This window comes from Dermacentor albipictus, chromosome 1, assembly GCF_038994185.2.
Source record: "Dermacentor albipictus isolate Rhodes 1998 colony chromosome 1, USDA_Dalb.pri_finalv2, whole genome shotgun sequence".
Lineage (NCBI taxonomy): Eukaryota > Metazoa > Arthropoda > Arachnida > Ixodida > Ixodidae > Dermacentor > Dermacentor albipictus.
Window position 1 is genome coordinate 82,992,856 of NC_091821.1, and position 144,179 is coordinate 83,137,034.

The 144,179-nt window shown below is 44.6% G+C and overlaps 1 protein-coding gene across 4 annotated transcripts; it reads right to left on the bottom strand.

Annotated features, from left to right (window-relative positions):
* Positions 1-3,776: 3,776 nt before the first annotated feature.
* LOC135907459 (probable phosphorylase b kinase regulatory subunit alpha) lies at positions 3,777-119,442 on the bottom strand. Of its 4 annotated transcripts, none has more exons than XM_065439157.1 (30): positions 119,138-119,442; positions 118,642-118,800; positions 116,998-117,214; positions 108,610-108,692; positions 108,458-108,538; positions 106,496-106,594; positions 106,253-106,399; positions 105,656-105,709; positions 105,437-105,559; positions 105,099-105,194; positions 104,837-104,944; positions 104,680-104,758; positions 104,456-104,590; positions 104,265-104,374; positions 103,959-104,103; positions 103,195-103,267; positions 102,972-103,063; positions 102,475-102,675; positions 92,896-93,163; positions 71,907-71,988; positions 71,765-71,842; positions 59,323-59,399; positions 59,065-59,143; positions 41,630-41,759; positions 41,452-41,550; positions 35,441-35,484; positions 21,101-21,262; positions 20,951-21,004; positions 7,123-7,326; positions 3,777-6,973 (listed from the first exon to the last, which is right to left on the bottom strand). In XM_065439157.1, the coding sequence occupies exons 1-30, from the start codon at positions 119,213-119,215 to the stop codon at positions 6,770-6,772; spliced, it is 3,561 nt and encodes a 1,186-aa protein (XP_065295229.1). In that variant the 5' UTR covers positions 119,216-119,442; the 3' UTR covers positions 3,777-6,769. The 4 variants fall into 4 exon arrangements, with proteins under 4 accessions (XP_065295229.1, XP_065295228.1, XP_065295230.1 ...); XM_065439156.1 differs by having other exon boundaries at positions 21,101-21,265; XM_065439158.1 differs by lacking the exon at positions 20,951-21,004 and having other exon boundaries at positions 21,101-21,265.
* Positions 119,443-144,179: the final 24,737 nt, after the last annotated feature.

The window sequence follows — 144,179 nt, forward strand, 5'->3', positions numbered from 1 at the left end:
ACGTGCGTCCGGCCCTGCGGCACCGAGCAGTAGCCGACCATGTTGCGCGCCTTCAAAGGCAGCCACTACCTATTGTAGTGCTTTCAAGCGTTGTAAAGGAGGCACTCGAAGCGGTAAAATTTCGCCACTAAATGAGGACCGCAGCGTACGAGGGAATTTAAACTCGTTTTTAGCTCGCTTCGGCGCTCCCGAAGCAGCCGACGCGGCCGCTATGTCCACGTGATCCCTCCTAGCACGTCACGCCGACGGTGGCGCCAGCTTTTCCAGTCACGTTTTCCAGTGGTGGAGCTCGAGGCCATATTGCGAGTTAGAGCCCCGTTTCTCCTCTGTCGTGACGTCACGGTGTCACGTGGTCAGCCTTGAAGGCGACGCCGCGAGTTGGAGCCCCGTTTCTATTCTGTCGTGACGTCACGGTGTCACGTAGTATTGAAGGCGACATCGCTGCGCCTGAGGAGCTGGGTTGAGCTCTAGTAATATGCTTCGCATAATAATTATTCTAGTACACTATATTATACTGTGTTTCCTTTTGCCCAGCAGTCTGCCCCGTCGAGGCATGCAGGTGACATGGAATCGCAGCCAGTGGGAATTTGGGTGCCATTTCGCTGCTACAGACGCTGGCTTTCTTGCTCAATGGGCCATTTAATGCTTTCACATCAAACCTATTATAAACGTACAATATATTGTAGAAAATGCAAGAGCGGTGGCCTTGTGCTAAGCACAAATATTTGAACGGAGAATTGCCGCTGCAGCGGTGCACAAAGTTGGTGAGCCACCCCACCTATCCTTAGATGCATGCTGCGCTACCACTCCCACAAACGGCCGCGTTCTGCATCCCGCTAACAAAAACCACGGCTGAGCACACCCAGAGCATATGGTGCAAGAAAAGACCCAGAGAGATGGATCACGGCCTCCGAGATTGCACGCACTGGCTGGTTTTGCTCCGGTCGTCCCATTCGGCGCGCTCCCCAGCCAAAAATTTCATGCGGCGCACACGCACAGCACTACCATAGTGCATAGCTCAGGAGCTCACTTGACAAACGTGCTGCCTTTCGAGGAGCGAAGTGCAACCGACGGTGGTCTGTACGAGACCCCCCTGTCTCACACACACTGAGTTAGAGAGACAGACGAAGCGGGAAATATAAAAAATAATTTAAATAGAAGACAAGATGAGGTCGCGGTACCCTGCGGCCCGCCCTACCAGCGCACGACTGCTCTGTTGAAATAAGCTAGCTATTATAGGTCACAGCATGGCTCTATTAGTGTCGCCGTGTCTGTCGGCTTCCTTTCACTGAACGACCCCCCCCCCTCCCCCCATCCACCCAAATTTCTAACTTGGCATGTGGAGTACTGCTGTAAGTTAACCCCCACCCCTCATTTTTTATATTATTGTTATCACCAAAGATCAGTCGTAAAGCTAATGCCCAGGAGGGCCCCCAGTGCCACACCGTGGAATGCTGCATTGCTGCAGGAGGTGTTAGTGTCGCTGTGAAAGTGGGGCTATAGAATGTCCTTTCTGAGAAGGTTTGTAGGAGCGCAAGAGAAACGAAAGATAACAAGCTCTCTATGTGGAAGGTTTTTTGTTTCTGAGAACAGAAAATTTACCCAAGCTTTCATTTATGCCATGAATTAATCTGCCAAATTTATGAATCAAGTACGACTCCCTTCGTTTTTGTTTATGGCGTGAATGGAAACGAAACTGGAGCAGTGTGACTTCGTATTTGGTCGAATGAGTGTTGTGGAAGTTGAAGATGCTTTGAAAATGGGAGATTTGGCAAAGCGTGAACATGTGCTTTATGGTTATTGTGAACATATGCTTTATGGCTTATTTGCTATGGTTACTGAAGCACAGCCTGAATGAAGTTTCCGTCTGACCAATGTACCATATGTCACAGACATCACAATGCCACATGTAAACCACATTGCTACTGTCACAGTTGAGATCTCCGATTGTAAAGGTGAAGTCAGTAAACGTTGCCTTAGCACGTGTGTGCACACGTGTGTGGACGTGTGTTTGCACACTTTGCAACATGGTTGGCAGGCCAAATGCTTTGCTTCCGTCACAGATATTTTGGAGCTGGTGAGCACATCTCTCAAGTTCCTCCCGACAGTACACCAGTCGCGCCAGGTTTCTGAAGATGAAGGACGAATGACTGCCCTGCTATATATTATTAAAACATTTAGACAAGATGCTGCTAACATGAGGTAGAACTAGTGAGTGGGTCAGAATAAGGTCTGTTTGATTTTCATCAGAACGAGTGGTCCAGCCAGCCAAAATTAATTTTCTGTCCAGCGCTCGCGCTTTCTGAATGGCATCGTCCAACAATGGTTTCCAGGTAGTCTTCACAGATCAAACTTGCTTCCTTAAACTTTTTGCTGTGGCTGTCGAATTCAGTAACATCGGAGCAAATATGACGATATCTATAAGCTTGTGAGTAGGGAATGCTTGTCAGTGTAGGTACTATTGGCAGTAGGTCGGCTTTTTATACAATGTTTTGCAGAGGGAATCTCCCCTAATTTGTATAGTAACATCCAAAAAATGTATAGTTGATTTCGAACAACTGTGCGTGAATGAGATAGACGAATGCACATAAATGAAATCCAATATGAATTTTATAAGACTCGTTTCATCATGCAGCCAAATAAAAAATATGTCATCCAGGAATCTTTCATAAATTATAGGCTTCAATGGCTGGGATTGAAGAAAAGGCTCTTCAAGTGATGCCATGAAGAGGTTGGCACAGTCAGGTGCCATCTTTGTTCCCGTTGCAGCGGAACCTATTGGTAGCCAACACTATAAACGGGACATAATGTGAAATTCAAATGCACTCCAGGGGCGCGATTGGAGATATTTTGTTCGATATGCGTTTTGTTCGGTTGCTGCAACGTCACAAAGTGGCAGTATGCAAAATTTGTGACAACGGGGCGGAGAGAGCAGCCAATCAGGAAGCAGTGACCTCCCCGGAAGTTTACTTCCGTCGTTTGTCGTCTGCTTGCAGACAGTATACTACAAAGTGAAATGTTTCTCGTCTTCCAAATGAATGAAATCTTTATCTAAAAAAATGTATTTTTTCTTCTCAAGCCCAAACATGTTTTGTATGTGTGGCTACTGCAATTTATAACTATTAGTTTCTTTGCGTCGTCCCTAGGTGGTGTCGCGCACAGCAAGAAGAAAAAAGAAAAAGAAACGACGGGAAGTGTGGCAAACTTTTCAAGAGGCAGCGACAACATTCCAGTGGCTCGCTGGCACTGATGATGGGGTCGATTTCGCTGTACAACCAACGAATTATTGGTTTCGAGAAACAAAAACGACGCCGCAATTCATTTTCTGCCATTTCTTCAAATGCGTTTCGCACCACCATCTGCTCTCCTCCTTCCTCTAGAAACGCCAGCGCAACAACCTAAGTTCCCAACGGAAGCGCCATTTTCTCAAATTAAACTATGGATTGGATCCAAATGTGCCATGCCGCAGCCGCCGGTTGGATCTAATCCAATCCACCAGACGCGCCATGCGAAACTGTATGATCGCTCCAAACTTCCCAGCTCCCGTCAGGTTCGGCGCCTAGCAGACAAAATGCTCGGTGGGAGGATGATTGACAGAAGCGTGTCGTCATTTTGACGTCACCAAAAACGTGGCCTCGCCCCGCGGCTGGTGACGTCGGCGCGGAGTAGGCCAATCGCGCGTGCCGGTAACCGAACAAACGAGCTGAACAACTATCTCCGATCGCACCAACTATTCTTCCAACTATTCTTGCTGTATATGACCAACACATCACATATTAAGAATTTCGAATCTGGCCTTTATTCACATCATTTTGTCTTGTCTACAAGTCAGTCTCAAAATAACTAGTGCATTCATTGCAATCCTGGAATGACCAAGTAAAAATATAAAAACAAAGCTGCATGTTGCAGTGCTGTTGACAATGGCAAAAACATTCTGATGTGAGAAAGTTACCATGCGTATAACAGAAAAACCTGTTTCTTTGTTTTATCAAAGTGCCTTTCAAATGCTGTCTCTACAGTTATGCAGCAACAGTGTAGTTTCTTGCAGTATTCATAATACTGCACTTTTTGCTTTGGCCGATCACAATTTCTGAACTACGCAATCTCAAAACAACAGCCAAACAAAAAGCACATGCTTGTTCGATCCTTTCACAGACTTGAGACTTCCAATGCACCTACTAGCGCTGCTGTAACAATAAATCTATGGAACACCAGTGACATTTATTCTCCTTGCCACAAGTAAGACATACCAGTACCGACAGCTAAAATTGTCAAGTATGTGTACAGGATGCCCCACATAAATTCACCAAACCTATTAAAAAAAAAACAACAGTTAAAACCAACATGATCAATTTCCGAGTCACTTTGTGCGAATAATAATTTTTTATATTCTACCTACTAGAACTCATGGCTTGGCCCAGTGACCCCACTAATGCAAGAGGGCATCAGTTATGTTGAAAGGCGCTGTATTCTTGTTGACCACGACTCTTTTGTTTGATTCTGTGAGTTAAGGTCACTGGAAACAGTTCATGATATTGTTATATCCATGCATGAAACAGATTCACATTGATGAAAAGAGAAGAGCAGGGGAACGGCGACTGTGTGGTGGCCCTTTTGGTGTTTGTGCTTGCATTTAAGGTCAGAGTAAATATTTTCTGCTTTCATAACAATTTGGAGGAGGTACAGGGTAACCCTCGTAGTGATGGAGCCTATGTGGCTGCAATCTTGCCACAGCTGCCAATCTGCTGGGCTTTTGCCATCCCCATCTAACATACCTGAGGAGGGACCCTCGGGCACCTAACTGTACCCCTCCTACTCCTGCCTCAATTTGAACATGTGCAGGACTCCTGCAGCAAAGCAGATGCAGCAAGCACTTCCTTAGCCATGTCTTTCACTTTATGTCAGTGCAAGGCATCTGGCCATCTAAAAGTTGACAAAACAATCGGGAGATGCACTTAGTTGTGAAAGCAAGCTTCTTCTGAGGACAATGCACTTCTCACGCAGTTGCCTTCATCACACTGCTTAAGTCGAAAGGCAGATGCCATTCTAGAGTTATTTTTTGCATCGTTTGCTCTTGGGACAGCTTCCAATCAGGCTGGTCCTAAGGCTTCCTAGAGTTACTGGAGAGCGTTGCCCAGTTAATCAATTGTGTTGTCTGCTATCTCAGCCTGCTGTTCGCTTGCCAGTCGCTGCGACTATGTATATGCACCGATTTCACCTGCATGGTGTGTGCCTTCTTTCATTTTTTTTTTAGTGTGTGTGTTTGTGTGTGCATGTGTGGGTTGGTTCAACTTATGTGGGACATCCTGTGCACAAAATACATGCACACAAATGCAGCTTATGGACTTGAAAATATGAGGCAGACTAGAAAAGTTCCCTCGCTATACTTGAAGTTCACAATGCACACCAAACAGCCCTAGAGGTCTTATTACACAAACATATGCGTCTTGTGCACACTGAGAACAGGGATACTATTGGTGCCAAAACCTAGCAGGGTACAAGACTTGCGAACAAGTTATATTTTCATAAATCTTAGGCATGCAGTCTGCAATAGAGACTTCATATTTGCAGTACTGTGTGCTGTCAGAACTGTGTTCACTTTTTTGGAAGCTGCACATCCAATTCTTCACAAGAATATCACTTTCTCACTAAAGCTGCACCACATGAACTTTTGGTGCCAACAGTGCATGCAGCACCCTCCCTGGTGTCTTCAAAGAATTGAACCTTGCTTTTAAAAAATGAATTCATGCAGCCTATCTATACTATTCTTTACAATTGCCATTTTTTCACATTTGCTAGAACATGTAAAGATAGGGGTAAAACATAATATGCCTTCTTTATAATGGAAGCAAAACCTAGTCACACTGTCAAACACTAATGAATCTAGGCTGTCCAGTACTACTTTTGATGTATCTACTGACCAAACCATCATGCTGAATATGTTGACTGATGCATAAAACAACTACTATTAGGAAAAATCCATGTGAGGGCACTTCATTAGAATGTTCTGAAATACTGTACAATGCTCTAGCACATCATTAGGCGCCCGTGCTTGTGCTGCGAGGCGTGTAAGTGGGGGTGGGGTGGGGATTCACTGCAATACACCTAGAACTATATTCAATTTCAGAATAAATCATAAAGGAGACATTACTGTTTCTGAAACAGCTGAACAATGCTAATCAATGCCTTGAACACACCTGACAAATTTAGGACAGAATATGTACACTAGGAACACCACACATAACAAGGAGTAGTAAATTTCATGCAGAATACTGACTGAAATACATGCATATAGTACTGACAATTTCTTACGTAAATGACATTATTTAAGTTAATCTGTACACTGCAAGGCAACTTGCCAAGATGTTTGCTCAAATGAAAAACATACTGCATAAGTACAGTGGCTTCACTACTGAAACTTTTCTCAAATTAAATCTTTACTATGCTTTCAATTATGCATTTCAGAGTGACCTCCTTAGTTCTAGCAAGACAACAAAAATTGCGTGTGTGTTTTGCTTAGCGAAGAGCTAAAATTCCAATAAACATGCTGAAATCATTTGGAACAGGCTTTTCAATTAAACAATGCAACATAAAAGAATACATTTCTGCCAAAAATTTTCATTCCTTTAGTTTCTTTGATAGAACCCCTTATATGCACATTTAATTTTTTTTATATATATTTACACGCAACGTAAAATTACTCAAACAACAGGCAATGATCTTAAGGATCCACACAGACTGGCTCACATATTATCTCACTGCAGCAAGTTTAACTAATTGTGCAGTCAAGATTTGTGTTTGGTAGGTCATCGACTGTCATTGCCACAGCCTTTATGAGGTAGGTCATGGTACCATAACAACCACTAGGTGCAGAGTCATAGAAGTGCTGGCAAAGATTGGCCACTTTGTTGCAGTGGCTTTTAGGGACACCGTCCGTGGCACAACATAAGGTGGCATCACCATTGCAAAGTTTCTGCAAAAGAATGAATTGAAAGTTCTCATGAAGAAGAGGAGTGCACACTTTTCTGTATCACTGTCTAACATCAGCTCAATAAAGCAAGATGGTCTTGCAGTAGAAAAAAAAACACAATGCAGAGCCCGTGTTTGAAATAAACTGCTTACCTGATCCTCCAAGAACATCTTATAGGCATGCTGCACCAGGGCATCCACACTTATCACTTTGTTGATAAATGTGACAACATTATGCTCAGCCAGAAGGGTAAGCACCATGATAGCTTCGACCATCAGCTGACGATACTCTGGCTGTGGGATGCAGTTCAGCACATGCTCAAACTCCAGGGCAAACTTAAGCTCACCTTGTGTCATCTGAAACAAAAGGTCCTTTTACTGGGTATGAGCAAAAATATAAATCTCAATTCCAAATGCATTTGAATACAATAACACTGAAGAGTGGTAGAAAAAGTAAAGTGCTGAATTCAAATACTCAATTCCTCCCACATGAGAATATTTATATCATTATCTTAACCACAGGATTGTAGTGTGGCTGAAATGGTACTCTATTGGCAAGAAAGTAAAAGCCAGCCAGCCATTGCTGGCCACAGTATGCTGGCCTCTACTTTTTAAATGAAAGAGAGTGAACAAAATCATACAAAAACAATTCAACAAAGCAATTAACATTAATATTGCAATGCCGATATCACTTGAGAGAGAACAATAATACACTGCACAGAAAAAAGGTGAAACCTTAGACAGGATAGTTCAAGTGGAATGTTTCTCGCTCATTGGCATGGTACAGGCATGATAGCTATGACCAAGCATGGCTGTTTGTTTACTTATAGTATGAAGTTGCAACCTTCAATATTTATTGCATTAGCACCACCAAAGCTTATCCTGCATGGGTGCCATGAACCATACAGCATGTGGTACATGTGTGCATGAGCCACTGAACCCAGGCAACATGCTTGCCTGGGTTCAGAACCTAGGCAACATGTTCATGCAATCTTTGCTTTTAGGATAGTGTATCTGCCTGTTGTAGAAATATGCATTCATTATCTGTGCAAATGACCACTTGTGGCATTTAAATTAAATTCTGTGGTGCCAACTGATCTTTATTCTTTGTGCGCCGGCCCTCTCTCGGCGGCCGGCTGGCTACGGTTGACTGCGGTCGGCTCTGTTCCGCACTGGCAGCACCGCGGCATTTTTGTGTTCACTACAGTCCCACGTAGAAGATGGGGATGAGTTGCCCCACTCTATGTTTGGTTTCAGGCCACACCTGTCCTCCCAAGATGTGCTCCTTCAGGTAAAAAGGCAGGTGATGCAACCCGAAAGTCCAACGGACGCTCGCCGATTCCGGTGCCTCCTGGGCCTCGACCTGAAGAAGGCCTTCGACAATGTCGCCCACGCAGCGGTGCTCGAGGGCCTGACCCAACTGGGTGTCGGAAACCGAGCGTACCAATACGTCCGAAACTTTCTCACCGGCCGGAAGTGCCGGATCAAAGTCGGCGAACATGAAACTGAATTTATAGAACTGGGGAGCCGAGGCACGCCGCAGGGATCAGTCATCTCCCCTTTTCTCTTTAACGCGGCGATGCGCGGGCTCCCGGAACTGCTGTGCTCTATCCCTGGGCTTCACCACAGCCTCTACGCTGACAACGTGACGTTATGGGCAGCGGCGGATGATCCACAAGCTCTTCAAGAGATCATGCAATGCGGCATCGACGTCGTACAAGCTTATGCGGAGTCAAGGGGCCTGACGTGCTCACCGGAAAAATCCGAATACCTCCTGATCAAGCCCCGGCAGAAGTAGCTGTCCCAGGGGATTACCACGGAGAAGGCGCTTCCTTGAGCTTAAAGTCGGAGAACTTACCATCCCGGAGCGCCCCAGTAGCAAAATATTGGGGCTAGACTTTCAGAACACGCTGCGCTGCGGGCTCATGTTAAAGAAACTCCAGAGGGCGACCAACTACACGCTACAGCTCATTCGCCGGGTGGCTAATCGGCACCACGGCATGGGCGAGGGCGATCTGCTTCGACTTGTGCAGGCATACATAACCAGCAGAATCATGTACTCGACACCATATGTCAAACTCGCAGCCACGGACTTAGCCAAATTAAACACCATGATCCGACGAAGCACAAAGGCAGCCTTGGGCCTTCCGGACCACGCGGCCACCGCAAGGCTAGAGGCCTTAGGCATGCATAACACGATCGAGGAGCTCTTAGACGCTCACCACACAGCCCAAGTCCGTCGTCTCTCGCTAACCCCGGCTGGCCGCACCGTCCTCCGGAAGCTCAGTCTTGAGGCTATCCCCGAGGTTACAGAGTACATTACGATTCCACGAAAGGTCAGGGGGCATATTTATGCCCCACCTCTACCCCGCAACATGGACCCCGAGTTTCATCAGGGCCGTCGGCAGGCCCGTAGTGAAGCCATTTGGCGACGCTACGGCTCGCAAGATGGAGTGGTCTACACAGACGCAGCCAGACACCCTCGCGGCAACCTCATGACTGCGGTGGTAGCTGATCACAACGGAGGACTGATAGAACATACAACAATCACGGCTGGCCGAGTGGTGGAAGCGGAGGAAACTGCGATTGCCATGGCCATGCATGCGGAAGCGAATACCGTCATCAGCAACAGCAAGCAGGCCATCGGCAATTTCGTCCGTGGTAGAATTTGCAAACAGGCGTACCATGTCCTCACACGACGCCCCCTGAGCGGCTTGACAACCCTCGTGTGGACCCCCGCTCACGCAGCTGTGCCCGGCAACGCGTCGGCTTAGTTTGGCTCGAGATCTCGCGCGCCGAGCCTCGTCCGCGGATGCGGACGGCGTGAATGAGGAGGAGAGACACGAGGAACCCTGCGAGACTTATTATGAAATAGCCCATCGGTATCGCTTGAGGCGGCGCACGCTCCCACCACCGGCCAAGCAACTCGACAAAACGCAAGCGGTTGCGTTTCGGCGACTTCAGACAAATACATCATCATCATCATCATCAGCCTGGTTACGCCCACTGCAGGGCAAAGGCCTCTCCCACACTTCTCCAACAACCCCGGTCATGTACTAATTGTGGCCATGCCATGCCTGCAAACTTCTTAATCTCATCCGCCCACCTAACTTTCTGCCGACCCCTGCTACACTTCCCTTCCCTTGGGATCCAGTCCGTAACCCTTAATGACCATCGGTTATCTTCCCTCCTCATTACATGTCCTGCCCATGCCCATTTCTTTTTCTTGATTTCAACTAAGATGTCATTAACTCGCGTTTGTTCCCTCACCCAATCTGCTCTTTTCTTATCCCTTAACGTTACACCTATCATTCTTCTTTCCATAGCTCGTTGCGTCGTCCTCAATTTAAGTAGAACCCTTTTCGTAAGCCTCCAGGTTTCTGCCCCGTAGGTGAGTACTGGTAAGACACAGCTATTATATACTTTTCTCTTGAGGGATAATGGCAACCTGCTGTTCATTATCTCAGAATGCCGGCCAAATGCACCCCAGCCCATTCTTATTCTTCTGATTATTTCCGTCTCATGATCTGGATCCGCCGTCACTACCTGCCCTAAGTAGATGTATTCCCTTACGACTTCCAGTGCCTCGCTGCCTATTGTAAATTGCTGTTCTCTTCCGAGACTGTTAAGCATTACTTTAGTTTTCTGCAGATTAATTTTTAGACCCACTCTTCTGCTTTGCCTCTCCAGGTCAGTGAGCATGCATTGGAATTGGTCCCCCGAGTTACTAAGAAAGGCAATATCATCAGCGAATCGCAAGTTACTAAGGTATTCTCCATTAACTCTTAGCCCCAATTCTTCCCAATCCAGGTCTCTGAATACCTCCTGTAAACACGCTGTGAATAGCATTGGAGACATCGTATCTCCCTGCCTGACACCTTTCTTTATTGGGATTTTGTTGCTTGCTTTATGGAGGACTACGGTGGCTGTGGAGCCGCTATAGATATCTTTCAGTATTTTTACATACGGCTCGTCTACACCCTTATTCCGTAATGCCTCCATGACTGCTGAGGTTTCAACAGAATAAAACGCTTTCTCGTAATCAATGAAAGCTATATATAAGGGTTGGTTATATTCCGCACATTTCTCTATCACCTGGTTGATAGTGTGAATATGATCTATTGTTGAGTAGCCTTTACGGAATCCTGCCTGGTCCTTTGCTTGACAGAAGTCTAAGGTGCTCCTGATTCTATTTGCGATTACCTTAGTAAATAGTTTGTAGGCAATGGACAGTAAGCTGATCGGTCTATAATTTTTCAAGTCTTTGGCGTCCCCTTTCTTATGGATTAGGATTATGTTAGCGTTCTTCCAAGATTCTGGTACGCTCTAGGTCATAAGGCATTGCGTATACAGGGTGGCCAATTTCTCTAGAACAATTTGTCCACCATCCTTCAACAAATCTGCTGTTACCTGATCCTCCCCAGCTGCCTTCCCCCTTTGTATATCTCCCAAGGCTTGTTTTACTTCTTCCGGCATTACCTTTGGGATTTCGAATTCGTCTAGACTATTTTCTCTTCCATTATCATCGTGGGTGTCACTGGTACTGTATAAATCTCTATAGAACTCCTCAGCCACTTGAACTATCTCATCCATATTAGTAATGATATTGCCGGCTTTGTCTCTTAACGCATACATCTGATTCTTGCCAATTCCTAGTTTCTTCTTCCCTGTTTTTAGGCTTCCTCCATTCCTGAGAGCATGTTCAATTCTATCCATATTATACTTCCTTATGTCAGCTGTCTTACGCTTGTTGACTAACTTCGAAAGTTCTGCCAGTTCTATTCTAGCTGTAGGGTTAGAGGCTTTCATACATTGGCGTTTCTTGATCAGATCTTTCGTCTCCTGCGATAGCTTACTGGTATCCCGTCTAACGGAATTACCACCGACTCCCATTGCACACTCCTTAATGATGCCCACAAGATTGTCATTCATTGCTTCAACACTAAGGTCCTCTTCCTGAGTTAAAGCCGAATACCTGTTCTGTATCTTGATCTGGAATTCCTCTACTTTCCCTCTTACCGCTAACTCATTTATCGGCTTCTTATGTACCAGTTTCTTCCGTTCCCTCCTCAGGTCTAGGCTAATTCGAGTTCCTACCATCCTGTGGTCACTGCAGCGCACCTTGCCGAGCACGTCCACATCTTGTATGATGCCAGGGTTAGCACAGAGTATGAAGTCTATTTCATTTCTAGTCTCGCCGTTCGGGCTCCTCCACGTCCACTTTCGGCTATCCCGCTTGCGGAAGAAGGTATTCATTATCCTCATATTATTCTGTTCCGCAAACTCTACTAATAACTCTCCCCTGCTATTCCTAGTGCCTATGCCATATTCCCCCACTGCCTTGTCTTCAGCCTGCTTCTTGCCTACCTTGCCATTAAAGTCGCCCATTAGTATAGTGTATTTAGTTTTCACTCTACCCATCGCCGATTCCACGTCTTCATAGAAGCTTTCGACTTCCTGGTCATCATGACTGGATGTAGGGGCGTAGACCTGTACAATCTTCATTTTGTACCTCTTATTAAGTTTCACAACAAGACCTGCCACCCTCTCGTTAATGCTATAGAATTCCTGTATGTTACCAGCTATATTCTTATTAATCAGGAATCCCACGCCTAGTTCTCTTCTCTCCGCTAAGCCCCGGTAGCACAGGACGTGCCCGCTTTTGAGCACTGTATATGCTTCTTTTGGCCTCCTAACTTCACTGAGCCCTATTATATCCCATTTACTGCCCTCTAATTCCTCCAATAGCACTGCAAGACTCGCCTCACTAGATAACGTTCTAGCGTTAAACGTTGCCAGGTTCATATTCCAATGGCGGCCTGTCCGGACCAGAGTCAAATACATACCCACACCCAAAATATATTAACAAAATCACAGGGGGCAGAGAAAGCGACAAATGTAGGCTCTGTTCAGAAACAGGAACACTCACACACATAACGTGGGAATGCACCTCGCTCCCGTTCTCTCATCCCCCCCATCAGCAGCGAGACTGACTGGACAGCCTGGCTCAGTTCCGGGGACGTCGACCGACAATTTGAACTGGTGGACTGGGCGGAAAAGGCCAAGCAGGCCCAGGGCCTTACTTGAGACCTAACCCTCAGCCACGTCCCTCTTTACCCTTCCCCCTTTATTTTTCAATAAAGTTTATCACCACCACCACTACCACCACCACCTACAGTACCCTCATGCAATTCTTGTAAGCATCTCTATAGTGCTGCTTCTTCGGAGCTTTGTTACAAGGCCATGTACTTATCCTGAATGCCACATTGGCAAAATGATAAATGCGTGAGTTAGATCAAACTATTTAGCCATTCAAAAACTTGTATGTATGCACATCCCAACCCTAATTAATTAACTTTCAGAAACATGTTTTGTGACTGCAGTTAGTAGTGGCAAAATGGTCATGGCAATGACGTGCATCTCAACCAAGCTGAGCAGCATTTATGTTAAGTGTTGCCACTAATGAGGAACTCCACTGACAAAGTTAAAATAGATCTTTCACTATTTTGGATGACGATGATGCAAAGTATGTGTTGCAAGTATTAGCAATTCACTAATTACACACCATCCCACAGGAGAATGGGTCTCTATGAAATATAACAAAAACAACAGATTTACCCACAACTTTAGATATGCATGATTTCCAGGTTACTGGTTTTAAGGCAATTAGTAGCCAAAATGAAGAGCAGTTGCAGCATTCTTCATGGATGCACAAGCAGAAGCCCCATTATGCTACAACTGCACTTGGAACATTACCAATAAATCAGAACTTAAAATGAAGGGGAGACTTTGCTAAAAGCCAACATGCTTGAGTGTCCTGCTTGCTTATGAATGGCCTCTAAACCACCTCCAACAATTTAAAAACATTTTAAAGTAAACAAGTAGATTGTGTGCAGAATGTCATGCTGATCATCTTATGTGGATACCACAAGCTATGCACAGCACAGAAGCTACATAGGGGTGGTTCCCTCTCTCATGCACATGCACAAAACATCTTCGCTGTCACGCCAAGAACAAATAGGCAAAAGGTGCAGCTTACTACACTTCTGCATCATCTCGCATCTTATTGTGAAAAAAGCAACTACATTCGTGCTTGTTGGAAGAATTAAGTAATTTTGCTGGTCGCACTGGCGATGGCTGACACCTGAACAGTGGCCAGAAAGGGGGGCGGTGTAATGAAGAGGGAGCATAAATGGAGAAAGCACAAAGTGGGGAGCAAAAAAGGACAGAACATCTATTTACAATAATTACAGTATTTACAATAGTAAATATTAGGGAAATTTACTTATGACATTTTGCCTCCCATACAGGGGATAAACCGGCTAGTGAGCAATTAATACCTCTGTCACACGAGCATGCAAGAACTCTTTTACACAAGCGGTCGGTTACCAAGTTGAAAGACTTTTTAATGAAGAAGTGTTAAGCAGCAGACACACTGCATCAACGATCTCTTTTTAGTGTTTCCTTCTGGACATGCTACCGAAAGCGTAGTGCTAGCATTCGAAACAAAATCAGCCAAAATAAACTCGTGAATCTCGAAATATAAAGTGAGAACTTATTGTATTACATGTTTTTCAATTAAATTTAACAATGCGAGATTAAGAAACTTTAATGTCTCCTCCGTGCCGAACACGTCTGTAAATGTCATCACATGTCATCCCTGACCCATTCGACCTTCTTACGAGATTACAAATGAAAATGAGCTTTACTTGGTTTATTATATCTTCTGTGAGACATCAAGTTATTTTTTATGATGAGCCTAGGTGACAGAAAAATACACATTTGCTCATTTTTCTTTAATATATGATAATTGCTGGCACCATTGGTTTCGACACTACTCCTTTTTGGCCGTAAAAAAGATAGACAAACTCCGCTTCCAAAAAAGACCACTTCTCAAAAGACATCGCTCCCTGTCATGTGCCTGCAGGCGAAACTCTTTTCTGGGAGAAGTCTTTTTGCTCGAAAGACTTCGAGTGCCCGTGTGACAGGGGTGTAAGAGAGCCGATTTCAAGAGGTGCAAGCCAATGAGCTATTGTATCTAGTAAGATTCCAGAAATTTTCCGGAGCCTTAGCTATGCTCACGGCCAGTGTCGAGGCATCCTTGAAGTGAACACACAAGCTCATCCGCGTCGCTGCTCCCCCCAGGCATGTATGCTTATGACAGGCACATAGAAATTACGAGTGGAGAGAGAGAAATGCTTTATTGAAGGGAAAATCGACACGCATGCAAAATGCTGTCTGAAATGGCTGCACATTTTTCTTTGTTTAAAGAATGACGACTTTGTCATTCTCTGGAGAATGACCAGCCCTTGCTTTCTGCCTGTCACCAGTTGCACACACCAAGAGCACCACGAGATCCTTTTTGGATAAAATATGTACAGCCTGACCTTGCTGCTGGCAAGCATATTTGAGGCGTGGACACAGAGCCGACGAAAAAAAAGAAAGGTTCCAGCTGTAGAACTCCTCCCTCCCCCCTCTCAATCCAACGTTTAGGACCTCTATGTTAAGGATCACACTCCTTATGCCAAAGGGGCGTGCAGGGAATGCACCACTTTTGGAGAGAAACGTAGGAGAAAGGTGTTGCCCAGTGCCTGTAGCAAGCAGAACATTGTGGCCCTACCCATGACGTGCCTCTACCGTATTCCAGATCGTGTTAACCATAAATGTTGAGGGGGGATCAGCGCTAAAAATTTTGCATACGGAGAAAGATGGGTTGAGTCTGTGCTTAATACTAAGGGGCATTGTTGCTCCCCACTAGGCCTTTGTTCCGTCCAAGAGCTTTTCATTTGTGGTACTTGACCAAATCGTTGACCACTCTGCATAGAAAATATGATAGTATCGAAGTTCTAACGCAAAGGTTCGTTCTTGCATTTCTAAATGTAAGCATTTCTAAATATAGCATGCCCACAATGCAGGAAGTGCAATTGAGTGGTAGGCAACTTGCAAAATAGTGCCTGCCTTCTTCTGTACGTAACTGTGGTTGAACCACTCACTAGAAGATCTTGTTGGAAAACAACACTTAGCTCCGCGGTTACCTTGGCTGCAACAAGTTTGGGCTGCATACAAAAAGACACAAGACAGTGCGCGGTGTTAGATATGGACCATTTCTCAGCATCGGTTAAGTTATCCGAGTGCAACCCCTCACCGACGTTTTCCAATTGTGGTGTGCAGGTGAACGTCGATCGTGTTACCAGACCCGCCAGACAGGCTGGTTAGCCTGCCCTCGTGTGTCATGCGAGGAGCTTCCGTCCCCTCCCCCTCCGGGGTGACACTTCCCAAAAGTGTACATGGAGGGCACATTCCGAGGTGGTTGACCTTAGTCCTGAGAAAAGTAGCTTTGCAGCATTGAAAGGCCATTCACTGACGACCAGATGAGGAGACAACACAGGACGGATGCAGCCGTTTGAGGGTAGAGCGCAGGGAGTGTCCCCATTGGCCAAACATGACGCCACTTGCATGGGCCCTACGATTGCAGGAAAATTACGACACCTATACGAGCTCGACGATTGCCTGAAAGTGACGTGACTCTGAAGGACTGAAGGGGTTAAAAGTGAGAGAACCATCGGAAAGGGAGATGTTCAGAGACATTCTTCTTGCCACGGGCCACAGCGTACGATTTGCTGCTGGCTGTCGATGACTTTTTACTGTTATTTCAATTGTTCCTAAGTCCTGTACATAATGTAAATAAACCTTCTGTTCTCAAAGTCCACCTCAACATTGGCCAACTCCCATACTAAACGGCAAGATCTAACAGTGGCCTTTTTGTTTGGCCCTGTTTTTAGCGCTGTTCATTTTACCAAGTCACGTATAAACTAGGTCAACATACATTATATAAATGCATTCGATTTGAGCTAAATGTTATAGTTTTTTTAATATCATCCTTTTTAAAAATAGCATAAGGATGTTAATGTAATGTGATGTGAAGTGGCTGCACGCCTTAACAAAGAAACCTTTTACCAGAGGTTAAGCAAATTGTTGTTTCGGCAACGTAAAAACGTGAATACTCCTTGTTAAAGATTTCTTTTCTGTGGAGTGCTAGGAGTTTGTCTTTGCAAGGTGTACACTACACCCCCCCCCCCCCCATACACCCACAGAGACAGAGAGAGACAGACAGACAGACCGATACAGAGCTAAAGGAGGGGGAGGAGGGGTAGCATACAGCAAAGAACCCCCCAAATAAATTTTTGGCTACGCCACTGATGTCACCATATGGGCCCACTACCCTGGTGAGCGTTTCAAGATGGGTGCACAACACAGGGGCTAACGCTGCACAGGACTAACACTGCAGGAGCGCATAGACAGCAGTGGACAAAGACTACCATGAACAGTGTTGCCATTTTAGCAGTTTTGCTGCTGGATATAAATTTTTTTTTTGTTTAGCAACAAATGTTTTTTGTTGTTGTTGTTTAGCTGCCAGCATAATTTTTTTAGTGACAGACTTGACAATTGTGCGACATTTTGGCGACATTGAAGTTACGAAAGTTGCTTCGAAAACTGCTGTCTAGATCGCACTTTGTCATTCAGGAGCTACAAGCAGGCAGCTGAAACTGGCTGTACGGTGCAGGAGCATTATGATCACGTAGAAGCAACCACACTTAGCACTCGCGGAAGCCACACACTGTGGTTAAGGCAAATCAGTTCTATGAAGGGAAAAAAATTTTATCCACCTGGACTGTAGCATGAAGCTACAAAAGAAACCTATACAGGTTCCTTCAGAAAGAAAGCTTCGCAGTTGAAGAAAAATTCGTCCTGATCTGAGGGGGACCAACACCTTTCAGGGTGCAGTCGCTCTATCATATGAGCTAACCAGGAGACCAGCTGATTACAGGACAAGGCCGAGTTGACTGACAACTCAAGACATAGGGACACTGAATATGGCAAATCAGTTCTTTGAAAGTACACAAGGTGGAGTAAGTTTCATGAAAGGAAAAAATATTTTATCCACCTGGACTGTAGCATAAAGCTACAAAAGAAACCTATACAGGTTTCTTCAGAAAGAAAGCTTCGCAGTTGAAGAAAAATTCATCCTGATTTGAGGGGGACCAATGCCTTTCAGGGGGCAGTCGCTCTATCATATGAGCTAACCAGGAGACCAGCTGATTACATGACAAGGCCGAATTGATTAACAACTCAAAGCATAGGGACATTGAATATGGCAAATCAGTCCTTGAAAGTCTGCAAGGTGGAGGAAGTTTCATGAAAAGGAAAAATTGGCATCCACCTGGACTGTAGCATGAAACTACATGTAGCTTCATGCTACTTGTAGCTTTTTTTATCATAACAATTGTTCTCTTTCATGCTGTGGTAAATTCATGTTTTTTTTAAATATTATTTATGAAACAGGTTAGAATGGGTCTAAATGCTGCTGTTGCTGCAGTTTCCCTATATTGGGTGGACGTGAGCAGGTGCAGCAGTAATATAAATAACCATTTGTAATAAATATTGTGGTGAGATATAGAACTGAATAATGCAACATAGCTGTAGAAAGGAGTATGGCATGTTGTAGCAATGGTCCTCATTCACACGAAGCTCCAGTGAATCTGTATGCACTGCTTTCGGATAAATAAATACTGCATGGAGCTTTCAAGCGGAATGAAAGATGGTAGTGTAGTATTTAACCTGCATAAAGGCCACATAATCATCATTCACCATGATAACAGCATGAACAAGAGCGTGTCACCCAATTTAGTTCTCTAGCACTACTAGAAAATTTGCAAACATAATCTGGACCTAGTGTGCTTTCATGCTAAGAAAACCAAGTGTCAGAAATCAAGAAAATGTCACCTGTTGTGAATTGTCATTTTGCAAACATATTATTAAAGTTAAAGCCCTCTGCACCCTGCTGTTAAAATACTGTTTATTCTACACCTGCAAGGACATTGGAGGATCGAAGACATTTCGGTAGATGCATTACATCATGCTAGCTTACTCGATGGGGTTTCAAACCCCCTACAATATTTAAATGTCACTTGACAGCTTTAGCCATAGTTTTAGTGAGCACTTTAGCAACAGAATATATAGTGAAAGTTTAACTACTTATTTGTTTCTGTTTAGCGACACGCTCGAAGAAAGGTTGGCAACAATGAGCATGGAATTCTAGTAACAAGAAGTAGACTGTAAAGTTTCTAAACAAATACCCTAGAGGGAAATGTGGTGCTAGTGTCTACGGGAGTTCCCCTGAGCGTCGCCTCAACCTACATGGGAATGATGGGAAGTACAGGCTTCGGATTGACTTTGATCTTTAGACTAGTGGCATTTGCTTGTGGCGGAGTAAATGCGTAAATCGCATAAAATCTAATTTTATTTCTGCAGTATCTTTTACAATAACGCACTACATAAGCTTTGTATGACTTTGACATTGAAGCACGGTTTGCCACCAGGGCACACCAGGATATGCATTCTTTTGCAATTCTGTTCCCGATTTAGCACCAGAGAATAATTATTTATTTAGTTTTACAACAGCAATAACAAGCGTGCATGTACTTATATAAAAATACTCATAAAGTATTTATGGAAATAAAAATTTTGTATTGCGAGAAAGTGTTGCACCTTTGAGAGGAATGCTACAAGTGTTGTCTGCTACAACACCTGCTCACTGTGTACACGAGACTTTCTTGCAGACGACAGGCACTTGTGAACTCTCTCGCTCTTTTGAAAGGCTGCGTCGGCTGTCACGATTGCTGAATGTCTTCAAGTACTTTTAAGCACATCAGCTGCAGTGCTAGCTAGGGCGCTTGTGGCCTCTTACGAGTATGCTTCATTATATTTTATATTGACGTACCGCTTCTGAAGCGTCCGCCAGCAGCTGTTATGGCGTGGCTTTGCGCATACACATTTTGCGACAGCAGACTAATCCAGGAAGCAGCAACATTTCCTACCACAAGTAAGTTTGCGTTCTCAAAGTCCTAAAACACACATTTCAATGAGCACATAAATGAGCAATGCGTAATGAAGCCCTGAATAAAGTTTGATTGTCAAGCCAATGTAAGCAACTGTCTGTCTCGTATCAGTAGTGTCTTCCTTTTGCTCTTCTGAAGTTTCGTAAAGCACGTAATATAAACCAAGGTTGAAACGGTTAAAACGTGTTCTTTCAACGTTTACGATGCCGTCGCTTTCTCATCAGGGCTTCGACCTCATACCACGACACAAACATCGGCCCAACCGCTGCAGCCCAGCGCACTATCGCCTCTTCGAGCAACAGAACAAAAGCATAGAGCTTTGCGTCGCACCGTCCCACTGCGGGTTATAGCAATTTCACTTGGAGCGAAACCAAAATTGCCAAAAAAATATCTGTAGACTAGTTCGCCAGTCAACAGAATACCAATCCGTAGCCTGTATTCCCCATAATTCCCATGATAGATGAACGATCGCAGCGCCAGATTTCCCTCTAGTTATAGTAATATGAAACTCTAAGAAGTAGACAGTGTTTTCATCTCACATAAAAAATTAAGTATACTGATGTGGCATACAATGATGACACAGTCTCCGCGTATCTCAGACAGCTGAATGCAGTGTAAAAGAGAAAACACTGCTGAAAAAGGAGCAGCAAGGGGGAATGAGAAACCATGATGGCATTTGGCATTTACAAAGGTCACCAAATGCCTATAACTTTACAGCATCGTATTAAAAGTTTTTCGATAGCATGTTCATTGCACATATTAGCATAAAACTGCCACTACAAAGAAATTTCCAAGCTCAGAGTGGCATAGGGAGTTTTAAAATGCCTACTTTTCAACATAGAAATATGTAAAAGTTTCATGGCAGTAGTTCTTAAGCATAATCTGCAGCATCAATGCTGCACAACGCTTGCTTGATCAAGATACAAACCATGGCCTGTGTATGACAGCCAATTAACTGCACATCATCGTGCATCTGGGGCAGGCTTTAACAAATCTGTGGATTCAGCAATGAATCCACTTATGCTGAAGTAGTAAGAACTGGAAGAAGCATGAGAAATAGCAAGGAATTAAATTTTACAAACCTCCTTTGTCAGGTGCTGAGAGAGTACTTTACCTTCTATAGAGAGGCCTACACACTGCAAGAAGAATGTGAAAATTCAGTACTTGCAAGATTAATGTTTCAACTGAAAAACCTAACAAAGATGCACCACAAGTGCCTGCAATGTACTCACCCTCTCAAGCAACTTCCAGGCTCTTGGGTAAAAGCCCATTGGCACTCTATTAAGTGCACCATCCAGTCTTCGTCTGCGGATCCACTGACCTTGGCGGTCAAAAGTTTCATCCTGCTTCTTTGTACTTGTGACAATACTGTCTCTCATCGTATGCTGCAGGGCCTGCTGAAAAAATGAAATTAAGAAATAAAGAAAATGAAAAAATAGAAAGGAAACCTGTAAGCCAGCTATGCAATTATTAAAGAATGGCAATTAAGAGCACTGACTTTCAACTGGTTAGAATGACATAATGAAAGCATGAAAGCTGATATTTACAAACAAGCATTATGTATGCCTGTCCACTGTGTCTGCACTCTCGTGGACCAAGTTCTCAAAGTACAATGAAGTACTCTTTAAGGATGCTTCATAAACCCGTGGCATTCAAATATTAATAATGGTCAGACATCAATATTACAAACTAGGATATAACCAAGTAAATCTAAAATGTTCCTCAGCAATATCAGTATGTAATGAATATATACTGTTACGATGGGGTGCATTTATTTAAAGATAAATTGATGAAAAGGGGCCGTGCCGACACCGAGCTGCTGCAACGACAAACGCACTTCGTTCTGCTCTTCTTTCGTCCTTGCTGTAGCTTTAGCGTAACACTCCTCCCTTCGCAGATGAAGCCCGCTGGGCGATTAACTGTTACGTCCACTCGGAGTCACGGGGATGACAGCGTTTCAGGCAGGTGACGTAAACAAGCTGCATCTTCTTAGACAAGTGGCCATTAGAAACGAGATGAGCAATCGAATAGGTAACATCACTTAGGTGATTGGTGATGACGAAAGGCCCGGTGTAACAGGCCAGAAACTTCTGGCACAGGCCACGCTTGCGAAGTCGTGTCCAAAGCCATACTATGTCCCCTTTGTCGAATGACACATTCTTATGTCGTGAATCGTAGCTGATCTTGGAGCGGTCCTGGGATGTCAACGTACACAGCTGAGCTACGCGGCATGCTTCCTCAGTGTGACAGAGAGTCCGGGCAATAAAAGAGTCCGCACAAGGAGTAAAAGGTCGAATGGTGTCAAGGAAGCTGCGGGGTGGTCTGACATAAAGTAGATAGAAAGGACTGTAGCCGGTAGTTTCATGCTTTGCAGTGTTGTAGGCGTATGTAATAAAAGGCAAGATGTCATTGCAATTTTTGTGCCTGGAATCGACGTACATCGCAAGCATGTTGATCAATGTTCTGTAAGTGCGCTCGACAAAACCATTTGTCTGTGGGTGATACCGGGTCGCATGGCGAAACTGGCAAGCACAGAGACACAACAGCTTTTCGACTACGTCGGCCATGAACTGGCGACCCGAATCACTCACAATAACACGAGGGGGTCCATGACACAGTATAACGGAGGACAGGAGGAAGCTCGAAATATCAAGAGCCATGGCCGTTGGCATCGCTGCGGTTTCAGCATAACACGTCAGATGGTCGACACAGACTATAATCCAATGGTTGTCATTTGTTGAGCGCAGGAATGGGCCGAGGAGATCCACTCCAACCATTTCGAAAGGAGATGATGGTGGCGCCACAAAGGAGTCCGACCGGAGCAGTATTAGGGTGCTTGAATTGCTGGCACTTGTTACAACTGGCCACATACTATATCCCGTCGCATACTAGTCCAGTAGAATCGGCCCTGAATGCGGTGGTATGTTCTGGTGAAACCCAGGTGCCCAGCGGTTGAGTCATCGTGCATAGCACGGAGCATGTGGGTTCTCAAATTCTTAGGGACCACTAAGAGGAGGTGGGCACCATTAGCTGCATAATTCTTCTTGTGGAACAGGTCATCTTGGATGACAAAGCCATTTTTACCTGTTGGTTGAGCAGTTGAAGCGAAGAGGGCATCCAGGCTGCGGCCTCTATGCTGCTCTTCCCGGAAAGTGGCCAGGTCGTGAAAAAGAATGTCGTCCATGGGGGCCAGAAACTCATCGAAATTGTTGGCGTCACATGCACTTATTGGTAGAGGGAGCCTCGAAAGACAGTCGGCATCCGGATGATGTCGGCCACTCTTGCAATGGACTACAAAGTCAAATTCCTGCAAACCTAGTGCCCATCGAGCAAGGCAGCCAGACGGGACGCGGGAGACCAATCAACCAAAATAGTGAATGGTGATCAGTAATGATCGTGAAGCAGTGCCCGTAGAGATATGGGCGGAACTTCAGGACTGGAAAGACGACTGCGAGACACTCTTGCTCAGTGATGGTGTAATTCTGTTCGGCCTTGCTCAATGAATGGCTGGCATAGGCAATGGCATGCTTGGTGTCAACAAAACGCTGGACGAGGATGGCGCTGAGGTCGATTCCACTTGCATCGGTGTGCAATTCTGTTGTGGCAGAGGGGTCAAAATGGCGAAGTATGGGTCCGGAAGAGAGCAGGAACTTCAGTTGACGAAACGAGGAATCACAATCTGCTGTCCAGGTGAAAGGCTTATCCTTGCACAGCAGTAAGTCAAAAGTAGGCAGTATCGGAAAAGTTGGGCGCAAAACGTCGGCAGTAAGAGCAAAGACCCAGGTCGACCACAGCCACCCGAAGTGAGCGGACGTGCCGTCGGCGCTCTCCGGACCCCGAAATCTGCCCGAAGAGAACGTACGTGCCGTCGGCGCGCACTCCGAACCGATCCGACGTGAGCTTTGCCCGTCGCCCCCTGCCCGGGCCTCCCGAGGCGCGAGCTTTGCCCGTCACCCCCCGCCCGGGCCTCCCGAGGTGCCGTGCGCTGTGTGTGCCAGTCACCACGGAATACGCACGAATCCCCTCCGTTTGCGCCGCTGCCGACCGCTAAACCTACATCCGAACTTTTTTGGACCACATCGATGTCGGAAAGTGCTCCTGGCCAGCCGCCGCACTTGGTCTTGCCTCGCTAATCACTGGTAGCGCACCCACCCCCAACAGCCATGGAGGTGCAGGGCGAAGACCTCGACCCGACAACGTTCAGACCCAGTGAGTGGACCACGATACTCCGCGCGTACAAGGGAGGCAAACCAAGCCCGGAAACGCTGGTTGTGCCTCCTCATGCAGCCCCTGTTCGAGATAAGCCTGCCGCGCCCGCCGTCGGTGCTCTGGCCGACACTGCCCCTGCGACCTTCAAGCCGACATACCATGCTCAACAACAACAGCTGCGCGTGACGCACGCAATCGCATTGCGAAGTAAGCAACTTGCTTCACTCCCTCCCGGCACTATAAGGGTAGTCTTCCGACCAAGAGGAGGCCTCGCTTTGAACGGAGCCATGGCGCAGCCACTCATGAAAGCTCTGCGAGTCACCGCCGCTGACCGGGACCTAGGAGAGTTTCACCTCCGGATTCACCCGACGAATAACACCTTCACGGTCGCTACACCTCACGAGTCAACGGCCCTTCACCTCGTCCAACTCAAGGAAGTGGTCCTTCAAGAAACCAGTTACCCCGTCGCCGCCTACATCGCACCGCCGCCCGCTGCTGCGCGCGGAGTCATCTCGCAAGCCTACTGGGCGGAAACACCCGAAGAGATGCTACAAGACCTCCAGACTCGCAACCCGGAAGCTGATATCATCGCAGCCCGCAGAATGGGTAGGACTCTCTCCATATTGATCACATTTGCGCATGGCCCAGTCCCTCACACCATACGCTACATGAGTGTAGTGCATAGATGCACGACGTACAAGGGAAGTCCAGACGCGTGCACAAACTGTCGTCGACCGGGCCACAGACACGACGTGTGCCCCCACCCCAAGAGTGGTCTCTGCCCGCGGTGCGGGGACAAGCATGAGCCGCAAGATGTTCCCTCCTGCATCCCGATCTGCATTCTCTGTGGGGGGCAGCACCTCACGGGCACCGGCTCGTGCAAGGCAAGAAATGCCGCCACCAAACGACTTAGCCCACCACCCCAGAAGTCAAAGTTCCCTACCAAGAAGGACTTTCCCCCGCTTAACACGACCCTCCCGTCTACCTCTACATGGGCTTCCAAGGTTGCCAAGACGAACATCATGACCTCCCAGGACTCGGACGTGAAGGCTCTGCGGGATGAGGTAAGGCAGCTCAAGGCAGCCCTCTCTACCTCCACCCCTGTTCTACCCCCCACTCCACCATCCCCATCTTCCTCATCCAACCCGTCCGACCAACCTCCTCAGAAAAAGAGGAGGCCTGATGAGAGCCCAGTCCAACCTATAGACCTGGAAGCCAAATTTCAGGACCTCGCCCAAAACCTAGAATCCAAGTTCAGAGAGCGCATTACTGCGCAGGTCACTGCACAGTGCCAGACTATGATTGAAGCTACCATTACCGGTATAATAGATAGGGTCATATCTAGCATCATGGCCAAGGTTGAGGAGCGTTTAGCTAACCTTATATCTGGACTCTCAGCGGCCTCTCCTCCCGCAGTCCCACCTTCTGCACTCCTCCTTCGCCCCGCCACCCTTCAACATGGCTCCTCCGAGGCACCATAATTCCTTACAAATTATTCAATGGAATTGCAGGGGCTTTCGGCGAAAGCGCGACCCTCTGCAGCAGATTATCGCCAACTCTTTGTCCCCACCAGACATTATCGCTATCCAGGATGCCAATGTTTGCAGGCAACTGCCAGGATACGCTGTTATCCCCTCTGACTCCACTGATCTTCCTCGGGTGGTTACATACGTCTGTAACACCTTGCATTACGCGGAGCACGACGTTACCTCCCCTATTGCTCACACCTTCATCGAAATTTTACCCCCCACCCCTGCACAATCTCCCCTGTTCATGCTTAACTGCTATCTTCTCCCACGACAGCCGATTCACCTACTTGTTCCACTCCTCAAATCCGTAACCCAAATGGCCGGATCAAACCCCCTACTGATTGCCGGTGACTTTAACTGCGCTCACGTGGACTGGGGCTATCGACGCACCCACCACAGAGGCACAGTTTTATACAATAATACGCTATTACTTCACCTGACCATCTTTAATGATTTTAGCCTACCTACGTGGGTTGGTAACAGTGTTACTGCCGATACTAGCCCAGACCTCACGCTTGGTAGAAACTTGGCTCACCTACAGTGGGAAAGAACGCAAGCCACACTAGGCAGCGACCACCACCTGATTCGCATAGCGGTGAACTATCGCCGACCTCAGCGCAAATTTACCGCTAGGCACACTAATTGGGATCAGCTCCGTAAATTTAGGCAAGCGCAGCCAGCACAGGGCCCCTTCGACCTAGACACCTGGACTACTCAGTTACAGAAAGACATTCGCCAACATACCCAAACGCTCGATACTACCCCAGACACCCCCGTTATCGACAGTAAGCTCGCCCACCTTCTTGAAGCTCAAGAGAACATAACGCGAAGGTGGAGAACTCAAAAGCACAACAGGAAACTAAAACTCAAACTCACCCAGCTTCAATCCCAAATAGAACACCATAGTGCCACTCTTTGCAAAGCTAACAGGGCTCAGGTTTGTGACGGCCTCCGAGGCAATCTCTCCACAACCCGCGCTTGGCACCTGTTACGCCATATGCTCGATCCCACGCAATCTAAAACTCAGACGCGTCTTAGCATTCGCCGCCTCACTCATAATCATCGGCAGGACACCGACGCCTTCCTCGCGCAGGTGAAACGCACCTATACCACCCCAGGTCCTCCTTGCAAACATCCCGAGTACACGGGCTCACCCCAACCACAGCTTGACGCTCCTATTACAGAATCTGAATTTCGTGCAGCCCTATTGAAATTGCGCAATACAACACCCGGGGAAGATCAAATTACGAATGCTGCCATCCGAAATCTTGATGATGCCTCCATATCTCACCTCGTTACCTACTTTAACGAGTGCTGGGAGGCAGGTACCCTCCCTGCCTCCTGGAAGCATGGAAAAATTATATTTATCCCAAAACCCCACAAGCCCATCACCCTCGAGAACATCCGCCCCATTTCTCTTACATCTTGTCTCGGCAAGACCTTTGAGCACATAATCCTCGCCCGACTGACAACGTACATGGAAGAAAATCACCTTTTCCCCCACAGTATGGTCGGCTTTCGTGCGCATCTATCTGCGCAGGATGCCCTACTTCAAATTACGCACGATGTGCTTGATGATACCATCCCCCATCTTACTAAAGCCATCCTGGCGGTTGACCTCATTAAGGCATTTGACAGAATTCGACACGCTGCCATCTTACGGGAACTGCAGGAACTACAGGTAGGCCCTAAGACCTACAACTACGTTCGCGCCTTCCTCTCTGGCCGCACTGCCTCCTTGCACATTGATCAGCTCAGCACACCCTCCTATACGCTCGGTGAATTTGGAACCCCGCAAGGCGCGGTCCTCTCCCCCCTTTTATTTAACATTGCTCTCATCCCCTTAGCCCAGAAGCTCAATCTCATCCCACACCTAAAACATACTCTGTACGCTGATGATATTACCGCATGGACCACTCATGGCTCAGACGGGGAAATTGAGGAAACTCTACAATTAGCAGTCGACACGATCTCCGCTCACGTATCATCTATCGGACTTGAATGTTCCCCCTCTAAGTCCGCGCTCCTCCTAATTAGACCAAAATCTGCCGCCAACTCACCCATCCAAATCACTTTACAAGGATCCCCTATCCCCATCACTCCCACCCTGCGCATCCTTGGTCTCTACCTGCAGGATTCCGGACGCAATGACCATACCCTTAAAACACTCAAGGCCTCCACGCAATCAGTGTTGCAGCTTCTACGCCGCGTATCTTCCCTGCACAAGGGTTTAGACGAAGCAGACAACATGAAAGTTGTACATGCTTTTACGCTTAGCCGCATTCTGTACGCCACTCCATATCTCAAGCTGAACTGCACGGAAACCGAGCGCGTGAACGCCATGATCCGCCTTGCAACTAAGGCAGCCCTCAACCTGCCTCGCAGTACTAGCACAGCCAAACTCCTCGCACTAGGCATGCATAACACGCTTCCTGAACTAGTTGAGGCACACCTTCAGACGCAGTATTTAAGACTTGCCGCGAGCGCCACTGGCCGCCATATCCTCGCCTCCCTTCGCATCAACATACCCGCTAATCAGTCAACCCTTATGGCCATTCCTCGACACATTCATACACCCCTTGTAGTGAAACCCCTTCCTCGAAACGTCCATCCCCAATATCACATCTCTCGCCGCGTAGCTCGCGCAAATGCCCTCCATAAGTATTACGGACAGGTCGAGAAAGCCATCTGGGTGGACGCCGCATGTACAACGCATGAAGCTGTAGCAGTTGCTTACAACCCAACCTTACCCCGACCCCTAACTCACCATCTTCCCTCGGGCTCTACACCTGAGGAAGCAGAGGAGACCGCCATCGCCTTAGCCCTTGCCCTTTCGGATGCTGAATACATCTTTAGCGATTCAAAGACTGCTTTGTCCAACTTTGCCAGAGGCAGAATTCACAACTGCCTGGAACTTGTTGAACATCCCCACCCAAAATTTACCACGTAGGGTTGAGCTCCGGTGGGTGCCGGCTCACTCTGGGAACCCCGGAAACGAGGCTGCCGATAAATTAGCCCGAGGTTTAATTTGCCGGGCTCAGGACAGCCTCGATCCGGGTTTCTCGAGGGAGCGGGTACACAGCTTTGCGGAGCTCACGCAAATACCCCGTTTGGACCGTCGGTCTTACCCTCCTCCCCACTCCTCCCTGACGCACTCCCAACAGATCCTCTGGAGACGCCTCCAGACCCGCTCTCTCCCATCCCCTCAGCTGCTATCCCACTACTGTGGCACCTCCCCTACATGCTCCCTATGCGGAGACCCTCACGCCACACTCTCCCACATCCTTTTTGGCTGCCCTGCCGATCCTCCCCCGCAGGGACAGCCTGCCATCTCAAGCTGGGAGGACTGGGAGGTCCTGCTCTCGTCTACGGACCCGACATCGCAGGTTACTGCGGTGGCTCGGGCTGCCGACGTCATGAGCAAAAGAAGCATGAACGTTTCGACGTAGTGCGGGACCGTGCGGTGGTCCAGGGACCCAGAAGAGTCCAAACTCACATGCTATGAATAAAGTTTTTCTGTCTGTCTGTCAAAGACCCAAGAAGCTTCTCAGCTCATGTTGTGACTGCGGTTGTTTAAAGCCGCCAACTGCAGCGACCTTCTGTGGGTCTGGTCACACCCCATTTGTCCACTAGATGTCCAAGTACTAGTGCCTCTCATTGGCCAAAGTGACATTTCTTGGAGTTGAGGGTAAGGGCAGCTTGTTCAAGGCACGCCAGAACAACGTCCAGTCGATGGTTGTGTTCTGCAAAAGTGCGGCCAAAAGTGATGACGTCGTCTAGATAACATAAACAAACCTCCCCTTTCAGGCTGCGCAGTACCGTGTTCATAAACCTTTCAAATGTTGCAGGCGCGTCACACAAACCAAATGGCATGACGTTGAATTCAAACAAGCTGTCTGGGGTCACAATGCAGTTTTCTCTTTGTCAGCTGAATGCATGGGTATCTGCCAGTAGCCCGATCGGAGGTCCACAGATGAAAAGTAGCATGTGGAATGAGGCAGTCGATAACGTCATCGATCCAGTAAAGTGAATACACATCCTTTTTTTGTCACAAAATGGAGACGCCGGTAGTGGACACAAAACCTCCAGGACCCATCTTTCTTGTTCACGAGGATGACCAGCGCAGCCTAAGGACTAGAGGAATCTTGTGTGATCTTGGCTAGCATGTCATAGACCTGTTGAGCAATGCTCTTGCGCTCTGACGCGGACACGCAGTAAGGCTTCTGCCTGATGGCATGCGCGAACCCCGTGTCGATCCTGTGGCGAGCCCGCGTAGTTGGAATGCGAACTTTGTTAGCGTTCTGCGCGAAATCAGATAATGACGCATGCTTCCTAAGGATGCTGACCAAGACTTGACACTTCTCTGAAGACAGTGACTTGTTGATCATTTTTAAAAAACGCAACGAGTCTTCAGGGACACTGGGGCCAGCCCTGTGCTCTTGGGATTCGTGTGACGTGTCATCAGTTAAAGCACCTATGCCGAGACTGATATCCACTTCAAAAGAAGCAAGTCGAATACCGCTGGGTAGCACAACAGACTGGGAGGCTAAATTTGACACCCACAGTGTAATTGTTCCGCAGGCCACAGAGAGGACACATCGAGGTACGAGCACACTTTTCTTCACAACTATCGAAGGCACACGCTCAATTATTGCATCAAATGTATTGGCATCGACACCGCAAGCAGTAACTCGAACTCTGGATAAGGAACGTGCTGGTAAGACAGCATCTTCAACGATGGTGAGCGTGCCTGAACAGGTAGCAGGTTGGTTGGCAAGAGGAGACAGGAAAAGCTCGCCAGTACTGCAGTCAACAGTGGCACTGCACTGTTGTAGGAAATTGAGGCCAAGAATTACGTTGTGAGTGGATTGAGCAAGCACTGGAAATTCAGCTTGATACATGTTATCGGAGAAATAAACATTCGCAATGCACACTCCATTAGGTCGGAGCAACTCTCCACTCACAGCACAAAATACATTAGCGTTATCCCAGCGAAACATCACTTTACGGCCTAGTCAGGTTTTGAAATCCAGGCTGATAATGGAGACACTCACTCCTGTGTCCACTAAGGCCAATGTAGCAACATTGCCCACTAAAACACGAATCTTGTTATGACACATGGTGATTGGCGGAGGCATAGGGGCGTGCAGTTGATGATGACTGGCGACCTCATCTCTATTAGTCACGCCGCCTAGTTTCCCGGCGGCGATGACATGAGACGTCACTGCGGAGATGGAGACCTATGCTGGCGTGAAGGCGGAGGCATCAAGCTCCCCACATAAGCTGGTGAGTCACTATGGTAATTCGCCTAGTGGTTTGTCCTGCTATTGGAGTCAGAAGACCAGCGTGTCCTGCCGCTGTACCAATTGCTACGCCGATAAAAAGTGCGCGATCGCTCATAGGACGGTGGTGACGTGCAACGGCGATGAGGACAAAATCTGGTGACGTGACTGCGAATACCGCATTGGAAGCAGATGGGGCACTCACGAGACACACTGAAATTGTCAGTTGACGGCTCTCCCACTCTTGAGAAAGTGCAGGTGGTCTGGGTGAGTAACCATTGTGGAACTGATAACTGGGATGCGCATTTATAGTAAGGTTTGGTGCTCTTGAACGAGGAGCAAAGTTGTAGGCGTCTATGGAGGTGGCAGTGATGGATGTCTCACTGAAGTCTCAATGAGAAAAGGGCTCTCGAGCCCGTGGAGTCGAGAGGGAAGCCGCCTCACGTCGATCAAGCTCTTCGCGCACCACTTGCTGAATAATTGACGCAAGGTCGGATGGAGCTGGGACCACGTCAACACTGGCGACATTAGTGACATTGCCCAGGTGGCCGAACTTCGGTGTGATACGCCGAGCTTTCAAGGCTTCAAATGCACGGCAGTGCCGAATGACGTTGCTTACGGAGTCCAGACTGTATTTTCCGATGAGGAACTGGTACACATCCGTGGCGATCCCTTTTAAAAGATGAGGAACTTTGTCCTCTTTCAGTCATCTGAGGGCCCAGGGCCTTGCACAACTTCAGCACTTCCTCAATGTACATTGTGCAGGTTTCGCCAGGAACTTGGGCTCGTTGCATAAGGGTTTGCTATGCACATTTTTCTTCAGCTACCGGATCTCCACAGCACTTCCCAATTTTGTCTACGAACTTTTCCTACATTGTCATGCTTTCTTTGTGTTTTTCAAGCCACACAGACGCGGTTCCCTTGAGGAAGAAGGCAACGTTGTTAAGCTGGGCGGTGGCATTCCTGCCATTGAACTGACTTGTGCGTTGGTAAAAGCTGAGCCATCTGTCCATGTCTTTTTCCAGCCAAGGTTCACGGTTCGATGTAGGGCTGCCATTGGTAGCTGTAAGAAGGTGGTGAATTGTCGCCGTCGGAAGCCATCTGTGGTGCCAGACCAACAATTTGGCGACGTCGGCAAAGCTACACGGATTGCGCTTCTACGGGCGGTTTGTCGTCATTCTTCGAGGGCGCCATTGTTTTACCCTGCACCGCCCACCAAAACTGTTACGATGAGGTGCGTTTATTTAAAGATGAATTGATGAAAAGGGGCCGTGCCGACACCGAGCTGCTGCAAAGACAAGTGCACTTTGTTCTCCTCTTCTTTCGTCCTTGCTGTAGCTTTAGCATAACAATATGCTTTTAAGGAATTATCGGATATAAAGAAAGTATTTTTGTGTCAGGTGCGACTTCGTTATAACGAGGCTAGATTGTACAAGCATTCTATAATAGAAGTAAAAGACACTTTTCAGAAAGATTATTTTGGCCTTGGAGATGTCTTATTTTCTTACCTGAGGCAACCCTGCTTCATTTACCATTTTAGATATTGGGGGCAAGGAATATACCGTGGCACTGCCAGCTGTCAACGCCGGGATGATGTGTGAAGTTGGATCATATGTCGGAGCGTCTGCTTAGGCGCCATCGCATGCATTGTTTTTTCTTTGTGCTGCTGTGGAATTTCGGTTGGTTGAAGTAGTTTTATGATAGTGTTTGTTCTTTGTTCTGATTTTAAAGGGACACTAAGGCAAATATTAGGTCAAGCTAAAGTGACAGATTAGTGCTTGAGAGTCTCTAAGGCATGAATATTATTGCGAACAGAGCCTTAATAATGGAGAAATTGAGGTAAATGCAGGACATGATTAGAGACTCCCCAGGACGTTCAAGTACTTGCCCGATGATGAAAGAACTTCTCAGTTAAATTATGTCGCTAGTACTCAATCACTCGTTGCAAAAAACATCCTTGTGTTGTATTATAGGAGGAAATAAAATGCTGCTTATTCAGTTCTATGCCATCTTTAGAAAAAATACCTCATTAATTACCCTTGACAACGATGTGGGCAGTCGAAAGGTTTTGTTTTTGTTTGACTCCGCGCCCTCCATGCTTTCGCATTTCAGTAGTTTCATTACTGAGTAGTGCTGCGCTAGTTTTGCAGGCTCGCGAAACTCACACAAACTGCAAGTAGCACAGAATTCAGCTTCCCTGTAATGTCGCAGGATGCCCAAATGGTCTATGCAGCTGCAAAGCTGCAAAGCTGAAAAGCAGCTGCAGCGGCGAATCCACTGCTGTCTTGGCTTGGTACCGGCATCTGTCGGGCACCGTTTTTCTCACCGACAGCAGCAAAGCATGGTGATGGCATATGCAACGTCACCACTCCCCCGTTTGGGTGGCGAGAGATTTGAATTTAGAAAAAGGTATTTGGACCCTTCAGATGCAATTTTATTGCAAAGTCTTTTCTTGGCACAAAACAAGCGTTTCGAGGTTTCTGCAATGGTATTTAAACAGTCCACATTGACTTAGTATTTGCCTTTAGTGTCCCTTTAAGGTTTTATGTGCTGTATGAGAGTATACAGTGTTTCTCATTGCTGATGTGGGTCAGATTTTGCTCCACATACTATCCTAGAAATAGAAAGCATGGCAGCTTTCACAGAAGCTCGATGGTCATTAAATCCAGGTGGCAAATTTTAAAGCGCGCATATACATGTACAAAATAACAAGTTACATTTACAAAAGTGAAGCTGTCAAATGTGTGAAGCGAGACATACACAACTAACGCAGTCAATCATGCGCGCGACAGAGCATCATATCTCGTAAATTGAAGGCCTTTAATTGGTTTGAACATATGAAGAAATCTTGTCACAGATACTCAGAATTTACTGGTACGTTTTATTTTATTTTTCACTTTCTCGTGAACAATGTGCTCACAAGCCTGTGTCGCATCGTTCCGATGAGTCATATAGTTATCGGTGACCGTCCACATTCACGAATTGCACCTTCATTACCTGTACAACTTGATACAGCAAGTCTCTTTTATTTAACTTACCAGCAACACTGCTGGTAGATAAGTCTCTGTAACAGCTTAAGTTTTATCGTCCGTGCAATGCAGAGCCTTTCGGATCAGTGCACACTTTTGCTAGCCTATATAAGGAGCTTATCTTGCCATGAAGTCAAGTTTTATTCACATGTGCCCCAGTACATGATAAGCGTAATTTTCTGTTTTTAGAGAAGAAAATGCCCAAAGAGAGCAGAAGAAAGTGAGAAACTACAAAGTGAGGAGGGGAGTGGTGACATATTTGTTTTTGTATGGTAAACTTTATGTAATTTTATCTTATGTTTGTGTCAGGTAGCAGTCAAGGCTGTTTATCTTTTCTACTAGTAAAAAAGCTATTTTATAAGTCAAATGCTTCTTCTTATCACCATGGCAAATGTTATCAGTAACTGTAACCCAGCCGCATTTGGAACACTGACAACTTTTGAAAACTTAACTTACTATCATAACGAAATTCCAAGGTGCGATCTCTAACTAGTTAAGGCTACAGAAAAATCCCTGACCAGTTTACTTTTGCACAGACCAGGTCTTCTCGCTGCATTCTAAATGAACAATCTGATCAAAAGAAAAACAAATGCCTGCCTTTCCTGTATATATCCCATGATGAGCGCATTAAAAAGCATTTGGAAAGCCTAATGCAACTTTTTTCCTGTTCTAATATGAAAGTCAGTATCACTGAATGACAAGGAGCACTGTTGATGAACTATCAAAATAAAATAAACCTCCTAAATACATAATGGAATAAAATCTTTGCGTGCATTCCTGTCAGGGCAAAGCACTGTTACGTGATCACACTTTCGATGCAAGAACGATTGCAGTGCCGGCACTTACAGTGATGGCCCACGTGTACAATATATAATAAAATTATATAGCTCACCAATCCCTCCGCTAACTAATAATATTCGAACTTGGCTTTGAACACATAAGAAAATTGCTTTTCACTTCATTCAAATTATGAATATTTCCACATCGGTGCTGTAAATGTGGGACAATGGTCTTATTTAATTACAGTTCACTTGAGCAGCAATGTTCCAACTCCACTTTTAAGGCCAAAGTTTGCAAACATGCTTACTCAATAGCATACACAATGTTGACACTGAATTCAATGAAAATTAAAAATGTGACAGCAACACATGTACATTACTGTATGCAGGTGCTGTGCTACATGATACCTCACATGAAAATGGGAGTGCTATTGTCAAAAGCCATTATCAAAATAGAGCCACAGTCATTTCTTGTTTCCAAGCAGCACACACATAATAAAAGACAAAAACTGTTGAAGGACTGTGAAGTAATAGCTGCACCGTGCAAATCAATACTCTCATGTCAAAGAAGGTGCACTGCGTGGATAGGGAAAAGAGTATAGAAATGGTTAGCCAGGCATGCTGAATGTTATTTCCTTCCCTGATAGGCCAGGAACTTCTTTTCATTCCTGCAAATTTCTTGATATGGTGGCTTGGTTAACGAAACAAGAATGCCAAATGGATTGATTTGTAAAAAGGGCCTACCTTATTTATTTTGCTGCTTTGGACTGAAAAAACACCTTCGCTGCCTGAAAATATACATGCATAATTAAAATAAACACATAGAATTGTTAAAATGTTTCTTGCAGCCAATCTACATGAACAAGCTTTGGATAACACAGCTCTGTAACTAACCCTGGAACTGCAGGCCTGCTTAGCCACCTGTGCAAAAAAAGATTACCTGAGATAACCTGTATAATACAGAACAGCAGCCATTCATCTTGAAGGAAAAAAAAAACTCAAAATATTCTAGCATCTCATGAATGACGTAAAATTGAGATACTATGATAGTCAGATTACTCTGGCTATTCCTGAATAAAACCTTTTTGGTTAGCATATTCATTGAGATACGCTATGATAAAAATTTGTTCTCAGATGAAAATGACACTGTAGACACATTTAGTTTTTATTGAAAACATGCCAGAGCCATGCTTCTTTGCAATTCCTTATCGCATACCGCAACCTTGCTTTCTCTTTCTGGCTACACAGCCCATGGTAAAAACTGCAGTCCAGCATTTGCAACACTAACCCTCGCTGTACTCAGTGGTTAGATTGAAGAAATTGTAGGCTGTACAATTACAGTTGAACCACCCAGAAGTCATCAACATGATTCTTAAAAGCAAGGCTTTTCCATGTTGTTATGTTTGGCGTATTCACTGAAGAGCGGAGGCAGAGGTTATTGTTGCACCAACATCAAACAACATTCCACTGAGTCACCATGGACACTGAGATGCTGACAGTGACAGCAAATTAGAGATCAGCATGAGAACGAGACAAGTGAGGTTTTCCCAGAACTTCAGTGAAAGACACCAGGACCTCGAGACGCTTTACCTTCGGGAGAGCTTAGGCCATTGACTTCTGCCCGGTCGTCAGTGAAACACTGGGTCTCACTTTCCCGTTTCCACAATTAGCTTGGGGGCAGCGCGTGCGCTTTGTGTCATCCTTTTCCCTATCAGAGGCGGTGTGCTGTGCCAATTCGAACTACCAGTCTGGTTGATTGAAACATTACTCATTGCCCTAACGAGTGATCCAGGGAAGATGGAGGGTGTTTAAGAGACTTTCTGAGCGCATGGAGTGTGTGCTCCCAGAACGATGTAGTCTGCTATGACATGTAGTTCATGCTATGAGAACAATGTACTGTGCTCCGTGCTCTGGCCAATACGAGTAAACCTTTTCCTCTACATAAGTTTGCCCTTTTCACCTCATATAAATAAACCCCAGCTCTAATCCTCCTACCTCCCAACCTTGTACTCATCACCAAGCATGACTGATCTTTACAGAGGCATTGTATGCTCCCTGCTGCATGGAATTGAGCAATATTTGGCTTATGTGTTCATGGAAGCATTCTCTCGCATTTAGTATTATGATTTATTGATCAGCAGGCATTGCAGCAGTAGAAGCATCAGCATGTTGCCTAAATGCTTCTTCTTGCTTGCACAGCTCCTGGATTTCTTCGCTGGTCATGCCGTTTGTCTCCGGGACATGGCGCCCTGCACTAGTCAAACACGTGGCGATTACCGGCAATTCGACATGGTTCAGCCCTATCGTCTAGGCGTTTTCCTGCCCACATACTTCCTTCTCTGGTGATTCTGCGCACTCCCGTGGATGCTCCTAACATGGCAACTCCGACAGGTGATGCCATCGGATCGTTGACGTCAAGCTTCGTCAGTATAAAAGCTCCGCCGTTCCAGCGCCCCGGCAGTGGGCAATGCAGTAGCAGCAGCAACTTCAGCATGTTGCCTAAACGCTTCTTCTTGCTTGCACAGATACGGTAACTGGACAACCCGTACTGTATCCGATCCGATAATAGATTCTTGCTGCTACTGCATTGCCCACACAGTTATTTGTGAAGTAGACCCATGTGCAATGTTTCTTATGTCCTCGATTACCTTAGTTGTCTTACCCTGAGCGGTGAAGTTGAGCTTAACCCCAGCCCCAGGAGACCGGCGTCAAAAACTAGCAAACCTGACGAATCCCCAATAAACTTTCTTAACGCCCTTGAGACGTTGGCCGAGCTGGCACTGTCTAGTTGCAACAACCCTTCTCTTGTGAAAATTCTTTCCAATTTTGTTGCTTATCAGAAAAATATGTCACAAGACCGATCTGAAATCAAAAATGCTGTGAATACACGTTTCGATGCCTTAGAATTGCGTGTGGCTGCTCTTGAAACCTCATGTTCGAATGCACTGTCTTATCAAGACTCTGGTCAGCTTCATTCTGAGGTGGCTTGCCTGACGTGCACTGTTGCCAAACTAACTGCCAAATATGACGATCTTGAAAGCCGTACACAAAGAAATAACATTATCCTTCATGGCAAACCAGAAGATACTAATGAGAATCGTGACACACTGCACTCCAAGGTTGCAAACGTTTTCAATAGGCTTTCCCTTGACTGTCCACGTATTGAAGGTTTCCATAGGTCAGGCAGAATGCACCCTAGGCATTCTCACCCTATCATTTTAAAATTGCTTGATTTCAGCTATAAGCTAGTGATGCTGAAAAACGCTTATAAGCTGAAAAATTCCGGCATGAAACTCTCTAATGATTTTTCGTCCAGAGTGCGTGCAGTACTTTGTAAAAAGCAATGGGACACTTCGGTTGAGCAGCGAAATAACGGCTCGATTATTAAAACGAGGGTTGATAATTTACTTATAGATAACGCTCATTAAAATTAAGACAGTGCCTCAAATAGTTTAGTAATAGCTCCTAGTTTTTATTCTAGAGCGCAAGATTTTGATTCTAGAGCGCAAGTGATGTTTCATTATCACTAGGTTGACAATCTCATCACTCTGCCACAGATCTTGCGATTTTGAATGTTAATGCCAGAAGCATAACAAACAAATTTCCACAGTTTCTTTTGCTAGTTTCTTCATGTTCTCCTCATGTTATGTGCATCACAGAAACTTGGCTTTATGAAAATATTCACAACTGAGAATTCACGCCTGCTCGTTAAATTGCTGTCTGGTATGACCGTCAGAATAAGAAAGCAATGGTGTTGCTTTGCTTTTATGTTCAGGTTTTAACTTTAAGGTTCTACCAGGTCCTCCCAAGGTAGAATCGGTTTGGTGCAAGTTGCAAGTACATAAGCAGAATTTAACATTTTGTGGTCTTTATCATGCCCCCGATAGCCCTAGTTAGTTCTATGATAGCATTTCGTATTTTATACATGACCGTAGCCTCGATAGTTCTAACTTAATCATTCTTGGTGACTTTAACATGACTTCTTCTATAATATTGCTTTCTTCCCGCAACAATATATTGCATTTTATACATGACCATAGCCTTGACAGTTCTAACTTAATCGTTCTTGGTGACTTTAACGTTCCCGGCATTTACTGGCCTTCCGTCACATGTTCCGCCACTAGTGCCGCTATTTGTAGAGACTAAATTATGTTTTCTTTGTCCCATAACCTGATACAATTAGTTGATAAGAATACATGGCAGAACTCCATACTCGCCTGTGATGTCACAACTCCGCCCTATGTGCATGTGTTGCGAGGAGGTTACGTAGCTCAGTGCTCTCGCAGCTGGTTGCTAGGCAACACGAGGCGGGGCATCGCTGGGCTGAGTGTTCTGGTAACGCTCCACGGCATAACTAAAAGCTTAAACAGCTCTGCTGTTAAAAAGTGGACCGGTTCAGATGGTATCCTGAATTCTTTCCTTGTAAGATACTCCCTATGGACATCTCAATACTTTACTGTAATTTTCCAGAAATCCTTAGACTCTGGTGAAGTACTAACTAAATGGAAAAGTTCTGCCCTTGCATAAATCAAGTGATAAATGACTCTCTAACTACAGGCCGATAGCTCTCACACCCCAGTCATGCAAGATGTCAGAGCATATTATCCACAAACATATAATCGAATTCCTTAACTCTAATGATGTTCTGACATCTGCCCAGCTAGGTTTCTGTCGTGGTTATAGCACTGTAATGCAATTAGTCGATTTTGTTCAAGGTATGACTTCTAACCTGGACATAGGTAATTAAGTGGATGCCATATTTATTGATTTCTCTAAAGCTTTTGATTTTGTGATTCATTCTAAACTACTGGTAAAATTAAACGCCATATTCAATTATCTTTGTCCTGTTTCTTCGATAGCCAGTTTTCTTTGTTGTCGCTCACAATTTGTTTTTTTAACTCAGTGGAATCAACTCCTGTCGACGTTACAGCAGACGTTCTTCAGGGATCCGTATTAGGCCCTTTATTATTTCTAATATACATCAATGATTTACCTCGTGGCACCTCAACTAAAATCAGACTTTATGCAGATGACTGCGTATTAATATAATCTATTAACTCCATTGATGACCACTACCGTCTTGCCCAATCCCTTATGTCTTTCTGCGCTTGGTGCAAAATGTGGCAAATGAACATCAACTGTAGTAAAACAGTTGTGATGTCATTTGATTATTCTCTGGATGCCATCCAACTTAATAGAGTGTCTCAATATAAATACTTAGGTGTAATTCTAACAGAACATCTTGTATGGTCTAAACATGCTGAATATGTAAACGGTAAAGCCCTGAACAAATTGGGTTATTTGCGCCGCACTTTAGCTAACACCCCCTGCGATACTAAACTGCTATTATATAAAACGCCAATTCGCCCTGTTCTAGAATATACATCTGTCGTTTGGTTCCTGTACAAACAATGTGAAATAAGCTCGCTCAATAACGTTCAATGAAAATCTATCCGTTTCATTTGCCAAAATTACAGCCACACTTTTGCACCAACACAGGCTCAAAAATCTTTTGAGCATTGAGCCATTAGTTTCACAATACTACATTGAAGCCTTAAAACTTTTATATGCAATTAATAACTCCACCTCTGGTCTTCCTGATTGTGACTATATCACATTTACTAACACAAGTTGTACCCGTAGCTCCCACACATTGAACATAACACCTATTTATGCCTGTACTAGCACATTCAAGTACAGTTTTCCATTTACAATAGAGCATTGGAATTCTCTACCCAGTAACATTCGTTCACTATTACTAAAGATTTTACAGCTACCATGGCAAGCATGTTGCTAACATGTAAAGCACTTCTTTTTGATCATTGATGTTTTTGTGTATATGTGTGTTTTTAATGTGCATTGTATAGTATAGTATAGTATAATGATTCTGCTCCTGCTATAGCCCTATATTGGGCTGCAGTATGTGTAAGTAAGTAAATAAATAAATAAATAAATAAATAAATAAATAAATAAATAAATCATGTTCAGGGTGTTGCAGGGCCCTTTTAAGAGTGCACCATCTTTACCTTTATATCAATTAGGCGTTTTATTTGGTGTATGGCACAATTTCCTAGCACCTATCTTCTGTACTATCATATCGTCATTAATTTTTGTTGCATTTTGATTACTTTCAAGTTTAATATGTTTTGTTATTAGTTTCTTCAGACACAGTTGCTTTGTACTATTCTGAATGCCTTTTCAATGTCTTTTTCACATCTTGCTTTGTTTTTTCCTTATTTATGTTGGCATTTCCTTTACATACAAAATTTAGTAACTGAATTTGACTGTAGAAAAAGAAATATTGTATCTGTGTTAATGAACTTCTACTGTACTTTATCCATAATCCACAACTGCTCTTGCATTATAGTATTCTGTAACTGGTTATAAGAGGTCCCACATATGTCTTGAGCTATGCAAGCTTTTTCTGTATGTATACAAAAAAAAGAAATGTGGGGTTTTATGTGCCAAAACCACGATCTGATTATGAGGCATGCCGTAGAGGGGGTTTCCGGAAATTTGGACCACCTGGGGTTCTTTAACGTGCACATAAATCTAAGTACACTGGTGTTTTAACATTCTGCCCCACTGAAATGCAGCCACTATGGCCAGAATTCGATCCCATGACCTTGCGCTTAGTAGCCTTCTGTATGTTTACATTCAGCGTAAACTTCAATGGTATTTTAATGGCACTAACTGAAACGGAAAGCTTCAACATCTAACCTTTTGCAGAGCATGCAATGAGGTCACCTACTCACTGTTTAATATGACAAACTCTTTGCCACTGAGAATTTGCCGCAAAAGCATTTTCATTTCAAATGGTCGCATGTTGAGGAGGTATTCGGATGCTTCATCAGCTGAAACGAAAGCACCCAGTGGTCAGGTGAAACTCTGCACCACACAACCTCCTAAACCATGCCTGTTCAAAGTACCTACCAGAACACTGGAGTGAACGTCCAAGCTCAGAAACCATGACCTGGATGATGAGTCCCACACGAAGCCTCAACATCTCCTGAAAGAGCTCTGGCTCTGTTCGAATGAACATAGACAAATACACAAGCAGTTCCTGTAAAACAGAACATCAAAACATGCAATCAGCCATTTGCAATGACAATCATTATCACAAATGAATTTAAACTGAGTGAGTCACTACCCCGACATACAATGGAAGCAGCATACGACATACATGCTGCTTCCATAAATGCCGAGTTTATTTAATGAGTGTCGATGCTGCCAGCACTTATTACCAAACTGATACATCATTTTAATCCACAGCAGCAGCAGTAATACTTTTTATGGCCAGCAATACAGTAATTCAAGCTACAGTTACAAAGAACAAAAACAAAGGTACAACTTTTTTACATTCACATACAAATGCAAAAATATGAATACTCGCTCACATTTTTTTTTTATGTAACATACTTTCAAACCTACAACACTTTCTGAATGTTTTAAATAGGCTTGGCCAGTTATTGACCAATTCATTGAGTTCTACATCTTAAAGCAATGCAGGAGCTATCAGCGATACCATAATGGAGGACTCCAGATTAATTACGGCACCTGGGGTCCTTACATGTGTACCCAAAGCTTCGTACATGGGCCTGATCACATTAGGCCCTGCCCCTGTTGAAATGTGGCTGCAGCTGCCAGGAATGAAATCCAGAACCCACTGCTCAGCAGCAAACGGCTGTAACCACAAAGTGGGTGTCTAGTCATTTAAATTGCAACATCCAAACTACAAATATATATTACACCTCCACACGCATCGTAGGATGCGGAACTCGTAAAACAATACTTGTCCTTTCCTGTCAATGAGTAAAATCCCTGCCATGCTACTGATGACATGCCAACATATAAATATCAAATGCCCCTGGGTGGCTTGCTTCAAATGGCACAATGAATGCCGTCTCGCAAACACCAGGAGTCACAGTGAGCAGAGCAGTGGAGAAAGCAAATTGGGGAGGAAAAAAATAACAGTGGAGAAAACAAACCAAGTGAGAATTGAGCTGTGCACCTAAACCAGCTGTGGTTATCAAGGTGCATGAAGAAATATAAGGAAATAAAGCACAGCGCAGCACACTGAGCATTCCCCTTGTCAGCGGAGAGTTGCAGCTTCCAGCATGCTAGGAACAACAAAAGGAGGGTAACAGCCTAAATGGTTGTGAAGGCAACTTTTGGCTCTTCATCACTCTGTCAAGCACTACGCAAAAATTCTTGGGGGAGAAAATTAATAGGCTAAAACATAATTGTGGCTTCATTAAAAAGTGTTGTGAGGCCTTTTTATTTACGATTCTTCCTTTTTTTCAGTCTACATAAAAGAGCAAATTTTACTTATCCATACAGAACAAGCTTCAGGTTTCTGTAACATACACTTGTTTTCCGTTTGCTGTATGCTAAGGTGTAAACATTTCATTAGCATTACACGGAACGTATGTCGTATAGTAAGCACACATTAAAAGAGTAGAAATATTTTAAATTCGACAAGTAGAGAATACCAAGAGAACAGGCTTATGAGATGTACACTTAGTCACAAAAGGTTACGAACCACAAGATCTCAGAAAACGTTCAATTCCCGAGCAGCCTGCAGCAGTAGCCAATAAAACTGTATACGACTATATTGTTAGCATATTCCAGTTGAGGCCCGAAATGCAAGTACTAGGCTGCATTGTGAGGATGCGCAGATATTCAGCTTTTTCTCAGATTTCATGGTCCGTAATATTTTGTGGCTGGGTATACAAGAGTGTTAAATGCAGCATATATTTAAAAAAACAGTTACGAAGGTTTTGCAACACACAAGACCAGACTTGGAGGCTTGCCAATCTTAGTTCAAGTCATTAATAAGCAAGCCAACAGTGCCACTGAGTCATACACTGAAGCAAACAGAATAACACAGGAAAGGGGCCAGAATAACACAGGCATATTTCTTGCTCTCAAATGATTCTTGAACAAGGCTATGAAGCAAAGTTTGTTGCAAGATGTAGGAATAAATCCATGCATTCAGTGCATGCATAATAGCATTCATACGTCCGATTAACCCTTTCTGTGCCAAGGACGAGTTCGCCCCTCACTTGCCCAGGAATTTCCTTTCATCTACCGAGTGTCACAGACAAGTGGTGGTCATTTCATCATTTTGGTATGAATGCTGCGCTATTAAGTGGTATTAAATTGCACCGACTTCCCAGTAATGAATATTGTGAGGGTGCAGTTGGCGGGAACGAAGCAGAAGTCTAGTTGCCTTCGTTCTAAAAATGGCACTCAATTGGCTCAACAAAAATGCTTGCACCTCTGCGATTTCCTTTCCTGGCCGTGCCAGCAATAATGTGTCGCATCAAAAACAAAAAAGCCATGCTTATGTTCTAGGAAATATCATGCTCCGCATAGACTGCTTCTGTGGCCTTGCCTACTTGAAACTTTCAAGCATTAAAAAATAATTTAACAATAGAAATTCAACAGAAAATAACAAATTAACTGCTGATATTGTAATAATGAAAGCTGCTGACAATGAATTCGTCATAAAAATTTTTAGAAATTTTGGTCGTTTTCTGAAAAAAGAAGTTTCCACGGAAAGGGTTAACGCAGTGGACAATGAGAGGCTACAATAGTTACCAGAAGAGGGTTTTAGCGCCGAAAAAAAAAACACAACACACAGCAAGCGAGATGGGACAGGCGCAACTTCCAACTACGCGGTGAATAAACAGTTGGAAGTTGCGCCTGTCCCGTCTCGCTTGCTGTGTGTTGTGTTTTTTTCGGCGCTATAACCCTCTTCTGGAAACATGCACCAACTAGCCCCCCAACAAGTATTACTCTACAATAGTTAAAATACATCCATGACATGCAGTCATGACAGTCAAATTTAATTGTAACTGAGAACACACAGTGCTTTGCACATCAGGGAACAGAAAACAGTGGGTACAGCTGAGGGCACAACATAACCAATGAAAAGAAACATTCAAGTATGAGAGTCAGCCAAAAAACTCGCTGCTCCTTCTAGTTTAAGTGCTAGAGCTTCGCGATGAAATACACTTTATAGAGGATTTTGTGTTTACTAGCGTTCAGCATCATCCGACACCATTCTATTAATGCAGACACAAACCTTCCCCAGTCCGGTTCAATTGCAGCACATTTTCCCCACGCAATACCCGAGTTCTCTTTGCAAATTATGTCAGGAAACTAGAGCGACGCTCTCACACATGTTGTGGGAGTGTCGTGTTACATCAGCTACAATGGCGCTCTTTGGCCATACCTGGCCCTTGCGGCATTAAACATCAAACATCAATCAATCATTCATCAGCTACAATGGCAGTAGCTCCGGAGGCTCGTGCGTCGAAGTGGGCCGCTGCTCTGCACAGCTCCAACCTCAAGATGCAAGAGTGGGCTGTCCAGCAGGCCCAAGAGGCGGTGACGAGGCAAGGCCTCGAAGTCCCCTCATGGGAGACCTGAGCCTGGGTCGTCAAACTTTGCCGGAATTAAAATAAAGTCGTTTCCATCCCTCCATGGATATATTTGTGAAATAGCAAGGCCACAGTCGAGTTCCTAACAGCAAAGGGGGCCTGTCCTCCGTGTTTTTACTAAGCAAAATATTTTATGTTTAAACTGATTTCTTCTTGACATTAACATATCATTCAGTTCATTCGAACCACAAGGCCTTTTGATCAAATAGCATCCCAGTACCCTCACTTTCTGGTCCTCATGAATGTGCAGCAATGACGCCCTGAAATTATTTTTCCACACTGAGCATATTCAAGACAAACTCAGATGTATAATTAACGAGTTTTGACCATAGTTTTGACACATTCTTCAATTCCTGCATGTATCCGAGTTTATTACAGACATCACACACAGTGGGTTTCAGCTGGTGTGTCTGAGTGTGCCTGAAAATAGAGCTTGCAATATTTGAGCAAGTCCTCTGGGATAACTTCAGCCATGTTGCTAAAGTTATAAAAAGCCATAAAATTCACAATTAGATAACAAAAATGTTGAATTAACTTTTGAACGGTTCTGCACTGCAATGGGAAACTTGTAGTGCTTTCAGAGTGTACTCCATACCCACTTATAAACTAACAAAAAGTAATACTACTAGCTGCTTTTGACATGATAAATTAAACTCTTTGTAGTGCCAAACCATAGCATAGAGCATCAGGAGCGCAACTTCCAGGCGCGAGGGAAGCAGCACGCCTCAGTTATGCAAAACATGTGCAAACCAGTTGCCCACAATTATTGCAGCCAGAGCTCGCAGTCAGGCAAAGGTGATTTACAAAATTTCATTGCAGAGCGACTATATTGGTTCACTACTGTTGGGCACATGCAGCCTCCAAGCCACAGTGGCAAATGGTTTACATTACTTGAGGCTGTTTCCTACTGGCATGGCAGTTGCATGTATTATGAGCTCAGCTTTGATTTGGTGCATTATATAAGCCAGAAGTTATGACAAAAGCAGCGAGTAGTTAAACTATTTCATGAATCTAACAATGGTACACACTACACTCAGAAACACGAATTTAAAAAGCAGCTGTAAAAACCATGAACACGCTCATGAACATGGTATTGCCCTTTTCATGTATCGTGCGTCCATGTTTCTTACACCTCTTTTTTTTAAGTCACAAATTCTTACCAACTCATTCAGTTTTTTGTCACTTTACATTCAGAAAGTGCTACAAGTTTTTTATTATGCAGTGCTTGTCTTAGAACTTGAGACTGACTCCAACCAAATAACTGAATTTTATTAGCCCGACGTTTCGGAGCCCATTCGGCTCCTTCTTCAGGGGGTTGTTCTTCGGGGGGTGGCGGTGTGCCGCTTTTAAAGCGTCTTTTTTGAAGAAAGGAGGGGGGGGGGGAACACGGGAGGTGGGGAGACACTCCACAGACGGAAAGGTGGGGGGGAACAAAAGGAAAGGGGGGTTGTGTTGTTGACCGCTTCCAAGGTGCTGCGATAACCGGTGCTGGGTGGAGTGCTCACGAGGGTGCCCTTGATGGGCCGCGGGGGGGGGGGGGGGGAGGTTACAGGGTCGCGCCGACGTTCTGTGTTGGTGAAACGAGCGGGAGTCTATCTGGCTGTGCGTCCTTTTCTTCTTTTCGTCATGTCGCCAAGGCCATGGACATAGACCGAGGGTAGGTTGCCCTTCACACGGTTTATGTTATTCTCCGTATTCTGAATGTGCCATGACTCCAGTAGTAGTCTCTTTCGCCAGTTCGTTTCTGTTTGAAGGATTTCAGTTTCCTTGAAAGCAATTTTGTGGTCGGCGACTTCAGAGTGTTCAGCGACGGCGCTGCGAATACGGTTGAATGTCCTGACGTCGTTCTCGTGTTGTCTGATCCTTTCTTTTAGATTTTTGGTACGACGCCGGACAGTCAGCACAACTGATTTTGTAGACGACGCCTTGAGCTTTTTCTTTTGGTGGACGATCTTTTGGTTTAGGGAGGAGGATATTGAAAGTGTTTATTGGTTTGTGCGCCACTTTGAGGCCTTCTTTTTTTAATATTCGGCTGAGCGCTTCGCTGGTACCTCTGATGTACGGGATGGACACTCGCTTCTGGGGTTGGGGAGAAGTAAACGGCTGAAGGTCCCGCATTTTGCTTCTTCTTTTTTGTTGTCTGGTTGTCTTTCGAATGAAGTCATCTGTGTAGCCATTCCTCTTAAGTTCGTTGAGAACCGTTCTCTTTTCTTTCTTTAGATCCGATTCCGATGAGGAATGAGTTTCGGCTCGTTTGAATAAAGAATTTACAACAGACGCCTTGTGGTTTGCCGGATGGTCGGATTGGAAATGAAGATAGCGGCCTGTGTGGGTTGGTTTTCGGTAGACTGAAAATTTTAGAATGCCGTCTTTTCGTGTAACTTGTACATCTAAGAATGGGAGTGATCCGTTCTGTTTGCGCTCATATGTGAACTGTATATCCGGGTCTATGGAGTTTAAGTGTTTCTGCAAGTTTTCGACTTGGCTCGTCTTCACGATGCAAAAACAATCATCCACGTACCTGAGGAAGACTTTTGGTTTCGGGAAAAAAGTATTTAAAGCTCTCTCCTCGATGCTCTCCATAGTCAAGTTAGCCATGGCAACGGAAATTGAGGCCCCCATAGGAGTTCCTTTAACCTGTTTGTAGTAGCTGCCTCGGAAGGTGAAATAGGTATTGGACAGGCACAGTTCGAGAAGGCGGCAGATCTCGTCTACACTCAAAGGGGGTTCTCTCACCGAGCGTATCGTCACGTTCCAGTGCATCTCTAGTTGCGGAAACAGCAAACTTAATGGGTACTCTTGTGAACAGAGAGATTACATCAAAAGAGACCAGACATTCATCATCTTCGATACGGATTTTTGATGTGAGTTTGATGAAATTCTCGGAGTCGCGCACGTGCGATGCTGTCCTTCCGGTGAGTGGTGATATCACCACTCACCGGAAGGACAGCATCGCACGTGCGCGACTCCGAGAATTTCATCAAACTCACATCAAAAATCCGTATCGAAGATGATGAATGTCTGGTCTCTTTTGATGTAATCTCTCTGTTCACAAGAGTACCCATTAAGTTGGCTGTTTCCGCAACTAGAGATGCACTGGAACGTGACGATACGCTCGGTGAGAGAACCCCCTTTGAGTGTAGACGAGATCTGCCGCCTTCTCGAACTGTGCCTGTCCAATACCTATTTCACCTTCCGAGGCAGCTACTACAAACAGGTTAAAGGAACTCCTATGGGGGCCTCAATTTCCGTTGCCATGGCTAACTTGACTATGGAGAGCATCGAGGAGAGAGCTTTAAATACTTTTTTCCCGAAACCAAAAGTCTTCCTCAGGTACGTGGATGATTGTTTTTGCATCGTGAAGACGAGCCAAGTCGAAAACTTGCAGAAACACTTAAACTCCATAGACCCGGATATACAGTTCACATATGAGCGCGAACAGAACGGATCACTCCCATTCTTAGATGTACAAGTTACACGAAAAGACGGCATTCTAAAATTTTCAGTCTACTGAAAACCAACCCACACAGGCCGCTATCTTCATTTCCAATCCGACCATCCGGCAAACCACAAGGCGTCTGTTGTAAATTCTTTATTCAAACGAGCCGAAACTCATTCCTCATCGGAATCGGATCTAAAGAAAGAAAAGAGAACGGTTCTCAACGAACTTAAGAGGAATGGCTACACAGATGACTTCATTCGAAAGACAACCAGACAACAAAAAAGAAGAAGCAAAATGCGGGACCTTCAGCCGTTTACTTCTCCCCAACCCCAGAAGCGAGTGTCCATCCCGTACATCAGAGGTACCAGCGAAGCGCTCAGCCGAATATTAAAAAAAGAAGGCCTCAAAGTGGCGTACAAACCAATAAACACTTTCAATATCCTCCTCCCTAAACCAAAAGATCGTCCACCAAAAGAAAAAGCTCAAGGTGTCGTCTACAAAATCAGTTGTGCTGACTGTCCGGCGTCGTACCAAAAATCTAAAAGAAAGGATCAGACAACACGAGAACGACGTCAGGACATTCAACCGTATTCGCAGCGCCGTCGCTGAACACTCTGAAGTCGCCGACCACAAAATTGCTTTCAAGGAAACTGAAATCCTTCAAACAGAAACGAACTGGCGAAAGAGACTATTACTGGAGTCATGGCACATTCAGAATACGGAGAATAACATAAACCGTGTGAAGGGCAACCTACCCTCGGTCTATGTCCATGGCCTTGGCGACATGACGAAAAGAAGAAAAGGACGCACAGCCAGATAGACTCCCGCTCGTTTCACCAACACAGAACGTCGGCGCGACCCTGTAACCTCCCCCCCCCCCCCGCGGCCCATCAAGGGCACCCTCGTGAGCACTCCACCCAGCACCGGTCATCGCAGCACCTTGGAAGCGGTCAACAACACAACCCCCCTTTCCTTTTGTTCCCCCCCACCTTTCCGTCTGTGGAGTGTCTCCCCACCTCCCGTGTTCCCCCCCCCCTCCTTTCTTCAAAAAAGACGCTTTAAAAGCGGCACACCGCCACCCCCCGAAGAACAACCCCCTGAAGAAGGAGCCGAATGGGCTCCGAAACGTCGGGCTAATAAAATTCAGTTATTTGGTTGGAGTCAGTCTCAAGTTCTAAGCAATTTCCCAACCAGACAGGCAATTCTGTCGAAATGTTTAGCTTCAAGTGCTTGTCTTGTCCAGTTAAGAAGTCATTAGCACCATATTACAAATTTTGTAGCTTTTTACGTCTCTGGCAATGCGGATGAACTTTTTCTTCTGGCAGTGTGGACGGGGTTATTCTAAAGAAAACTTGCAAATTTATCTCGCCTGCCCTCTAGTAAGGCATTCTTTAACACTGCAGCTGAAATGCATTATATACCACCTTTACTCGTCTCTATCCTTCCTTTCCTACTTTCGTGCGCTACGCAAACACCGCCGTTATATGCCACCCATTTTTTTTAAATATTACACATATTTTATAAAACTCGCCTGTGGCAGACATCATGCCTCTTCAAGTAGGTCAGTGGAGGCGGCTGACACGGCTTCCATGACAAACTCTAGTGATCAAGTAGCTAATCAGCAAAGTTTCAGTCATTAACTTTTTAATTATTCCCTTTAGGGTGCACAATATAATTGAATAAATGAAGCCAAATAATAGTAAAGTACTATCTATTTAGCAAAAACTCCAAAAGTAGCACCAATGTCCAAATTTGCTAAAAGAAATGCGTTGGTTTTAGCTTCAACAACACACTAAAGTTTTTTGTAACACTAAGTGGAATGCCAGTGTACTTCGTTCAAAATGACTATCTTAAAACCAATGCAACTCAGGATTTCTGCTAAGATGTTATTTCACTGCCACCAGACTTTATTTCTGTAAGAGCAACAGGTACCCAAAGTGCATAATTAAGAAGTTTATTGGAAGTTTGTTGGTTACCAATCTCAACATTGCTATTTGTCATGCAAGTAATATCCGCCTCTTCAAGTATAATTCACCCGAAGAGGACGAATGGCACAACATCTTTAAGGCAACTGAGAAAAAAAAAACCTGTCTGAAACAAATGCATGACCATGCATGTAGAAAGATAGAGAGAGAGGAATATGCAGCCACTTTTTAAACTGGAGCACCACATTCGCAAATTAATCAATGTCAAGCACACACACACACAGTGCTTCAGTCAAGATAGCTTAACCGACTGAAGCACTGGATGAAGTACTTCGTCCTTTCGCCACTCAATTCGTGTCCAAGTCGTGGTCTGACAAAATTGTTTTTCCTTGTGTCTTCTCTCTGTGTCTGAGGCAAATCACCACATATGGATAAGCAGCTAGTGGTGCAACTGCTCTCTTCAGGCACAGTTTTTCTTCTCTGCTGTGGCACTGATACCATAGGAAAGAGCGCGAGACTTATTGCGCATAATATTGTGCCAGCTTTCATGTCACTGCAGTGCATTATGGGCAAAACTGCTTTTTTTTTATAAGCTTCACGCAAAGCATTTTTGGGCTTCCTGTCATTCTGCAATGGACATCACTGGATACCAAACAATTAGGGAAGTAACCAAATTAAAAAAAGAACAATTAGGGAAGTGAGCCCATAAGAGCTATCACTGTAGAAACACAGGGGTGGTGCTGTATTCCTGAATTATAGAGGAAAGCGTACTCTCAATGAAAATTGATGAGTGTTATCCAGTGCTAAGTAGCCGGTGAGTGTCTATGCAACATTTCAACAAGTCATGGAGAAAGTTTAAAAATTTTTAGGAATGAAGAAACTGGTGTGAGAAGAGGGTGTCAAACTGAAATGTCTTTCATTCCAATGTTTATTCTGGTTCAGAGAAAATGGCTCAGTTCAGTATCAGCTCTGAAGTGCAAAGTTAACAAATAGTCTATAAAAATCTACACAGGTGTGTGTTCATGTGCTTAAACAGAACATAGCTTATGGCAGCAAAATCAAACATGTTTATGTTGATGAATGTCACTGAATAAAAAAGGGAAAGCTAATTTAAACAGCATAAACTGAAGCAGTAACACAGCATCCTTCTGGAATGTTAAGTGCAGTTCACAGTGAAACTTCACTGCACTGGTCACATGTCTTGAATTCATTGCAAGGTGAATAGAGGTAGCAAGAAATGTAGCGGGGCAAAGAACACAAGAAGTGGCACACCATCCGCCATATAAAATTGTTTCGGTAAAGAGAACACTCATCTTGCACCGATATGCATCCATTAGTGGTGCATGTCGTCGTGCCAGGCCACCCAACATCCATGTGGCTGAAGCAACAGCTCATCGCCCATTTCAGGTATGCAGGCCAACAATGAAAAGTCTGAATCACATTACTAAGGCGTGCCGAGATGCCACATAGAAAGGGCAACTGTGAGCCTTAGTAAAAAACATTGTGCGTAGCACTGATCTGACAGTGCTATGTGCATGCATCACCTATTGGTGTATGGAGATGATGCCAAGTCTCCAGTTATGTTAGTGGAAAAATTAAATTCTAGGGCTTTAGTGCCAAAACCATAATATGATTATGAGGCAAGCCATAGTGGGGGACTCTGGATTAATTTCGACTATCTGGGGTGCTGTAACGTGCACCCAATGCATGGTACATGGGCATTTTTGCATTTCGCCCCTATCGAAATGCGGCCGCCACTGCTGGGTGCCAATTATGCCCTCACCCTCGCGATCGCAGCAATTAAGCCACCACGGCGGGTGTTTGTTACTAAATTGTGTACCTCTCATTGAGCTACTAAACAACCCACAACAGAGCTGCTGCCTCACATGATAGCAAGACACAAACATGGATTCCTCCTAAGATGACTGTACAGCTAGAAACCTAAGAACGACAGAAAGCTGAGCTAGTTGGTAAGGATTCATTATGCAAGAAAAGGTGAGGCGTGCAGACAAGACACAAGAGAAGAGAAGTGGACAACACGAATGTCGACTATCAATTGAAGGGAGCACTGAGGCGAAAGAAAGAAAGAAAGACACAAAACTCATCTGCGCAAGCTCTGGAATGGTATCACCACGTGTCAGTCGAGTACATGTGCCGGTCTACGTGAGAGATAACTGTTAAGGCACTTAATCTCCTCCTTATGTTAGCCTTCGATTACTTTACATACCCAGCAGTCACAGAGGCATTACGTAATCAAGGAGTACAGGAGGCTGAAATAAATATCTTAGAAAACATCTATAACAGAGATTTCACAGCCACCTTAATCCTCCTCAAGAAAAGTAGAAAGATACCTGTAAAGAAAGGGGTCAGACAAGGTGACACAATCTCTTCAATGCTATTCACTGCGTGCTTGGAAGTATTCAAGCTATTAAACTAGAAAGGCTTAGGAGTGAGGATTAATGGAAAATATCTCGGCAACCTTTGGTTTGCAGATGACATTGTTCTGTTCAACAACACTGGAGACAAGTTACAACAAATTATTGAGGACCTTAACAGAGAGAGTATAAGAGTGGGGTTGAAGATTAATATGCAGAAGACAAAGATAATGATCCATAGCCGAACAAGGGAACAAGAGTTCAGGATCACCAGTCAGCCTCTAGAGTCTGTGAAGGAGTATGTTTAACTAAGTCAATTACTCACAGGGGACCCTGATCATGAGAAAGAAATTTAAAGAATAATAACTGGTTGGAGTGCATACGGCAGACATTGTCAGATCCTGACTGGTAGCTTACTATTATCATTAAAAAGACTGGTGTGCAATCAGTGCATTCTACCGGTGCTAACATACGGGGCAGAAACTTGGCGAGAAGTTAGGGACCGCGCAAAGAGCGATGGAACGAAGAATGTTAGGCATAATGTTATGAGACAGGAAGAGAGTGGTGTGGATCAGAAAGCTAACGGGGATAGCCGATATTCTAATTGACAATAAGAGAAAAAAAAACGGAGTTGGGCAGGTCATATAATGCGTAGGTTAGATAACCGGTGGACAATTAGGCTTACAGAATGGGTGCCAAGAGAAGGGAAGCGCATTTGAGGACGGCAGAAGGCGAGGTGGGGTGATGAAATTAAGAAATTCGCAGGCCTTAGTTGGGATTGATTGGCGCAGGACAGGGGTAATTGGAGATCACAGGGAGAGGCCTTCATCCTGCAGTGCACATAAAATAGGATGATGGTGATGATGTTAAGAAACAGTTGCTGCACAATGCATGTGATGAAGTTTTTAGTGGCTTGGTTAGTGCGCACTTCACTTCCATTCGTGCGACTCACTAAGATGCCATCAGAAGCACCGGTGCATACCTTCTAAGCACCCTGCCTTACACAGCAAAATTGTGACATGAACTTCCTCAATGCCATACATAATAGTACAAGTAACACTATCTCAAGTACAGTACATGACACATCAGCACAATGAGAATGACAAAACTCAGGTAGTGCACTGAACGAGGTGGACTACCTGAGCCGGGATGCTGTGAACTACTCCAATCTGTTTTTATTCCAAATACGCCATTAGCCCTCTGTGATAGGTCAAAATGTTTGGAATAGTTTTAAGTTATCCCGGCTCTGATGTGTATAAGAGATAATGAGGGGGATAACACTTGACATCACTCTCAAACAACAGCCTACACTGGTTTTGCCGGCGTGGGCTGGAGGTTGCAGTTGAGGGAACACCTCACGCTACCAGGAGTAGAAAGCATAATACATCAGTGTAGTGAGTATGAACAAATACTCCCACATGCTACACCTGCTGGATGTTGCATCTGGGCTGAACTGGGCTGATCCAAAAGGGACTGCAATGGCAAATCGCATCTCAAACTGCTAGCTGCCACTAGAGAAGGATGGGGAAAGCTGGTAAGCTCATCCTTTATAAGTAAATTGTCGTTATGTGAGGTGAAGCAAGCGTCAAGCATGTTAAAGCTTTAGCTAGCCCTGGTAGAGAACTGGGAGAACTGGTAAGGTTGCTGTTTTGTCGAGCTATGCATGCATTCATGTGTGGACTAATTGGTACAGCATAAGGCTTCTGCGTTAGGAGACACGGGTTTGAAACCTATTTTGGACGGACGGACGGATGGACAGAAGTCTATCTCTCTCTAACAGTGTTCCAGACAACTTGGGTGACCGGTTGTTTGTGGTCTGTGGGTAGACTTTCCAGGCTGCTGTGCTGAGGGAACCGAGTATGTGGCACTGGGTATGTGCAGCTCTTCAGTGACAAAAAAATATTGTTTCAGACTTCTCCAATGTAGGGCAGAATCGAATCCTATATAGGTATTCAAAAAATCTTATTTGAATATATATTCAGGCATGTGCCACACATGGACATCGCGGTGGCGGTGCTAGATGGCGTAGCACGTCCAGTGGGAAGTGCGAGAGAGGAGCCCGGCTGCATACATGCCTCATACATGACATGGTTGGCATGGTCGACATTGGTAGTATGGTGTGTTGCTACGCTGCTTTAATGCTGATCGCATTAACGTCAACATTCACTGGGAGATGGGTTCTGCCGGAATTTTTATTACTGACACTGCGATTAAGGCTACCTGGCCAAACATATAAAGAAACCCACAGACTGATCTTAATAATGCTTCACATTAAAAAGTTTGTTCCTGTGCAGCCTAGGGCAACAAGCAAAGCAATTGCCTGTAAAGGGGCAGCATGTTTGTGCTGTTGTACTCTTGCATTGTGAATGATGTTTTTTGTTTGTGACTGCTGTATTATGAGCCCTTGACCATGGTAACATTAATAGTTGCATGGTGGGCTGGAAAAGTGCCCATGGCAATGCACCAGGACCAGTTTGGCCACTGAAGGGACAAGCAACCCGAGAAATGGAGCAAGCATTTAGATGCAATTGATGGTTTTGTCAACTGTAAACTGTATCGGAGAACAGTGGAAGGAATGCACACGCCAAGTAAAAGACTAACATACAAGAAATACAAGAACAAGCAACTTTGCAAATCACAAACTTCAGCATCACACTGTGGCATATACAGCCAACAGTATTTACAACATCAGGAAAACACGACACACCTGGGGGAGTGGCAGCAAGAGTCAGGCTTTTTAAGATGTCTTATGCAAGCTAGTTGACAGGCTGGACACTTACATAAATCCCCCCCCCCCTTTTTTTTCTCATCATGAAACTGTGAAATGAAGTGCAATAGGCGACCTTCATAGGAGGACCCCACAACTGCAAGTGCTCATTACTGTTGCTGTAATACTGTCATTCATTTTTTCCCCTTTTTTAATGTTTTGTTGAAGATATCATTCCACTGTTTCACTTGTGTAATATTTTCCATGTATTAGCAGGGTCTGTCTTCATGCAAAGATGTTGCCATATACTAACACACGATGCTTGGCAGGATGCAAGTGGGGAAACAGGGGAAACTTTTAAAAAGATACGAATTTCCGCAGTGAAATGATCTACAAAGAAAGATTTCAATGCAAAGGCAGTGATAAAGCATGTTCTGTTGTTATCCATACCTATTTAATTATAAGAACAAACCTACAAATGCTAAATGACACATTCATGCACTGAGTGCAACCTGCATAGCTCCCAAGTGCTCCTTGAGCAGTAGCACACACCACAAAAGTTACAGCCTCATATGTTAATTCCCACACCAGAATCTGCCATGTAAAGCAGCACAAGTTGGCAAGCGACACCTTAGTGTTTCAGCCAAGCGGTAGTGGTAATGTTGCACCTGCATGCCCAGGCATCACATATACTGATCTTGTCAGTGGCATTTTCAATGTCGCACTTTCACCTCTACCTGACAGCAGCCCATTTTTAACCCATTTCATGGTTTCTATGAGTAACAGCTTGTCTGCCATGCTTACACGAGCTAGTTACCATCTCAGATGAATACGGCTTGTCTACATCACTTTCATGCAATGATCATAGATGGAAAAACAACATGGTGCCTGAAAAAACTGTCTACAAACGAAAAAAATGTTGCTGATTTCTATATGTAATGCGCTACAGTAAGGTATCACAACTGCAGTAAGGCCTGATGTTGTGGCACATGCCACTGGTAATATAGAAACTTCCATTGTAACACATGCTTTAATATGAGCTCATTAAGAGTTTGTGCCGATGGAGTATATGTGCATAAAAAAATGTCATCTGTGTGCACAGACCACAGATTATAGTCCACAAAAACAGGCACTTTCAACAACAGAAGCCTGATTGACGGAAACATACCCGACCTCAAAATCTTATTTACTGCTATTCTACTGTCCTATAAACCAGCTGTTATCAAACACAATTATCCACGCAAATCATTTTCCTTTAGCAAATTACTTGCTTCCTGCTATAGTCATGTACAAGCACTGTGCACAAGCAGCAGTAAAGGTCAGTAACACAGGCAAGAACATAGGAACCAAAATTTATCATAATATCCTGCTAGAATAAGTAGTTTTGGCTTGACCATACACTTATTTAAATCTTGTTATTCATCTAGCATCTGACAACTCATAACCCAAGCCTACAATCTTCTCATCAACCTGCAGCAAGCACACTGCAAGACAGAAAGGATGACTGCCAACTCACAGGCAGAAAGAAGATGCCAAAGGCAGTGCAGGACAAGGCACCAGCCAATAAAGTACAGCAATTATACAAATGGATTTCAAACTTTTAGCCAGAGCATGACTCTCGACCTTCTCACATGTTATGAAATTATGTTATGAAATTTCTTTATAAATGCAAAATCATGCACAGAAAGCCAGATGTAGTGCTGGAGTCATAACTAAAAACACATTATGTATTTAAATCTGCCAATATTATGTTTTAGGTGTATAACACATACATCACTTGTCCAAAATCAATCGGAAAGGCTATGTCATGAAAGGTTAGGTTAAGCAACATTTCTCACATAAGGTATACAAACATGATTGTTGTCCACAATCAGTCAGAAAGGCTATGTTATGGAAGGTTTGTTAAGCAACAGTTCTGACATCAGGTTCTATTAAAGGCAGTCAGATACCCAAGTCCAGTTCAATGCAAACGCTATTTCTTGTTTTTGATTTGATGTGATTTTAGTCAATATAGAGGATATGGCTTCATAGACAAAGGTTGTTGAAAATACATTGCCAGACATCTTGCTTGCTCGTTCAACAAATGATAGTGTGAATCTATAGCAGCCCTGCGAACCCCCCTTGGGCACCTTTGAGGAACCCTCGGGCTCCACAAACCACCATGAACCACAGTTTAAAAAAAAATGAAATAGACAAATATAGAGGATATCATTCTGTGTAACAAACTAAAACAGTGCATTGTTTCTGTTCTCTTGATGTGAAAAAATTCTATTATATTATGCACCACAGCACCAAACAGCCTTTTATTTTTGTAGCCAAGCAGGCACTGCATCAGGAAAGAAAGTAATATGCAGTGTTCTTAACAGAAAAACTATACTCCCATGCCTGGTCATTGTTACTTTGGTCTGCATGTAGACCCTTCCACGTAACCAGGAGTAAGGAAACCAAGTTGACAGAGCTCTTACCTACACCATTGGAAGTGTCTTTAAGCAGGTACTATTGCATTCAATATGGGCTACTAACAGGATCCTGTGGGCCAAGGAGCTTTGAGACCGCACGGCAGTGTCAGTGTGCGAAAAATTTGTAAACTAAATAGCAGTAATTGGAAGTGCATTTAGGTCTCCAATTTTCCATATATTGGCACTGCCGTGCAGTCTCCGAGCACCTTGAGCCACAAGAGCCCATGTTGTAGCACATATTGAATATGATAGTGCACTTTTTGTTACATTAACAATATGTAGACACAAGTACAGCAGCTTGCAGACCAGAACATGCACAGTATGCCTGCTTGCCATAGCACTCTTTATGTCACATGCAACCTTAAATAGAGTCAGAGCATCTTTCAGCCTACTCATTCTTTCCAAGAATGCAGGACCTTTATCCCTTTATACTTGTGTTTCTACCAAATCAATCTATCTTTGAGTCAATGCACCTCCTGCATTTCTAGTAACATGAATGCTGAAGTGTTCAATTAGAGAAAATTGACCAATAGCCCCACAACATAAAAAGCTGGCTATGACACTGTTCGCTGGTCAGATGCTATAGATGTGAATAAACTACAATAAAGCTAATGCAACTTTCTGTATGCAAATTTTCTCGGTCCGTAAGCGTCATTGAAGAGAATCTACCAACCAGAATCATGTTGTTCAACATACACCCCGCCCCCCTCCACCCAACGTGAATAAAACAAAATAAAATACCTTTATAGAGAAAGTAAACATAGGACATAGATAAAAATGAGACCATCAGACCAAAGGAAAACATAAGAGCAGGCAGACATGCTGCACATCTAGCATAAAGGATAGCACTGGCAATAAGCACCAGAACAAAGAGTGCGTGCCATTCAAGTGAATGATGGGGTGAGTACCATGCCATGCTTGAAAGAGTGCTTGCCACAGAAGAGGTGCCAGCAGGCAGGCAGGCAGGCAGTGGGAGTGCACCTCAAGCTCCCAAGTGAACCAGATGCCTTACTTGGGTCAACATAGCCGCACTTTTATCAGCGCCATGGGCTTTGTAAATGATAATACGAAGCTGTTTCGCTGGCTGTGGCCTACAAACATCACAAAAACGTGTTAGTCCCCAAATCTACCCACATACATACATTACAGTGCTATTTAAAGACTCTGCATATGCCAGACAAGAAAAAGCATAGAAGTAATTTGATTGAAATCAAAGAGAGAGAAAGATAAAGACAGGCAGGCAAACAGTGTGCATCAACATGCAGCTTGCCTTGTGATGGTGTATTCATTCATCGGTGGCATGCCTACGGTAACTTGCTTCTGCCGTACAAGCAGATCTGTCACGGCCTGTAAAGAATAAGAATGGGTATTGTACTTGTTAAAAAAAGTCCGGCAGCATGTTACACTCCTGTAACACGTGAAGGTGAAAGCCTGCTGCACACATGGCAATGCATTAAGTTATACGATCGGAGGTGTCAGACTTCTTGCAAGGCATAACGAGTCACAGTGAGAAGTAAACGTATGGGGCTGTAGGTCAATCTCCTCAACGATATATACAAGCACCTAATGCACTACTTAAAGGTTCTTTCGTTCTCTCTTTCTTTCCATCTTTCTTTCACTCTTTTGTTCTTTCTTTCTCTGTTCTCAATCTGCACATGGCCTTTGAAGACTCCTCAATCATATTTCTACATCAACACTGCATTTAACATAGACAAATAAAGCACCCACTCTGCCTTCTCAGTCCACCACGGAGGAAGGAAACTAAGGAGAGGCCCTACCCACTCCGCGCACTAGTAGAAAAGTGTGGCGGAAATGACGCAGTAGGTTGTCATTTTTTTGCTGCTTTTTTATTTATTTTTGCTGCATGGCCACGCTTTTTGGGCCACAATGGCGGCGTTGTTATGGTGTTGAGCGGCGCTCACACGTGTTGCTCTGGTAGGTTTCGTGCCGTGGCAAAGGCGCTGTGTGGGCGGGTTTGCGTTAGTCACCGTGTCTTGTTGCGCTGTGTTACCTGTACCGTGCGCTGCCAGATGTTGCACGAGCGCGCACACTCCGCGCGTGATACCACGCGCAGCGCGGCGTGGTTTCGCGAAAGATGTAAACAAGAGAGGAGGGTGGCCCAAAAGGCGGAGCATCGCCATGAGCAACGCCAACTTCTGGCTTCACTTTTGCTTCACAAAGAGTGACGTCAGGGCCTCTCCTTAGTTTCCTTTCTCCGTGCAGTCCACAGTAAATGGACCATCAAATCCAAGCTCACCTTCACTGCTGAGCCTCCTGTCACCATAACTGAACTCATCACTGCTCACAAAGTCACCAAAATGCCCTTTACACTAAGCTTAACGTTTTTACAGACAGTCAAGCAGCATTTTAACTCTGCTTACATGTTTCTTAAGCAGAAATTGCATTTGTTGCACTTTGGGAATACCTCTGGCATACAGCAAAGAGGAAATTCCCCAAAACGCCCACCAAACCAAGGCTTAAATGACTTTTTGACTTTGCAAATTGATCATATTGTTACAGTGAAGGGGAAAAAAAAAGTGACATGGACTAAAGGAAGACAAAGTCTGGCGGTTGCCTGAACGCCATATACACCAGTTGTAAATATACACTATTTTACACTCATGGGCCTGCTTTCTATCTGCAACATTTTGGTGGAAGGTGCTGGGTACAATCACGGAACTTTGCAGTGGACGTCATCTACCTACCGCGACAATGGCAAATCAACAGACACAAGTGACAACGCCTCAGCAGCCCGTGTCAATGGTAATCCTCACTCAACCGCGGGATCCGAGGACATTTCGTGGCACGAACAACGCCGACGTCGAGGACAGGCTTATGATGTATGAGCAAGTGTGGGACAACAACAGGTGGGATCCAACAATGATGCTAGCAAACCTGATATTTTATCTTAGAGAAACTGCGAAGCAATGGTACAATACACATGAAGATGACCTAACGAGCTGGGATGTCTGCAAAGAAAAAATGCGAGACCTGTTTGGCAGACCTGTCGGTTGTCAGTTGGCAGCAAAAAAATAACTTGGGTGCCACGCTCAGATATCCACAGAATCCTATGTCGTGCACATACAGGATGTGCTGGCCCTCTGTTGCAAGGCTGATAACAACGTGACCTAGGCAGACAAGATTGGTCACATACTAAAAGGTATTGCAGACGACGCTTTCAATTTCCTGATGTGTAAGGATTGTGCTACTGTGGATGCAATTATAAAGGAGTGCCGGCACTTCAAACAAGTGAAGGGTCGCCGCATTGCTCAAACTTTCGACAGATTGCCCAATACCGCCGCGACATCTCCTTGCGAAGACCTGCCATGGTTCGTTCAGCCGACAGGACCAAAAGATATAACGCGCATCGTTCGCCGTGGGCTTTAGGCCGTGGCTACGGCTCCAGTTCATTCAGAGTGTCAGGAAAGCGTGCCCGCTATCTCCCTTATACAAGCGGTCGTTCGGGAGGAAATAGCAAGTTTGGGCATTCCATCTCTCTGCTCGGTCGGCCATACAAACACCTACCAGATTAGTCCGGCCGCACGCTTCCAGATGGAAAGCTTTCTGCCACTGCATCGCAACCCAGCTGACTGGCGCACAGCAGATGATAAACCCATCTGTTTTAGTTGTTCTGGTATTGGACGCATCGCCCGTCATTGCCGCAACCACTGGTCGTCGCCTCCTCGGTGGTCATCTCTGAGTCATTACCGCTAAGCGTCAGACAATCGTACTTTCTCACCCTATACGCCGACTAGGAACACCCAATGCCGACAGTGCTCCACCAAGATCCAGCCGCTCCCCGTCTCCGCAAGGTCATAGGTCCCGTTCGCCTCTCGTTCACCGCTCTTCGTCCCCTTCTGCAACTGGTTGCTTCATTTCAGGAAACTAGGTGGCGCAGGTCCCAGAGTTGAAGCTGCAACTCCGACCCAGCCCACAAATCCTCTGTTGACCCTGCCTACACGTGGAAACCTACTGGACATTGAAGTTGATGGCGTTCCTGTTACATCTCTCGTTGACACAGGAGCGCAGCCTTCAGTTATGAGCGCTGCTCTCCGCCGAAGGCTCAAAAAGGTTCTGACGCCCGCCGTATTGTGCACTGTGCGAGTCGTCGATGGGAGTACTTCACCTGTTCTTGGAATGTGCACAGCATGTGTGACCATTGGGGGCTATTATACCACTGTTTTATTTATCGTCCTTGAGCACTGTCCGTACGACCTAATTCTCGGCCTCAACTTCCTTTCGAAACACTCTACCCAAATTGACTGCTCCGCAGGTGTTGTACAGTTAGATCTGCCGCTTCCTGCCGACGCAATAACTTGTGCTTCACAACGCTTATGTTCTGCTGTGTATGCAAGGCTGTCTCCACAGGTAGCTACAAACGTCCTCCTGACGCCCTGTCCTCCCGTACCTGATGGCGAGTACGTCGTGTCGCCACTTACCGACATGGTTTTGTCGCGCAATATTGCCCTACTGAGCACCTTAATCTGGATCCGCAAAAAACTGCGCTCGTGTGCCCATCCTCAATTTTGGATTTTCGTTGCAAGTGCTGCCACACGGTATTGCCATAGCGCATATCACTCCTTTGGAAGAATTTGAGATTTCTTCTTTGACCTCTGAATCCTTCCTTAGTACCAACGAACCTTTGTCACCCACTCCTTCGTACTCGACGCCTGCGGACGATGTTTCTAAGATTATTGCCCCTGACCTTCCTTCCGAGCAACCAACAGCTCTTCTTCACCTCCTGTCATCTTATCGGGATATCTTTGATTTGGACGACCTTCCACTGGGCCAGACATCTGTAGTCACGCATCGCATCAACACTGGTGACACCAGCCCCATTCATAGGCGGCCACATCGTGTCTCCGCAACAGAAAAGGCCATCATACAAAAAGAGGTAGACAGGATGATGGACAAGGACATCAATGAACCATCCACTAGCCCGCGGGCATCACCAGTTGTCTTAGTAAAGAAAAAAGACAACTCATGGCGCTTCTGCGTTGACTACCGTCACCCCTCAACAGGATAACAAAGAAGGATGTTTATCCCCTGCCTCGCATTGATGACGCTCTTGACTGCCTTCACAGATCCCAATATTTTTCATTAATTGACCTCCGCTCCGGCTATTGGCAGATTAGCGTCGATGAGATGGACCGCGAGAAAACTGCCTTCGTCACACCGGACGGTCTGTACCAATTTAAAGTCATGCCCTTTGGATTATGCAATGTGCCAGCTAAATTTGAGCGCATGATGGACTCCCTCTTGCGCAGCTTGAAGTGGTCTACATGCCTCTGTTACCTTGACGATGTGATTGTGTTTCGCCGAACTTTGAGAGCCACCTGCAGCGCCTCACAACCATACTCTCCGTGTTTCGCAGGGCTGGCCTTCACCTAAACTCCTCCAAGTGCCATTTCGGTCTCCGTGAAATTAACATGCTCGGCCATCTCGTAAACGCCGCCGGAATCCAACCTGATCCACAGAAAGTTCACGCCGTGGGAAATTTTACTGTACCTTGTTCAACAAATGATGTCCGTAGTTTTCTGGGCTTAAACTCTTATTTTTGCCGACATCGCTCACCCTTTCACTGACCTTCTTAAGAAAGATGTCTCTTTTTCTTGGGGACCACCGCAGGGGAAAGCCTTCTCTACCATGATTAAGCGGCTTACAACTTCCCCGATTCTGTCACACTTTGACCCTTCTGCGCTCACTGAAGTACGAACTGACGCGAGTGGTCATGGCATCGGCGCTGTCTTCGCTCAGCGTCAACAGGGCCAAGACCGTGCCATCGCTTACACCAGCCACCTTCTTTCCATGCCCGAGCGAAATTACTCCATTACTGAGAGAGAATGTCTCGCGCTCGTATGGGCGGTCGCGAAATTTCGACCGTACCTTTTCGGTAGGAGCTTCTGCATCGTAACTGATCATCATGCCCTCTGCTGGCTCTCTTCTTTGAAGGACCCAACTGCATGACTTGCACGTTGGGCATCGCGTCTACAAGAACATACATTTTCTATTATGTATAAGTCAGGGCACCTGCATCATGAAGACGCTGACTGCCTGTCCCGCAATCCCACGGATCAACCGGTCGATACTGATGCAGATTCGGACATCAGTGTTCTATCCCTTTCTGGCTTCTTACATATTGGTGATGAGCAATGGCAAGATCCTGTTCTTCAAACACTTACGAAACGCCTAAGCTCCTCGCCCAATGACCCGTCCCTCCAAATGTTCACCTTGCACGATGGAACCTTATACCGTCGTAGCGTTCGTCCTGATGGCCCGGAGCTCCTAGTCGTTCCCACGCACCTTCGACTGGCCGTGCTCCAGCAACTTCATGACACTCCTACTGCTGGACATCTTGGCATCACTACGAGTGGTGCCGCTTCTTCTGGCCCGGCATTTATCGCTCTGTGCGCCGTTATGTTGTTTCTTGCGACCTGTGTCAGTGCCTGAAGACGCCTGCTATGCCTTCTCCTGGTTTGCTTCAACCAATTGATATACCGTATTTACTTGCATAATGATCGCACCCCTGAATTTTGTCGTCAAAATTAGCTTTTTTTAAATTTCCTGTGTAATGATTGCACCCCGAACTTGCCGCAGCGATATGTCGTGTGCCAAGTTGTTGTGCCATTACCACAAGCCCGGATTCCGAATCTGCAAGATGCAGAATTTATCCTGCGAGCGCCCAAATTCTCCCTTGAAAAGGCAAGATGCTGAGCCGTCAGGCAGCGGTGTCCTGTGGGAGAAGCCTCGGCGAGCAGCGTGTTCGGACGTGTCAGCGTGTGCCAGACAGCCCGGCGCCGCACCTCCCTTTGCATGGAGGTCACCGCGCGCGCGAACTTTGAACCGGGTGGCCAGCGCGGTCGCTGGTTGGACCCCTCGGACGACCGCCGAGTGGTGACTTTGTATTGGGCCGTTGAGTGACAATGGTTCCTCGGGGATTATAAAAGACGCGGCGCGCCGCCTGAAAAACAGGATCCGCCGACCCACCGGGAGACAGTGTCGCTCCCGACTGGGGTGAGATGTGTCACGCGTTTTTCGCCGGACGTCGCCGTGCGGGAACAGTCGCGTTTGTGTGAGCTCTCAGCCCCAGTGCCGATCCGATCTTGTCCTGTACAATGACCTGTATATAATGTATAAAATCCCTTTCGTTATTCTCATCGACGCCTGGCTCGGAGTCTTCGCTACCAACGCTCTGTCACGAAACGGGTGACGAGTGCAACGGGACCACAAAGTCGTAATAGTGGTGCAGCGGTGCAAAGTCGTAACAGTGGCGGCACCGGTTGGAAGTCCGTAACAGTGGGTGGCAGCGGTGGGATTGACCGGCATCAGCTACCTCGGCGCGGTGAGTGCCTGAAGTTTACCTCAAACACCAGACTTTCTCTGACACAGGTTATAGTAGCTTAGGGAAGGATTTGGTGTTGCATTGTGATAACCTTGTGTGTTTCAAGCCTAGTAAGAGTGTTTTGAAAACCAGGGGATGCTGAGGGGGTAAACAGGGCAGTGTGTGAAATACTTGCATATGTCTTACTAGTAGTGTTATAGTAGCGTACGGCAGGTATATTCAAAAAGGGTAAACAGCAGGAGGACAGTGTGAACGATGGAGAAGTACAAGGTGAAGGAACTTCTCGAAATTTGTGAGGAGTTGGGCATTGAGTTGGGCTCAACCAAAAGAAAGAATGCGATCCTTGAGGTCATGAGGACCGGGGACGTAACGGCTGAGGAAGCCGCTGAGGCCTGGGCGGATATCAATGAACGTCGGGAAAGGGAGGAGAAGGAACGTTGTGAGCAGGAAAGGAGAGAACAGGAACGTCGCGAAGAGGAAAAGGAGGAAAGGAGAGAAAAGGAACGTCGGGAGTTGCAGGCAGAGAGGGAGCGACGTGAGCACGAGCTTAAAATGAAAGAGTTGGAGATCCGAAATAACTCGCCGGCGCCTAGTCTCACTTCTAATGTTCCAAGAATACGCGATCAACTTCCACCCTTTGTCGTCGGAGAGGATATGGCCAAATACCTCGTGAAATTTGAGCACGTGTGTGAACGGAATAGCATTGAGCGATCCCTTTGGGCACAGAATCTGTTAGCCTTGCTTCCTGGGGAGGCATCGGACGTAATAACTTGCTTATCGAAAGAGGCGTTTGAGAGCTACAGTGATGTGAAGGAAGCGCTACTGCGGAAGTACAAATTGTCGCCCGAAGCTTTCCGGCAGAGGTTCCGGTATGCAAAAAAGGGCAAGGAGTCGAATGTTGACTTCGCGTTTCGTCTAAAAGCCGACTTGGTGGAATGGCTGAAGGGCGAAGAGGTTTACGACGACCGCGACAAAATTGTCGAATGCATCGCGTTGGAGCAGTTCTACCGTTGCATTGATGAGGATGTCCGGCTCTGGCTGCAAGATAGGCTAAAGGAGGTTAAGCTAAACAAGGCAGCAGAGTTAGCGGAAGAGTATTACACCCGCCGCAGCTTGCACAGCAAGGCAGTGCCAGTAGAAAAAGCTGATAGAAGAGATGGGTTTTCCGGGAAGCCCGACGAACGGAAGGAAATCACGCGTCGCGAGTTTCGGGAAGACGAATCCCTTACCAAAGAAACTGTAAGGGAAGGGCATTACGCATCTCAGAATGATGACGATGGTCCGAAACAGCGAAACGATACGACGCGTTCTTTTGAAAAACGGAAACCGTTAACCTGCTACAATTGCAAAAAGCAAGGGCACATCGCTGCAAGCTGCCCAGAGAGAATTGCTTTTGCAACGATACAGGAAACTCACAATAACATACGTCTGTTGGAGCCCTATGTGCAGGAAATTAAGGTAAACAGCAAGAAGTGCCGAGCACTGCGGGACTCTGCAGCAACTATGGACGTTGTTCACCCGTCTTTCGTCTCCTCGAGTGATTTTACGGGAGAGTGCGTTAGGATACGGCAAGTGGCCGAGAAGGAGAGTGTCTGTTTACCGATCGCAACGGTTATCATTGAAGGAGAGTTTGGGAAACTTAACACCGAAGCCGCTGTGTCAGCTGCCCTGCCGGAGCAATTTTCCTACCTCTTCTCAAATAGCTCGGAGCAGCTGCTGAGGGATCAGGGCAAATCATTCTTTGCCGACGTGGCGTACATGGCCCTCACGCGATCCAAAGCGCGCCCGCTATCGAGGGAACTTGACTTAGCGTCGGTGAGCGAAAGGCGGTGTGGCACACGGACTGATCAAGGTAACTTGAGTGGCGAGCAGTCACGGGAGAGGCAGAGCTCGGAGGCTGGCCTAGACGAGCGGGTCCTGGAAGTGAGTGGGAGTGACACGTGCCACGCGACGCCGCAATTAGGCGACGCGGGCTCCACACTCGCTCCGGTTTCCGCCAGCTGGCAGGAGCAGGCTGCAGTTGAAAGGGAAACTCGGATTCGCGGGCAACAGGAAGATTGTTCACTAGCCGATCTGAGGAAGAGCGTCAAACGGGGAGTGAAAAAAAAGAGGGTTTCATTTGGCAAGGAATCTGGCTTATTGTACCGCCGCTACACGGATAAGCAGGGTCGCAAATATAAGCAGCTTCGGATTCCGCGAAAATATCGCCGGGAAAAATGAATGACCTCATTTGCTTCCTCAGTGGTATGTTTTCGGTCCAAGTGATTTCAAGGGGACCATTCCATTTGTAATTATTATTGCTGATTAATAATTGTTTCTATTTTGTTGTGTTGTTAATTTGAAAACTGGTTGTTTCAGCCTTGTGTACTAGATCGTACACCTGCCTCTTGTTGCAGCGGGAGAAAAAGGGGGATAACAATTTAGTTAGGTTGATTTGGATTATGGCCTTGTCTGGTGTTTGACGGGAGACAGAGGGCACTTGTTCGTGTTGGGTGTTGCCTTTTGCCGGTCGGTTTTGCAAGCTGCAGAACGACCAACCGGGACCAGTGGCGAGAAGCAAGGTCCTAGGAACGACCCGAGCGGAGCTGGTCGAGGTGCCTTGGCGACAACGCGGTGAGCAGAGCTCCTGTCCTGGCGAGTCGGACCTGGGCACGTGAAGTTACCTGGCGTCCCGACACTGGACGTGAACTTGGACGAGCCTGACGAACGTGCGCGCCTGGCATCCGAGCCACGTGGAGGCAGCTCGTCTTCCCGGCGCCTTATCTGAGGGCGGGGATGCTGTTGTGCCATTACCACAAGCCCGGATTCCGAATCTGCAAGATGCAGAATTTATCCTGCGAGCGCCCAAATTCTCCCTTGAAAAGGCAAGATGCTGAGCCGTCAGGCAGCGGTGTCCTGCGGGAGAAGCCTCGGCGAGCAGCGTGTTCGGACGTGTCACCGTGTGCCAGACAGCCCGGCGCCGCACCTTTCTTTGCATGGAGGTCACCGCGCGCGCGAACTTTGAACCGGGTGGCCAGCGCGGTCGCTGGTTGGACCCCTCGGACGACCGCCGAGTGGTGACTTTGTATTGGGCCGTTGAGTGACAATGGTTCCTCGCGGTTTATAAAAGACGCGGCGTGCCGCCTGAAAAACAGGATCCGCCGACCCACTGGGAGACAGTGTCGCTCCCGACTGGGGTGAGATGTGTCACGCGTTTTTCGCCGGACGTCGCCGTGCGGGAACAGTCGCGTTTGTGTGAGCTCTCAGCCCCAGTGCCGATCCGATCTTGTCCTGTACAATGACCTGTATATAATGTATAAAATCCCTTTCGTTATTCTCATCGACGCCTGGCTCGGAGTCTTCGCTACCAACGCTCTGTCACGAAACGGGTGACGAGCGCAACGGGACCACAAAGTCGTAATAGTGGTGCAGCGGTGCAAAGTCGTAACAAAGTCTAGCTAATAATGATCGCACTTACCATCTGTCAAACACTACACGAACGACTCTTCAAGACAAACCAAGTGGTCTGCTCGCACCAAACATTCTTAAGCAGATACCCCATTTCATTTCTTTTATCAATTTCCACACTTCCATGACAAAAAAAAAAGCTACAACCAAACTTGCCTTTATTATGTGTAGGCTTTATAATGGTTGTGGTCAACAACAACAAAAAAAGGTGCCTTTTGATTCTTCTCGTCTGCACTCGTGGGCACACAACAAATCGCGAGCGGCAACGATAACAGCTACGTATACACTGATATGTTAGAAGTGTACCCTGTTCATATGTCGACGCTTGTAACACAGCTAAGATATTCACTCACCCTTAGCGGAAACGTGCCGTATTAGAATGTGAAGACAAATGCCGCAGTTTCCGCAGCCTGCCCGCCATGTGTTTCTATGTCACTGGCAGCTAAGCGCGCCCATCTGTTTCTGTCCCCTCAAAGTGGACATGGCTACGCTATTGCCGCAAACTTGCCGATATTAACAATATTATTCATTACTGATACGGAAGAAACTGTTTCAATGCACGTAATAAACTCACGAGAAGAAAAAAAAATACCATTCGGTGCGTTCGGCTTGCTCCGCCAGCTGCCATTTTTGTTCTGGTGTCCCTCAATACATACAGTGGCAGCCACCTATTTGTTGACCTGTTGTCATTTCGCAGCAAATGCGGGATGAAAAAAAAAATCTTTTTGTGGGAAATTTAACCCGCGTAATGATCGCACCCCTGAATTTGCGTCAATTTTTTCTGACAAAAAAGTGCGATCATTATGCGAGTAAATACGGTACCTACAGAGCCCTCCTTCCCTGTGGGCCTCGACTTCCTTGGCCCCTTTCTAATTTCCATCAAAGGAAACAAATGGATTGCTGCAGCAACAGATTATGCCACGAGATATGCCATCGCATGAGCGCTGCCGACCAGCTGCGCTACAGATGTCGCCGACTTCTTACAATACGACGTCATCCTGCACCACGGCGCCCCTCGCAGTGACTCACGGATTGCGGCCGCTACTTTCTATTGAAGGTCATCGATGATCTGCTCCGCTCCTGTTCTACAGAACACCAGCTTGCTACCATGTACCACCCTCAAACGAACGGCCTCACCAAGCGACTCAACCGCACACTAACTGAAATGCTGGCCATGTACGTTTCTGACGATCACCGCGACTGGGACGTCGCTTTACCATACATCGCTTTCACATACAACTTTTCCTGTCACGACACTGCCGGATTTTCACCATTTTACTTATTGTATGGCCGCAACCCCACCTTGCCCTTGGACATGTTGCTACCTTCCGCAGTACAATCACCCAGCACTGATTACGCTCACGATGCTGTTGCCTTTGCCACCCAGGCCTGAGATGTCGCCTATCATCGCCTCACAGTCTCGCAAGCTTCTCAAAAGTGATGGTACGACCTTCAACACCGAGAAAAACCACTTTTCACGTGGTTCCCTTGTCTTTTCCTGGACGCCTTCACATCGTGTCGGCTTGTCGGAAAAGCTACTTTCCCGTTATTCTGGTCTGTACCAGATCTTACGTCAACTGTCGAACATAACATACGAGATCGCCCCAGTCGGTCAGCATTCAGCGCTTCCCAACGTCACCAGCGATGCTGTTCACGTCACCAGGCTCAAGCCCTATGTCCCCCCATTAAGTGAGTCTATATAACTTGCACCAGGACAGAGCTAACCTCGCTGCGAGGGTGATGTTACGGTGAAGGGAAAGAAGAAGGTGACATGGACTAGAGGAAGACAAAGTCTGGCAGTTGCCTGAACGCCATATACACTATTTTACACTTGTGGGCCTGCTTTCTTCCTGCAACAATATTCAACAAAATACTGTTCAACAATTCAACAAATAATATTCAACAATTTACCATAATTATGCATGGGCACAGAAATTTGGTGCCTTCTGCATTTAGAAAAACATGATTTCATTGAAATTTAGGCCGGCAGAGGCAGATACATAAAGTGCAATAAATAGAGCCACAAGAATGTCTGAAGCCACGAGCACAAATATTAGACAAATTCATGTACTACCCATTGTTCATATGGTAGCTGAACGATTGCAGCACCAAAGTTATCTCTAGTAAACTTTATAGGAAACTCTATGGTGGTGCCGTTTTACCAGCTCCATTCTCTATTTCATCAAGGCAGCCTACCTGCAACTGTACATAGAAGCTGGCAGTATGACAAGGATATACCAGGTACCAGATCACTGATATTCCTGATTATTAGCAGCCCACGACCCAGCAAGCAAGCTACTTTTTTCTTCCCTGGCTGCATCAGTGAAGCTCTTTGCTTGCTGTCAGTCACCTCGATAACTCTGCTATACTCATGGAACGATGAAATGTAACTTGAACTACCGCACCTCCATTCTTAGTCCCATGAACCTACAGCCACTACCACCTCTCCAGAGGGCCTGTCAAGTTCTTGTACATTAGGCCCACACTGACACCGCTCTGAATGTGACAGGCTCACTCACTATTGAACTACACCTAAACCAGCAGCTGCTTCAACCATCTACATCATTCGTGCCAGAGTCATCATTGTTTCCTGACCTGCCAGGACTGGCATGCAAGAGGGGAGTTCTTCCCTCAGTAAAGCAGCAATGGTACCTTCACAATTGTTCATGCTGCTGCCCTTGGTGCCACTAAAACCAGCACAAGCCCTTGCCAGAATACTTTTTGAACAGATCTAAGTGCTACCGTTCACCCACTGAAAAGTCCCATTAAAATTTAATAGTCTGCAGTTTTCTGATCGCTCTGCTCATCTGCAATTGGCTAATCTCTCTTTTTGTGTCATTATTTGCTTCATGTATTGCTTCCCCACCTGCTTGGTCTTAACCGAAGAGTACAGTATATTGTACATAAAAAAAGGATGCTATACCTTTGCAAGGTCTTCAACCTTCTTTCCCAGAAGGCCAGCAACATGTCTCACAAGACCCCACTTGTGTTCTTTGTAAGCCTGAAAACATAATAACATTAATGAATGGGTAGTGTCATTTACAGAAAAATAAGTAATCTCCTACCTTTTCATACAGCTCCTTCAGAAGATGTCTTACTGTGATTACACGATTGCCATCACCCAGCTCAGTGTCCCATTTTAGACCCCTGTAGAGGACGAACAAAAATAACTTTAGAGATTTAATCAAAATAAAGGATTTTTATGGACAGCAGCAGCCTAATGACTGAAGCTGCCTATAATAGCAGTCAGCAAAGTAATAATCACTACGTGAACCCACTCACAAGCACACACGCGAATCCAATAGGTCAGCCTAATGATGGGCTAACAACACCAACAAATGCATGTGTTTTCCTTTATCTTTTTTTTTTCAAAATACATTCACAAGAATATCGACCTGCTACATCAATAATCATCCAGATGCATTCAACATCATTACTATGTAGAACAAAATTAAGCCAACTTCTGAGCAGTAAGGAAAATGAGAACTCTTGCATAATGCAGTTTACATTCCTGCCAGCAATGAGTAAAACATATGAGATGGCAATATATAACAACCAATACATAGTTCCATACTACCCTAAAAAGCACCATCAACTATCTGATTGTTACTCCATGTGCCATACAACAAATCGTAATGTAACATAACAAATTCAACAAATCGTAAATTGTAACATAAGCAGAAAGAGGAGAGGCATCTATGGCAAAAAAGAAAAACGAAAGGATTTCATGCTTTAATACGTGGGAGAAACGTGGCATCAACTGGGGCCACCGATACTCTGTGATATTCTTCCACTTTACCAAGTACAAAGCTCCACTCTCCTTACTCAATCAGTCAGTTTGTGCAAAACCTGATCTATATGCAAAAATACAAAAATACATTCAAAGGGCACTTAGTTATAGCTACATGGATGAATGTGAAAGCACTGCGACCACCTTGCTATGCTTAGACATTATGCCGCAACACAAGGTCGTGGGTTTGACTCCCACCAAAGGTCAAGTGTTCTAGTGCCTTAATTAACTGTGCCGTAACTAATGCCACCTTAATTAAGACCAAATGTCATGGGTTTGAGGGCCATATTCAACTCTATCTTAATTAACTATGCATCAATTAACTTTGCCTTAATTATCACCAAAGGTCGTGAGTTCAACTCCCACCAATGGTTGTGGTTTAAAGTGCCTTAATTAACTCCATCTTAATTAACCATGCCTTAATTAAGAGTGGGCAATGTAGCAGCAGCAGCTTCAGCATGTTGCCTAAGCGCTTCTTGCTTGCACAGCTCCGGGATTTTTATGCTGGTCATGCTGTTCGTCTCCGGGGCTTGGCTGGCCCTGCACCAGTCGAACATGTGGTCATTACCGGCGATTCGACATGGTTCAGCCCTAGCGTCCAGGCGTTTTCCTGCCCACGTTCTTCCTTCTCTGGCGATTCTGTGCACTCCCGTGGATGCTCCTAGCATAGCAACTCCGACAGGTGACGCCATCGGATCGTTGACGTCAAGCTTCATGAGTATAAAAGCTCCGCCGTTCCAGCGCCCCGGCAGTGGGCAATGCAGCAGCAGCAGCAGCTTCAGCATGTTGCCTAAACGCTTCTTCTTGCTTGCACAGATACGGTAATTGGACAACCTGTACTGTATCCGATCCGATAATAGATTCCTGCTGCTGCTGTGTTGCCCATACAGTTATTTGTGTAGTAGACTCATGTGCAATTTTTCTTATGTCCTCGATTACCTTAGTCGTCTTACCCTGAGCGGTGAAGTTGAGCTTAACCCCGGCCCCAGGAGACCGGCGTCTAAAACTGGCAAACCTGACGAATCCCAATAAAGCTTTCTTAACGCCCTTGAGACGTCGGCCGAGCAGGCACTGTCTAGTTGCGATAACCCTTCTCTTGTGAAAGTTCTTTCCGATTTAGTTGCTTATCAGAAAAATATGTCACAAGACATATCTGAAATCAAAAATGCAGTGAATACACGTTTCGATGCCTTGGAATTGCGTGTGGCTGCTCTTGAAACTTCATGTTCGAATGCACTGTCTTATCAAGACTCTGGTCAGCTTCATTCTGAGGTGGCTTGCCTGACGCGCACTGTTGCTGAACTAACTACCAAATATGGCGATCTTGAAAGCCGTTCATGAAGAAATAACATAATTCTTCATGGCATACCAGAAGATACTAATGAGGATCGTGACACACTGCACTCCAAGGTTGCAAACGTTTTCAATAGGCTTTCCCTTGACTGTCCGCGTATTGAACGCTTCCAAAGGTCAGGCAGAATGCGAACCTGGGCATTCTCACCCTATCAATTTAAAATTGCTTGATTTCAGCAATAAGCTAGTGATGCTGAAAAATGCTTATAAGCTGAAAAATTCTGGCCTGAAACTTTCCAAAGATTTTTCATCCAGAGTGCGTGCAGTACTTTGTAAAAAGCTATGGGACGCTTCAGTTGAGCAACAGAATAACGGCTCGGTTATTAAAACGAGGTTTAATAATTTATTTATATATAATATTCGTTAAAACTAGAACAGTGCCTCAAATAGTTTAGTAATAGCTCCTAGTTTTGATTCTAGAGCACAAGATTTCCAAATGTTTCATTATCACTAGGTTGACAATCTCATCACTCTGCCACAGATCTTGCAATTTTGAATGTTAATGCCAGAAGCATAACTATCAAATTTCCACAGTTTCTTTCGCTAGTTTCTTTATGTTCTCCTCATGTTATATGCATCATGGAAACTTGGCGTTATGAAAATATTCACAACTGAGAATTCATGCCTCCTCGTTAAATTGCTGTCCAGTATGACCGTCAGAATAAGAAAGCAGTGGTGTTGCTTTGCTTTTACATTCAAGTTTTAACTTTAAGGTTCTACCAGGTCCTCCCTATGTAGAATCGGTTTGGTGCAAGTTACAAGTACATAAGCAGAATTTAACATATTGTGGTCTTTATTACGCCCCGGTAGGCCTAGTTACTTCTTCGATAATATTTCTTATTTTATACATGACCATAGCCTCTATAGTTCTAACTTAATCATTCTTGGTGACTTTAACATGACTTCTTTGATAATATTTTGCATTTTATACATGAACATAGCCTCGACAGTTCTAACTTAATCGTTCTTGGTGACTAACATTCCCGGCACTTACTGGCCTTGCCTCACATATTCTGCCACTAGTGCTTCTATTTGTAGAGACTTAATTATGTTTTCTTTGTCCCATAACGTGATAAAATTAGTTGATAAGAATACACAGGAGAACTCCATACTTGAGTTTGTGTTTATCAGTGACAGTCTTGCTCATTTAGGTTTTGACTATGATATCCTGGAAGGAATCTCGGATCATAATGCAGTTCTCATACACATTAACTGTCCCATCCCACATGAATGCTCTAGCTATTCCACATTTCATGATTTTAACAAGGCTGACAATACATCTGTCACTGATACTTTGACAGATAACTTTGACCACTTTTGTCACTCAGTACCGAATGTCATGAAGACAGTCTTGTTGATTGTTTTGAGTCGTTAGTGAAATCTTGCATCAATAACTACGGTCCATTAAAAACAAAAAAGATAAATAATAAACTTCCTTAGATTAACCTGGATATCTCGCACCTTTCACGCCGAGTAGGTAGCTTACGTAAATCAAAGCATTCTAATTCTGCACTTCGTGTTCCTTTTGAAAAAGCAAGAAGGAACTTCGTGCCCATAATAAAAATGCTAAAGATTTCAATTTTTTAGTCCAGCGCCCTCTACTACTTAAATCAAATCCTTGCAGGCTGTGGACATTAACTTTACCTAGTGCAACATGCAGTACCTCTTTCAAGATTAACGATGCTATTACTAACGACCCCACCGTAGTTTCGAATGCTTTTAACTCGTGCTTTCAATCTGTTTTCACCCTCGATAACCATGTAGTTCCAAAGTTTAGTTATGATGCACAAACTAATAAACTAGGCGATATTTTAACATTTAGTAAAGTAATTAAAGTAAAGCAACATTTAGTAACAAGTTCTGATGGTGTCTCAAACCTGTTCTTGAATCTCGACACTAAAAAGTGTACCGGTTCGAATAGTACCTCGAATTCTTTCCTTGTAAGATACTCCCTATGGACAGCTCAGTACATTACTGTAATCTTCCAGAAATCCTTAGACTCTGGTGAAGTACCAACTAAATGGAAAACAGCCAAAGTCCTGCCTTTGTATAAATCAGGTGATAAACAACTTCTAACTACAGGCCGATAGCTCTCACACCCCAATCATGCAAGATGTTAAAGCACAATATTCGAAAACATATAATTGAATTCCTTAACTCTAATGATGTTCTGACATCTGCCCACCATGGTTTCCGTTGAGGTTATAACACTGTAACACAATTAGCCGATTTTGTTCAAGATATGACTTCTAACCTAGACATAGGTAATCAAGTGGATGCCATCTTTATTGACTTCTCTAAAGCTTTTGACTCTGTGATTCACTCTAAACTACAGGTAACATTAAATTCCATATTCAATTATCTCTGTCCTGTTTCTTTGATAGCCAGTTTTCTTCGTTGTCGCTCACAATTTGTTTCCTTTAACTCAATGGACTCCTCCTGTCGACGTTACGGCAGATGTTCTTCAGGGATCCGTATTAGGCCCTTTATTATTTCTAATATACATCAATAATTTACCTCGTGGCACATCAACTAAAATCAGACTTTATGCAGATGACTGCGAATTAATATAATCTATTAACTCCATTGATGACCACTACCGTCTTGCCCAATCCCTTATGTCTTTCTGCGCTTGGTGCAAAATGTGGCAAATGAACATCAACTGTAGTAAAACAGTTGTGATGTCATTTTTCAATAGACAGAGCCCCCGCTCATTTGATTATTCTCTGGATGCCATCCAACTTAATAGAGTGTCTCAATATAAATACTTAGGTGTAATTCTAACAGAACATCTTGTATGGTCTAAACATGCTGTATATGTAAACGGGAAAGCCATGAACAAATTAGGTTATTTGCGCTGCACTTTAGCTAAGACCCCCTGCGATACTAAACTGCTATTATATAAAACATCAATTTGCCCTGTTCTAGAATATGCATCTGTAGTTCGGTTCCCGTACAAACAATGTGAAATAAGCTCGCTCAGTAACGTTCAACGAAAATCTATCCGTTTCATTTGCCAAAATTACAGCCACACTTTCTCACCAACACATGCTAAAAAATCTTTGAGCACTGAGCCATTACTTTCACATTACCACACTGAAGCCTTAAAACGTTTATATGCAATTAATAACTCCACCTCTGGTCTTTCTGATTATAACTATATCACATTAACTAATGCAAGTTGTACCTGTGGTTCCCACGCCTTGAACAAAACACCTATTTCTGCCCGTACTAACACATTCAAGTACAGTTTTTTTCCACGTACAATAGAGCTTTGGAATTCTCTACCCAGTAACATTCGTTCACTATCACTAAAAGATTTTACATCTACCATGGTAAGTACTTTGCTAACATGTAAAGCGCTTCTTTTTGATCATTCATCTTTTTGGGTTTATGTGTTTTTAATGTGTAATGTATAGCAATGTATAATGTTCCCACTCCTGCTATAGCCCTATAAGAGCTGCAGTATATGTAAATAAATAAATTAATTAATTAACACCAAAGGGCGTGGGTTCGACTCCCACCAATGGTCGTGGGTTCGACATTGATGGTCCCACCAACGCCAACAACTACAGCAGATTTTCCACCTCATGAGCCATATAAGCTTTCGCATTAATAAGTGCATGCAATTTGAAGCACCAGTACACTGGTGTCAAGAAACTTAACGACACACGTTTTGCCATCACTGTTATTTTTCCATGCTTCTGCTGCTTCTGCTCACCAATCTCTGAGGAACCTTTTACCTGCCCCCCCTCCCCCCCTTTTTTCCTATCAGAATTTTGCTGTAACCAGTGTCAGATGGCTTTGACATCATGAACCCTTCAACAGTTAATCATTGTTATTTTGCCATGCTTTTTCTGCGTCTGCTCACCAACCTCTGAGGAACAACCCCCCCCCCTTTTTTTCCCTCTCCCAAATTTTCACTAACCAGTGTGAGATGGCTTTGACATGATGAACCCTTCAACAGTTGACTTTGCACATGGAAAGCTAACTGTAGCACACCATCATTTCAACCTGAGCGCTGCTGTTTTAGTACATTTTTGTTCATGCAGTACTTCAGCATTGTCTCATACACTTCTGATAATGAATCAAGCATTGATCACATGCTGCGCAAGTACGCATATTCATGTACTCATGTGTAGTAGATACACTCATTGTTATTTCCTTAGGCTTTTTTTAGAAATTCTTGCAACTATTCCAACAAATGTTCTTGTAAATGGCTAATCGTATAAAAATACATTATGGAAATGTGAATACAGGCATTGGTGCTTTCCGCCAATTCAAAATATACAAAAAGAAAATCACCGGAAGCTTTTCATGTACGTAGGTCAGTATGACTTAAAAGCATTATGGCCAACATGGATAAGTCGGCTGCACCACATTGGAACTGTACCTGTAAACAATGAACTAAGTACTTAATACGGTTGATAACCAGGCGAGTTGGTACAAATGTATTGGTACAAACTGTCCTTGTCCGTTCCCTTTTTTACCTTGTGTCCTGTCTTCTCATGCAGTTGGCATAAATGCAACCAAGGATCAATTCTCAATTATTAAATTTTTGTATCTCCTGCCAAAATTAAAAAGGAAAGGGCTCTTCTTAACAGCAGTGCTCTTTCATACTTTTTGAAAGTTTTGTACTAACAAAAAATCCACACGTGTTCAATACTTTTCTAAAGCAATATTTTGACTGAATAACTTAATGCACCACAACTATTCACAGCCATTGCCTTCAACATTGCTTCTGAGTACTAATATTTTCACAAGCTTAGCAAGGTTCCGAGCTTATTACACACAACTGAAACATCTCAGTAATGGTAGATGTAGTCAGTTCCAAGTCAGTGCTCATTTCTCTACATTGTGTCTTCACGTCTCATTGTTCCAGTGCTATGTTCCCTGATACATGTCTTAACAAGCCCAGTCATAGATCCTACATCTGAATGTTAGTGAACTTCACTTTATTACGCATTTACACACTGCCACTTAGAATACTGCATCTCAGTTTGTGGAAACACATATTCCATACATGTAACACATCTACAATATTTAAAAAATCAAACCTTGAGGATAATCAATTTCTCTAGTTACATGTCACATGCAGCACTAATTTTCACTTCCTTAAATATACTACCATTACGCTATATGCTCCAGCTCAAATTGGTTTTACTAATATATCGCACACTAAAACCATGAAATCATTTTGGATACATTTAATATATCTGCTCTTACCAACACTAACACTATGCGATTTTCCTCTAACAATTTTTACTCTCTCAAATAAACACTAATTATGGTATGTTTACTGCCATTTTTACCGCCATTAGATACTAGAATAAACTACCCCATATTAAACGACACTACTGGCTACAAACTCATTACTATGAACACATACTGTATACAGATTTATTTAACAGTTTTCGTTGCTTCTGTACTTGCCTAATGTATTGCTTTTATTCTCTATCTCCCATTGTCTTTGATATTTTTCTTAGAAATTTTAAGTTTTTCATTCCATAGCATATATTTGACTTGTACTTTGCCTATTGTAAGCATATTTCTGTTTCTAATTATTTGCTACATTAACCTCATGTTCTCTGATATGTCATTTCTATGTTTCCCTAATGTGTCAATTACTACATTCTTATTTACTGATATGCAATATCTATTTCATTTGCTTGTGTTTGACTTGAACTTCAATTATTGTAAGCACCTTTCTTGTATTTGATTATCTGGTTCATTAAACTTAGTGTAATCTACCTTTGTCACTGCTATGCTGCCATAATTTATTATTACTATTTGTTAAATTGCTAATAGGAGGTCCCCATGACAGTTTTTGTAACTCCTGGACGTCCTCCTGTACTAATGATGAATGACGAAATAAATAAATAAAAAATAAACAAAAAATGTCCATAACGTCTCATTATGTAAGAGCTTTTTGAAGACCCGGCAAATTCTCATATTTGAGTTTTTATGGCATGTTGTCAAACAGACAATGAAGCAGACAGCGAAATGATAAGCTGCCACAGTGATAAGCGACAAAATAAAATGACAAAAGAGCACTTAAGAAAAAGCCAGATTTCATAGGTCTTGTGTCATTAGCGTCTACGTAAAGTAAATGCATAATTCAGTGTAAGAAATGGCCTGCTGTCAGATGTTTGTGCACACAGGCACAAGAACGAAATGAAAACAAAAGGAGTATTGCCGTTTAAGAAAATTTTTTTGTCAAGCAACATGAATTCTAACAAGAACAACAAAAAAAGAATAACATACTGCATAGGTGACCTTGCAGCCCACAGTCTTAACAAAAGAGGAGGACCAAAATTCAAGGTTGCACAAAGGCAACAAGAGCCTTTTTTTATTTTTATGGGAGGGTCTCTTTGTAGCTTAGATTATTTCCAGTCATATGTGACAAACTGAGGATGTATTTAATTGACCCCAAAGTTTATAGCGCAATATCCCAGCAAGAGAGCAGAACTGTTGTCCAGCTTAGGCAAATAGCTTGTAAAAAGTGAAGCACTGCATTCTTGCTGGGTAGCACTGCATTCTTGCATGCACCAGTACAGAGTGCTACTAAGAATATTAGGCTGTGCAAACTGGCTACATAGAACTTTCACTTTCTCACAGTTCTAGTACTCCACAAGTTCTTGAAACTCGTAGTACTGTCTGTAGACAGCCTTCCATTTGCAGCAAGTTTTGCTCGTCTGTCAGGGGGGGGGGGTCACGACTACTTATAGGTCCTGCTTTTTCCCAAGCGAGTTGTTTCTCACATAAAACTTTTGTATTTCTAAGGAAATGCTTTCTGTGCTGTATCCATCTGTACCTGTAGCTTCTATACCATCCAAACTTATATACATGAAATTTTTTTTAGGTTACTAAGGTTGAGAAGTCAACTACAACTGTATTGAATTTCTGACGCTAACCTACATCTTCACATTTCTCCTTCACTAAGCTTCAATTAACTGGCGCAATTCTTAGTGCTCAAACTTCCTTTCCACTGGCAGTGACATGAGGCAGAAACGCTCTTTACACTGGCTCAGCAGCTATGGTGTTTTGCTGCTGAGCAAGAGGTTGGTGAATTTAATATTTGGCTATGGCAGCCAGATTCTCAAGTGGACACAATGCAAAAAAATTTCGCATAATGAGCACTGGGTGCTCATTAACAAATGCTAGGTGATCAAAATTAATTCACAGCCCTCTGTTGTGGCATCTCTCATACCCTGTGTGGGACATTAAACTGGGATGATAAACTGCATTAATTAATAAGTTGAGAAACATTGAAAAACTGTAATCTAAGATCACAGCCATCACAGACTATGCAATACTCAAAGTAGTCTATAAATACGGAGTGACATGACAGCCTAGCAGTGCCACACTCGTTGAATTGCTTTCTTAGATTCTAAAAACCAGTATATGTGAGAAAACATGTGTAAGCCACTTTTCTAAAAAGCTTTTTCTTTCTGCAGGTCATTTTTCAAGACTCAAGAAAAAAACAAAAGCAGACTGGCAAGCCTTTTTTTTTGCCTCTTTTAATTCCAATCTGGGCATGTGAAAAAAAGATAGTCACATTTATCCCATAAGGAGGCCCTGCAACAATTTTTGAGCATGGTAAATAAACCATGCCACACAAAATAATGCTGCCATGAGCACCTGAGTCAAATATTACTCACTTGCATGCAGCTGGGTATGTACAATATTGCTTTGAAGATCGCTCATGCTTTCCTGTGGCTTCTTCAAATTCCCACAATCCTTCAGTGTACCTGATGGCGCAATGATGATGCTGTACAACTATTGGCTGGATTTGTGGTTATGCCACGGGAAATCATTACTTTAGCAAAAGCAAGAAAATAATCAGAAATGCTATCATTTTTATACATACTGGTTTGGATTATAAATAATATAGAAAATTGCAGTATGAAGAAATGCAACAAACATTTTCAGTTTTGCACATGTGGCCTACAGTGACTTTGTGATCTCAAGTTATGCTACTTTCTGCATAGTGCAAGGTTGCGTCATTTGGTTGTATCCCTTTGGCTAAATTTGTGATAGATGAGTAGTAAATACCACTGAACCAATCTTAGCAAAGCTGTAGAGTGGGTACTAAGTCCCAGCACGCAGTGTCCAAGATTTTTCAGCATGTCGCTGGTACCAGGCACTCCGACTGGCTCGCATAGCCACGCCTGGAGAATCAGAGACCAATCAGAGCACGCAGTAGTTCGAATGTCTCGCAGGCAGAGGGCTCATCGCTGCACCCCGCAGCAGCTGCAGTATCTACACTATGTAGCAACTTGGCCTTCGAGATCAAGAAGGTCACTCCAAGGAGCCACTCATTTCGTTATGCGTCACTTTTAGTAAATGGTAATGGTGGTGTTCTTTTTTTTTTCAGTTTCATTATAAAAAACGGCTATTTCTGCTTGCTTTTTGTGGTGCTCCTGGCGTATTTCAAACATCAAATTTTGCACAGAGGCTTCTTTATATTCACATCATCTAAAACTAGGCTTTTTACTCAGTCCAAAATTTTGTTGCAGTTGGCCTTTAAAGGGCCCCTCACAAGGTCTGGCCATGTTGAGCTGACAAGCACCGTGTATACAATGCATGCTAACGATCGTGTCTGCTAAGTATTACATCGCCATGCACCGCAGAAAGATCTGAAATTTCAAACTGAACTCCATTTGTTCTTCTCCTGGCGCACGTCGCGCTCCCAGCTGGGGGGTCGACGTATATCACAGAAGTGTGGCTACGTACATTGCACTGCTGTGATGTCACTCGTAGTGACACGTGACTTCAAAATTATTCAAGGCAGCATCTGTTATTTGTGTAATCTGTTGCTTCAATAGACAAATTAAAGTTTAGAGAAATAATAAAACACACAAACCGAATGTCTGCATGTTCTTGTTTTACTTTGCACCACAGCAAAAGAGATGTAGTACTTCTGTTTTGTCTGCTTGTTCCCATGTCGTGCAATCGCGAGCGCAGACAACGAAAGTATGTTATTTTTTACCATGTTCAAGCGTGCGATCATGCTCTATGCTCCGCTTGTGTGTGCCTTAGCATTCGCGTAGCACTGACTCATACCACTAGTCAAGTGTTCTCATGCATAGTGCGCAAAATCGTGTGTTGAACAAAACGAGACAAACGCAACAGCTCGCACGTGACGCCGTCAGCGGAAGTGTGCCGCGCAGCAAGAAAAGCAAGGGGGAAAAAAAATGAAGGCGGGGCCTGTGACGTATGCATCACATGATCTTCGAGCTCTGGTATGGGAGAACGCAGGAAAGGAATTTCGCTTCCCTGCAGAGTAGAGGATAGTTGAGGATAGTTGCAGAGAATAGACGGCGCAAGTGGAGAGAGTGTCTCTCTTTGCAGAGGCCCTCCTCTCCTGAAATCATGGGTTCACAGTACTGAAATATTTCTACCTCGGCTGTTAATGAACCAATTTGGAAAATTATTGCGGCAGAATGCGCTCCCTAGAGGGCACGTAACAACTTCCAGCATATAACCAAAATTTTCTAAGCGGCCTGGTGAGGGGCCCATTAATTTATGTTTGTGTACTATGGTGTATGTTTGTGCCTACAAATTCTCTGCGAGCATTTTGGCATAATGTGAATGCAGGCTGAGGTGTTACTGTTGACTTTTCTTGGTTTGTCCTTTTGAGATTCAAAGCAGAAAAGCTGCATTTGCCTTCTTTGTGGTTACTATATGCATGTTCACTGGGTCACATTTCAACAGCCACAGTGTTAAACCTTTCACTTCTGTCTGTACAGTGCTCTGCATAGCCTGGTGCTTCATTCACAGTGTTCCATTCTGTAAGAAAATCAATCTAAAATTTTCTACAAACATCTCACTTCCAAGATGTCTGGTTTATTTTGTTCACAAAAGGAATTTGCATTAAGTGCATTAATTAGTTATTTTTGAGCATGAAAAAGCCTAACACGCAAGGACGCTGAGTGCAGCTTTGCGTTGTCCGCACTAAGAATGCCTCTCGAACTTTGCCTCGAAATGCCTCTCTCACTAAGCACAGCCTCAAAGAGTTCTCCTGCACAGAGTTTGGTGGTATATGCTAAGAAAAATGAGCCCACTGGGAAGCCTGTAGGTGCATTGGTAAGGCTTGAAGCGTCGAACTTGGTACCCTGATTGCAACGGCTACAATGACACAGAAGTGCCCGGCAAGTGGGAAGCTTCTCATTATTTTGCTATCACCTCCTGCTGAAAGTGTGGACAAGTATGTCCGTCTAGTGTACAAAACCCAAAACAACTAGAAAACAAATTGCAATGTGCTGCCATCTATGAAAAACTTGCAAAGATATCCACTCCAGAGGGGGCCGACACAGAGCCGGCCACCTGCACTTTGGCCTCCTCAGCTCTGGCCAGCTCCGTGCCAGCCGCAGAAGGGAATGGGTTAAGAAGAATGCGAAATTATGGCACCCATGAGCATTTGTTGGCTGCAAAGGCAGAGACAGTGATGTAAGGTTCTACATCAAAAGCTGAGGGACACCAAGCTCCAAGGAGCATTCTTAAAGTAAATTGAGCTACCAGCTGTGTCTGCATAGCCACTCACAATACCAGGCACTTAGGCTTCCGGCAAATTTGGGTGGCATTTTAAACAAGAGAAGCGCACTTGTAAAGCACATGTCGATGCATGTGGCCACACTGAGCATAAGATTGCACACACTCCCTCATTTGAGTATGTCACTGTGCAACCACATAAAAAAAATGAGCAGACATTCCTTCGACAGAAGTAGGAGGAGATCTGTGTATCAATTGGCTATAAAATGCAGCGTCCCAAACTGCCAGCTGCTTCCTTTATCAAAAGATGCTGGCTCCTCCCCTAACTAGATTTGTGCTATTACGCTGCTGTCAAATGCAGAAGTTTTAGCACTGGCTATGTGTTACTGCTCCATGCGAGAGCATAGCCTATGGAGTATATATGCATAGAACTTCAACGGTAAGGCAAGTGAGAGCCCCTGAGTTTAGCATGTCAGATGTGCCAGTACCATAACACTGGCTGTCATGTTATCAATAAAAAACAATAACAAAGACTGAAGCACAGTGACATAGAGAGGGTGAAGCATTGCGGGCAATGACACATTGCAGCCTCCAGCTTGAGCAGTGTCAAGCCTCACAAAGAAGTCGTGTTGGAGGGCAACATGACTGCCAATGTCTCTGACCATAGGCAATGTATCCAAATACTATTTCTTGCTGGAGGATATTTGCAAAGTGATGCCCTTTACTGCCAAATCCATTTCATTACTGTATTTAAAAAATGTTGCAAGACCCCTTTAAAAATATGATAAAACATAATGTGACAGTACAACTAAAGTAATTAATTGAACTGCACAGTTTTTCATTAGAGGGCATTCAGTGATTTGTTAAAAAAATCAAGCTCACTTAACATAAACTGTAGAATATACAGATTCATTCACTACATCCAATAGCTTTATACTGCCAAATGTGTGCCTAATTACAAAGGTTAGATATTATTTCAAACAAAACTGAGCTCATAGCCAGCTTTCAATGGCTGCAATAATATTGAAACAACACATGAAATGCATACCATGTACAGTCGCCCGCAAAAGTTTACGAGGCGTGGGTTTCAGGACAAATGTGGATTTCTGCTCTGTTAAGGTGTGGCGCTTCTAATTAAATGGATCACAGTATAGTTCGCAAGAAATGCTATGGATCAAAGCTTTTAATAAGAGGCTACATGCACAGGCTTCATGGAAATTTGACTCTTCTGCAAATCCCACGTCTCGTAAACTTTTGCGGGTGACTGTACAAATTTGTGCCCAGTTCTAATACTTCTCAATTCAAGATAGTTAGTTCACATAAACCTAAATCCAATAGCATATTTTAATACATGAGAATATTTAATTAGGAATAATTATAGAAAATAAGGTTTTCCTCATCTACATACAATAAAATTAATTTATACCACGTTTCTCAACATACAGTAAAACCTCGTTAAACCGTTCCCGCTTAAACAGTAGTTTCATTTTAAAAGTAGTAAAGCCAAATCCCCCACTCAGCGGCCATTGAACATAATGTGTTTTGTATCCACATAAACTGTACCAGCTTATTGCGTACATGTCGGTTAACACGTACCGTTTCCACTTTTCATCGCGCAAATACGGCGGTGTGTCGTCTCTATCAGGCGGCCCGGCAGAACAACAAGCCTCAGAGATCGAAACGGCCTCTAAGCGCCCTGTGCATATGCGCGTGAAGCCACATCAACATCAACATAATTTCGGTGCCGTGCCAGAGAATGTTGTGGCGTCGTGCAAGCGAGGACTCGCGTCATGCCAAAGCTCGGATAAAAAAGACGCCTGGTGCTCAGCATATAAGAAAAATTAGACATTATCCGTGCTATCGAACATGACATGAAGAAGTTGGTGCTGGCACGCGACAGGGATCTGCTGTTGACTACGGTGTGTGGCATTTGAAATGCGAAGAAGTTACTCGGCAGCGCTGCTGCGACCACAAAGAGGTGTCAACTATGAGGTTCGACTTTTCGCCACTGTTGCCTCTGTTGTTGCCGAAGTGTCGACTAGTGACAGTGACGAGGACGACGCTGAAAGCGACAGCATGAGCGATTCAGGCCCAACAGTGGCAGAAGCTGCGTGTTACGTCAGCTTCATGAATGCAATCGTCGTGACGAGAACAGCACCCGGGAATGAAAAAGGTGCCCCGGGACTTTTGCAGCACTACCGCGCGCGGGCACGGAGCATACGTAATGCCAACGAGAAATCTGCCATGCGAGTGTTTGCCGAGAAGAGAGGGCTGGCTGAAAAGTTGGCACACAGCTTCAGTAAGTTTGAGGCTGCTGTCGTCGTGCTAGGCCGCCGTGGCATTAGACAAAAACAAGACTTTTGTCGCGTGAAGTGAATAAATACTGCACGTTTTTTTCACCTTTCATCGCACTCTCTCTGAGTTCTGTGTTCCGTTTACGACAGGTAAGTGGGCGATCTCATGCTATTTCGGTTAAACAGTACTACCATTTAGTACATACTTTTTCCAAGCTCTGGCCAACTAAGGTTTAACGAGGTTTCACTGTACTATATATGGCTTTCTATAGTTTCCTGTGAGAAGGGCTTCTGTTCTGAGGTAGCTGCTCGACTTGTGATTGACAAATAGATGGTGAAGGGACGTGTTGTTCTGGGCCAATAAGGTTTCTGCATAACTTTAACAGTCATGAAAGATCTTAATTTGTTAACTATCATACAGTTTGAATAATAATAAAGCCAGCAAAAATAAAGTGGGCATATTTTGGTCGTGGTAATGAACACTTTAAGCCAGGATGTAGAACCGAACCAAAGTGAACTGAAAGCTGGAACTGAACCAATTATTTTCCCGCTAACATGGACGTGACCCCAAAACTGAACTTATTGGAGGAACCGTTGTGAACTGGCTCAACGAACGGTTTAAAAGGCACTGTGGATGCTCTGCTATAGGGCACATCAGAAGGGAAACGTGGGACAAAGGCTCAAAGCATCCCGTAGTCTGCAAACAATTCCCAAGCTTGACAAGACTCAAATAACTTCAAATAACCTCAACTCAGTTTGTCATGTGTTGTTAATTTTTGTGTAACCAAGGCTGCCCTTTGTTGATGAGAACTGTGGGCACCTTACGTGTGCTCAGGCATCTTGCTCCAGCAAGGGGACTGGAACAACTCTGTTCAACTTTCTGTTCTGTTTTGAAGCTGTATGCAGTCGGCTAAGCCATAGTTGTAATCCAACAACTCACGAGAAAGTTATAGTGCTGAAACTCCAGACGTTCTTTCCGGTGCTGCTTGGCATCATGTGTAATGCGACAATGCGTTATGTGACAATGATGGTGAAAGAAACAGGGATCGGAAGGTGACTGTTGAACCTACAGAGAAACTTCATATGCATTCCTGCCAGCCTGGGGACCTCGAAATTCGGAACATTCGCCGAGGGGGAAATCCTTCTTTGTCTTTTTTTTTTTCTGAGTCACAGTAATGTAAGAAACAGCTCTGAATGGCTTCCAGTACAGTTACTCAAAGTTTCGGCACTCATACTGTGACTGCAGATGGCGTGTGCACACGTGTATAATTAAGGAATATGTACCATGTCCTGTGACAGTGGCCCCTCTCCACTCTTTATATGCTTCACTGCATAACAATGTATAACAACGAATCTGACTTAAGGAAACTAGTGATTATGCAGCCTTTGTCTTTGATTAGACCTTTCCTTCACGCACACTCCTCAACGAATGTCTCAATCTGAAGTGAACTGAGTTAGGCCTACACAACCTACACACAAATGGCTTGGACTTAAATCTTACTTTGGCTAGCTACCTAGCACATAATGGCAATCACGAATTGACTATGCTGTGTAACATGGTCTTTTTTCTTCTTCTTTTTTTAGTAAAGCTGGGGCAGTTTTTCTGGATTTTTATGGTTATGTTTGTACAATCGGGAGGAACTGGTTGGAATACAAGCGTATTCTGGACAAACCTGGGTGGTTGGCAGGTTTGCATACATGATAAAAAAGTAAACATTTTATTAAGAACTCCAATGAATTTTCAGTGTGGCGCAAGTTTGCGCTACTTGGTACAAGTACGTGGAGTGATACCAAGCCATCAGTGTAGGTTGATAAACTGTGAATTAAGTCAAGTAAACCTGGAGAAACACAACTTCAGTAGCTGCTTCTTGAGTGCAATACACCATCGTCATAATGTAATTGATCTACATCCACTATACAGCAAGCTACAAAACTCCACAAAAACTCATAATGTAAAAGCGCGCTAATTCAAACACTTATGCAAAAAAACATGTCACAGCTTCCAAATTTCAGCCCTTTGAAATAACAGAAATTTGATGGAAGTGTTGTTAGAACTTGATTGCAGACTGTACAGAATGGAACATCCTTTGTAAGGGCAACTCCTGTTACACAAGCCTGTATTGCTTTCACATATTAAAGGGTCCCTGAAACGGTTCGGACCAATTTTGTAGACTCGTAGGGTACAGCTACAGTAAATAATTCACACCACAATTTGTGTGAAGCATCTCATATTAAGAGAAGCTACGGACAATTACAAGTTACCTTTTTCCATAGCCATGCATTTTCTCCTTAACATATCGCCGAGTGATCAGGGCTAAGCTCCGCCTTCACTGGCCCTGAATCCTGATGGGACGTCGTGAAGTCTACCTCCGATTGTCTTGGAGCCAATGTGCAAAGCCTCTCTAACCTCTTCGTCAGCCACCTAGCAGTTGACCCCAAGCAAGAGCTATCGAAGCAGCATACGTTAGGAACATTGTCTCGCAGTGCCGAGTGTGTCTGGTATTCCGGTAACCACAAGCAAGCTGGGCGTTTCGACGGATTGTTGGAGGCTTAATCTAAAGCCTCTCCATACTACTACTGCTGTGATAAAGCTTTAGCGCAGACGTACGTGAGTGGCCTGATCAGTCTGCACAGTCCAGTCACCTAGTGGCGCAGAGCTTAATCAGCCAAACAAGGAGCTAATACTGCTCTAACCAAATGTAAAACATTTTAAACATTAAGAAAAACAATGTGTTCATGATTACGCTCCTGCCAAAAATTTACACCAGCAGCAAAGTAGAATACACTTTGTTACTGCTATATTAGTTCTGTGTTTGGTTGAACTCTGTGCTGCCAGATGGCTGCACCGTGCAGACTGTTCCCATCTGTGTTTCCGCTCATTCGGTGAAGCGCCCAGGCCCAGTCTGCTTGAGCTTGCGTTCACCCGAATACCGGACACATGAAACACTATAGTGGCAGTAATCCTCTGGTGCAAAGTCACAACTGCAAATGTATAAATCCTGACACTGATCAGACACCAACAGTCCGATGGGCTGCAGCCACTCCACTCATCTGCTGCCTTGCAGAGGGACACAATGTTGCAGCTTGACATATTGCCAGTCGCTATGTTTGGAGCCCATAATGTACCAAGGGCGAACCATGGTGCTCGTGAACAGAAAGATCGAGACCAACACCAACTGCAGAGCTCTCTTCAACACGGAGCACATTGTCACACAAGCAGACAACACTTGCTGTGTGCTGGAAGTCTTGAGCGCAGTGATAAATTGTCCTTGTGAATTTTCTTTCTGTTACTTTCTTTTTTGTAGAAACAATTTAACTAACATTTCAACTATTATGAACCACATCTGTTTGCCATAAAGTTGGAAAAATTATCGATAACACACTCTGGGAAGCCAATCAGATAGCTCGCCCTACTGGCGTCATATGGTCACCTTGCATCACCTGGTCAGGGGCAGCTGAAAACTCAGTTGAGTGGCGTGGTGCGATTATTAGCGATGTACATATTTAAAACCTTGTAACAAATTACATGCTTTATGAGGAGCACTTAGATGCGTCAATTAATGATACAAAGGACCTACCCTAATGACTCAGTATGTTTGTACAAAATAGTCAAAATCATTTCAGGGTCCCTTTAATATATCAGTCCCACAATCTCATTGGGCGTTGTACATGCAGGTGCAAGACAGCTGACAGGTGAAATGAAAGGAAATTAGATGAGTTCTCAACACATCTAATTTATTTAGATGCACTGAAACACTGTGGCCTCCGAAAAAAATCACCGTACGCCTCTGCGCCTTGGTTCACAGTGCATTTAATTTCTTGCATAATATTTAAGACATCATAAATATGAGCTCTGTCCCAAATGTATGTCTGTCTCATGCATGTATGTATGTATGTTTAACATGTATGTCTGTCCTACGCATGCATCTTTAAAAAATTTCAGAAACTTTCAGGTTCATCAATGTGATCACCTACAAAATGCACTGGTTCGACTTCTTCAATTGCTTGAAGTACCCTTGAAAGTCCTCTTCTCCTAAGTGCTTCAGATGCAATGTCATTTGCTTTTGAACTGTCGTCACAACTCCGAAATACCGCCCCCAGAGCACCAGTTTGCATTTGGGAAAAAAAAAAAGAAAACCTCAATGCCCTTCCCCTCTGTGAAGGAAGATGACCAGCAAAGCTGCGAATGTGGGCCCCTTATGGAGAACCGCACCTCTGCCGCGAGTCGGCCCGGTATTGCACTATTTTTGGGATCGGCCCACGTATGGCGAGTGCTTAACGCCTGCTTCACCTCTGCCATGTGTCAGCTCAGCATTGCACTATCTTTGGGATCGTCTCATGTATGTGTTTAAAGGGGCTGACAACCAATTTTCATGGTACCCATTTTTTGTAGTGCAATGTAAAGCTTACAGGTCAGTGTGTATAATTGTGAAGTGGTAATGTAGAAAACACCATGGAACATATTTTATCAAAATTTTTCTACCTGCAGTGAGGATGTAGTCGTTCACTGGGAGCATGCTGAAAACAGTGATAGGTGAGCGCGATAGCGATTATACACCGACATTAATGGGAGGTAGACGACAAGTGTGGCCGTAGCTGTGAGAAGCATTATTTTGTTTATCAAGTCGATGTTCCTGCGACTCATGTTTTCGAAGTGTTAAAGTATTTCTGCAATAATAGCTACATGTTTTCGTGGTTTCCTGTTTAACTGCTTTGGTATTTAACCAGTCAATACAAAACCAATCGGATCGAAAACGAAACGACGCATTCACACATGATATGCAGTTCAGCGTGTTGCCGTAGCTATGCGCGTGCTTTTGATTTCCGCAGTATAGAATAAAGCGCTATAGTCCAATAATATACTAACTGCAATTTTAAGCAATAATTATACTGTACTTAATAACAGTTGACTTAGATACAGTAATCTGATAGTACACATCCGAAGTACCAAGATTTCACTGCCAGGCCTCGTCACTTACTGGTTTTTGAGTCTTTGTTTGCCAATTTAAAATTATAACTCCTACTTAAATCGCGAACAGCGTGCTGGATTCTATCGCTATAAATCAGGTCATTTCATTTCCATCAACGTCTCACAACACATTCTGGCCAGTTGTCAGTTCCTTTAACGCCTGCTTCACTTCCACCGCGGGTCGGCCCGGTATTGCACTATCTTCGGGATTGGCCCACGTATGGGGAGTGCTTAACATCTGTGTCACCTTTGCCATGGGTCGGCCCGGCATTGTACTATCTTCGGGATTTTTTTCTACACGTGGACACGATAGCGGGGAAAGTAGCCCTTAACAGCTTCGCTGTAAAAAAAAATGTTGCAGGGGGCTAAATTTGACAATTAGGGAGGGTGTCCCAGCACAGTGGTGGAATTGTATGCCAAAACCTCACATTCGTTCTTTCAGGTTATTCACTTACATTGGCAATCATCGTGGATGGTTTCTGCACAATTTTGTGGCTGACTCATGGCTTTAACTTTTCAGACAGGCCTCATACATCGGTCCGCGTCACGTAAGGGTAGAAATAAACTACCTTTTTGCTTATTAATTTGAAAGTGAGGCTGGAAAACATTGTTTTCTAGAACATTTAAATTTTCTTAATTCCGCACTGTTATGAACCTGCATGAACTGGTTCAGACCGGTTCAAACCAGTTTGTTTTTTCTCTGGAGCTGAACCTGAACTGAATCAGAAAATGTACAGAAGCCTGAACCTGAACCGAACCCAAAACATTCTGGCTCGATACCCTGCTCTAAGTTTGATACGCCCAATGCCCAGTTCAATGAATGGCATAAAGCTAAGCTTGATAGTGTTTGTAGTGTAGTAACAATTCAATAGTTTCAAGTTTATTACAGCTAGGTTCTCCTGTGCCATAATTAATAGCGATTAGAAGCACACTCAATAAACTTGATGTGTATCTACTCAACAAACTTAGTGCAACCAAGGTGCAACCTCTTCTTTTTCTGGTACATTTGTGCGTTCACAGTAGTGACACTAATGTAGAGAGTACCAAATGGCTCTCCTTTCAAAGTCAGACCATAAGATAGGAGTGGGTGGGGTGGGGATGGCACATAGCACCAAAAATATTCTTATCAGTATGCAAGACAGCAAGTGACATACTTGTTCAGCACTAGGCAGTGCAGTATGTCTCCATGCTCTTCAAGAGAATCACTCTCCTCAAGCAAGTCAAGCAATTCCTTCTCGGAAACCTTGTCTAGTTGAAGCTGGGACAGACCCAGGGTGGTGGCATTGCTGGGCTGGTCCACCATCTCGCACAGCTCTTCCTCATCTGTGTCGTAGGCTGGTGAGCCCGTATCACCAACACCACCATACGAGTCCTCTGACAATGTCGGCAGCAACTCCTCTGATTTTGTGCTGCTTGGCTGGTCTGCACAATATAGGGTTACAAATATCAAAGGGACTGCACAAGTCTACAAGACAAACGTAAATCATTGCAAATGATTCATTAGTGCAAGAGGGTGCTTTGTTACAGTCTCCCCTTCCAAGGACATTTAAGCTGCTTGCCAGTGATATACCTAGCTTCCTTTTTCATTATTTTTACCCTCTTCATTGGCTCACACACCGTCGAGTTGCTATCACTGCCAAGACCAGCCATTTAGCATGGTGAATACTATGAAAAGAACCATTGTAGAAATGAAGGGAAAGAATCGTTCAAAACACAATGCTTGGTTTCCACAACTGAGCGAGTCACAAGATTTTGCACCTTCAATACATCAGGCTAGGTAGAGTCGAAGAGGCTTAACACTGTTGCAATGCAGAGATGTTCCTTCTTTGCCAAGAAATTTATCTGAGGATAAAAAATGCATGCAAATAATACACATCAAATTTGTCATGTGATGTCTTAACATTTTCAATACAAATAATTACTGCCAACATTGTGTTTGATGCAGAAAAGCAACCACACCAGTTCTCCTAGTGAAACATAGGCACTGTAATAATGGATTAAAAGAATAGCTAGGTGCATATTTTCTATGAATGAATTTACTGCTGCTACATATGTTCTCTTGAACATCCACTTAGAGAAAGAATCTCCCATGACTGTTATTTACTAGGGTTTCATATCATGCATTATGAATATCTATGCACCAGCTGCCTCAAAGAAATGCTTCCAGGTGATATTCAAGAGGCAAGCCATTAACAGTGATGCGGTGCATCACAGTAGCCTACACTAGTCCACATTTGATGATATCATGTTCATGCCAAATCACAGTTCCCCCAAACAGCACCAACCAAATGTCACGGTGGCAAGGGACATAATGCTCATGCCAACCATCGACCAATCCATTACAACTTGAAATTGCAACAATGAAGTCAGACAGCAGTTATTTAAAAGGAAGAAAAAACTGAGATAGACAACCTTGTGCAAAACATGTTTCAAACTATGTTTCAAACCAGCAGCATCTAAAAACTACGTTCTTAAAAGTAAAAGAATCTTAAAGATGTCTTATTGTAAAAAAAAAAAACAACATGCGAAACAATAAAGAATTCAATCGTTGCGCTACTAACCCTACTCTTTGATGTTTTAGCGACACATGGCATGCAAGCATTCAACACTGTGCCGCCAACTAATACAGGGCTAGCATAAATGATTCATTTGTTTTGAAAAGGCTATATTTTCAAAAGTATTACATGCGCACACATGAAAGATATATGAAAAGAACCACTAACCCACCAAGTTTATCCACCCTCTACAAATGTTCAATATGTGCCCCTTTGGTAACACGAGACGCGTCCAGACGATAATTGAGCTCATTTTATACATTTCGTAGAATAGTCCTGTCAATTGTCTGCACTGTAGCACTGATGCGTTCTTTGAGCTACCGGTAGACTAAGGATTGTAGTGGTGGGGGTACGTTAAGGACCTCATTTACGTTTTTTATTTGAGGAGTGAATGACTGTACATGAGTAACCCTCATATTTGAAAGTTTCAAGCCCACCACTAGCAACAGATGCAGTGTTATCACTTTCTTATAATGAAACATCAGAATTGGTAAGCTCCGCAGCTTCTGAGGATGATGGTAAGACAATGTTGACCACATTTCAGTGAAATGTTGCACTGCTTCAATTGCGTGACGACACATCCCAAAGTGCAAGAGCAGATGCCCGCCACAACATGCAACACCTTTGTGGTTACCATTTTGTGAAAGTGGGTTTCGAGCGCAGCAGAAGCTGGTACTAGTTTGTGGCCCATACAGAACAAGCCATACAGAGGATAGCAACAACTAGTGTACCCGAGAGCTTAATAATGGCAAAAAAACAATAACAACAGACGGCTTAAAATTCTTGCCACAGAACAAGGCAACAATGCCAATAAGATAAGGCCCCACATATTCTCCAAATGTATCTAATGGCTATAAATGCATTAAGAATAAGATGGTACGATTCTCAACCTTCGGAGTTTTTTAGTATTTTTTCAGGGTGTCTACCAGCCGGGACATGACATGACAACTTTATTGGAGTCCTGAGGGACTGAGATCTTGGGGAGCTAAACTTGAAGGCTCCCGAAGGTGGCGCCACCCATGATGGACACCACCCACCCTCCGGACAGCCTGGAGTTGCATGTGGAGATCGCTGCTCTTGAGAGATTCCTGCCATTGTTCTTTGGTGATGGGTGGAGAGGCGTTAAGGGCTGGGCACAGCCAGAGCATGTGTTCAAAAGAGCAAGAGCATGACCACATTTGGGGCACGACTGGGAGTGGGCAGGATCTATCCTGTTAAGAGACCGAGGAGTGGGATACGAACGGGTTTGCAGAAGTCCGAGTGTGCTAGCCTGAGGTTTGTTCAATTTAGGGTGAGGGGGTGGAAATGTCCTCCTGCCCAGTCGATAATGGGAAACAATTTCGTGGAAAGCACATACTGGATCTTTGTGGATGTTGACCTTGTTACAAGTCTGGTTTAGTGATTTCACGTACCGCAACAGCGCAGTACGTGAAATTGGGAAACCAAGAATTTTCAGGGATTTTGAATAGTTTGTAAATACTAAGGGAAAACTCGGGGAGTTTGTGCTTCTATCAGGGAATATTAGCTGTAATTATTTTATTGAAAGGGAATGAAAGTCGCGCTAATGCTGGCTCGAGTGACAGAAAGGAATCGTAACAAATCATTTTTGACGCCGTGTCGTCGGCAGGAAGAGTTGTCAGTGTACACTCAATGACTGCTTTTCCGGGCAGACGATTTTTGGGTCATGCCCAATAATTCGGACAACTTCGTGGCACCACCACGTGCCCCATAGAGTCAATGCACAAGAATGTATGAAATTTAGGATGCAAGAACCCTTCGCCGTCCGATTTTCCGGACTTTTTGCCGTAATCACAGGCCCGAACCGGCATTAATCAAAGCCACCACCGCCGCCATTTTTATTATTTCGCCACCTCGAACCGACGCTCTTGCACACACATCCGCTGGCAGCTGTAGCGCCACTGCTGCAACGCTAGGCCGAGCTACTTCGATGTTCTTTACTGTTAGTAATGCGCCGCTGTTAACTATGGCGCTGACTTGGCCTCTGTAATCCTCACCAATGGCTTCAAAGCCCGGAAGCACAATGCGTTAAATTTTGCCGGTTTCCGAAAGTAAGCTTCGCCTCAATACAGAAATGTTATGTGGTGAAGCATATGCAAAGTATTGTGGTGACGTTTAACAAGCGTGAGAAGGGGCAATTGTCATGGGATCCAATATGTATTCCTGAATCATACATGCGTGCACCCGCCATCTCCTTTCTCAGTACGAGCACCAGTATGCCTAATAAGTGTACTGGCAGGCCTTCAGAGCTTCTCCGGATGTGCCTGTGGCAGTTTGAGCCTTTAAGGGCAGTAAAAGACATTAATTCATTTTTTCGAACTGCTCGATTTTTCGGATGTTTTCGTGGCCCCTACGGAGTTCAAAAAATTGGATGTTCACTGTACAACTGACCAAGAGCATGCTTTAAATGGTCCGTGGGGTGAACACATGGCGGAAGGAGGACGCAAACAGAAAAGACTGACGCAGTGAGGGATGAACTGGAAAGGAAGTGTGCCGCCGCTTCCTTGAAGGAGCTTGAGCTCAAAAAACGAAGTGTTGGCTGACGCCGAGATGCAGCTGTCCCTCATTCAAACCAAAATACACTCTTTGAAGCAGTGAAACGCAACACTGAGGCATTATGCGCGGGCTGAGAGTATGTCAGGGCAGTTGAGGTTGACTTCCCAGCTGCTGAGAGAGAGAATCTCAGTTGTGACAAAGTTTGGGCCTCATACCAATGGGCCTGCAATTAGGCGATAGAAATAGCTGATATTCGAAAATATTTGCTTCTGTATGCTCTGTATGCATGTTCAGCTCAATCTGCTATGGGCCTTACTATTTCTTTCGAAGATATTTGACTCGCTGTGAATTTCACTAACCCCTCCCTTCTGTTTTCTTTTTGAATAAAATAAACACAGCTCCTTACTATTCAAACCGGATTAAATCATGTTTTATTTTTTAACATGCTTGCTAAAGAGTGACAGCATCAGGCAACATTACGTCAGCGAATCTTGACATAAAACAAAGTACTGTGTCACTTAAGAAATTTTTCAAAGGCACTCAGCGAAAACCTGGAAAACTCGGGGAATTTGGAAATGTCAATTTAGAAGACACTCTGTTTTTTACTGTAAAGTCTGGGCTGGCAAGAGCTCATATTTAAATTACATGAGAAAGACTTCCAAACAAGACAAAGGGTTCACGGGAAGGATACTTCAAGTGATAAATAGTGGGCAAACAAGGGAAGGCTCAGCTTGGAGCCTGATGAAAACAAGTTCCGTTGGTAAAATGTTGGCTCCTGGTTGAGGTTTGCCTAGTCTGCCCACTGTTTGTCAGAGAGACTTGTCTCTAGGATGTTTTCCACAGCAAAATTTAATATAAAATGTTACTGCAAACTCATATTTTCAAAATTTGCCTTTCTTAACCCTTTCGCTGTCATGGACGTACCGGTATGTCATCGCGCTTCCTCCCCTCAGTGTCACTGACGTACCGGCACATTCTCTATCGTGCGTTCAAAATTACGAGCCTGAGCGCAAAGCTGGCGCTCCTGGACTGGCCACGCCATCTGTTGAATCTTTCTACAAGTTCGTATTTTCACCCAGCACTGTGTTGGTACATGTATTGAAGAGTACGGTGTGACTGCCACTTGCCCCTCTCTCCTTGCTTAGTGGCGCGGTCGCTCCGCGTTCGCTGGACCATGTGTCGCACGCGTGTGGTTATGGGTTCAAGAGTTGTTCTGCCATCTCCGCTGGTTGGCGCGTCTGCTACGGCGCGTCAAGTTCACGGGCATGCGCCGTTGCCTCTCCGAAAAGAGACCGACACCTTACTCGATTGCTGCTTTCGCTCTCTCGCCACACCCTCGCTTCCGGCTTGCAGCAGTAACTGTAAAGCCCCTCAAACTTTGTTTTAGCCTTTTTCCATCTCACTCTAGCTTCTTGATCACACAATGTCCCGTATCTCTCCGTTGTGCGGGCGACTGAAAGCACATCCTCCCTGCGCACCGTTACTTTTGGATGGCTGAGCGCACGGGACCTTCGTCTGCTCATTGGAGCGGTGGCTCTTCCGACTCAGAATACGAGCTGAGCTTGAATTCGGACTCGGACAGCGTCTCATGCGAGAAAGAGGTGAGTTCTGCATCATCAGATTCGGATGTTGAAACGGTGGGACCATCATCCCGGAAGCGTGCGCGGCAAATGGAAGCTATTTGGAAGAAAGGAGATTTCTCACTGACGTTTCCTTTCAACGCGTCACGTTCAGGACCGTCCGCGAGCGCAACTCTTCAACCGGATGCGCAAGAAGGTGACTATTTCAAGCTGTTTTTTGATGAGCCAATCGTTTTACACATTGTGAGTGAAACGAATCGGTTCGCACGAGTGAAGACAAGCGCACAAGGAGTTGCATGCACGTCGCGGCTGAGAGCTTGGGTGGAGACAGATGTAGCAGAAATGTACTGTTTCTTTGCAGTCGTTCTGCTGATGGGCCTGATAAGAAAGAATGCCTTGAAAGACTACTGGAGCACGAACCCTATGTTGCACACACCATTTCTTTTGCAACCATTTTTTCGTTGAACCGCTTCCTGCTCTTCCTGCGGCTTCTCCATCTGAGCGACTCCACAGATATCGCAGATCGGCTGAGAACAGTGCGGCCATTTATGGAAGCAATTCAGAGCAAGCTGAGTAGCCTACTAATTCCACACCAAGACCTGTGCATAGACGAGTCTATGATGCCATGGAAAAGGCGGCTGTCATTTTGGCAATACATTCCTTCGAAGAGGCACCACTTTGGTGTCAAGTTATTTGTTCTTTGCGATGTCAAAACCGGCTACATTCTGAAATTTGTTGTGTACACTGGAGCGATGACAAACATGACCATGGTCAAGGATTTGGGATTTTCTAGCTCCGTCGTTCTAGAGCTACTTGAAGACTATCTCGGAAAAGGACATTCGCTATTTGTAGATAATTGGTACAGTAGTCCAGCACTGTTCAACTGCCTTCAAGATAAAAAAAACCAACACATGTGGAACTGTTCAGACCAACAGGAAGGGGCTTCCGAATTTGTCAAAAAAGATGAAAAAAGGGGAAGTGGAGTCATACCATACCAAGACGCTTCTTGCGCTCAAATGGCGTGATAAGAGAGATGTACATGTCCTAACGTCGATGCGCGATGCAAGTCTGGAAGACGCAGGGAAGGTGGATAGGGTAACAGGCGAGAACAAGCGAAAGCCTGCATGTGTTCTCGAATACAATATGAAGATGGGATTAGTGGACAAGACGGACATGATGATGAGTTTCGCTGAAAGCATTAGGAAGAGCCTCAAGTGGTACAAAAAGTTTTTTTTCATATTATGGACATGTGCCTTCTAAATGCCTTCATCTTGTGGCGTGAAAATGGTGGACGCAAAACATTGGGTGAATTTCGCTTGAATGTCGTGTAATAACTGATACAAGAGCTGCACACTGCTAGGAGGAGAGGTGGAAAACGGAGTGGTGATGACCCGACGAGGCTCACGGCATGACACTTTCCCCAAATGGTTCCTCCGAGCGAAGCCAAAGGGAGTCGCACCCAACGGAGGTGTCACGTGTGTGCGAACACTGTTCGAGAGCAAAAAAAAGGAAAGATACCCGTGCGATGTGCACTGAGTGCAACAAAGGCTTGTGCCTGGACCCGTGCTTCAAGATCTACCACTCTCAAGAAGTACTGAGCAGCGTTTTTTTTTTTTTTTTCCATGTTACCCTCATTTATCTCATTTACAGTCAGGCAGATGATGATGATGATGATGATGTTTACTAAGAGCTGCAGAACACTGAAATGTGCATATTGCATTGACTATGTTATTTGTATACCAATCATAATAAAAAATAAATTGCTATGTTCATTCCCTGTTATGCTCGTTCCCTGAAACCAAGCCGACACTGGGGGTGCGTCACGGCCAGAAAGGTCCGATAGCGAAAGGGTTTAGTATAGAAAAGTTAGAACTTTGGAGGCAAGGTCGAAGTGTACTGTAGTGGTGTCATTTATGCACGTTCTTTTTTACTACAGAAGGTATTGAAAATAACAAAACAGCTCCACAATTGCGCAGGCTGGGCTCTCGTGAGACAACATGCAAGAATTTCCTTATACTTTTTGTTAGTAACTATACCCATTTACACATTGTAAGAGTTTGAACTCTTTTGAAAGTTAAGGTAGAGCAATGGTATTTAGCGCAACACCTTGCATAATTGCGATGTACAAGCATTCCAATATTCATTGAAATTAAACCAGTGGTTGAAAAACTGACTCGGCTTGAACTGCATTGCACATGAACTCTTTCATTACCGGGCCCAAAGAAATTGATCAATTTTAATTGACAGTTTTTGAACACATTGTTAAACATTGTCGTTGGAATTCTTCCATGTGCCGTATCAAATTATGAATGCTTTAAACTATTAGTCAGATTTGACTATTTCCAGCACATAGGGGAGTCTGTAAATGAGGTTTGACAGACGGGATCATCAAAACTAGCCTCCAGTGCTCCTAGCATTCAAACAACGCAAAATTTGCACTTTGGTCAATTCGGCTACATAATTTTTAAATGACAGCAGCAGTGAAGACACAGAAGCTTCTGTTGGGTTGTCTAATTTTCCAATCCGTCTATGCTGTTTTCACGATGTCCAAAACATCAGTACATGCTCAGGAGCACTTGCTTTAATGATTGCATTCGACTAATATAAAGAGGAACTTCGCACGGTTCATACAGAACATTTGACTCAAGATTATAGGACAATTAAAAAAATTTCAAGGATGCCGAAGGTGAAAATTTAAGGATGGGGAAACGAACCTTTTCATACAACACACACTGAAAAGTAGTGAAATCTCCTTCTTAGCTGCAATTTCTTGTAGCTGAGCAGCTTCTGATTTGGACACACACTTCAAGCTCTTCAGGTCACTTTTCTAAGACGACTTTCCTATTGTAATAATGTCAATTGCCTTTTGGCATGATTGCTAGTAGCGTCCGGCTTCAGCCAAAGATACTCATTGTGTTCAAGCCAAATTAATTAAACTTACTTTTTGCCAAGCATTTTTAGAGCCTACAGCTTTAAACTGGAGCAATAATTGCTGCGGTGTGAACCAACTAGTGGCATGGCTTGGTTGCTTGATCTGGCTTTGACTAGCTCCACTATTGCAATGGTTACTTAAACAAGCCTGTCATTGGTGGCTGTGGACCCACCATGTTGCTATCAGTTAGGGACACTTTCAAAAGAAAATATCGGGGATTGTTTCCCAATAGACTGTGTCCATGGCATAGCCACTAGTGGAGTTTGTTACTTCGATTGTTCAAAAGTCACCCGCAACCCCAGTTTTCAAGGAATTCAAGGTGTGCATTTATTTTCAAAGTGTTTTAAGGGTTCTTAACTTTTCTTCCAAATTCAAGGTGTACAAACCCTGAACTCAATGTTTCCTGCCATGGGTTGCTTTTATCTATAAGCGTTTCGACAGCGTATGTACAACTATTACAAGCAATCCTTCCAGTCATGTGCAGTTTCACTCACAAAAGAGCGCACAGTTGATTTCAGACTGACGTTCAGCCTAAAGAATGCAGTAAAAAGGGAGCCAGGTGGTCGCTGCAATGAGTAAAAATAAATGCTCCTTGCACCACAGGTGCTTACTCGTTTTCACGGTTGAAAAGCCTGGGTTTTCAGCCACCAAATCGGCATTTCTTTTTTTTTCGTGATCTAACTTACAGAAGTTGGAAAATAAGAGCAAGGCGCACATTTTGTTTATTTAAGATTTTTTTACTCTCAGTACTTACACTAAAAATAGGACATTATTCCTTTCATTCATGCTTCTTGCTTATTTACAGTTTAACATAAGAATTCTCAAAAACTCTGAGTAATTATTTCTGCTTTACTTCCATTCATAACACAAATGGTCAGGATACAATTTCATGTATCATGGCATATGCTGAGACTATAGATATTGAAATAAAATGGTAAAACATGAGAGCACTGAAAATTAGCACAATTCTAGCGGTAAGGAAACAGATAAGTGAGGAACAATCAAGAATGATGGGTGAAAACTTATCGCGACCTTTTTTAGTGTTTACTAACCCTTACTTGAATAATAGCCTGATAACCAGACATATTTCATTCCTCTTAAAAGTGTGTTCAATGGAGAACTTTGTGTAATGATGCATTCTGCAAAACTTACCACATGAGAAGAAGTTTTCCACATGAATGGACCTTGATCTCTTTACAAGGCCCTTTACACCCAACTTCCCACGGCTGCCAAAAGCTGATGGACTCTTTGGAGGGCCAATAATAGACTGCCTCCTGAGGAAGATGGAGTCTCTTCTTACGTCCTTTCTGCTGAACTCTTTGTTCAGGTATTCCCTGAGTTCAGCTGGAATACCTGTAAAGAGTGGGAACTGCAGTGAACAACACTTCATACCATTTTAACAGCTGTGGGGCTCATGTTCAAAGCATGTGCAGAGAACCGCGAGAAACTATGATATCAAATTAGGAATCACACAAAGAAAAAGAAATACCACACAGAGAACTGTCAAGCTGTGCTGCTCTGGCAGTTATATACTGGAGAAAGGCAATGATGAAAGTAAAATTGGAAAAAGTATCATTTTCAAGGGGAAACAAAGGCTCCTTGCTTTCTTATACAAAATGAGGGTTCATATCTTAATGTCAAAGACGCACGTTCTGGATGTCCTTCCTCTTGATTTCCAACAAAGCTGAGGCTTGCAATACAGGAAGTGCTCACAAATTCCTCAAGAGTACCTAAAAGAATGCTGGAAAATAAAAAAAAGAATAAATTTCTTGGTTCATTTACTTTTGCAAAAGTTTTCCATTGTCATAACTTTGCTGGGCAAAAATTCCAAGTAATATACACCAATATAAAAATATGAGGTCAGAAACATACCGAGTACCAGTAGTATAACCACTTTTTAGCTTCTTTATTGTGGCTATAACCTCCCCAGGTATTTTTCCATTATCTGTAAAGGCAAAATCAATAAAATGAGGTGCAGAACTAAATCATTCGAGATGCAAACAAAATTCCTCTTTACAAACCGAAAACTTCAAGAAAACAACTTTTCAAGTCAAGTTGAGTGTACTAGTGTTTTTAAGTCTAAAGCTGCACAGTTGTCCGGAACCCCAAAACTGGTCATGGTGCAAAAACTGCTGCACAAGATGTATTCATTTACTACTCCTTCCAAGAAATATACACCAACAAAAACGAAACCTTGCTTTGTTGTAGACATGTCATTTGTCTGTTTTGCCAATATTCATCATACTGACATATTCAATAAGCACCTGCCAATTTGTTTCATAAAAGAAACACTGTAAAAATGGAGGAACATGTAAAATTCTTACGTTAAGGAAATGCTTTCACATAAAAATAGAATGCTCTATGGCCAGAACTGGTCCTTGCGCTACAAAAACCCAATCATCATCAAAAATATAGCTATAATACAAAAACAGGATCCCAAAGCAAGCTCTCGCGTTTCTAAAATTTAAGTGTGCAACTAATGCAGGAGTGGTTAATTGTAGTGCAGATATACAAGATGACAGCAAAGACGAGACGACTGTAGCACTTGTCTCGTTTTTGCTGTTGTTGTGTATGCTATCTGCACTACGAGTCACCACTATGCCGTACCAACAAGCCCAAACAGCCACATTACTAACGCAGGAGGTCCTGTGAAACAGGTAGGATGACTGTTGGCCTTCCAAGCATTCTCCATGCTGACTTCAGATAGGCGACCTCGGTCTTGAAAGTATCAATGAGAAGGTCAGTGTCAGAGGCAAGATAAAATCGATGTTGGTCTGCGAACTGGAACGCATAAATTTTTGTGTGCATTAGTGGGGGATATAGGTCCACGAGGGAGAGTTAATTTAAAAGAAATTATTACACGAAATAGCAAAAAACTGCAACAACTGCCAGTATAAGCATGCAATTCAAACAAGTTGGTAATGCACTCATAGTAAGTTTACCTGAGGAGTGAATACCAAGAGAGAATCCTTGAACAAGTACATTTTGCTTGTGCTAAGAATGCCCACATCTCGTGACTGTCGTCCACTCAAGCCCAGTTTAGAGCTTCTTCCTACAGAACAGTTTAGAGATGGATGAATCAACAAGATTCATAACAAAAAGCTTATAAATAATATAACAATGCCCTGCAAACCTAGATATGTATAAATATGTCCTAGAACCCTTGCTGGTAGCACTTCAAAGTCAGGAACATCTTGTATAGTCTGCACAAAAATCTCATGGTGCATCAACTTTTCTTGTATTATGTGGTCTTCTGCAAGCACCACCACTGCAAAAATGAAAAGCACCAAGTTATCTATCATGTTTGCCATTCACTCAGAAGACACTCAAGTTGCTAATAATAATAATGAAAGTAACCTTGCACCACCACATCAGGTTTTTTCTCCGAGGCCAGCCTACGATTCAGGGGGTCCAGCTCCCCAGGAACAATAAAACCCTGGAAACGCACATAAGAGGTGAAATGAGCAAAGTGAATGAGCAACATAAAAATGCAGATTAAAAAAAATGGGATCACCTCTTGTAGAAGTCGGCCAATGATGAATAATGACTGCGCCCACATAAAAGGAGTCATGCCAACGTGCACTCTTGGCTGACTGTGTGGATTCTTGTATTCTGCTTCAACCTACACAGCAGTGTGCAGTTCCAATACGTAGAAGAAGCATGCAAGGAGGAGGCAATTACTGTACATACCATAGTTACATGATCGGCCACATTTAGAAGCTACTGTAAGGTACGAGTTAACAGGGCTCAATTATGTGCAAATTAATATCACAGACCTTGTCAGCTGATACAGCATACATTTCTGGGACCAGTTTAAGCCCGTCATCAGTTAGAAGGAGCACCTGCTCCAAAGCATCACAGTATTCCTCCACCTAAATGGAAACCACAAGTGAAAGATTCAAATATTACAGAAAACAAAGCTTAGACTAGTCTTGACAAAAAAAAGAACACCTTCTAGTCACACACAATGACTGCAATGCAATGAATATCTTACAATACTTCATTATGGCATATGAGCTATCGTGCAGAACTGATAAAAATTTACTCAATTACAAAATATGTTGCAGAAATTTTCTTGTGCTGTTTGCAGGACACCAAAGCTTGAATTTGTTACCTCCAGGCGCTCCCCACGGAAGCAAGCATCAATCACCAAATAGCAGAGAAAGAGCGGCCACTCGCATTCAATGTTTTCGAAGTGTTGTAGCTCCCAAGATTCATAATACAGCCTGCTTGGGTCCTGCAAATAAAACTGCAGCTATAGACAAACAGACAAAAAAAAAAAATTGAACAGGGAATAATAAATGCATGGACTCAAAATGTATAAATTCATTACCTCCTTCGCAGTCTTGTAGCCATCCCGTAAAAACCTTTTACAACCATATTTGCCCTAAGCAAAAAATGATAGTTATTTTATGTACAGCAAACACTAGACTGCAGCATAAGAAAGACATGTTAATGTCATTTTGCTTCTTGACAATTGAAGATACTGTCAACCTCCTTATATGGATATTAGATTTATCTAAAAGCTTAAAATGTGTACAAGCTTTAACAAAAAAATCTAACAAGAGCACTTCACTAGCACCTCAGACAAGCATAACTAGAAACAAGAAAGCTGCTCACACAGCAAGGATGTGCCTAGAAGCCCTCACAATAGAAAATATCTTTTTTTGTTCATGCTGAGCATTCGTTTTTGATGCCTACATCAGGGCTAGTTACATGAAATGAAGAATGCTGCAGCACTACAGATTCCCTACATCACTAAATTAATCTGTCAAATATTTTACTGCAACAAATTTACATCATACACCAATGAAGCCACAAAACTTCTGCAGTTTATACAGCTGCATGTATCATTGTAGAAGTTAAAAACGACAAACGACACTGCTTTTGTTTTCAGACAATTACTACCTCCTTCAAACTTGGCATGTACCTTCAGCTTTTGCAGAATGCTTTTCCGTGTCTGAGCTATAAGCTCGGGGTCTTCCACAGCAAATGCCGGATAGCCAATAACTGAGAGAAGAGCTGCGTCCACTTCTTTGGAGTTGGACTCTCGTGGAAGCATTGACTGTAGCACAGCCTACATGTACAGAAAGCATGTCACACAGTGTTACAAGGTTGAACATTAGTATTATTATTATTTTTTTTAGAAAAATCGATTGGGATGCATACTAACATTGCACTTCTGAGCTTCATCAGCCAGGACATGAATCACAGAAAAGGGGCCCCCTTTGCCCCCAAACAGATCTAGGTCATCCAATGCTTGAAGAGCTGCCTACAGCAAGACGAAAACAAAAATTAAAATGCATAAACAGGAGCTACATGGCTTGTCTTCCATGTACAGTAGATAAACTTCACTGCCAATATCCCTTCAACAGTGGTTTCGATAAATGTCTAATGTAAAAATTTAGGCGACGTGGGCCTCACAAAGCCACAAGACCAAGTAAGACAACAAATGTAAAAAAAAACTGACTTCTCAGGACTTGTGCTGCTGAAAAAAATGCAGCACTTGCTTTAAAAAAGAAAGTATACATTGAGCACTTCTATTTTGACTGAAGCACATAAATTCCTAAATTTTGCTCCCTGAGCAAAGTTTGAGAAAACTTCGTAAAATCTAATGTTTCCCTGAAATTTCAAAAGTTCCAATAAATTTCGAAGGATTAAAACTATACAGCATTCTGTGTGAAAGTTGGCGCCATATTTGATAGTGCATTAAAACCCAGAGTTATTGAAGATGGAAAAAATTTTTTGAATTTATGAGCAACCCTACATTGGTCAGAGAAGTACTTCAAGTCATTTATTTATTGATTACTGAATTACTACAACTTCTATTTGACTGTGACCAATCATACATTCGCTTGCTTCAGTATAAGTTTAACAATGCTGCATGCAAGCCTGAAGGGTCGCTTTAAAGCATGATGGCATGATGAGCTCCATGTCAGTGTGTACTATACATAAGACTATGCTAAGGACCAGCATTTATTAGTAACATTTAGCATAAGTACAGAAATGCCCTAAATTAAACATGGCTGCGTGAGTAAATGGCTGGTTATATAAACATGGCTACAGAAGTAAAAAAAAGTTTTAATGCACAAATGCAAGCTAAATGCATGTTTTAATGCTCTCTCACCATGCTATTTCACCACTTTCAATTGCAGAAAAATCGATTGCCCACCCATTTATGCACATAAGGCTTGCATTTGGCATGTATTTTTATGAAAACACGAAAAGAAACCCAAAGGTCAACAGGGCTCACAGAAAAACAATTGTTTCTTCCAAATATCACTTTGAAAAACAATGGTCCGATTTTTTATTCTAAATAATCCAGGAAATGATAATCCAAGCTGAGGAACTGCAGTATAAGCAATGCAAAAGATGGCTACTACCCATACCTCTCTCACACTGCTCAGCTGTGACGTGCAGCTGAGTTACCGAAAATTGTGAGGGAATAAAAATGTTTGTATCTTACAAACCAACACATGACACGAATCAGTTCATGAGATCAAAGGTGTTGATAAAATGGTGACCTCCGTCTTGCAAAGCTCAATCTTATGCAACAACTTTGCCCAGAACAGTGCTACTACACCGAATGTTAAATTTAGGGAAAATGCATTTTATTTTTTTTTAACAAGTCACAGGATAAAATTGCTTAATTTCAAGATAAGACCTAAAAGTAAATCTTTCATTAATCAGCAAGTGACAACATAAAAAGTGTCTTCTTTCAATGCTGCTATTTTCCAGTGAAAATGGGACAATGAAATAGTCTAGTTCCAGTACTCCATCTTGTATTGACTATTTGGATGTCTCATTTTTGCACTGGAATATAGTGCTATATCAAATCAACCATCCCAGCAGCACAATTTTGTATTCTTTCAATCTCCCTTTACATCTTTGATACAGCACCATGCTCTAGATGAACAAAAGGCCAATACATATGCAGCATATGGTATGCTAGATATCATTTCATCCTAACTACAACAAATTTGCACACCATTTGCACACATAAAAGTGGGGCCTTAAATCAACATGCAAATAGATGGCTACACTGCATATCACTGCAGCTACCCTGCACATGCATTTATATAAGTTGCTACACTTCGATCAATATAAAGGTGAGCTAAGACAGTGAACAGCATACTTTGGCCATTCCGATGGAGCTTGAGTTCAGTTCTGGTAACCCGTGGTTTGTTTTGTCACCACGTTCCCAAATACCATAGTCCTGGAAAAAGAATAGGACAAGTTATAAAGGAGAAAAGAAAATGCCCTTGATACTACATGCCCATCACTTACCGGGATGCAGTATGTAGCCTCTATGTAAAAGACCAGGTTTTGTATAAAATTGACTTCATCTAAGTTGAATACTATTTGAAGACCTGAAAGGTGATTAAAAGGTGTCAATAATACAAAATAACACATGTGCAAAATGCAAATAGCTTTTTTTTCCCATAAGCTACTTTTTCAGATGCTGATGCTAAAGGAGTTACTGATTTGAAACTTTTTTTTTGTTTATTAGGCAGCTGCTGACCTCATACTTAAGGTATATGAAGCCTGAATAGCTTGGGCATGCAAGAAATAACTGCATCATCTTCTAATACAACCAGTTCAAAACATGCACCAAATGCAGCGTGACTATGGCAGTGAAGTAGGCAGAAGTCGACATCACAACAACCAAGGGTGCTATGCTGGCTGATGGTATCACAAATCACTGACATGTGTGCTATTCAGCAGGGTGCAGTGGACAAAGGCCACACCATGACCATGCTGCTCAGAGCTGAACATGCACTGGGCTACTTCCATTATTGCCAAAGTGGTCCTTCCCTCCTGAAAGCACAGTTCAAGAAAAACAGAAGGCGTGCACAACAAATGCACACATGTATTGTGCGCGTGTGTCGTGTACCCTCTGTTGTGTTTTTTAGCCCTTTACTTTCAGTATGCCGTACCAACAAGGACAAATTTCTACCCTTTCTTTTTATCCTATGTCACACTGGCTTTCTTCACATTTGACATGGAATAAAAGCTTAGATAGAATAAGCTGCGGTCACTTCTCAAAAAAATGTAAAGAAATATAGTGCATCTCCCCGACCTTCTCCCACACTTACCTTATCGAGTGACTGCTCTGGCAGTGCACCTGACTCACTGCCCTTGACTTTTGGTGACACACTCACGGACAGTCACAGTCGGTAGTCGTGGTATAGCTTGCATTTAATACAGCAGGCTAGCTGGTACACACATCAGTGGTTTGTAATAATAACTAACCAGTGTTGCCAACCACCAGACCCACGTTCCCCAAACTCAAATGAAAAAATCCCCAATATTTCCCTAGATTTTTGTAATACAATTACAATACAATACTAATACAATACTAATTAATATTTTGCTGTTTTCCATAGAGTTATATTATGTTCACTTGGATGCAAAATGACAGAATATTATGGTATAAATATGTTTGCCATTGCGTATAAAACATTCAGATACCGTGTTCATTGCATTTAAGCTGAAATGATGCAGCAAAAAAAAAAATGTTGACAATAGCGACGGAAGTTTTCACTCTTGGCGACAGAAATAGGGTGAATATGGAGTTCTACTTAAATTCACGTACATGTGCCAGTTGGATATTTACATGTTAAGTAGGGTATCCAAGTTACTTTCAAAGTTACATGAAACCTCTTCTGGACCCTTCTAAGATATTTTTGAAGGAGTTAAGCTTACAGAAGGAAACCAACTTCCAAGGTATTAGAGCATGAAAACTATATTGTAAAGCAAATGCTTTCAAGATACCTTTTTTTGGGAAATGCAATATGGCTAAGAAAAAATGCCCACATAAGATAATGTCAACTCCAAGTGGTACCATTATTTGCAATTTGGCAATTAGAGCCCAAGGCTAGGAACCTCAGTGTAAAATTTAAAGGTCTTCCAAGATTTCAACTAATTCCTCTGTTGTTGCCGGCACTGTCACCAACCTGCAGCTGCTTTGATGTCACACGTCATCTGCTTCGCAGCCAACGCCATGTTGCCCTTGGCACGTGTTTTGAACTGGCCATATTAAAAGATGACATAATTATCTGTTGCATAAAAATAAGTAAATTGGACAAATTTTGTGCCCGTAGTCCTTCGGCCCTTCACCAGGCACTGTTAAAAGTTTTGGTTATACATAGGGATCTGTTGACAAGAATAGCGATTTGGTTGAGTTGGTCTAAGTTCATGGCATGATTTTTGCAGTGCGAAGCACTAAGGTGCGGAAAGAAAAGAAAGAGAACAAAAGGTTAACAAAAGAAGCACAAACATAAGCACTGGGATTTATTGGTCAAGGACTCCTTATTGTGTAAAACTACTGATGGTTGACTCACACATCTGTCACCACATTTCTTAATGTAATAGGCCTCAGAAATCTGCAAACCGAAGGTTCCAGAGATATTTTCCATTGATTTTCACTCCTAAGCCTTTCTAGTTTAATAGCTTGAATACTTCTTCCAAGCACGCAGTGAATAGCATGGGAGAGATTGTGTCACCTTGTCTGACCCCTTTCTTTATAGATATCGTTCTACTTTTCTTGCGGAGAATTAAGGTAGCTATGGAATCACTGTTGTAGATATTTTCTAGGGTATTTACGTAAGCGGTCCGTACTCCTTGATTACGCAATTCCTCTATGACTGCTGGTATCTCTAGTGAATCAAATGCTTTTTCGTAATCTATGAAAGCCATATAGAGAGGCTTATTGTACTCTGCGAATTTCTTGATAACCTGGTTAATAACATGGACGTGATCCATTGTAGAGTAACCTTTCCTGAAGCCAGCCTGCTCCCTTGGTTGACTAAAGTCCAGTGTTGTCCTTATTCTATTGGAGATTATTTTGGTAAATATTTTATATAATACTGGGATTAAGCTAATGGGCCTATGATTTTTCTAGTTCTTTAACGTCACCCTTTTCGTGGATTAGTATAATGTTTGCATTCTTCCAGTTTTCTGGGACCCTTGCAGTCGATAGACACTCTGTATAGAGAACCACCAGTTTTCCAAGCATTATGTCTCCTCCATCTTTGATTAAATCGACTCTTATTCCATCTTCTCCTGCCACTCTTCCCCATTTCATGTCTTGGAAGGCCCTTCTGACCTCATCGCTAGTTATAGGAGGAGTTTCTGTATCCTGTTCATTACTGTTTTGAATGCAGTTATCCTGAGTCATCTGGGTACTGTACAGGTCAGTATAGAATTCTTCCACTGCTTTTACTATATCTTCTAAATTGCTGATGACATTCCCTGCTTATCTTTCAGTGCATACATCTTGGTTTGTCCTATGCCAAGTTTTCTTCTCACTGATTTTAGGCTGCATCCATATTTTATGGCTTCTTCAGTTATTCTCATGTTATAATGTTGAATATCACTTATTTTTGCCTTGTTGATCGGTTTTGACAGTTCTGCGAATTATATCTTGAGTTGAGTACTTTCATTCTTTGTTATTTCTCTATTAGGTCCTTTGTTACTTGGGAGAGCTTGCCTACTGGTTGCCTTGGTGTCTTGCCTCCCACTTCAATTGCTGCCTCTGAAGCTAGCCTAGTTATGGTTTCATTCATTACCTCTATGTCATCTTCATCTCTTTGTGCTGCATATTTGTTTGCAAGTACCAGCCTGAATTTGTCTTTTACCCTTACTGCCTCTAGGTTGACCTGTTTCTTCTTGACCAATTTTACTCTTTCTCTTCTCAAACTGAGGTGAATTCTAGCCCCCGCTAGCGTATGACCACTGCACTTTACCCTACCTATCACTTCTACATCCTGCACTATGCTGGTATCGGCAGAAAGTATGAAATCAATTTCGTTTCTTGTTTCACCTTTAGGCCTTTTCCAGGCCCACTTTCTGTTGTTATGCTCCCTGAAAAAGGTGTTCATTAGTCTCAGCTTATTCCTTTTCTGTGAATTTTACCAGCATCTCCCCTCTAGGGTTCCTAGAATCGATGCCGTAGTTGCCAACCGCTTGTTCACCAGCCTGCTTTTTCCCCACTTTTGCATTGAAGTCGCCCATTACTACAGTATACCGAGTTTGCACTTTTGTCATCACTAATTCAACATCTTCATAAACCTGATCTACTTCATCATCGTGACTGGATGTTGGGGCGTAGGCTTGTAATACCTTTAATCTATACCTTCAGTTTGATTATGACAACTGCTATCCTCTCATTAATGCTGTCGAATTCGTCAATGTTGCCCGCTATGTCCTTATGGATTAGAAATCCCACCCGTATTGTTTCTTATCTGGGAGACCTCTATAGCAGAGGACATGGCCATTAGTCAGCACTGTATCATCATCATCATTAGCCTGGCAACGCCCACTGCAAGGCAAAGGCCTCTCCCATACTTCTCCAACTACCCCGGTCATGTGCTAATTGTGGCCATGTTGTCCCTGCAAACTTCTTAATCTCATCTGCCCACCTAACTTTCTACCGCCCCCTGCTACGCTTCCCTTCTCTTGGAATCCAGTCTGTAACCCTTAATGAACATCAGTTATCTTCCGTCCTCATTACATGCCCTGCCCATGCCCATTTCTTTTTCTTGATGTCAACTAAAATGTCACTAACTCGTGTTTGTTCCCTCACACAATCTGCTCTCTTGTTATCCCTTAACGTTACACCCATCTTTCTTCTCTCCATAGCTTGGTGCGTCGTCCTCAATTTAAGTAGAACCCTATTCGTAAGCCTCCAGGTTTCTGCCCCGTAGGTGAGTACTGGTAAGACACAGATGTCATACACTTTTCTCTTGAGGGATAATGGCAACCTGCTGTTCATGATCTGAGAATGCCTGCCAAATGCACCCCAGACCATTCTTATTCTTCTGATTATTTCCGTCTCATGATCCGGATCCACAGTCACTACCTGCCCTAAGTAGATGTATTCCCTTACCACTTCCAGTGCCTCGCTACCTATTGTAAACTGCTGTTCTCTTCCAAGACTGTTAAACATTACTTTAGTTTTCTACAGATTAATTTTTAGACCTACCCTTCTGCTTTGCCTGTCCAGGTCAGTGAGCATGCATTGCAATTGGTCCCCTGAGTTACAAAGTAAGGTAATATCATCAGCGAATCGCAGGTTACTAAGATATTCTCCATTAACTCTTATCCCTAATTCTTCCCAATCGAGGTCTCTGAATACCTCCTGTAAACATGCTGTGAATAGCATTGGAGAGATTGTATCTCCCTGCCTGACGCCCTTCTTTATTGGGATTTTGTTGCTTTGTTTATGGAGGACAATGGTGGCTGTGGAGCCGCTATAGATATCTTTCAGTATTTTTACATACGGCTCGTCTATACCGATTCTGTAATGCCTGCACGACTGCTGAGGTTTCAACTGAATCGAATGCTTTCTCGTAATCAATGAAAGCTATATATAAGGGTTGGTTATATTCCACACATTTCTCTATTACCTGATTGATAGTGTGAATATGGTTTATTGTTGAGTAGCCTTTACGAAATCCTTCCTGGTCCTTTGGTTGACAGAAGTCTGAGGTGTTCCTGAATCTATTTTCGATTACCTTAGTAAATACCTTGTAGGCAATGGAGAGTAAGCTGATTGGTCTATAATTTTTAAGTCTTTGGCATCCCCTTTCTTATGTATTAAGATTATGTTGGCTATCTTCCAAGATTCCGGTACGCATTGCGTATACAGGGTGGCAAGTTTTTCTAGAACAATCTGCCCACCATCTTTCAACAAATCTGCTGTTACCTGATCCTCCCCAGCTGCCTTCACCCTTTGCATAGCTCCCAAGGCTTTCTTGACTTCCTCCATCGTTACTTGTACGATGTCAAATTCCTCTAAACTATTCCCTCTTCCATTATCGTCGTGGGTGCCATTGGTACTGTATAAATCTCTATAGAACTCCTCAGCCACTTGAACTATCTTATCCATATTAGTAATAATATTGCTGGCTTAGTCTCTTAACGCATACATCTGATTCTTGCCTATTCCTAGTTTTTTCCTCACTGCTTTTAGGCTTCCTCCATTCCTGAGAGCATGCTCAATTCTATCCATATTATACTTCCTTATGTCAGCTATATTACGCTTCACCTCACCTCACCAGTAGTTCTAATCTCGTTAAAGCCAATCATATCCCAAACAATATCTGATAGTTCCTCAAAGTGTCCTGCTAAGATAGCCTCACTCGATAGAGTTCGGCTATTGAAGGTTGCCAGGGTCAGTTTCCATTAAATGACTGCAAATACTCACACAAAATGGCAATAGATTAGTGATAATATTTTGTTCCTTTTCACACACAAACACACACACACACACAAATATTAATCTATTTTTCAAGCATCCTTGTCCTTGCAACATTTCACATTTTTAAGTAGACTATATCAACAACATCAGATCACAATGTCGCAGTCTTTTTGCTACTCTTGAAGTTTTGGTTCAGAAAGTGCCTCAATTTGGTAAATTGCATTGTTAAAGTAAGTTTTCGTAGACAGAATATTTGACGAAAAAGTGTGAACTTAGAGAAATAAATTCAGATTCAAACTAGTGCCCCTACACGTAAGCTGGAAAAAATTTTCGGGGTGTTAGTCAGTGTGAGTATTACTGGCTAAATCTTAGAAAGCATGTACTATCAGCCTAAATTCAAACACGAACTGCAAAATTACTTCAATGAGCTGTTGCCATCTACAGGTTCACCTGCATTCAAAACAGTGGCTTAATTCAGATTCTAAAATGCCCACTTGGTATTACCACATGCTTAGAACTGGCTACAGAGCAATTACATGAAGCACTTCCATGTAATTATGCATAACAGGCATTTTTATCAGTTATTTCTTGTTTGCATTTCAATTCATGTTGATGGTACATGCACATAAATGCTGATAAAGTTATGTGTGTATGTGTGTGCAGGGGGAAGGGGGGGAAGTTGGTAGCCACTGCTATGCATTGCACTAGTAGAGCACTGCACGTATCATGTGGAGGCTGTGAGTTTGGCCCACACATGCAGCAAGTTATCTCTTGTTTCACTTTCATTTCTGTTCCATTTCTTACAAACCAGAAGCTAAACATAAATTTAGACACTTCTTAAACAAAACAAAGTTAATTTCTTCTATGCTTTTCTTGGTTTCAATGTCCATATGGTTGCTACTTGACACGAGCCCTTTAGTTCACCTTAACCTCCTCCAACAGCTTGTAAAAATTCTGAATAATTTAAGTCACACATTGCAGTCACCTGATAGTGCTTTTTCTCAACTTTCTTGGCTTGAAGGGCAAAATACAAAATCATTTTTACCTTTCATTGGCACTCTCATTTTTTAAGAATATCAGTGAATCCATGAAGGAGAAAATTTAGGTCAACAGTGATTAAACTTCAAGAAACTAATTTAGTACACAGTAATGTTGGGAGAAAGAATTGCACCTGAAACTGCACTTAAAACGTTTGCACATAGGGAATTAAGTCAGGTTCAGGAATAAAAACACAAATCCACATAAACATGCACGTAACAAGGACCCTTTCTTTATTATATTTGCTTAGTCCACTGTGCAGTTTTGAAACATTAAACCACATAATTTAATTTTACAGTGAAGCAGCTAGCCTCTAATTGGAGGGGATCTTTTGTGCCTACGTTCATGGTGCTTACACAAAAACAAACGAATGGCAGGTGGAAGGTTTTGTGTTTAGCTTTCTGTGTAACAAAATTAGGTTTTCTTGTATAATCACAAATTACAATCCAATGCTATCATGTCTGCAGGTTGTGTGTAAGTCATACTTTACGAATTTTTCAAGCGCAATTTACTTTAAATTCAATTAGTTCAATAACATATTTGCGCTAGGTGGAGGGCCTACAAGAATGAGGATGTATGCTGTGCTAACGGTACCACCACCTCAAACAGCACTACCACCTCAAACAGCAGCTGTCATTCAGTTTCCGCATAGCAGATCTATGTTTTCTCGTATATTCGAATAACAAACCAAAGCTATCATGTCTGCAGCTTGAGAACAAGTCATACTTTATGCATTTTCCTGACGCAATCTACTTTTAAGCATTAATTTAGTTCAATACTGCACTTATGCTTGGCAGAGGGCCTAGAAGAATGAGGATGCATGCTGCACTTCTGCACACATGCATGCATGTGTGACGTACATTCCTTGTGGTGGTGGTGCTTGTGTAATGCCATTTAATGCAGGCACCAGCTTGGCTGTATATCCACTTTCACAGGAACAGAGGCAGATTAGATATTTTTTTTTGCTTACATATCCAACTTAATTTTAAAGGATTTACCTACAAATAATATGTATTTTGTCACATATTTATATGCTAGTCAAGCAACTTGATTTAGTGCAGAAAATAATATATTTTTCATAGTAGAAGACACTCAGTTCAAACGTTAAAAGTTACACTGCATCATGACACTGCAAAAGCTTTACTGCAAAAGCCATTTACTAGCAACAATATTAGATTATAGGCCATACCAGAGTCCTTCAAAGGACTTTGGATCGAAGAACTCTCGCCATGAATACTATACACAATAACAGTATTCCCGTTTTTTTTTAATAAAAGCTTGCATAATGATGCCTGACTTAGAGCAATACATATTTTCTTCACTCTCCTTTGAGACCCCTTTCAAAGAGACAGAGCCAATATATAATTTTCTATTTAGCAGGATTTGGATGCACAGCTGTGAGCAGATGTGACAATGGGTAAAAATCAACCCACCAGAGGCTGTCATTTGAGCCAGGATAAGCAAGTAGAGGGAGGTGGCATCCAACTGAAGGTGTCCCCACTCACGGTCACCGACTACTGTGGCGGTCGTCTGTGAGCTGTACTTCGCATGAAGGGAGTCAGCCGGATTTTGAGTCTGCTTGAACTTCTCCACCTTGTCTTTCTGTCTCATCATGGCTAAAAGCAGGCCTCGCATCATTTTAATGCAGGCCTGAAATACCAAGAAGAGAAGGGTAATAACACATACACACTCTTTATTTCCACACAAGGTCCTGTCATAAACTTACCAAATAGCTACCAATGCCCTTTGGTGCTGTTACTAAACAGCAGACACATTATGACAATGATTATTGGACAGCAATAAAAATTAATAGTAAATTGACTTACAATCTAATTTGTGGAAGCTGTGAAATGTCCCCTTACAATAAACTGCTTAAACCACTGGAACCATTTGAAATACAACCGCTAACATGATGCAGCAAAATAGGATGCACACACTACATGTGCGCCATGTGTAAAATTTTTATCAATAACTTTAAATTGCAGTGAATAAGCTTAATTTAACCAATAAAGGAAATCTCAAGCAGCAGCTCCAATTAAGAATTACAAGGTTTTACATTCCAGATCCACAATCTAACTATGAAGGGAGCTGAAGTGGGAGCTTGATTATTTTTGGCAACATGGATTACCTCCCTGGATTACAGGATCTTGGCCACCTGGATTACAGTGTGGCCACCAGGAATCAAACCTAAGGTTTGTTCGATTCAGAAAAAGGTGCACGGCACCACAAACAAAAACGTGCAGGGGGTGCCGGGCTGCACCCACTCGCTGCAAGGTTCAAGGGTGCACTGCACCGGCGCGGCACCTTGCCTTGCACCCCGTTCAATCGAGCACGGGGATGCAGGGTGCACTGCTGCACCTCAGGGAATCGAGGGTCTAGGTGCAGTGCGCCGTGAGTAGGTGCAGAAGGTGCAGAGAAACTTGGCTGAATCGAATAGACCTCTACACTCAGCAGCAGTATGCCACAACTGCCGAGCTACAGTGGCAGGTAACATATCTAATTAAAGATACCTGTACTTCAGGCACTATGTGCACAATTGTCTGAGCCAAAATAGTGCATCAAAAGCAAAAGTACTCGTGAAAAGAATCATATTTGCAAATTGCTGCCTACATCTTGAAACACTTCTGATTGGGCCATTGCTGCAAGTTTGAATATGTGTAAAGTGTTTTAGCAAAACACGCTGGAAGTGAATCTACAGAGTGCTTGCTTTTGGTGTCAGTATGTCTTCATATAGCATCTTCGCTTCTTAGTTTCTTACAATGCTTGACAATCAGGCATGCACAGCTTTAAAAAATCGAAACAGGCGATTTTCAAGTACGCTATACTTGAAGTATTTTATGTTCTCATATCTGACGTTCCTGCAGCGAGTTCTCGCATGGAGTCCACTTTCTGTAAGCTTGACAAAATTCACTGAAGAATTAAAAATTCTTAATTCCTTCTGCATTCGTTTCTGAAGAAGCAAGAAATGTGGCGAAACTAAATTTTCAGTAGACGGGATTCATTTCGTGCGTCAAGGGGATAGGCATGGAGTGTGATCGAAACTTACTACAGTGTAAATATGATCAGCATTAACATACCTGTTCCAGTTCATATGTTTTTGCCCGGTCTTCATCCAAATCAGCGTTTTTTCTGTAAGCCATTGACAAGGCCCACACAGAAAGAATGGAGTAGACATTGTCCCTGACCCAGGCATGATCATCTTGCTTGTGACTTGGAATAAGACCTGTGACAGGATCCTGAGGAAACACATTTTTTTATATGTATTTGTGAAGTTTCAAGCGAACATCAACCAGTGTGTAGCTGGACAAACAATCAATTAAAAACAGAAGCATCGACTAAATGGTTGGAAGGTCTTCAAAAAACAATATGAGCACAAATACTGCCTGCCCAGAGCAAATAAGCTGGCCGACTGCATGTCAGGAAATTAAACAAAAGTGAGCGTGTCGGGCAAACAAACATTGCATAACGCGCTGCATACGTGAGGGGGTCGCATAAATGCAGTGCCATTTACGCCAACAGACATTTTATTGTGTTTAGGTGTGGTTTTTGAATAATAGCACAATTTTTGCCTACCTGATAGTCAAGAATTGTACGGCACACCAGTCGCTGATAGTAATCAAGGCGCACTCCAGAATTCCTGCGACTTCTCATGCTGCCTGCACATGCAAGGGTGATACGTTTACTTTTGCGTGGAAGTGGTGCAGGGCTCTTTTGTTTAGGATCTTGCTACAGAGTGCTAACAAGTAGCACGTCCTTCTTAAAGATCGGCCACATTCCGTCTATTTGTTGCCACAGTCTCGCATCAAGCGCAGAGCACGGACGACACGACCCCCGAAAATAAATGAAGGACACGGGAAACCAAAACCAGGCACTGCCAAACCGAGCAGTAGTTCTCGTACTCAAAAATAGATGGCAGCATTGACATCAATATTCCGAGCAAGGGCTTGGTGGCGCAACCCACTGCCCCGTTCCAAAGGAGATGCTCATAACATCTATCCGCTTACGTGGTTTTGGCAGCGCAAAGCACTGAAGTTTGTCCCATAAACTCTATGGTTTGTCCCAAGGAGGTTATATATAGATGTGCTGGAGTCCAGCCATTGGTCCAGCGTGCGCGCGGAGGTGAAGCCTGCAGCGGCCATCTTGCCATGGGCAAAAAAGGCTGTCCAGCGCACTGGTAGTTTCTTTCAGCCGTCACATTTGCAGATCTCTGGAGCGGATTTATGAGTGACTCCTGGAGGGGGCCATAGACTTTCTTATTTGCGCAATGCATTTCTTACTTTCTATGTTAGGATATGTGCGCTTTTCTGTAGTTTTTAGACAAAATTCCTCGCTGTGAGGGGGCGGCCGCTATGTTATTTATGTGCTCTTTTCTGTAGTTTTTCAACAAAATTTCTCGCTTAGAGGAGGTGGCCGCTCCCTCGCTAAATCCTCCACAGTCATATGGTTTTACACTGTCAAGGGAGACACTGTCAACAAGATGTGGCGACATTAAACCTTCACCAGGAAAGGCGCGAGAAAAAACATTCACCTCAGAATCATAGCGCAAAGCAGCCAAGGACGAATAAGACAAACGCACACGCAACGCCGTGCTTGTCTCACTTAAGTCTGTTTTGCGCTATGGTTTTAACTTACAAGCCCAGTTTTGTACACTTGTGATAAAATTTAGTTTATTTCAGCTCTCTCCCGCGTGTGCAGCACTACCGAATATGCCATTCGTTCTCATTGGTTCTTATTAGCCTTGAAAGAACGGGCCCGACTTCTGCACACATTGCTCGGTCTTTTTCATTCATCATGTGGTGTAGCCTGATATTAATGTACAATTCCACTACCTTTTCTTGCACAGGTTGTAGATGTGGTTGTCCAGGGCATCGCAGTCAAGGATGTAATTATCTAGCGCAGAGAACCACTTCTTATATGAAGCCGGGCTCACCACTTCCAATACTAAATGTTTTGACTTCGAGTGGATAGCGTTGAAGTTCCTGCATTCAGCCTGAAGCCGGCGCAGCCCTTTGTCTGCCGCTGTGCAAATCGATAGCACGTCCTGTGATGGTGAAACAAGCCCGCCGCGACTTTTTTGTCTCACAGTTAAGAGGTCGTTATTTTTCTGACTGCAGGGCCGTCACACACTCTTCGCAAGAAGACCCTGCCGCAACCTTTCTGGAAACAAAGTCAGCAATATATGGCACAACTGGATTTGTAAACACTGAGAGACCTTCAGGAAAGTCAATGCGGTGCGTGTAATCGTGGTCTTCTGGCTGAATAACCGACCGTCTCTCCAAAGTAATGGCTTGGTCGGCACTTTCCTTAGCTATGACTGACCCGCTAAGGATGGAGACAAAGTCTTGCATACAATTGCCAGAACTTGAAGATCGCACTTCCGTTTATACGAGCGCTTATAGCTTGCACGAGGCCATAAACTGAGATGCAGTTGGGTTATTGTTGAAGCCTCCTCGACCTCGCACACAACCAAAAAATGTCTCATTACGGTCTTGGCTCATCTTATGCGTCAAGATGTAGTTTAGAGGCCCCTGGTTCACGAGCTGTTCAAATATATTTCCTGCACTTTCCACGCAAACAAGAAAACCAACGAATCCTGTTTTCCTTGGTCCTTCTATGACGAGCCGACCAGTTGGATCCTTCAGTGACATTATGTATGTCCGAGCCCTGGAGAAGAACTACTTCCAGCAAGCCTCATTCTGCTTCCACATTGGCGCCTTAAAAGATTTGGCGAGAGGGTTTCGGGAGTTTAGAATATCGAACAGCTGATCGAAAATCCTGATAAACCTTGCAGTAGCTCGTGCTCCCTTGAAATGTGGCAATTTCAGCACGTCCTCACAAAAGTCTAAAGCATCCGCTACTGATGCGTTCAGTGCCTGCACAGCAAGCCGTACCTTCATTTTTTGTTTTTCCCAGTGAACATGGGCATTGGTCAACTTATTACCAAGCTGCAGCCCTTCCTCGCGCCGCAAGGCATCAAGCGCATTTATGTATGCCCACTTCACGAAGTTGTCGTCATTATAAACCAAGTGACTTGTGCTTGCTAACGAGTTGCGGATCAATTTCACCATGTGACTGGCGTCTAAAATAATGTGCACACTTTTGGACAAGTCACTTGGGTTCTTGAAACTTGCTGAAGAAGGCCCAGAGCCAGGCACGTACGCAGGATATTTTTTCGGGGGACGTGGGAGCCAATTCAAGGTAACATGTATGCAAATGAGGGGGAGGGTACTTTACTAGTACAAATGTGAATAATGCCCACCATTTACCATAAAGACGCGTAAAGCCGCAAAAGAGAATAGAAATAACATGTATCGCACAGGTACGCCTGTGAGATACACCTCTTCTTTACTTGGCAAACAAAGAACCACATCAAATGGACTCGCGCATGAAACATGCGCAAGAAGAACCTTGCCAAGAACAAGTTAACAAGCGCAAGAGCACAACACAGATTTCTAGTAGCATTTTTTAAATTAGCTATGCAAAAATTACAGAGAAATGTATATTCGCGGAACAATCACAGTTCTTTTGGATTCCTCGTTTACTGCTCTACAAAGTAGCAAAACCGACTCGAGTTGTTATTTGGGAAGTTACGTAACGATGCATGGTCAGCAGTCCCGTACAACCGCGTAGAGCGCAGGACGCTGCGGTTCTAGACGTACTGCGCCCACCGCGGAAGGTTAGAACCCCCCTCCCCCCATTAGCACAGCAGGGAAGTGGCTACGCTAGGCGGCTCGATTGATAACTGTAGAAGCGTCATTCAAGTCACACGGAATTATTCTTCACTTCCAGCGGCGTTTTCTCTACTTCCTTTTCAATGAAAAGATGTTGATCCATAAATATTTTCACTAACAATTTTCGCTTTTCCTCCCTGTTTGGCTGTTGCCTTGGCTTTCTCCCTTACGAAAAGCACGAAAAGCGCTGTACAATTAGGGAAACACCAGACGAGGTAACGGGTGACAGTCATATTGCTTATGGGTTAAATTGCAGGGTCTGATGATGGAAGCTGTTTCACAATATTTTATTTTCCACCTTGTCTAACCCATATCACGGATATACGGTTCCGAGGATCTGCCAGCGTCGCGGCGAGCCGTCACTCGAGGAAATAATGAAGCGAAAGGAAAAGTTAAACGCAACTGGCGTTTGCTCCGGCCACAACTCAGTCCATGACCATACAGACCAGTCGACTCTGAACCGAATACCTTTCCTGGCCCCTGGATCAGTCTAAACAAAGAAGGTTGAACTAACGAAGCAACAGAGATGCGCGCGATTGTTGAATACATGGTGACATAATAATTGTGTTGGACATTCAAATAAAATAAATATGATAATTTAAAGTATAAATTACTCCATGCCGGCAGCAATAGATGGTGACATATGAATTCGTCTTGGGTTATTGGCGCGGGCACGGTATCGAAGAAAAAACTGGCCTCGGCGGAGGTGAAGCACGCGTTAAGCACCCCGCATAAATGGGCCAACCCCGAAAGTACTGCAACGCCGGGCCGACCCGCGGCAAAGGTGAAGCAGGCGTTAAGCACTCCCCAAACGTGGGCCGATCCCGAAGATAGTGCAACACCGGGTCGACCCCCTGCGGAGGTGAAGCAGGCGTTAAGAACTCCCCATACGTAGGCCGATCCCGAAGTTATTGCAATACCGGGCCCACCCGCGGCGGAGGTGCAGCAGGCATTAATTAAGAACTCCCCATACGTAGGCCGATCACGAAGATATTGCAATACCGAGCCCACCCGCAGCGGAGGTGAAGCAGGCATTAAGAACTCCCCATACGTAGGCCGATCCCGAAGATATTGCAATACCGGGCCCACCCGCGGCGGAGGTGAAGCAGTCATTAAAAGCTCCCCATACGTAGGCCGATCACGAAGATATTGCAATACCGAGCCCACCCGCAGCGGAGGTGAAGCAGGCATTAAGAACTCCCCATACGTAGGCCGATCCCGAAGATATTGCAATACCGGGCCCACCCACGGCGTAGGTGAAGCAGGCATTAAGAACTCCCCATACGTAGGCCGATCCCGAAGATATTGCAATACTGGGCCCACCCGCGGCGGAGGTGAAGCAGTCATTAAAAGCTCCCCATACGTAGGCCGATCCCGAAGATATTGCAATACCGGGCCCACCCGCGGCGGAGGTGAAACAGGCATTAAAAGCTCCCTATACGTAGGCCGATCTCGAAGATATTGCAATACCGAGCCCACCCGTGGTGGAGGTGAAGCAGGCATTAAGAACTCCCCATACGTAGGCCGATCCCGAAGATATTGCAATACCGGGCCCACCCGCGGCGGAGGTGAAACAGGCATTAAAAGCTCCCTATACGTAGGCCGATCTCGAAGATATTGCAATACCGAGGCCACCCGTGGTGGAGGTGAAGCAGGCATTAAGAACTCCCCATACGTAGGCCGATCCCGAAGATATTGCAATACCGGGCCCACCCGCGGCGGAGGTGAAGCAGTCATTAAAAGCTCCCCATACGTAGGCCGATCCCGAAGATATTGCAATACCGGGCCCAGTGGCGTAGCAACAGGGGGGGCCGGGGGGCCGTGGGCCCCGGGTTCAAGGGGCCAGTGAGGGGGGGGGGGTGTCATATGCGTCTGAAGACACCCCTGTTTCCGCCAGCTACACCCGGGGAGGGGGGGTGACAGAAGACCTATGGGCCCCGGGTGCCAGACGACCTAGCTACGCCACTGACCGGGCCCACCCGCGGCGGAGGTGAAACAGGCATTAAAAGCTCCCCATACGTAGGTTGATCCCGAAGATATTGCAATACCGGGCCCACCCGCGGCGGAGGTGAAGCAGGCATTAAGAACTCCCCATACGTAGGCCGATCCCGAAGTTATTGCAATACCGGGCCCACCCGCGGCGGAGGTGCAGCAGGCATTAAGAACTCCCCATACGTTGTTAGGATGGATCGAGATCGGCCATACGTAGGCCGATCTCGAAAATATTGCAATACCGGGCCCACCCGAGGCGGAGGTGAAGCAGGCATTAACTCCCCATAGGTAGGCCGATCCCGAAAATTCCGAAGGGCGTGTTATAGGTTCCCGAGTCCACAGGGGCATGTGCCATTGTTCTTGATCCTTTTTGCACTATCACCAGAATCGGCCCACATGATGATTTTTTTCTGTCAGCGGAAGCCGAAAAATACTACGGAAGTTAAACATACACTGCTTTCGCTGTAAAAGCAGCAAAATGTTGACAGCCGAGTATATTGATTTGTCGACGTTTTAGGAATGTGTGTGAGGAGTGGTGCGTTGGGCGGATGGGGGGGGGGGGTATACCGCTTAATTTCGGAGGGGGGGCCTGGATACGTGCCTGCCCAGAGCTATGCCGCAGCTCTGCACCTAGACACATAGCCACGGTAAAATTGGATGCAGCACCATCGAATGTCAAAGAGACCACTTCAATTCCAATGGATGCCAACCTATCAATGCATTACCCAGTAAGCTCAGCCCTCTCTGCTCCCATGAGGGAGTCAATAAAAAAGTAGCCAACAGCACACTTCAGCCGCATGTTCAATCCAACCAGCATGTATACACATGCGTTTTTAGCCTCAGGAAGGCTGTCATCTTGTACGCCTGTCCCAAAGTCCACATAGCCGACAACCTTGCCGCCGACAAGCCCAACATGTCTCCTGATTGCCATGTCGTCCACTATCAGAGCACAGAACAGCTTTTCACTCCGACTTTCGACAAGGTTTTCTAAAAAGGAGAACGCCTCAGCCGTGAAACCTGGGTTTCCATCAACAGATCTGTACCACTCTCTCAATGTCCTTGTCGCTGGTAGGGCGTCGTTGAATTTTGACCGGACATATTCGTAAGCAGGCGTGGAGTAGAAGTGGAGAGTTAGGGCGAAAGCACGTAGTTCCGGAGGGTACTGGCCTCCTTTTTTTTTGTCTTTGCCCCGCAGAGCAGCTGTTCAATATCAGGAGAGAAAGTTGCGTCCAAGACTTGAAAGCCCTCCTCAGACAATAGATTCTGTTCTTTGATTGATTTCATTATTTCTTGGGCTGTCTCGATCCTCTTCGTCAGCCGTCGTTTGCTCTGCTGCAGAGTTTTCACTCACTTCTGTAGATGCGCCAGTTTTTCATCAGATGAATGCAGCAGTTCTTTGTACTGTTGCTTTGTAGGCAAATGTGACACTACCAGTGGCGTAGCCAGAAATTTCGTTCAGGGGGGGCTCACTTTGCAGCTCTGCCTCCTCCTTATAGAAATTATCTAGGGATCAAATACATTAAACATTAATAATAGCTGCGTTGCCATTGCCATAGATACTGCAAAAGAATTCTTGAATGCTACGCACTGTCAAGACAAATAAAGTATGAATTTTTTCATAAAAGAATACACCCGTAAGTCAAAAAAATTGTTCCCGAAATAACTGATATCAATGCTTCTATGTTTTCTGTATATTTAAGAAGTATAGGAAATGTCACACGAAGTTTAGAACTATATCAGTTTGAAACCAGCAAAGCAGTGCATGGCACTGACATGAAAAAGGTAAAGGCCATGAAATGAACAAGTTGAGGACAAACATTTTAAAACAACTTTGTTAGCCTCCCTGCCTTTCTCTCATTTGCATCTCTCTCTCTCTCATTCAAGAACCTTGTTTATATTTTTGTACGTATGCAACGACCAGGGAAAAATCTCACTGACGCTGTCCTTTGCTAGAATGTATTGCGCAGAAGCAGCTTCCACCGGTCGTGTATTGCGAGTAATTGCTTCGAAATTGTAGTCGCAACAAAGAGCACATATAAAAAGCAGAAGTTCAGCAAAATATGCCAGGACGAGTCAAATGAAAGTGAGCCAATGCGAATATATGACAAACGGGGTACTTTATTCAAAAGTAGTCTCCATGAGCATTTAGACATTTGTCCCGCTGACTAACGAGTTGCGTGATTCCTGTCTGATAAAACTCCTTGGGCTGCTGTTTCAAAAAAATTCTGTAACTGACTTTTTCGCGTCATCATCTGACACGAATTTAATTCCCTTAAGGTGTTTTTTCAAATGCTCCAAAATGTGGAAGTTGCAAGGCGACAGGTCTGGGATGTATGGCGGATGTTAAGGCGTTTACCATTTGAGCTTTGCCAGTTTTGTATTAACAACATCAGCGACGTGGGGAGAGGCATTGTCGTGGAGCAAGATGACTCCATTCCTCAATTTTTCACGTAATTTGTTCTTGATTGTGACAAGCAGCCGATCCAACGTTTCACAATATCGGAAACGACTAATAGCCACTCTAGGTTTAGCAAATTCGATCAACAATGGCCCCTGACGATCGAAAAAAAAGTAAACACCTTTCCGGCAGAAATGACGACATTTTCTTTTCTTGGGGGTGATGAATTCAAATGTTTCCACTGTAAGCTTTGCCGTCGTGTTTCAGGCTCGTAATAGTGGCACCATGATTCGTCTCCGGTCACAATTGCAGACAAAAAGTCCTCACCCTCATCGTGATACCGTATTGGATGAGTCAAGAGCGCCGAACCTCTCCGTCTTCCGTCGGCGGTTCAAAATCTTGGGTATCCATTGCGCACACGAGAGCCGATAACCGAAATGTTCATGAATTATGGTGTGACCCGAACCGTGACTGATGTTCATACGCCCTGCCAATTCATCGATGCTTAACCTCCGTTCTTGTCTAGCCAGGCTTTGTAATTGTGTTGGGGGTGGTTGCACGGTGGCTTTGGCCTGGTCTTGGATCGTCTTTTCAACTTTCACGTCCTTCTTTGTTTTAAAACTTATTGTGCGCAAACAAACAGGGACGAAGAATAGAAGAAACACAAGGACGAGCGCTTTCTAACAACTGGTTTTATTTTTGAAGAACCACCTGCTTAAATACCCACAGATCTGCGCGATCTAGTCAACAGAGCACGCCTATAGCGCATATATACACACAGATCTGCGCGATCAAGACAACCACTTGCTGTTTTTATGTTGACCGGGTGGCTTTGGTCCACGTCTTTGTTTTTTATCACAAGTGGTATATGTACTATAGACGTGCTCTCTTGACTTGATCGCGCAGATCTGTGTGTATATATGCGTTATAGGCGTGCTCTGTTGACTAGATCGCGCAGATCTGTGGGTATTTAAGCAGGTGGTTCTTCAAAAATAAAACCAGTTGTTAGAAAGCGCTCGTCCTTGTGTTTCTTCTATTCTTCGTCCCTGTTTGTTTGCGCACAAAAGTTTTAAGATGAATCTGTTCCAACTAGGCTGACTCGCAGTCTTGCGTCCTTCTTTGAACCGTTTGCTCCAACGCTTTATAGTGGCCAATGAAATACAATGTTCGAAGTGCACTGCAGCCATACGGGGACTAATTTCTTTTTGGGAAACATCTTCATCTGTCAAAAACCTCACGACACCACGCTGTTCAACTTTTGGAGTGTCCATTATATCACACAATCATGTTCAACCCAGGGTATGAGAGCATTAAAGAACCTTGATTCTCACACCTGTGTGCCACTTTTGTAAATAAGAGATGCCTCTGTGCCACGTGCATGCCTCACAGATAATGAACCAAGCCATTATTGCGCAGGGTGGGTTGGCTCACTATCATTTGACTCGCCTTTGTACATTAGAAATGTGAAGATACAATGGCATATACAAATGCGAAGATACAGCTTGATAAAGGGCAAAAAAGTCACTGGAAACAAAGTTCACTGCACATATACACAAAACCTCTCAACAAGATATTTAAATATACATATAAGTCTCCAATAAATATACGTCTCTAAGAAAAAGTCACTATATATGATACGTGAAACAAGGCAAATAAACATGTTAGTGGTGGGGCTAACACGAGAAAGACGCATGCGCTCTGGCTGACTCTGGCAGCCCGCGCGTAGCAAGAACAAGACAATTGAAGGGGCTCAGTGTATTCTCGCGAATAAAAGTCCAAGTAAAAAAATAAGCATGAACGTAGTTACCGTTGCTGGCTTTAGTGTCTTGACATGGATGCTTTGGCGCAGATGAAAATAAATGTTGATATTCTTTTTTTGTGACATGACGGTACAAATGAACCACCACAACGCTTCCTTCCATCGGACCTCGCCGCGTGCTTTGTCAACTTGTCTGATAGTGTGGTGATTTGGCTTGTCTCGTTGTATGGTTCCATGTACGACCTTAGAAAAGTCAATGCACCTTTGGCGTCAAATGTTTATAACGAGGGCTCTAGCTATAACGTAAAAGTATTCCAGTATGTTTTTATTCCAATCTCCTGACGTCAAACTTGCGTAACCGTCGACGCAAGCATCGCGCGGTCAACCACAGGGTTGTCTGAACAGACCAATCAAACGCTCTCCTCGTTCGTAGGAGGTCAGTTTTCTTTGTTTGAAAAACGAATAACATTGCCTACACTGAACGGCATGTCTTAATTGGCTCACAAGAGGCGAGCAGCGCGCTCAAGTGGAGAGGGATTCGATGGGACCGAGCCACTGCACTGAAAATTGATAACCGGATGAACAGGGTGGTGCCGGCGTATGCGATTGGTCTCTCTCCATTACTTAGCTTGCGGCGGCTCGTCGACAACAGCGGCGGCATGCAACGGAAGCTTAATAATGGCACTAAAACGGATCCTCAGCAAAGAATAGTAGGCAGAACGAGGCCGTAAACGTGCAGAAAGTGCTCGAAAACGTTACACGGATACGCAATATCTTTATTACACGCAAATAAACCCGTGCGCTCCGGCAGGTGCGAGTCCAGCGCCTGAGCGATCGGCGGCAGCTATATTTTATTCCTTTCGGAGCGGGGCAGCCTGCGGCTATTCAGAAGAAAATTCAGTTTTTTTTTTCCGGCTCATTAATGCACCTTTAACGCGTACACGTCACTTTGACGCGGTGAGTTTTTGCGGTTTTGTGACGTTGCGTGAGAGACGCGTGAAGTGGGTGCAGCCCGAAAACTTTTGACCAGTAGCCGAGGGGTGAAGGCGAAAAGACGTCAAATCAGAAAAAAAAAACTATTTTTCTTTTGTTCGGTCAAATCGTGCATAAGAATTGTAAACACGTCATATCAGATGGGGAGCTATTGCGCTTTTCGTGACGTCGCGAATAAAGTACTTGACCAATCGCGGAGGGCTGATTGCTGAATTGGAATAGAAATGTTAGGAATAGTTTTACCTTATAGCGCCCCAAATTTAAACCCACATAGTTCCGGAATTGAAAATCTAAAGCACTACTTTGGAAATGTGAATACACCTTTCGCACCAAAAAAAAACTTTATACCCATAAAGTTTCAGAATTTAAATCCAAGCGCTCCCTATAGATTCCGCGGCCTCCGCGAAATGCCGCGACGAGCCCGCTCGCCTTCCAAACACCTCTGGAACTTTGTGCTCGGATGGAGCTCCTTGGCGTTACGACATGTGACTCCCTGTGCATGGGCATTGCCGCGAAACCCAGCCCGATTGCGCAATGTTCGTGCTAAAATGTCTTTTCGAGCGTGAAAAGGACATTGTAGACAAAATCGAACATGATTTCCGGCGCCGGGTGTAGTTTTGGTCGGCAGCGCATGACAGTACGAAAAACTTTCGGGGGAGGGCGCTGAAACTTCATAAGCCCCCCCTGGCTACGCCCCTGATCTATAGGGTCCGGAAGGCTGGTCGGGCCCCAGCCTACCCTGCCTGCGGGTGCTCAACGCCGCTGCTAGGTGGCGCGTCATGTACAGGCAAACTAAAGTCCCTTAATAATTTGAAAGTACCGCCACTCTTTGAACTCTGCCGCCGCCGCGCGACCTCCTCGCCTCCTCCTTGCCCCTTCCGTGTCCCCCCCGCGGCAACCAGTTTTGCCCCCGTTTTTCTGCACGACGATTGGTCTCCCTGCCGTTGCCCTTGGAAACGCGCGGATCTTGAGTTGTTGCTTGTGTTTTTCTTTTTCGTTCGCGCCATTTTCCTCCTGAGCACGGCTGGCTCGGTGCTTTAGCTCGGCGCAGCGAACGTTGTGCGCAGTGTTTCTGGTCTATGTGCTAGCGCTATGCCGGGCTGTTGCGCATATAACTGCAGCAAGAAGCCTGAAGATGGTTATGCCGTTTTTATGATACCACAACGAAAGCGTAACGGCTTGCGTAGGAAGCAGTGGCTGCATGACATTGGCCGAAGCAACTTTGTTCTGACAAAGAACAGCGTTGTTTGCGAGCTGAGGAGTCTTTCTTATAGCTCGTAGCAAAGCATCCCGTAATGCTGCATTTTTTTATCATTCTTCCGGCCTGCTCCCCAGCGTTTTTGTTGTGGTTGTCCTCAGTATGCTTAATATTCTGGGGTGGCTCCATCACTTCACACGTCGCTAACTGTTGTTATTCAGTCGGAAGCGCAGTATTATTGATTCTCCTTTGCGCCCTGAAAACATTAGTGGCAAGTATCCCCGTGGTATTGTAGGTGATGAGCGTTCACTAGTCAAAATTGAGCTTTTTTTTAAGTTTTAAGGCGAAAGCCTTTAGATCTTTATGTTTCAAGGTCGCGTTCTAAACTGGAAGTATCACGTGACCCAAGAAAGGCCAGAGGGGACCCAAAGCATGTCCACCCCTGTATGAGAGAATGATTACCCAAGTTAATTAATGAATCATTAGTGGTTGACATAAGGTGGATTAGGGAGGATTAAGGTTGATTAGAGTGTATTAAAGAAGATTAAGGTGGATTAGAGTGCATTACGAAGGATTAAGATGCATGAATAAAGATTTAGGTGCGTGGAGGAGAATTAAGGCGGATTATGGTGGAATAAGGTGAAGTGTTGATGAAAGGGTATTAAGACCGATTGGGGTGGATTAGGGTGCATGAACAACAATCCAATCACTAATCAATCATTACTTTGGTAATCATTAATCATCTCTTATACGCGGCTGCACATGCTTTGGTTCACTTCCCGCCTTCCTTCGGTCACGTGATATTTTCTGTAGCTCACAACGGGACCTTGAAACAGAGGTGTAAGGCTTTCGCTTAATAAGCCACACACAAAGGGATGTGTCACAAGCAATACTAGACCAGACGCACGAAGCAAAGCATCTGATCATGTGGCAGAAAAATTGTCTCGAGTATAGAACTCGCCTCAAAGCTCCCTTTAAATCAGTATACCCCGTTCATACGGCTTTAAGAAAAAACCAACCTCCTCATAAACGTTGCCTCCAGCATTACAGATGCTGTTATTAGCATTTCTCAAAATTTTCAACCCCACTGGGGCGCGCAACTGGCCCAATATAAGACGCCTCCATAGAATCCTGCGGCCCGTCCGTGGGAGCCCAGGAGGAATAGCGTGCCGTGCGCAGCCGGCGGGCGAGGAGAATCGAGGAGGAAAGCGCTGTGAGGAGGAGAGTGTCGCTACTTTCAAATTGTCAAGGGGCTTTAGACGGCGCAGTAATCTGGCGCCATCTCGTAGCGGTCGTCGCCGCAGAGCCCGCCTCGCGCAGCACTACGCTTTTCTAGTGACGCTTTCGTCACGCCCTCCTCTTCCGATTTCCGCATTGCACTTTCTTCGCTATCGCCATCTTTCATCCGCCGCTGCACTCCGCGTTCGCTCTTTCATTCTCCGCTGTGCTCGTTCGCTCTGTTACGCTAAAGGCCGACGCCGAGTGACGCCGACGCTAAACGCAGGGACGGGCGCCTAAGAGCTATCGTAACAAAAAACAACAGCAAAAAACCAGTGCGAGAAAAACGTGGACGAGCAAAGAAACGACAAACACAGGCGACAAATACCGTTAACCTAAGAGCTGCCCTCTAAAATTTTGCGAACACTGGATTGCAATGGTTCACAATGTGTGATTGATAATCAGGTCTGTCAATGATAAAGATAACTCTCGCTGATGCATTTTTCAGCCTCCCTTAACGATAATCCACAAACACACACAAACACACACACACACACACGCGCACGCGCGCGTCATCATCATCATTGTCGTCGTCGTCAGACGTTCTTGAATCTGTCGTAGACGCCGGTCTGCCGCCTCCGTATCGCCAGCAAGTCCTCGCGCTTTTTCGCGATTTTCGTTCGTCGTTTGACTGTGAACAACCATCTCTGGGGCGTACGGCAACCATCACTCACAGCGTCTACACTGGTTCCCATCCTCCTTTACGCCAGCGACCACACCGCGTGTCGGCAGCCGAGCGACAGATCATTAACGAGCAGGTCGACGACATGCTGCACCATGGCGTCATTCGCCCTTCCCACAGCCCTTGGGTGTCTCCTGTAGTATTAGTACGCAAGAAGGACGGGTCAATACGCTTCTGTGTGGATTACCGTCGACTCAATAAGATCACTCGTAAAGATGTCTATCCGCTGCCTCGGATAGATGACGCCCTCGACTCCTTACAAGGCGCGTGCTTCCCATCTTTGGATCTTCGCTCCGGCTATTGGCAAGTGCCGATGGCAGAAGGCTGTGAGAAGACAGCTTTCATCACGCCCGATGCCTTGTACGAATTTACCGTAATGCATTCGGGCTCTGCAACGCGTCCGCTACTTTCGAGCGTATGATGGACACCATCCTTCGTAACTAAAAGTGGAAAACACGTCTGTGCTACCTTGATGATATCGTGGTGTTTTCGCCAGATTTCCCGACGCACCTGGTTCGCTTGCGTTCGCTTGCCTCACATCTGCTGGCCTCCAACTTAACATCAAAAAGTGCCGTTTTGCTGCCCACAAGTTAACCATATTGGGGAACGTTGTATCAAAGGACGGTGTGCTTCCTGACCCAGCCAAGCTCCGCGCGGTCGCAGAGTTTCCTATGCCCACTACTCTTAAGGCACTCCGCAGCTTTATAGGCCTCTGCTCTTACTTTCGGCGTTTTGTGCGCAATTTTGCAACTATCATCGCACCACCGACCAATCTGCTGACCGCTACCAACGGCACCTCCGCGTGGTCAACTTCCTGTACGTGACGAAGCCTTCAAGCAACTACGTCGCCTACTTACTTCGCCACCGATTCTTCGACACTACGATCCCACAGCGCCTACAGAGGTACACACGGACGCCAGCGGTATCAGACTTGGTGCAGTCCTCGCACAACGGAAAGACGGCTATGACGAGTACGTCGTCGCGTATGCGAGCGGTACTTTAAAGAAGGCAGAAGCCAACTACTCAGTAACAGAAAAGGAGTGCTTAGCCATTATTTGGGCTCTCGTGAAATTTCGTCCATATCTATATGGTCGCCCTTTTGACATTGTCACCGACCACCATTACCTTTGCTGGCTGTCCACGTTGAAGGATCCGTCAGGTCGTCTAGGCTGATGGGCACTTCGCTTACAAGAATATTACATTCGCGTTGTCTACCGATCGGGCACAAAGCACTCTGACGCCGATGCGCTTTTCCGATCACCGCTACCTTCTGATGTGGCTTCAGACTCTTCGCATCCATGTCAGCCTTCAACGTCGCTGATATGCCGGACGGGCAGCGTAAGGATCCCCTGCTTTCAACTGTGCTGAATTGCCTCCACGACCCATCCGTCACACCCTCTTCTCGAACACTTCGTCGCCAAGCCGCTCACTTCGCTGTACGCGACAACGTCCTTTATCGCAGAAATTATTTGCCTGATAGTCACAAATGGCTCCTTGTGGTACCGGCTACGACACATGCGTTCTGACATATGCGCTTATTTTCATGCTGCTCCTCATAATGGTCACGCCGGCGTTCTGAAAACGTATACTCGGCTATGGCAGCGTTTCTACTGGCACTGCATGTATCACTTCGTGCGCCAGTACGTACGCGCTTACACGGCATGCCAACGGCGCAAAATTCCACAGCGCCCTCCTGGTGAGCTACAGCCGCTGCCCTGTCCGGCTCGGCCCTTCGATCGCGTCGGCATATACCTATACGGGCCACTTCCCTGCAGCTCCTCGGGTAACCTATGGATAATTGTAGGTGTCGACCACTTAACGCGCTACGCCGAGACTGCCGTACTCCCGGCAGCCTCTGCGGGCGAAGTTACGTTTTTCATCTTGCAGAACTTCGTTCTTCGACAAGGCGCACCACGCGAATTGCTCAGCGACAGGGAGCATGTCTTCCTGTCCGAAGTAATCTAAGCCCTTCTCGCTGCATGCAGCATCGTTCACTGCAAGTCTACAGCCTACCAACCGCAAACGAACGGCTTGACAGAGAGGTTCAACCGCACCCTCGGTGACGTGTTGACTATGTACGTCGCCTCGGACCACAGCAACTGGGACACTGTTTTGCCGTTCGTCACGTATGCCTATAATAAGGCCACACAAGCTACCACTGGCTTTCCGCCCTTTTTTCTGCTGTATGGACGAGAACCATCGTGTACTATGGACACACTGCTCCCATACCGACCCGACGCTTCCGAATGCACGCCTGTGTCTGAAGCCGCCATATACGCCGAGGACTGTAGGCAGCTCGCGCGAACCCTTACCACCGCTCCTCAAGGTCGTCAAAAGCTGCGGCGTGACAGTGGCGCGCTTACACCACTTTTTCCGACTGGTTCCCTTGTTTGGTTGTGGGTCCCGCCACACCGCCCTGGCCTTTCAGCTAAACTCCTTGCACGCTATGATGGCCCCTACCGCGTCATAGACCGTACCTCCGCTGTCACCTACGTTGTAGAACCTGCGACGCCTTCACCCGACCTTAGGCATCGCGGGCGTGACACGGTTCACGTAAACCGACTTAAGCCGTACTATGACCCCCTTATCCTACCTACGCCGTAAGTCGCCAGGATGGCTCCTCTTCTCTCCCGGGGGCTATTGTAGTGAAGAGGAGGACGAAGGAGACGCTCTTGTGTCGGCTGTGCGCGCGACCAGCGTTCGTGTACTGCCGGTGCAACTAGACTGTACCTAGTGTCTTATAATAAATCATCATATTGCACCAGGAACACGCACCCGAACTCCCACACCGGACGGCGACATGCCCGAGCGCAGGCGCTCGTGAGGAAGTTTCAGAACCACCCCAATCCCATGTACGTAGGCACTGCGCTGCCAGCAGCACAAGAAGCACCGCATTCGTCACCAGCGTAGTTGGCAATCACGGGACCGAAATAAATGCGCCGTCGGTTTCCAGAGCGAGCGCTGCGGAGGCATAGGAACTGGCGATAGCGTTAGCTATCACGACGAGACCGCACTTGGAGTGCGTCATAGTTCTAACGGACTCTCAGACGGCATGCAGAAATTTTTTCTAGGGCCAAAATTTCCAGGGCCGCACATCGCATTCTGAGTGGAGCGCACCAGCTTCTACCATACGTACAAATCGTGTGGACTCCGTGGTACGAGTCCTTACGCGGCAATGAGCAGGCACATGCCTACGCCCGAGCGCATACGCACCGGGAGCAGTGAGAGGGCCGCGCCGAGTAGTTCCTCCCCGAGTCCATACTATTAAACCACACGCAAATCCTACAACACTATCGCCTTTCAAGATGAACCCTACCGCCACGTCATAATGCTCTGACGCGAGAGGAAGCCGTAATATGGCGAAAGCTCCAAACAAACACATATCCACATTTGAGTCTCTACCATGCCCTACACCCTGCGCTGTATTCCTATAAATGCCCACACTGCTATCAATGCGCAACGCTTTACCCACATGGTATGGGCTTGCGCAAGCACACCACAGCTCACACCGATAACACACACCCCCACACGGCAATTGCATGGGAGGCAGCGCTGTCCAGCTCCGATTCGACGGAACACTCAACCTGGTCAACCGAGCGAGAAGGGCAGCTGAGGCCGCTGGACTCTTGGACTGAGGGGACTACCCACTGCACAGCGGAAGAGCTCGTGTGCTCTTTTCTATAAAGTTTTCTCTCTCTCTCTTGCAATATCACTCTGCAGGGTATACTTTACGACACGTCCAGCAAACCAGTGGCTCAGGAATGCAAGAAAGGCGCAAAGGCTTCCTTGCGAGCTATGCGGAAGGCCTTCTCTAGATTCTCAAGAAGAGCGTCTCTTTCATCACGGCAGCCTGGGCACGGCCACTGAAAGTGCTCGATATCTCCTGTCTCGTTGCGTAAAGTACAGGGCGGAGAATCGGCAGGCCCCATCTTAAATAACCATGCTGACGTATAGGCAGATCATGTCCCTATGCGATGCAGTATATAGTGAGGCTCTCTTTCGACGAAATCGCTTGGTTACGCATACATACGTGGCGGAATCCAAAGAGACTTCTTGCATATGAGCAGCACTCTCACATCCCCTTAAGGTCAACGTCGTAAAGAGTAATCAAATTACGAAATCAAACATCTGTGCTCACTTTCATTATCTTTATGCATTACAAGGCGTTGATGGTAATTTCGCGTAAGGATTAATTGCTCCGCGAACGAGCAGCGAGCCTTAAAACGAGAAAGATGTTTTTGCGAAGAATTGTAGTGACGTTCATTTGAGACCGTCTGGGCGCGACCACAAGCAGCTTTTACTGAATATCAAAATTATCATTATCATCATCATCTTTATGTACACTGCGGGACGAAGGCGCCTCTACCAGCGATCTATAATTACATGTATCTTGCGATAACTTATTCGCAACTGCGCCCGCAAATTTCCTAACTTCATCATCCCATCTAATTTTCTGCCGTTTCAGTCTGTGCTTCCCTTCCCTTGGCATCTATTTAATGTGGTATGGTATGAAAAACTTTATTAAGGTCCTGCAGGTCGCGCTAGATTCCAAGCCCGAAGCTGGCCGCTCCCATGTCGGGACCGAAAGGCCATAGCCTCTCGGCCGTATCGCGGGCCCGATGGACTGCCCATGTCTGTTCTTCTAGTTCGGGGCTACGGAGAGCCGCGTCCCAATGTTCTTTGGTGTTGTCCTTGTCGCTGCGTAACGCGGAGCACCACCAGAGCTTATGTACTAAATCTGCTACGCTACCGCATCGCGGGCAAGCGTATGAAGCCAAGGCTTCGGGAAATATTTTGCTTATTAATAGGGGATTGGGATAGGTTCCCGTCTCCAAGAGCCTCAGGGTGAGAGCTTGGGGTTTGTTTAGCTTTATGTGTGGAGGCGGATATGATCTGCGCGCCAAATAAAAGTGTTTCGTGAGTTAGTTGTATAAAGGAAGATGATCCCTGCAGTACGTAACCTCCAAGCCTGGCTGCCCTAGCGCCACGCGGTCTGTAAAGCCCTCCCGCAGCGTCGTGAACCGACTCGTTGAGATTAGTTGGGGCTTGAACCCAGCAGGCGAGCGTTCACAGCGGTCTGCCTGGATGGTAGAGGAAGCGTCACAAATTCCGCGTCTCTGTATACAACGGATCTATATAGAGACGGCCGAACAGGTAGCCATCGCCTTGACACTCCTGGATGGCAAGAGAACCAGAATACACAGTGACTCGAGGTTGGCAGTGAGAGCCTTTGCCAAGGGCACCGTTTCCAGACAGGCCCTGGCGATCCTCCGCGGCAAGGACGTTAACCCGCACACGATCATTTGGTTTCCCGCACACATGGGAGAAATGTTTCCAATCTGAATTCATCTACTGTTACCCTGACTGAATCTAGGTTGGCCTGTTTTCTCCTGACTAATTTTGCTCTTTATTTCTTCAATATGAGAACAATCCTAGATCTCACTAACCTATGCCCATTGCCCTTTACCCTGCCTAACACTTGTAGATCCTGCACTATGCTGGGGTTGGCACAAATGATTTAATTTACTTTTCCCCATAAGGGCTTTTCCAGGTTCATTTCCTGTTACTGCGCTTGTGGAAGAAGGCATTCATTATTCGAAGTCGATTCCTTTCCGCGAATTCTACCAACGTTTCTCCTCTACTATTTCTAGAGTCGATGTGGTACGTAGTTGCCAATTGCCTGTTGTCCAGCCTGCTTTTTTTCCTACTTTTGCATTGAAGTTGTCCATGACTGCGGTATACTGAGTTTGCACCTTTGTCATCGCTAATTCAACATCTTCATAAAACTGTTCTATTTCTTCATCATCATGACTGGAGGTTTGAGCGTCGGCTTGTACTACCGTTAATCTATACATCCTATTCAGCTTTATTACGACGAGTGCTACCATCCTATTAATGCTGTAGAATTCATCAATGTTGCGCGCTATGTCCTTACGAATTAGAAATCCTACTCCATATTCCCTCTTATCTGGAAGACCCCTGTAGCAGAGGACGTGGCCGTTAGTGAGCACTTCTAACAGTCCTTCTAACCTCACTAAGGCCAATGATATCCCAGGCAATACCTGATAATTCCTCAAATAGCCGTGCTAAACTAGCTTCACTCGAGAGGGTTCGCGTGTAAACGTTGCCAGGTTCAATTTCCAGTGGCGGTCTGTCCGGATCCACATTCACTGGATCCGGACAGATATGACACGTCACAGATCTGACCGCCGCCTTGGTCAGGTGCTCCGCAGCCGCTGGAGACTAAGGGCCAGGCGTTAATTGCAAGAACCATGAGGGACGTAGTGGCCAAATATTGAAGCACGGAGGCGAGATGAAGTGTTGTTGAAGCTCTGTTGAAGCTTAGTGGGCCTTCTTAATTTGGTTGCAGCTGGACTAGTATAGCCTCACTGACTCTCGGCACTTTTTCCGGTTTCAGGCGCCACTCCAAGCCTGAAAAATGCAGTCGCCACGACGATGATTCGAACTTAGGACCTTCAGATTAGAAGCCCGGTGCTCTACCTCTGCTCCACGCCACCACCTTACCAAGTCCAAGTACTTACCTTTTCCGCGCGATGCAAAGTAGTACATAGCCCACTTACAGCGACGGACACTGCTTATCGAGGCCGTGAGATATCTCCAGATTCGGCTACTTTTAACGAAAAGCTGAGAATATTATTTATGTACTCCTTTCTCTTTTCTTTCGGCTGGTATAGCGAACACACTGGATATCAGTGCAATGCTGCTCCAAAGCGGCTGGCCAGCAGGCTGGGTGTTCAGAAAAGTGGCCATTGTGAACGTCGTCGTCGCTGTCGTCATGAGCGACGCTGTTTCGTGCCCTGGCTATGGCGAACCCCCCATACCACCGACGATGCCGAGAAGTCAGGTGGGCGGAGCGCGGGCTGTCCGTTGGCTCCACGAGAACAAAAGGGGCCAGCGCAATCGGCCGCTGCTGGAGTGCTTTTATTTTTGCTAAGAGTTGTCCGCCGGGGCGGCGTCGCTTGTGCTCTCAAATCGGCCGGAGCCACGCCGGAGCGAAAGCTGTGGCACAGTCCGTTTGGCTCCCGGCCGTCATTGCGCTGCGCGCGCTGTGGTTGTTCCTCGATCGGACGAAAAAGAAACGAAATGAAAGGTGCGGCGCACAAATAGAAAGAGACGCCTTTGAACGATGATGGGAATGGGGAGCGGTAGGAGGCTCGGATAAGAAAGAGCGGGATATAAGGAGGTTTTATATATCCATACAAAATCGGCCAACGGAACGAGCAGGTACATGTGCCTTGTCGGACAAGCACACTGTAAAATGCACGAACTAAAGCGAAAAGTGAGAATGTTCCGCATCATAATTTACAGTTGCGAAACCCAACTGCAACAACATGCTGCTGTTACGGCGACCGATGCTGAACCGGGAGTTCGTGGCTGGGGAAGAGCAAGAAACGGCATGGTCGTTCTCCACGGCTTGCACACAGTAATGCTCGCAACATTTGCCTGAATTCAACGGCAAAAAAATACGGCTTAGGTGGAAAAACCATACGTAAAACTTAAAGGGACGTTCACTAGCAAAACCAAGCGTGACACCGTGGGTATACTTCGCCGATGCATGCCTCTCGGTCTGACCGCCGTTGCTCCTCGCCGATGCGCTTCAGCAGTAGCTCATACGTCTTGATGCCCGTTGCCTCTCGCGCAGAGGCAGTCGGGGGTATTCCGTCGGGGCAAAGCGGTTCCGGGGAGGGCCGGCTGATAGCTCCAGTCATAAAGTTCTTTCCGCTGGTGAATTGCGAAAGTATCACAGCTGGTTCATTTGCAAAATTTCCCGTGCCTGCCTAAAATCGTCTGTCGTGTACGCTTAAGTTGCATTTGTGATGAAACAAACCGGTCAGAATAGTATTAATTGTCCGAATAGCATTTAACTGAGCTGTTCGGTTCATAGTAGAGACCTGAAAAAAGAATGAAAAAATACGAAAGACAAAGGGAGACAGACAAGGACGTCGCTGTAATAACAAGTGAGTAGTTTACAGCGATGTCATTGTCCGTCTCCCTTAGTCCTTTGTTTTTTTCAGCTCAACGCCGTTCAAACTCGCCTGAGCTAAAGCAGTTTTCCGACGATAGAAAAGTACGCCCGATTACAGGCTACAGCAGTAGCATTGTCTCTAGTTAACATTATTTATTTATTTATTTATTTATTTATTGTTTGTTTGTGTGCTTTTTTATTTATTTACAATTTCTTCACAGGCTCCAAATAGGAGTATTGTGTGAGGGGGAGGGCAGTACATACTAATTGTCGAAAAAAATTAGCATGTGTATGTATATAGTTGAAGCTGATATACCTATTATACACCTTAATCATCAGTCTCGCATTGCTTCTGACATTCGAGGCTCATGTTGATGATTCATTGCCCATTTGGTGCAATTTTGGTGTAATCATATGGTTTCCGGCAAATGTTGCGAAGCAGCAGCATATACATCTTGCTTCTGTGGTGACTTTCTCAGATTATCATTCCCAGATTATCCCCAGCGCAGAGTTGCAGACTAGAGCGCACCAGCTCAGGTACATCTCTCTGTCTTTCCTGTCAATAAAATATATATCTCTCTCTTCTCAGATTATTATAAAAGGGGTACGCGAGAGAAAATTGTAATTCTTCATGACCAAGAGAAGCGGCTAGCTGATATCATTATTTGCGAGATAATCGCCAATGCGACTACTAATTGACAACTAAATTTTTATTAATTACCTTTCTCATTAATGATTTTAAGAGTTGTTTGTAATTTCACATTTCTCGAAGCTGTTGCTCACTTGAACGTTTGACTGATGGAATGAATAATTTTTCAGCATGTCTCGCATGAACCGGACGGTTATGATGTACTGCCGAAATTTCGATTACTTGATTATATTGTGCAGTTTCGGACTGGTGACGCCAGAGTGGATGACATGATATCGAGTACGTTACCTTTAGACCTCTTGCATAATGGCGACAACCCTGTGCCCAGAGTGGGTTTCCGCCACCATTGTGCGAGCGAGCGCCGGATGCGCGTAGCAAGTTTTATGGGATATTCACAGTTCATCAGTCTGTGGTCATTAAACAGCTACAACTTTCGCAACAGAGCGCCATAGTGGAAACTGTCATGTCTGCTCGATCCATTCCACAGGGGAAGCCGTGCGGCTGAAATTTTACGGCCAGGAACGTATTATGGGTCGTCTGATAATCCAGTATATATAGGAGAAGGATGGATCACCTTTTACGAGGAGGTGGCGACATAGAATAGGAGGCGATCCGACCAAATGATAAACGTGGTCATTTCTGAATAGGAAAGGGGCGTGAGTCTCTCCTCTTAGGGCATGTATGTGGTGCAAGGGGAAAGAGGGCTTCATGACGAAGAAATAACGTTCAACGATGGGAAGAGACACTGTTTTAGATTTTGTACCTCGTTTGACTACTTTATTGAGACAAACAGGCTACATCAGCTTGTTGAACCAGACTTGCCATTAATAGAGAGTTTTAGAATAGGGGCCCCAATATTTTGGCGCCCCAAAGAGTTTTGCGGGTGTTAGCGTTGCGGCACGCAGGAGTACAGAGATTTAGAATACGGCTTTGCGTTTGCGGATAGCGTCTTGCGCTGACAGAGCGACTACGGCGTCTAAGAAAAACTATTAGAAATAATTAAATAAAATATACCATTTTATGATAGGAATAGTAATTTTGACTTGCGTGTATTCGCGTTTAATTACAATTTAGAGGTTATTTTTCAAGCAGGAAACAATTAGTTGCGCTTAGTTTTGAGCAACAAAACCAACTTCACGTGCCTTCACCAGCCAAGCTTAGCCGTGTTAGGCCTACGAGCCATAAAATCCACACTCGAATTCGGAATCAGTGGCGTCTAATGAATCAATCTTCATAACACACGCTATTTGAGAGAAAGCGATAACCGCAGTCACTTCTCCTAGCTTGCGAACTTCACGCGTTACCGCGAATCAAGCCCAGTTTGGTGCTAGGTTAGAGTCGTCGCTTCGAGGGGTGCCGCCATGTTTGTTGACGCAAAGCTTTTGGGACCGCTATTTGGGCTCCCGCTAAATCGGTGAAATAGCGTTCCCAACGCAAAACCCAAAGGCAGTTTGCGTCTCGCGCATGTGCAGTGGCTTCGACGCTATTTCTTTGGGGCCCCAACACGTTTGGGGCCCCTATTCTAAAACTCTCTAATATCTCCTGTAATGAAGGAGACGCGCCTCGTGTTTCCCATAGCAGCTCGGAGACGACGACAACGACCTGTGCTGTGATTAGCAAGAGAGCTCCGGCTGTTCGCTGCTGCTAGGCTGTTGTTTATTTGTTGCTCCTCACCTTTAATTAAACATCGCTACATTTGGTGGAGATTTCTGGATTGATTGATTGATTGATTGATTGATTGATTGATTGATTGATTGATTGATTGATTGATTGAAAACTTTATTATTCTACCGAGCTGGGGTGCCCGCCTCTTAACCTACACGTAGGTAGGGGGGTGGGGGGCGAGGACGAAGCAGTGCCCGCGCGTTGAGGACGGTGAGTCTTCACGGCCTCAACGGCCAGGTGGATCGCTCGACGCTGGTCGTCTTCAGCCTCGCTCTGAAGCAAGGCCTCCCAGGCTTCTCTACTGTCAATCTTTTCCTTGGCCCCTGGGGAGCCAGCATACTCCAGTATTATATGGTCTAGCGTACCTTTTTGCTTACAAATTTTGCAGACGGCGTCGTTATAGTCCCTCGTCTGTGTTAAGTAGATCCAGTGTGGTGATGTACTGTTTCCCTGGAGGCGCCGCCAAATTAGAGCGTCCTCCAGAGAGAGAGACCGATGCTGAGGCGGAAAGATTCTTCTTTCGGCTTTGTAATGATCTACAATTTCCCTGTACTTGATGATGCTATCTGTGATCCCTGGAACTGGCTGCTCTAGAGTTGCCCGGTGGTATAGAGTGCTCGGGCGAGCTCGTGAGCGGCTTCTTTGCCTGGAACTTCTTCATGGGCCAAAACTCAAATAAATGTCATGTAGTTTTGAGTAGAATTTGGAGGGCCTCTTCCGAGATTCTCCCTTTGTTAAAATTTCGGATAGCTAATTTTTTTATGCATGATATTACTACCACTTTTGTACCCACACAAGCGAGCGCCACTGCAACCTCCTCTGTTGTACAGGCGTCCTTCGTGCACATGGCGCACGCTATCTTAACGCACCCGTCGCCACCAACCACCGTCGATACCGCAGCCTCGTCTCTGCCGCAAGCGTTGTCCACGTACGCTACTTTATGCGCCGGTGTGTTTTTAAGTTTATTAGAGCCTTAGCCCTGTGAGCTTTCTTCTCTTTGTTGTAGATAGGATGCATATATTTAGGTAGGGGGGCAATTCGGAAGCGTTTACGCACGTCCAACGGAATGTCCTCCTTGCCAGTCGGTGCACCCTGTCACACTGGATCCCTATACCCATTCCATGATTTTTCTCCCTGTTTTAGACTGACCTAATCTTTCCAACTGAGACACTCGTACTGCCTCAGTCATCTCAACTAGCGTGTTGTGAACCCCCATTTTGAGGAGGAGGTCTGTCGAGGTCGAGTCTGGGAGCGCTAGGGCTCTCTTAACGCTCTTCCTAATG

What these genes read in the sequence shown, in the direction of transcription:
- LOC135907459 (XM_065439156.1), bottom strand. Translation starts at nt 119,215, where the DNA reads ATGAGAAGTCGCAGGAATTCTGGAGTGCGCCTTGATTACTATCAGCGA. An exon ending in TCCGTGGGGAGCGCCTGGAG is followed by an intron (nt 105,195 to 105,436) that starts GTAACAAATTCA and finishes GTTTCCATTTAG; the next exon opens with GTGGAGGAATACTGTGATGC. An exon ending in AGAGTTTGTCATATTAAACA is followed by an intron (nt 35,485 to 41,451) that starts GTGAGTAGGTGA and finishes GTATATTTTCAG; the next exon opens with GCAGCGAAGGTGTTTTTTCA.